The 118,998-nt window shown below is 48.4% G+C and overlaps 4 pseudogenes and 11 gene segments (V, D, J or C); 14 read left to right on the top strand and 1 right to left on the bottom strand.

Annotated features, from left to right (window-relative positions):
* LOC102181857 lies at positions 41,565–42,389 on the top strand. The segment is given in 2 exon segments: positions 41,565–41,851; positions 41,986–42,389. Coding segments are annotated over 2 exon segments (453 nt in total).
* LOC102182118 lies at positions 46,614–47,371 on the top strand. The segment is given in 2 exon segments: positions 46,614–46,754; positions 46,842–47,371. Coding segments are annotated over 2 exon segments (579 nt in total).
* Positions 49,543–49,809, bottom strand: LOC102182398 (annotated as a pseudogene).
* Positions 50,532–53,984, top strand: LOC102182686. The segment is given in 3 exon segments: positions 50,532–50,609; positions 50,741–51,063; positions 53,871–53,984. Coding segments are annotated over 3 exon segments (486 nt in total).
* On the top strand, positions 59,940–60,607 carry LOC108635892. The segment is given in 2 exon segments: positions 59,940–60,152; positions 60,291–60,607. Coding segments are annotated over 2 exon segments (366 nt in total).
* Positions 61,778–62,404, top strand: LOC108635891 (annotated as a pseudogene).
* On the top strand, positions 71,531–72,091 carry LOC108635890 (annotated as a pseudogene).
* On the top strand, positions 73,881–75,547 carry LOC108635889. The segment is given in 3 exon segments: positions 73,881–73,965; positions 74,098–74,411; positions 75,527–75,547. Coding segments are annotated over 3 exon segments (384 nt in total).
* LOC106503875 lies at positions 75,767–77,220 on the top strand. The segment is given in 3 exon segments: positions 75,767–75,815; positions 75,903–76,190; positions 77,180–77,220. Coding segments are annotated over 3 exon segments (378 nt in total).
* On the top strand, positions 78,893–79,417 carry LOC108635888. The segment is given in 2 exon segments: positions 78,893–78,941; positions 79,029–79,417. Coding segments are annotated over 2 exon segments (438 nt in total).
* Positions 81,776–82,367, top strand: LOC108635829. The segment is given in 2 exon segments: positions 81,776–81,859; positions 81,973–82,367. Coding segments are annotated over 2 exon segments (444 nt in total).
* On the top strand, positions 90,368–90,873 carry LOC102179934 (annotated as a pseudogene).
* LOC108635887 lies at positions 97,472–99,401 on the top strand. The segment is given in 5 exon segments: positions 97,472–97,546; positions 97,680–98,078; positions 98,592–98,650; positions 99,249–99,252; positions 99,340–99,401. Coding segments are annotated over 5 exon segments (573 nt in total).
* LOC108635886 lies at positions 102,790–103,400 on the top strand. The segment is given in 2 exon segments: positions 102,790–102,887; positions 102,973–103,400. Coding segments are annotated over 2 exon segments (477 nt in total).
* Positions 104,962–105,550, top strand: LOC108635885. The segment is given in 2 exon segments: positions 104,962–105,074; positions 105,189–105,550. Coding segments are annotated over 2 exon segments (411 nt in total).

Here is a 118,998-nt window from a genome sequence, read left to right as displayed (position 1 = left end):
ACTATCCTAAAATCTACACCCTTGAAGTTTAACTAATATTGCTGACTTCACAATATATAATTTGTCTTATAATAGCTCTGGTTTTATATATCCATGTCAATATTTCATTATTAATAGGAACACTTGTTCCAATGAGAAGAATAAAATCATTCTGATTTGAAATCAAAATAGATCAAGACAGCTAGGAGAAAAGTATAAAAAAGTACAAAGTGAAGTCACTCAGTCGTGTCCGACTCTTTGCATAGCTTACCAGGCTCCTCCATCCGTGGAATTTTCCAGGCAAGTGTACTGGAGTGGGTTGCCATTTCCTTCTCCAGGGGATCTTCCCAACCCAGGGATTGAACCTGGGTTTCCCACATTAAAGCAGATGCTTTAGTGTCTGAGCTACCAGGGAAGCCAGCTAGGAGAAAGAATGAGCACAATTTATATTTACCTGGAATTGCTATTTAGTAGGCATATTTTAAATACTTACCCTATGTTATTTAGTAATCTTCATGACAGCATTTTAAGAGACCATTATTATTCCTTATTAATCAATGGGAAAACACATACACAAAAGTATGAAGGACTTTGCCAAAATCACAAAGCAAGGACATGGTAAGGTCAGGATTCCATCCCAGGAAATCCGGTGTCAGCATTTGTGCTCTTAACAACTGTGTAACACTTCCCTACTCAGTTCACCCATCACTAGAGATCACAAAAATACATAAGTCTTGGCCAGTGAAAAGACAAGGGACTTATTGAGTGCTTACTGTGTATCAGACACTACAGTTGGGATTTTCCAAAGAGCAGATCATTCTGTCCCTAAAAACACATTTTTAAGTGTTGTGCTGTAATTTTTGCCATTTTCTAGATGGGATGGTTGAAGTTTAGATAAGGTGTTTTTCTCAAATTTTCAATGCTATGAAGTAGTCAATACAGGGTTCAAACACAGCCCTTTCACTTCAGAGTCCACGGCTTCCACTGTGATGCCATACACATAATCAAGGAGACCAACCTGGACTCTATCAAAATAAGACATGACTCAAAGGGGTATACGGAATTCTGGGTGGTGGTTTTCAGTCAATCAGTTATGTCTCACTGTTTGTGACCTCATGGGCTATAGCACACCAGGCTTCCCTGTCCTTTACCATCTCCCAGAGCTTGCTCAAACTCATGTCCGTTGAGTCAGTGATGCCATCTAACCATCTCATCCTCTGTTGTCCCCTTCTCCTCCTGCCTTCAATCTTTCCCAACATCAGGGTCTTTCCTACTGAGTTGGCTCTTCGCATCAGGTGGCCAAAGTATTGGAGCTTCAACTTCAGCATCAGTCTTTCCAATGAATATTCAGGATTGATTTCCTTTAGGACTGACTCGTTTGATCTCCTTGCTGTCCAAGGGACTCTCAAGAGTCTTTTCTAACAGTTCAGTTCAGTTCAGTTGCCCAGTTGTGTCCGACTCTGCGACTCCATGAATTGCAGCACGCCAGGCCTCCCTGTCCATCACCAACTCCCGGAGTTCACTCAAACTCACGTCCATTGAGAAGGTGATGCCACCCAGCCATCTCATCTTCTATTTGCCATGAAGTGATGGGACTGGATGTCATATCTTTGTGTTTTGAATGTTGAATTTTAAGCCAGCTTTTTTACTCTCCTCTTTCACCTTCATCAAGAGTATCTTTAGTTCCTCTTTGCTTTCTGCCATAAGGGTGGTGTCATCTGCATATGTAAGGTTATTGATATTTCTCCTGGCAATCTTGATTCCAGCTTGTGCTTCATCCAGCCCAGCATTTGCCATGAGGTACTCTGCATATAAGTTAAATAAGCAGAGTGACAATGGAATTCTAGAAATTCTAGAAAATGCAAGAAATGGGTTCCTGGAGGAAGAATTATCAAAATTGCTGGGATATGGCAGATGTTTCCAGAATAAGTGAATCTATGTGAGAACTAAGTTCTACCTAGATACAGCCATTCTGCACCAAATAATGCATCTGAATGCCGTACTAGTATGTCAGTTCTTCTTTAGCAAGCTGTCACTCCGGAAGTAGTTTCTGTGTCTTTCATAGCTGAAATTTTTCTGATATGAAGATGACTTAGTAGAAGGCAGAGTTTCTCAGTTCTGGCACTATTGATGATATGAGCCTGGTAATTGCTACAGGATGCTGGCATGCACAGTGTAGGACATTTATCAGCATCTTTGGCCTATAGCTACAAGTGGCGCTAGCTCTCCCCCCAGTTCAGTTCAGTTCAGTCGCTCAGTCATGTCCGACTCTTTGTGACCCCATGGACTACAGCACGCTAGGCTTCCCTGTCCATCACCAATTCCTGGAGCTTACTCAAACTCATGTCCATTGAGTTGGTGATGCCACCCAACCATCTCATCCTCTGTTGTCTCCTCCTCCTCCCACCTTTGATCTTCCCCAGCATCAGGGTCTTTTCAGATGAGTCAGTTCTTTGCATCAGGTGGCCAAAGTATTGGATAGCATTAACGTGGGAAAAACCAAGGGTAACTGATGGTGGTGGTGCCTGTGAGTGGGAGGAGAAGGGAGCAGAGAAGACCTGAAGGAGCTTTGTATTCTAAGTGAAAGTCACTAGAGAAATCTCTCTGTGGAAGAGGCTAGTGGAATACTGGATCCAAGGGGGGTGTCTCTGTATCTACGTATGCATATTTGTCATTTATGTAAAGTAGGTGAGCAAGTCTGAGAAAGACATCCTTGCATGATTGTGTGGGAGCTTTTTTGAACCTCAAGGTCTCTTATATTTCTGAGATGCTGAAAACTTTCTATAAGGTTTGATCCTGGAGATAGGACTGAAAATTCCCAAACTCAATAAATATTCTTGTCTGCTCCTTATGTGTGCAAACCTCGTGATCTCAATAACTTCAATGATTTCTCATTTAGGATCAACACAGAACATGCCATAATGTGTGGCGATCTCCTTCTTCAAACTCTTCCCATAAAAGAACCATAAGCTATGTATGGGGAATATACATATTTTTTTACCCCAAAATGTGAGTTGGTGTCTATACTACTTTTTCTAACCTCATATGGTGGCCCAGAGGCATGTGTCCATATTAATTAATCTGTATCTTTGTCACCTCTCTTTCCCATGCATGTGGCTTAGTGACCTTGGAGGCACTAGTTTAAATAATCCTCCAGCAAATATGTTAACATTTGTATTGGCAGGAACAACAGTCACTGGTCTCTAAGGGTAATTTATGCCCTTTCCCTCAATAGTCTGTTTTTCCTTTTCCTTGGCTTCTTCTGCCATTTTCCTGGTTAATACATCACCAGTCATCAAGGCTACACCAGGCTGACTCTTTACTACTACAATGTGTAGGGAAATTTTATTAAGGATTCCTCTTCTTGAGAAAAGATGTACTAAGTAACGTACTAAAAACTGAAGCAACAATAAGGCAGCAAAATACAAAAGGATCAAGGTTCAGAGCATATGCTTTTGTAACACCCTCGGTGCTGACCTGGGAGTCTGTGCTAAGCCGAATTTCTAATGCTGCCTTTTTCACTTTTGATAAAGGAACCCTGGAAACAGGCTGAGTTTTCCTTGAGAGTCCTGCTCAAGGGTGGCATTAGTTTGGGGACATCTCTAGTCCAGCTTCATGTGTTTGCCCCCACATTTTGGTTGGAGCATCGGCAACTTTTTTCTGTAAAAGGATAGCTAGTACCTGCTTTAAGATTTGCAGGCAGTATGGTGTCTGTCACAGCTACTCTGCTCTTGACCATAAGCAACTCTAACAGTATGTGAAGGAGTGAGCACCGCTGCATTGCAGTACAAGCTTATTTACTAAAACAGGCTATAGGCCAGCTTACTTCTGGGTCACAGTTTGTCGACCCTGCTTCAGAAGATAAGGGTGAAACCATTAAATGCCCCACATCCAGACTTGAAGGCTTAGTGCTGAAGAATTGATGTTTTCAAACTGTGGTGCTGGGGAAGACTCCTTGGACTGCAAGAGATCAAGCAGTCAATCCGAAAGGAATATTCATGGGAATGTTCATGAATATTCATGGGAAGGACGGATGCTGAAGCTGAAGCTCCAATACTTTGGCCTCCTGATGCAAAGAGCCAACTCATTAGAAAGGACCCTGATGCTGGTACAGCTGGAGGGCAGGAGGAGAATGGGACAACAGAGGATGAGATGGTTGGATAGCATCACTGATTCAGCGGACATGAGTTTGTGCAACCTCTGGGAGACAGTGAAAGTCAGGGGAGCCTGGCGTGCTGCAGTCCATGGGCTCGCAGAGTCCGACACAACTGAGTGACTGAACAGCAACAAACATTCAGACTTGAAATTAAATGGTGTTCATTTCCAGTGATCTGAAAATGACTTGAAATATTACCATCTAATTTGTTGCCTTTTCTTCAAGCAATATTTTAGGTAGAAAAGAAGAAGAGAGGGGTTGAGGATTTAGAGCCAGAATATTGAGGTGACAGAGAGCAGGGCAGGAAAAAGGAAATTCTGACAGAAATAGATCATTTTACCAAAGAAGGAGCAGTGACAATATACTGAAAAGGAATATTGAGAATCTGGAACCAGAGTTCTAGCCTTCATTCAGTCACTAGATTTTTGCCTTTTTTTTTTTTTTTTTGTCCCTGAACTTTAATATCCTCATGGGTAAAATTAATAGCCATAGAAAAAATTTGGTGAGATGCAGAGGTTGACTTGATCTTTGATTCACATAATAGAATTTTGTTGAAGTGTCAACATAAATAAATCATATCTCTGTCAGAATTCACATTTCCATGCAAATTTTAAAATTATTTGTTCTAGCTCTGTGAAAAAAATGTCACTGATATTTTGATAGAAATTGCACTGAATCTGTAGATTGCCTTAGGTAATTTGATCATTTTAACACTGTTGATGCTCCCAATCCAAGAACATGGATTATCTTGCCATCTGTTTGTATCATCTTTCTTTCATTAGTGTCATAGATTTCTGAATTTAGGTCTTTTACCCCTTTAGATAAATTTATTCTTAGGGATTTTTTTTTTTGATGTGATGGTAAATAGGATTGTTCCTTTAGTTTCTCTTTATGATAGTTCATTGTTAGTGCATAGAGATGCAACAGATCTCTGCATATAAATTTTGTATCTTGCAACTTCATTGATGAGCTCTAGTAGTTTTCTGGTGGTATGGATGTCCAGATCGATCAGGGGGCCTACCTCCCCAAGGAAATAGCCGGTGGTGTTGAGATCTATAGCAAGATCAAGGTGTCCAACACACTCGAAAGTCAGCTGGACCTCATAGCCCAGCAGATGATGCCCGAAGTGCAGGGAGCCTTGTATGGTGCAAATGCCAACAGGAAGCTTTCGGACTAAGCCAGCAGGAGGTGCGTGACGTGGACGCTCCCAACATTGGAAGAAACGAGATGGCCTGTACAGCTTCCTCTTTGCTGTCCCCTGCCCTTATTTGTCAGTGGGAGGCTGCGACCCGGCACACTAAGCACGGCTGAGAGGAGTTACCCCACGTCCGAGGTCAGGGGCGACAGCCGGGAGGAGACACTCCGCGTCCGAGGTCAGGGGCAGCAGCCCAGAGGAGCTACCCAGTGTCCAAGGTCAGGAGCAGCCGGGAGAAGCCACCCCTCGCCCGAGGCCAGGGGTGGCGGCGGCCAGGAGGAGCCACCCAGCGCTGGAGGCCAGGGGTGGTGCCCGAGGCCAGGGGCGGTAGCCGGGAGAAGCAACCCAAGGAGCAATGGCTGTGTGGGTGCAGGAGGGCCTGGAGGAGCCATCCCACGTTGAAGGTCAGGAAGGGCAGCGGTAAGGAGATACCCCTCGTCCAAGGTAAGGAGCAGTGGCTGCGCTCTGCTGGAGCAGCTGTGAAGAGATATCCCATGTCCAGGGTAAGAGAAACCAAGTAAGATGATAGGTGTTGCAAAAGGGCATCAGAGGGCAGACACACTGAAACCGTACTCACAGAAAACTAGTCAATCTAATCACACTAGGACCACAGCTTTGTCTAACTCAATGAAACCAAGCCATGACCGTGGGGCAACCAATGACGGGCAGGTCATGGTGCAGAGGTCTGACAGAATGTGGTCCACTGGAGAAGGGAATGGCAAGCCACTTCAGTATTCTTGCCTTGAGAACCCCATGAACAGTATGAAAAGGCAAAATGATAGGGTACTGAAAGAGGAACTCCCCAGGTCAGTAGGTGCCCAATATGCTACTGGAGATCAGCGGAGAAATAACTCCAGAAAGAATGAAGGGATGGAGCCAAAGCAAATACAATACCCAGTTGTGGATGTGACTGGTGATAGAAGCAAGGTCCGATGCTGTAAAGAGCAATATTGCATAGGAACCTGGAATGTCAGGTCAGTGAATCAAGGCAAATTGAAAGTGGTCAAACAAGAGATGGCAAGAGTGAACGTCGACATTCTAGGAATCAGCGAACTAAAATGGACTGGAATGGGTGAATTTAACTCAGATGACCATTATATCTACTACTGCGGGCAGGAATCCCTCAGAAGAAATGGAGTAGCCATTATGGTCAACAAAAGAGTCCGAAATGCAGTACTTGGATGCAATCTCAAAAATGACAGAATGATCTCTGTTCATCTCCAAAGCAAACCATTCAATATCACAGTTATCCAAGTCTATGCCCCAACCAGTAATGCTGAAGAAGCTGAAGTTGAACGGTTCTATGAAGACCTACAAGACCTTTTAGAACTAACACCCAAAAAAGATGTCCTTTTCATTATAGGGGACTGGAATGCAAAAGTAGGAAGTCAAGAAACACCTGGAGTAACAGGCAAATTTGGCCTTGGAATGCGGAATGAAGCAGGGCAAAGACTAATAGAGTTTTGCCAAGAAAATGCACTGGTCATAGCAAACACCCTCTTCCAACAACACAAGAGAAGACTCTACACACGGACATCACCAGATGGTCAACACCGAAATCAGATTGATTATATTCTTTGCAGCCAAAGATGGAGAAGCTCTATACAGTCAACAAAAACAAGACCAGGAGCTGACTGTGGCTCAGATCATCAACTCCTTATTATCAAATTCAGACTGAAATTGAAGAAAGCAGGAAAAACCGCTAGACCATTCAGGTATGACCTAAATCAAATCCCTTATGATTATACAGTGGAAGTGAGAAATAGATTTAAGGGCCTAGATCTGATAGATAGAGTGCCTGATGAACTATGGACTGAGGTTCGTGACATTGTACAGGAGACGGATCAAGACCATCCCCATGGAAAAGAAATGCAAAAAAGCAAAGTGGCTGTCTGGGGAGGCCTTACAAATAGCTGTGAAAAGAAGAGAAGGGAAAAGCCAAGGAGAAAAGGAAAGATATAAGCATCTGAATGCAGAGTTCCAGAGAATAGCAAGAAGAGATAAGAAAGCCTTCTTTAGCGATCAATGCAAAGAAATAGAGGAAAAGAACAGAATGGGAAAGACTAGAGATCTCTTCAAGAAAATTAGAGATACCAAAGGAATATTTCATGCAAAGATGGGCTCAATAAAGGACAGAAATGGTCTGGACCTAACAGAAGCAGAAGATATTAAGAAGAGGTGGCAAGAATACACAGAACAACTGTACAGAAAATATCTTCATGACCGAGATAATCATGATGGTGTCATTACTAATCTAGAGCCAGACATCTTGGAATGTGAAGTCAAGTGGGCCTTAGAAAGCATCACTGTGAACAAAGCTAGTGGAGGTGATGGCATTCCAGTTGAGCTGTTTCAAATCCTGAAAGATGATGCTGTGAAAGTGCTGCACTCAATATGCCAGCCAATTTGGACAACTCAGCAGTGGCCACAGGACTGGAAAAGGTCAGTTTTCATTCCAATTCCAAAGAAAGGCAATGCCAAAGAATGCTCAAACTACTGCACAATTGCACTCATCTCACATGCTAGTTAAGTAATGCTCAAAATTCTCCAAGTCAGGCTTCAGCGATACGTGAACTGTGAACCTTCTAACGTTCAAGCTGGTTTTAGAAAAGGCAGAGGAACCAGAGATCAAATTGCCAACATCCGCTGGATCAAGGAAAAAGCAAGAGAGTTCCAGAAAAACATCTACTTCTGCTTTATTGACTATGCCAAAGCCTTTGACTGTGTGGATCACAATAAACTGTGGAAAATTCTGAAAGAGATGGGAATACCAGACCACCTGATCTGCCTCTTGAGAAATCTGTATGCAGGCCAGGAAGCAACAGTTAGAACTGGACATGGAACAACAGACTGTTTCCAAATAGGAAAAGGAGTACGTCAAGGCTGTATATTGTCACCCTGCTTATTTAACTTCTATGCAGAGTACATCATGAGAAATGCTGGACTGGAAGAAACACAAGCTGGAATCAAGATTGCCAGGAGAAATATCAATAACTTCAGATATGCAGATGACACCACCCTTATGGCAGAAAGTGAAGAGGAGCTAAAAAGCCTCTTGATGAAAGTGAAAGTGGAGAGTGAAAAAGTTGGCCTAAAGCTCAACATTCAGAAAATGAAGATCATGGCATCTGGTTCCATCACTTCATGGGAAATAGATGGAGGAACAGTGGAAACAGTGTCAGACTTTATTTTGGGGGGCTCCAAAATCACTACAGATGGTGACTGTAGCCATGAAATTAAAATATGCTTACTCCTTGGAAGAAAAGTTATGACCAACCTAGATAGTATATTCAAAAGCAGAGACATTACTTTGCCAACTAAGGTCCGTCTAGTCAAGGCTATGGTTTTTCCAGTGGTCATGTATGGATGTGAGAGTTGGACTGTGAAGAAGGCTGAGCACTGAAGAATTGATGCTTTTGAACTGTGGTGTTGGAGAAGACTCTTGAGAGTCCCTTGGACTGCAAGGAGATCCAACCAGTCCATTCTGAAGGCGATCAACCCTGGGATTTCTTTGGAAGAATAATGCTAAAGCTGAAACTCCAGTACTTTGGCCACCTCATGCGAAGAGTTGACTCATTGGAAAATACTGATGCTGGGAGTGATTGGAGGCAGGAGGAGAAGGGGGCAACAGAGGATGAGATGGCTGGATGGCATCACTGACTTGATGGACATGAGTCTGAGTGAACTCCGGGAGATGGTGATGGACAGGGAGGCCTGGCGTACTGCGATTCATGGGGTCCAAAGACTCGGACACGACTGAGAGACTGAACAACAGAACAATAGCTCTTCTGTAGCTAATGTTCTCCGACTGATGGGTAATGATGGGAGTCTCAGTTAGTACCATAGGAAACTTTCCTCTAGCTTGTCTCAAAGTAGCACAGTTTCCCTCCATTCTGTAGCGTGCAGTTGCAGGGCCAGATGTGGGTGCGTGCGTGTCCCGCACCTCCTGCTGTCCTGGGCTCCACCGTCCAGCCTACAGGCGGTGGGGTGGTAGACTCAGTCCTCAAGTGCACATGGGTCTCATCCCTTCTGGCAGCAGCAGCTTCTCGCCTACATGTTTGGACCTAGAAGTGTCTGTAAATGTGATTTTAAGGTCTATTCCATGAATCTGCTCTATTTATTAAAACACAACGTGGAGGTAAAAAAAAAAAAAAAGGAAGATCATGTGGCTTATATTCTTCAGTTTGTTAATGTGGTGTATCACATTAATTCATTTGATTTGAAGATACTGCAAATCCTTAGTCCCTGGGATAAGTGCCACTTGATCATGGTGTATTATCCTTTTAATGTACTGTTGGATTGTTAGTTGGCGTGTTTTTGCATCTATGTTCATAAGTGATATTTTACCTATAATTTTCTTTTTTGTGATAGATTTGTCTGGTTTTGGTATCAGGCCTGTAATTTTCTTTTCCTGTGATAACTTTGTCTAGTGTGAGCCTCACAGAATGCATTCAGAAGTGTTCCTTCCTCTGCAATATTTGGGAATAGTTTGAGAAGGAAAGGTGCTAACTCGTCTCTAAACATTTGGTGGAATTCACCTGTGAAGCCATCTGATCCTGGCTTTTTCTTCTTGGGAGTGTTGTAATTACTGATTCAATTTTTTTTTTTTTTTTTACTGGTAATGGTCTGTTATTTATTATTTCTTCCTGGTTCAATGTTGGGAGATTGTCTCTTTCCAAGAATTTGTTCATTTCTTCTAGGTCGCCCATAGTTGTTTATAGTAATCTCTTAAGGTCCTTTGTGTTTCTGTGATGTTGCTGTAACTTCTTTTTCATTTCTGATTTTATTGATTTGGGCCCTCTCCCTTCTTTTTTGGGTAAACGTTCATCAATTTTTTTACCTTTTCAAAGAACAGCTTTCACTTTCCTCGATCTGATCTCTTCTGCTGTTTCCTTTTAAGTCTGTATTTCATTTATTTCTGCTCTAATCTTTATGATTTCTTTCCTTCTACTAACTTTGGGTTTTGTTCTTCTTTCCCTCATTCTTTTGGGTGTAAAGTTAGGTTGTTTGAGATTTTTCTTGTTCCTGAGGTAAGCTTTTATAGCTATAAACATCTCTTTTAGAACTGCTTTTACTACATACCATACGTTTTGGATCATGGTATTTTTGTTACTCTGTCTTCCATTTGCAGCTGCATCAACCCTCCACCCTACAAGATTAGCTGGTAAAGCAGACCTAATAAAAGGACAATTCAGTTTATCATAGAAATGTTCAGGCATGTAACCTGAGACCCAGAGCATCAGTAGAGCATGTGCAAACGCCATTATGAAATGATTTACAAACTTACCGCTTGTGAGAATTATGATCTGGGGAGGCATTTACGGAGAACATTTATAGAGAGGCATTTATATAGAACATCCTATTGGATTAGAAGGAATGGAGATCAGGAAGAGAAACAGAGATGGATGGAGGTAAAAGCGAAGCTGAAGGTCAAAATAGGGCAACAAAAACAGGAAATAATGAGAAACAAGGAAAACATAGTACCCAACCCAAGTCAAGTTTTTGATTAAGGCAGTTTTCTGTCAAATATGTGCATATCCTCAAGAATGCTGAGCCCATAGGTAGGAAGTCAGGAAAACTTGTTTTTTTGGTGATTTGTCTTAGGCTCCATCATCCCAAATCCCTTTAATATACATACCTTGCTTTATGGGGTATAGTTCCTATCAGAGCAAATCGATACCCAAGGAGATCCACTACTTAATTCAGAAATATTTTTTTATTTTGGTTTTAGAAACTACACTTTGGAGGATTAGGAAAAGGAAAGTAGTAGGCACCTTGAAGTCCACTCTAGGAGGAAGACATAGGTCCTTGGGCATGGGAGTGAGCAATCATTCACAAGTGTTGTAACTGGCAGGACTCTCAGTCAGCTGTCATTTTCCTATTTCATCCTTGGGGAGTGACAGTCATCAGGCAAACCATTTAGCAATCTTAGAAGAGAAGACAGGCTCACATAGGACAAGTCATCTCAAGCTAACCCCATTTTCTTTGGGTGAGCTCACCAGGTTGAGGACTTTAGAGAAAAATTGGAACCTTGCATGTCTTGTTTTCAGCAAAGTACTTGACAGCATTTCTATGACATTTTTGCACTTTCCATAGTATTTTTTACAAGTTGATACATGCTCTTGCTGCTGTACTCCAAGATATATTTCCAGCTGATTAACAACTTTTCTCCAGAGTTCTCAGTGCCCATACAAAATGTTCACGAAGTTGCTGAGCTCTGATTTGACATCCTGAAAGCTAAGTAGCTGATTTGCTAATGAACCAGAGCTGAGAAGAATCAGTACCACAGATGGCCAAGTCAAGGTACCAAAGATGTAACATCCAATGTAAAAATCTCCCTAGTTTACCCAAGTAGTTCTCCAATCATCTTACTCTCTTAAGTGCCACTACCAGACTCGACTTTGACCCACAGTTTGATATAATACTATTATTCCTAGACAAATGGAATTCAAGGAGATCAAAGCTAATGACAGAGCCTCAAGTAACATTGGCCAATCATCCCCCTGGGCTCTTATTTCCTCTCTGCTTGAGGGCTGTCACCATTTCCTTGTGACCAAGTCCTCATTTGATATATCATCTCCAATAAATGGGTTTCTCTTGTTTTTGTGTCATTACCCACTTAGTATCCTAACTCCTTAGGAAAGTGTTCAGTGTTGCCATTCTGAAGCCAAATTTCCACCCCTGAGCCCAACTTACTGCCTTCTTCTCACCCCTCTGAGGCTGGTACTCATCTGCTTGGGGGTTTGGGCGATGAATCTATTCCTCTGACCTTGCCTGGGTATACTCAGTCCCGCCAAAGTAGTCCCAACCCACCTCTTGAGGTGCAAAGCCTGAGAGGGAAAGAGGAAACGTGAGCTGTAGAAACTAGCAAGGGCAGTGTCTCCCCAAGCAAATCCTCCCAGGGCCAGGGAAGCACACTCCAAGGACAGAAACCCTGGCAGGGAGACCCTGGGTCCAATCCTGTCTGAGCTGACGAGGGCTCTGGGCTCCTCTGCTGTGTGGTCCTCTGTCTCCTGGAGCAGGTGAGGCCTGGGAACAGGTGGGACATTTTTGTCTTTGGACTTCTGGCTTTGCTCATGGAGTAGCCTTAGGAGAGTCTCTGAACATGGTTTATCACTCTCTCAGGCCCTTTGGACGATGGAATGACCCAGATCCCTAAATGCCTGGTGACAGTGATGGGGAGAAAAGGAATCTACAGTTTGAACAACATCTGAGACATGACTCTATATATTGGTACATACAAAATGTGGCAAAATCACCAGAGCTCCTGTTTTTCTAACCATAGTTCAGTTCAGTTCAGTCGCTCAGTCATGTCCGACTCTTTGTGACCCCGTGAATTGCAGCACGCCAGGCCTCTCTGTCCATCACCAACTCCCTGAGTTCACTCAGACTCACATCCATTGAGTCAGTGATGCCATCCAGCCATCTCATCTTCGGTCGTCCCCTTCTCCTCCTGCCCCCAATCCCTCCCAGCATCAGAGTCTTTTCCAATGCGTCGACTCTTCGCACGAGGTGGCCAAAGTACTGGAGCTTCAGTTTTAACATCATTCCTTCCAAAGAAATCCCAGGGTTGATCTCCTTCAGAATGGACTGGTTGGATCTCCTTGCAGTCCAAGGGACTCTCACGAGTCTTCTCCAACACCACAGTTCAAAAGCATCAATTCTTCAGCGCTCAGCCTTCTTCACAGTCCAACTCTCACATCCATACATGACCACAGGAAAAACCATAGCCTTGACTAGATGGACCTTAGTCGGCAAAGTAATGTCTCTGCTTTTGAATATACTATCTAGATTGGTCATAACTTTTCTTCCAAGGAGTAAGTGTCTTTTGATTTCATGGCTGCAGTCACCACCTGCAGTGATTTTGGAGCCCCCAAAAATAAAGTCTGACACTGTTTCTACTGTTTCCCCATCTATTTCCCATGAAGTGATGGAACCAGATGCCATGATCTTTGTTTTCTGAATGTTGAGCTTTAAGCCAACTTTTTCACTCTCCACTTTCACTTTCATCAAGAGGCTTTTTAGCTCCTCTTCTAACCATAAGCCTCATCTATATTGAGAAGTCAGTTTGAGATGGAAGGGACTAGGGTTAATCTGAACCTTCTGATTGCAGGCACCTAGGTATGGATGTGAGAGTTGGATTGTGAAGAAGGCTGAGCACCGAAGAATTGATGCTTTTGAACTGTGGTGTTGGAGAAGACTCTTGAGAGTCCCTTGAACTGCAAGGAGATCCAACCAGTCCATTCTGAAGATCAGCCCTGGGATTTCTTTGGAAAGAATGATGGTAAAGCTGAAACTCCAGTACTTTGGCCACCTCATGTGAAGATCTGACTCATTGGAAAAGACTTTGATGCTGGGAGGGACTGGGGGCAGGAGGAGAAGGGGACGACAGAGGATGAGATGGCTGGATGGCATCACTGACTCGATGGATGTGAGTCTGAGTGAACTCCGGGAGTTGGTGATGGACAGGGAGGCCTGGCGTGCTGCAGTTCATGGGGTTGCAAAGAGTTGGACTTGACTGAGCGACTGAACTGAACTGAACTGAGGACCTCTTACTGCCTTCCGGTTTTGGTCCAGGAGAGAAGAACTAAGTTTTCCCTTTGGTCACAAGGGAGACCATCCTAAAATTCAGGGAGAAGAAAGAGGGTTGAGAGAAATCCCTGGATGGGAGAGGGGTGAGAGAGAGTCCAGGTTTGTTCACAACACAGGAGAATGTGGTTTGCAGAGGCTGTGAGTCAGTGCAGAAAGGTGAGGGGTTAAACACACACTATTGACTTTGGGTTGATCTGCAGATGTTTTTCAGAGAAGGCGATGGCACCCCACTCCACTACTCTTGCCTGGAAAACCCCATGGATGGAAGAGCCTGGTGGGCTGCAGTCCATGGGGTCAAGAAGAGTTGGACACGATTGAGCGACTTCACTTTCACTTTTCACTTTCATGCATTGGAGAAGGAAATGGCAACCCACTCCAGTGTTCTTGCCTGGAGAATCCCAGGGACGGGGGAGCCTGGTGGGCTGCCATCTCTGGGGTCACACAGAGTCGGACACGACTGAAGCGACTTAGCAGCAGCAGCAGCAGCAGCAGCAGGTGTTTTTGCCCCAGTAAAGAGCCTGGACTGCCAGACCTGGTGCCTGTGAGCCTGCCTAGCAGGAGCAGAAAGGAGAGGGGTGTGAGGTGGGGTGGGGGGATCCCTCAGGCAGGTGTGGGTACAGGCACAGAGCCAGGTCAGAGAGGAACAGGAGAGCAGTGTTCTGTGAGCCTCAGGAGCTCAAGCGGTGATCCTGGCAGCCAGAGTTTTCCTGGGGATCTTGAAGAGATAGTCATCACCTAGGAACACCTACTTATGAGGCAGACGGGGACCTGGAGCCCCATCTGACACTGCAGAGTGTCAGGGAGTTACAGTTAAAAGGGCTGTAGTCATACCCCTCTGCTGGGTGTTCCTCCTCCTTCCCGGAACAAGAGAGCTGGGAGCAATGACAGGAAATCACATTTCAGGGTCTGCTAAAATGGTTTCATTAAAATATCAGCAACAACCTTTCTTCTGGACTCTGCCTCTGACTTCCACCTCTGTCAACAGCGATGCCTGGAACCTAGAACTGCCCACACATGAAAACAGTTGATTCCAAAAACCTAGAGATAGAAGAGACAGACATCTAAGAGATAGACCTAGATACAACTTTTCACTTTGTTTTGACTGAAGGCTTCTGTTTCATAATAAGAAATTTAGATTTGAGCTGACTCATTTGTCCATGCATATATCTAAATTTCTTAACTTCTTATGAGACTTTTAAAATCTGTTGAAAGTTATAAACATTAGAAAATGAGAACACACACAATATTGAATATTCAGAGTGACTACCTTTGACTTAGGGATTGAGAAGCCAGGGTCCTCTGGACCTTCCTCACTCCCACCCCAGCAAAACATCTACACCGTCTTCCTTTAAAGCAAAAATAAGGTGACATCTACTCATTTTTGAAATTTAATAAGTAACACCTTCACATCATGGTATTGTGTTTAACATTTGTCAATTGTTGTCTGTATTACTTTCAAAGACCTACTGCTTAAACATTTGTGATCCATATAATAACAGAAATAGTAAATGTAAATATTTTAAGTTAGATGAGATTTCAAAGGCTAAAGAGGTAAGTGGCATTAGCTTATTAGGTGAAAGGTGCAGACTGTTCCATCTGGTTGTAATCTGGATTTTCATTTAGAAAACCAATGGCCTTTGGTCCACCTGTAGGAGTTAACACGTACATTGACTTTTGTATTTTTGTCAATAAGAAAGGAGATTTCTTTTCAAGGTCAGAGCCACCAACAGCTAGCAGCCAGGTGAGAAGAATGGAAGGTAAACCATGGTCTTTGTTAACCTCACAAACCTAAGAAGCTAATTTTGAGCACCAGTAAAGAAAGAGATGAAATTTGATGACACTGAAATCTTCATGGGACTCTGTGCTCAGGTACCTAAATTCAACAGAATTGGGATCACGAGATTTTTCCTCCCATCCCACTCTGCCAAAGCACACAGCTCAGTCCCACCTACCCTGCCACCGTTTTAGAGAAGTGGTGAAAAGCGACCGCTCTGTCAGGAGAAATCCTGCAATTGTGAAAGTCATAGAAAGCAGAGGCCGGGGTGGAAGTTTTGTTTCTAGAATGGGAGGAGGGTTTAACTTTCAAAACATGCTAATACATGCCTCTTCCCACTAACACCCAAACTCTAGGAAACTGTCCAAACATGAGAAGGAGTTTAAATATCAGACAGCCAAAAATATGGCCAATGTCCAAAACACACATCCTGATACCGTTTCAGCCTGTTTCTCTCCAGTCTTCTGCCTCATCACCAGAGTCCTAAGACTCTTCACCTTTTTGTGGATAAAATGATCTTCAAGCTAAAATCACTGGATTTTCTTCCCTTGTTTACTTTCTCGCTGTAATTAACCCCTGGCACTTCCCAGACATCCCAGCATCAGCCCCCCATTCTCCCTGCAGAGGCTTCTCCTCGGCTTTAACTGGACCTACCAGAAAAGAAGTGCAAAGAAGCTATTTCTTTGTTCCCCTCATTCCTTTGGGCAATTCTTGAAGGACAATGGGAAAAACAGTGCTTTCAAACCCTCCCGTGAGGAACAGGAAACAATGAACAGAACTGATGTAGCTCATGCGAGGTGTGTTTCTTGCCATCAGTTTTCTTCTGGTATCTCTTTGGATGATTTGCACCTGATTTTTCAAGCGTATGTGCATGAAACGCTAATGTAAGTAACTCATTTGAAATCTGCTTTTTAAGAAGAGGGCTTCCCATTTGGCTCAGCTGGTAAAGAATCCACCTGCAATGCAGGAGACCTGGGTTCAATCCCTGGGTTGGGAAGATCCCCTGGGGAAGGGAAAGGCTCCCCACTCCAGTATTCTGACCTGGAGAATTCCATGGGCTGTATAGTCCATGGGGTCACAAAGAGACGGACACGACTGAGCGACTTTTCATTCATCATTTTTAAGAATGGTTACTTCTTTCTATGGTCAGAATCACTAACATATGTAGCCTCCTGTCAGTTTCATTTTTTGACCCTTCTTTCCATCTGTCCTTTCTTCTCCCTGCCTTCTTCCCTTTCCCTCTTTTCTTTGAATAGCTTCACATGTGAGTCATGTGATATAATCAGGTAGGTACCCGAGATATCATATGCATGAGAGCCACCAGCCAACAAACATCTCGTGCTGCCCCTGGTTGTTAGTGTGTCAGTTGCTCAGTCCTGTCCAACTCTTCGTGACTCCGTGGACTGTGGCCCACCAGGCTTCTCTGTCCATGGAATTCTCAAGCCAAGAATACGGGAGTGGGCAGCAGTTCTTTTCTCCAGGGTATTTTCCCAACCCAGGGACTGAACCCAGGTCTTCCGCACTGCAGGCAGATTCTATACCATCTGAACCACCCCAGGGAAGCAGATGTATAAGAGCCATCAGCAACAAACATCTAGGGCTGCCCCTGGTTAGGATCATACAATCTTAAAACCGGACAGAGACTTAGACATTATTTATTACAGCCCATTGTTTCATAGATGAAAAAATGGGAGGCCATGTTCAGGACAGTATTTAACTGTATTAATACTGATTATATTTCTAACAACTGTATAAAATATATTTTATGTTTCTGGTCTAGGGTAATCTGTAAATTTCTTTCTGCCATCAGAAGATAAACATCATGAGAGGAGAATATTGTCTTACTCCGGCTTTGCACTAAGCAACGATTCAGCGATGCCAACAGAGAAAGCTTGCCTGAGTTTCTGGGACAGAGGTCATTTCCGTTTCGTTCACTGTTACGACTCTAGTGCTTGTTCTGTGCTTGGTGAAAATCTAATGAACCACTGGGTCCGTCTCTGGAGGTCTTTCACTAGTAGCTGTGTGTTGCTATACGTTGTGCACTTGTGTGTCTGTGTGTGTGAAACCTCCACGGCGCGTGGTGCCCTGGTTTTACTCAGGGTCCTTGCTGACAGATATTACCCAGGGCTGCGGGAGAGGGAGTCCCAGGAGCGCTGAGATCTGAGAACTACACATTTCTAACCGCTAGGAGGCGCTATAGCCCCATGGAAACCCAGAGGCTGTTGGAGGAGGGCAAGGACCCTGAGAAAGAAAAAAGGGAGGGAGGTTCTTAATAGAGTAGGAAATGGCAACCTGCTCCTGTATTCTTGCCTGGAAAATTCCATGAACAGAAGAGCCTGGCGGGCTACTGTCCTTGGAGTGGCAAAGAGTCGGACACGACGGAGCACATAGCACAGGTTCTCAATGGGGGTGATGCCACAGTCTGGGAACAGTTTTCGCTGTCACAACAGGGGTGGGAAGTGCTACAGGCAGGCAAGGCAGAGAGACCAGCAATGCTGCTAAACACCGTGTTGCCCCACAACCAAGAATTATCCTTGCAGTATGTCAATAGCATGGAGGTTGAGAAACTCCAGGCCGGGTTTTGAGCTTTAATGCACGCTTTGTGTGCCCAGTCGTGTTGCAACCCCAGGGACTCTACCCCACCAGGCTCCTCCATCCATGGGATTTCCCAGGCAAGAACACTGGAGTGGGTTGCCACTTCCCCCTGGGGGAGGTGGGGATCTTTCCAACCCAGGGATCCAACCTGTGTCTCTGGCAGCTCCTGTACTGGCAGGCAGATTCTTTACCACTGAGCCACCTGGGAATCCCTATTGAGCTGTAAACTTTGTACCAAAAGGGAACGTGACCTATAGACAAAGCAAGGGCAGTAATATCCTGTTTAGATTTTCCCAACTTCGTTTTATTCTTCTCCTCTCTAATCTCAAGCTCTGGTCACATTCTGACCTTTTATTTCCCTTCTATTCCGCTCATGGCTCTGCCTCTAACGGAAAACATCACCAGGAATAGGATTTCCATTTATTCCTCTTGAAGACTCATCAGCAGAGTGTGCTCCTAAGAGCAATGCATGGTTCTGTGTGGTCTGCAGCCGGTTCTCGGGGAGACCTCAGAGTCAGTCTGTTGATGGTAACTGAAATAATTAGCATAAACCACACATTCAAGGGAGCCAAGATGTGAGTGGGGTTGTCGTGCATTATTGTGATGGAGAAGCATGGGATCCAGAGAAGGGAAACCAGCCTGACTCAGAGAGGGATACCACATGGGGTACCAAGAAGGAGGTGGCCAGGTCCTGGGGCAGGGAGAGAGGAGGGAGGCGGTTGCTGGCGCAGAATGACCATCCGAGAAGCATCCTTGAGGCCACTTGCTCACCGTACTCACAGTGTCCCTAGGAATCCCAAACTCCCTTGAAAGGAATAGAAATGAACATCACTTTGCACAGAGCGAGTGCGACTGTGGAGAAGGAGGGGAGCAGGTTAGAGGAGGCCTGAGGATGAGGAAGTCATTCTGGGCTGTGACGTCACAGGCCCAGCCCCTGGGAGGGCAGTGAGCATGGCAGCCTGGTCTTCTTACCACTGAGGACCAGCGTCCTGGGCCAGGGCTCCCCCATGCAGTCCGGACTCCTCTGCTGTGTGGCCCTCGGGCTCCTAGGAGTAGGTGAGTCCCGGATCCAGGCGGCTGGATCCCTCTTTGATTCTCTAAGTCCATCCATCAAGCCTCCAAAGCCTGGCTATCTCCTGGGACTTATCTGAGTTCTGTTTCTTTCCTTCTCAGGTACCTGGGGCACAGGGGTTTTCCAGACTCCAAAATATCTCCTCACACAGATGGGGACTAAGACGTCCCTAGAATGTGAGCAAAAGCTGAACCATGATAATATGTACTGGTATAAGCAGGACTCCAAGAAATTGCTGAAGGCTATGTTTCACTACAATAATAAGGAACTCGTTGAAAATGAAACGGTGCCAAGTCGTTTCTCACCGGAGTCTCCTGACAAAGCTCATTTAAACCTTCACATCGACTCCCTGGAGCCAGGAGACTCTGCCGTGTATTTCTGTGCCAGCAGCTGAGACACAGCCCTGCAGAGTCACTGCCGGCTTGTGCACAAAGCCCCTGGCCTAGGCAGGAAACCTGTGGGACGATGCGTTCACCCAACTCCAGGCTCCCCGGGAGTTTCCATCTGCAGGGCAGCCTGGAGCACACTGCACCATGCAGTTCTACAATTAGACACACAGAAGCCTTGCAGAATTGCACTTCTCAGCTGGAGCAGAGAAGCGGGATTAAATTCTCTAGAACACTCAGGACTCCACAAGCAAGAAAGGACCCTGCCCCATGCCCTGAAGATCTTAACTGAGGGGAGAAGCCATTCCTTGCGCTCCTCTTCTGCACATATCGCAGAGCGCATTGTTCTGACTGAAAACACACTATTTGCAGAGAATGCTTGATGAGTAGAAGTCGAAAGGAAGAGGAGGTGAAGATAAAAGTTTCTAAGACCAAAAGGAAATTCAGATTATCAGTGAGATCACTGTTTAATGGAAAAAAGATTCGGAGAAGCAGGAAAGTCCATGGTGACAGGGGTACAGTCAGGCCACTTAAGATGGCTGTTCTCTCGTTCCCTGAACAGCCTCTGCTTGGCCAGGCCGTGCTCCACTCACACGACTCTCCAATCCTCCTAATTATAGTGCTTGGTCCCTGTAACTGACGCGCCCACCTGACATCAATTCCCCCATAAACGTTCCTCCTCCCCGAGGAGCTAGGACTGCTGCCATGTCCTGCCTGTGCACGATGGGGTGTTGCCCCAGCACGCTTTGTGTATGATCTCCTGTCCAGGAAACCACTGGTGTCTCTGGACTCATTCTTTACTGTCCTGGACGACCACAGAGCTTGCAGGCCTGCAGGGTGCAGCCCAACAACAGGTGACCTAGAAAGGGTGAGCCAGAAGCACCGGCCAAGGCAGGCTTGTCCACTGCAGACTTCCTTCTTCCAAGAAGGAACACAGGGCCTTTCATCCCAATTCTGATTGAGTGTCATATTTGAAGCTTCCTGGAGATCAGGCAGTACCCAGATGATGCAGGGTATTAAGGATGTGGAAAGGACTTTCACCACTAATCTCTTGGCAGGAGCTGAACAGTGGTCCTGCCTTAAGCGAGATAACACGATCAACATATTTTGGTATAGGAACACTGGTAGCAGTAAGCATCAGAAGGGAGACAGAGTCCGAGTGGGATGTACCATTAGAAGACAACTGAAGTATTCTGCTTTAAAGATTATGAAGGGGATGCTGAGGGGTTTTATGGATGATATAGAGGAGAGGCTCTGGTTTTATCCTGGCAGGTCTGATTGTGGCATTTGCTAGGAGCAAATACTCTTAAGGGCTTCCCAGGTGGTGTTAGTGGTAAAGAATCCTCCTGCCAACAGGAGACATCAGAGTCATGGTTCAGTTGCTGGCAGGAAGATCCCCTGGAGGAGGGCATGGCAGCCCACTCCAGTATTCTTGCTTGGAGAATCCTATGGACAGAGGAGCCTTGTGGGCTACAGTCCATGGGGTTGCAGAGTCAGACATGACTGAAGTGACTTAGCACACACACACACAATCCTCTTAGGGAGCCTTAGCATGCAGCCTCATTATTACTAGTGCTTGGCCCTCCTGGGGTCTCTGTGGGACTCAGCTTATTCACCAATGTCTCTATCTCTCTAACTGGGACAGGCCACTGTCTTCCAGCTGAGTGTCTTCAAACAACAACATAGAGTGACTCACCCTGGGTCATCTAAGCTAGTCCCAGGTTGGAAAGCTGTCTGGACAACGTATGGGCCTGGTTTGGTGTCAAACATGCTAGCCATGCACAAGGCTTTGGAGATCATTTCAGCTCAATTCCTGTGTTGTAACAGCTGTCTGCTCTGCTAAGGCGCTTCAGTCGTGTCCGACTCTGTGCGACCCCATAGACCGCAGCCCACCAGGCTCTCCCGTTCCTGGGATTCTCCAGGCAAGAACACTGGAGTGGGTTGCCATTTCCTTCTCCAATGCATGAAAGTGAGTAGCAATTGTAAATATGCTATCACATGCATGAAGTGAATCCTGAAATACTGGCACATTTCTCAAACTTCATATAAGATACATTTGAGTCCCTAGTGGTTGTCCGTGACTAAGCATAATTGTGTGTGTGTGTGTGTGTGTGTGTGAGTCGCTCAGTCCTGTCTGACTCCGCAGAAATCGAGCCCGGGTCTCCTGCATTGAAGGCAAATTCTTTACCGAATGAGCCACCGGCGTAATTACCCCCATCACAATAAAATTCCAGGGGTGAACGTGTTGATGTTTGTGCTTGCTCCTAGCTGTTGCTCAGTGAGTATTCATTGAACAAATCAAGATGGCCTATAAGCTCTACAGGGACCTGGGTAGTAGCCGCAGGTCTGCGTTTTGTTCACACCTAGGGATCCAGACATAACCGATCTCTGTTGGGTAAAAAATGGAATGCCCTAGTTACGTGGATGGATGGTACTGTTGCCAACTGTTCTGGTTGTTTCAGGTGCTTCTTTCTTCTTCGTGATTCCCTGAAGCCTCGTATCTATCACGGAAGCTCCTGATCTGTGGAACGGGTCATCGATCTGGGCTGCTGGCGCTGTGGGGGTCAGAGACCTGCGATCTGGACAATGTGCGGCTTTGGCCACAGGGAGGCGCTCTGGCTCCGCTGAAACGCCGAGGCTGGTGGGGGGAGGGGCCGAGGCGAGGCCGGGGATGGGGGTGCGGTGGGGAGGAAGGGAGCAGGGCGTTGGTCTTCCATCGTTGTTATCAGTAGGGTGCGCGTCATTTGTAGTCTGTGGGGTCGCACAGAGTCGGACATGACTGAAGCGACTTAGCAGCAGCAGCAAAGACATCGAAGTCATTTTCAAACTGAGATCCGTTTGCCTTGTGCTGTTTTCTTGTGGCAACCTGTTTGCTTTAAGCCCAGCCAAGCGCTGTACCCTCGATACAGGCACAAGTGAAGTGAAAGTCGCTCAGTCGTGTCCGGCTGTTTGCGACCCCGTGGACTATACAGTCCATGGAATTCTCCAGGCCAGAATACTGGAGTGGGGAGCCTTTCCCTTCTCCAGAGGGTCTTCCCACCCAGGGATTGAACCCAGGTCTCCCGCACTGCAGGCAGATTCTTTATCAGCTGAGCCACAAGGGCAGCCCCTTAACAGGCACAAAATATGGCTTATCTCTTGCATGGTCCCCTCAGCACTCTTCCCAGGGTCTGGCTCCTGGCTGGCATCATGGTATCGTGCCTTTTAATGATGGGCACCGGTCCAGAACAGGACTATGGCCTTTCGGTTTTCCTCCCTCCACACAGCTGGGCAAAGGAGCTCAGGGAGTGTGTTGTTCAGTTGCTCAGTCGTGTGGGACTCTCTGCAACCCCATGGACTGCAGCACGCCAGACTTCCCTGTCCTTCACTGTCTCCCAGAGCTTGTTCCAACTCGTGTTCCGAGTCGGTGATGCCATCCTACCATCTCATCCTCTGTTGTCCCCTTCTCCCACCTTCAATCTCTTTCCAACGAGTCGGCTCTTTGCATCAGGTGGCCAAAGTATTGGAGCTTAGACACTGAGAGAAATGGTGTTTTGAATGTTGTCCTGCCTGACTGAGCAGGGAAGAAGGAGATGTCTTGAAGGGGATATAATTTGTCTGAGAGCAGCTCTTGGAAGGGAGCGGGACAGGGAGAGAATCTATATAATGAGGAGAGCAGCTAATAGCAAAAGAGCTCACTGTCAGAGGACTATCCCAGCCCAGTGGATTCAAATCTACCTTCTATCAGAATCTATATAAGGCATGAAAAGGGGAAGAAGAAACATCCCTCGGCACTGGGGAAACTGTCAGCATACTGACGTCACAGATGAAACTGCCAACCAAGGTGGAGGAGGCCAGACCCCCCCCCCCACCCCCCACACACACCCCCCCAGAGCATCCACCTTGACCCTGATTCCACCATGGGCTTCAGGCAGCTCTGCTGTGTGGTCCTCTGTCTCCTGGGCATAGGTGAGTCTGGAGTTCACACGGGCTGTCCCCTAACCCCAAACCATTTCCCTGTGGCTGCAGCAACGCCTTCCCCTCTGGCCTTTGTCTGAATTCTGTCCTTTTCTCCCAGCTGTCTCTGCGGACCCTGGGATCACTCAGATACCAAAATACCTAGTCATGGGAATGACGGACAAGAAATCTTTGAAATGTGAGCAACATCTGGGACATAATGCTATGTACTGGTATAAACAGAGCGCCCAGAAGCCGCCAGAGCTCATGTTCATCCACAGCTACATGAAACTCAGTGGAAATGAGAGTGTTCCAAGCCGCTTCTGGCCTGAATGCCCAGACAGCTCTCAGTGCCGCCTGGACCTGAGCGCCCCGAAACCACAGGACTCCGCCGTCTATCTCTGCGCCAGCAGTAGAGACACAGCCCTGCAGAGTCGATTCCTTCCTGTGCACAAACCTCCAGGGTCCAGGCAGGAAGCCGTGGGGGCCATCCAGGTCTTGGATTGGCATTTCCCATCAGACCATAGCCCTGCCTGTGGGGTCACGTGGCATGGCAGTGGAGAGTTTCTTCACAGACATCAACAGTGTATGCCGGGCTCGTCCAAGGAGAAAGACTGAAAGACTGAGAAAGACTTTCTCGTCCGAGAAAGACTGTGCCAAGCCATTCAAGTGTAAGGAGTTTCTTAACCTGCTTTTTGCCGGGGGCCAGCGTGAGGAACTCCGCCCATGGCAAAGGTCATGAGGAAGGAGGCTTGGCATACACAAAGGCGTGATCAAGCCTCAGGAAACCCCCTGTTCCTGAGCATCTAACCCCAAAACCAGAGTCTGTTTTATGCTCTCCCCATAACCGTTTCTCTCGGAGAAGGAATAAACGTGCAGCTCCAAGGCAATAAACATTCCTGGGCGTGACAAGAGTGTTTCAGCTTTCGGACTCCTCTGAAGGTTATCTAGCCTGCCTGTATAGGTTCGTCCAGCCACATGTGATTGTTTACAGCCTCCCAACCTGAGAGGCATGAGATGTTTTAGACTTACTAAACGCAAATTCTTTTGGGGAGTTAGAAATTATTAGTATAGTGGGTTGGTTAGGAATTATATTGGTGAAGGGTTTTTCATTAGTTGTGTCAATAATTGCTGCTAATTCCCTGCTCTGGGTGGGACAAGGGTGTCCAGGTCAAACCTCTCTGCTGACAGACTAGCTTGTGTGACAGGATTATCCATACTCCTGTCACTATGCACATGATTGTTTACTACCTCTCAACCATAAACAGCACAGAAAGTTTTGGAGTATTTTGAGAGTCTTAATTAGCATAGGGCTTTTCTCATTGTTGAGTCAATGATTGCCGCCAGGCCTCCATATCCTTAGGCACCTGGGAATATATTAATCAGTGTATTTGGAATATAGAAAAGGAAATGTAGTAGTTTTTGATGTTAGCAATACTAGACTTTTTGAGTTAATGGATTTTCTCTTTTGCAAGAGATCACTGTACTTTGTTATAAATCACTGTGTCCTTGCTATGTAGAAATGTAACTTTATCACTCTCTTAAGACTAAATAGATCTTAAGGGGAACATTGGTGAAAGGATTTTCATTTGTTGGGCTGATGTTTGCTGCTAAATCTCCATATTCCCTGCCCTTATAATGAATATAACTAACATATAGGAGAAATAAGTATTAACCTTTAAGCATATAGGAGAAATAAGTATTAACCTTTAAGATTAATCATGTTAACCTTGGGTTAAATAAATTCCTTAATTGATTGTAACTCACTACACCCTCACCCTATAGGAATGTAACTTTATTTGGAGGGTGGTGCCTGGTTTAAGAAAAAACACCCTTGGAAGAAATAAGTTTTTTGGTTATCAGAAAGAAAGGATCATAAAATGTCAGCAGGTCTCACTCATGGCCAGAATATGATGTAATATCCCTAAGACCTTTTTTTCATACATTTATGTGAAGCACCTGATTTTGATAAAGGTCAGGACTGCTGACCCCCCGTGACTCTGTATTCATCCCTATGTGTAACAAAAGGTATGTAAGCAAACCCAAAAATAAAGAAATCGGATCAGTTTCTGGAAAGACTGATTCCCCCATGTCGCTTCTTTCTTGCTCCCGTTTTCTGGCTGAATTCCCATCTGGAGCATGGATGCTATTCCACGTAATCCAAGTTATTCAGCCTCTTTTTCTCCACTAATCTTCCTACTACATTATCCGTTTCTGATCTCTCTCTATATCTGTAATTAAATATGTATTTTCCCAAAGACGCCGACTCCGTCCCCCCACCTTCGAATCACCCTGGATCCACCAGGGCTGGACCCCGACAGCTTTTCACAATCGCTTTGATCCTCTGGGAACCCTTTCATAAGACCCTTGACCCTCTGGCCACAGCAGTCCTACCCATCCTCCTTCTAAAAGGTGCTTTTTCTCTGACTTCCCCTTCTATCCAAGCTAGATCCTGGATCTCAGCCCAGATCCCAGCTCCAGATATGCTCAAACCTTCTTCAAAGCACCTTGTTATCTCTCCAGGGTCTCTGTCCATTCCTGCCCTTGAGGACCACGGACCCCCGATCCTGCTGGGATCGCTGTTCTCCAGTTCAGCCTCCTGGCTGCTTATTCAAGGGCTCAGCCCCTCACTGGCCTCTCTTCCACTCCAGCCTTAACCCTCAGCTTGATTCCTTTTTTCTTCTTTCTCTTCAGATCTTTACACCCTGCCATATCAGCCACAGAGTCCGATGTCCTTGGGTCACTGCTCACAACAGGCAGTGAGAACAGGCAGCGGCCTCCTGACATTTCAGAGAGGACTTTGTGTTCGGGGTTGTCTTTGCTGAACCCTGTATCTTCCAGCCTCGGGGTTGCACATACCCACAGCCCAGGGCTGGCAGAGAGCCCTGCGTCCTGGAGGGTGAGCTATCTGCCATCTACACAAAGGCTCCCTTCTCTTTCCTGCAGAGGGCCCTCCAGGGGTGGGGACCCCTGACAGAGCCCCAAACCATAACAGCTCTGGCCAAGTCAGTCTACACGGTGACTCTATTCTATGTCTTTAGAGTGTGGGGATTTTTTTTTTTAAGCTGAGTGTGACAATGCCCTGGCAAATAGTTAAAAGATAAGCACATCCCGATCTAGTATTTTAATGCCTTGCTTATTGTGAAATAAACAAGCCTGCTGTAAAGTGGATGGTTTGGCTTAAGGCTTCACAGGGATCCTCTAAACAAACACCAGCACCCCCGGGATCCTCTAAACAAATGCCAGCACCCCAGGACTCACGCCCTACACGGGCCCGGAGGATAAGAAGGATGCTGCTGCCCTGTGGGGGCGGGTGGGGGGGTGGTGCATTGCTGGGAACTCGGCAGGTGCCTGGCTTCTGTGCGTCTCCTTTCCAGGAACCCCTGCAGCCAAGGGGAATCAAAGGAGGACTCCAAAGCAAGGGTCCCAGGGCTGGAGTCCCCACAAAGGACAGCGAGAGACCCCGGCTTTGGGAAGCAGGTGTGAGAAATGTGTCCTCTGTCTTCACCTGTTCTCTTATCCTATAATCCAGCTCATCTGTTCTCTGATTTGTCCTGTTCCCACTTAAGGCTAGAACCTGAGCCCTACCCTGATCAAAGTCCCATGTCTGCACAGGCCCTTGCTTTCAACCCCTCAGGCAGCCAACGGGCCCCTGCACCCCTCAGTTGAGGGCTAGCATGATGGGCTGGGTGCTTACTTTCTCACCTACTCTCCCTCTCTTGCGCTGAAATGTCCTTCTAGGTTTCTGGCCTCAACTTCTCACTTCATTTCCTCTCCACAGTGACACTTACAGGGATTTTCTTTTTGTTTTGTTTCCTTTGGTCTCTTCATTCCCCAGGTTTTCATCATTAGGCTCAGAAGTATGACACGCAGAGTCCATGCCCCCAGATTGTGGCTCTGAATTGGCCGTCGGAGCGGGGAGTGGGTCCCTCCCGTCTGTTGGGATCTTCACACTGCGCCTAGGTGTCCTGAAGCCTGTATTCTCCCAGGGTCCCTCTGCAGCTTGGGGGCTGGGAGTCTGCACCCCTCAGGACACTCAAGGGCCAGTCCTAAGAGGCTCCCTCATGTGGGGGCACTCCTGAGTCTGTGGGTGCTGCCCAGGACTGTGACATCATCACAGAATCTCCTCCCTGGGGCTGCTAAGGACCAGATGCCTGACTGGGAGATGCTTCAACCCTGCCAGACACCCCCATGGACAGCAGGCTCTTCTGCTGGGCGATCCTTTGTCTCCTGGGAGTAAGTGCGTCCTGGAGGTGTGTGGGAAACTCCCATCCCATTCCCTTGACCTAAAGGCAGTTCCACACCTTTGCCTCATTCTCTTTCTGGCCTTTGTGCCTTTCCACAGGACACTTGGTACCTGGTGTCAGCCAGAGCCCTCGCCACTACATCACAGAGATGGGATGGGATGTGACTCTGAGGTGTGACCCCATGCCTGGTCATTTGGACCTCTACTGGTACCGACAGACCCTGGGAAAGGGCATGGAGTTTCTGATGTCCATCTACAACAAAGAGCCTTCAGAAAAGGCACACTTTATGGAGGATTGCTTCTCAGCTGAGATGCCCGATGGAGCGTACCTCATTCTCAAGATGCAGCCTGCACAGCTAGGGGACTTGGCCATGTTTCTCTGTGCCAGCAGCTTGCCCACAGCCTTGCAGAGATGCTTCCTGCCCTTTCACAAACTCCACAGTGTCTCTATGCCCTGCTCAAGCCTGCAGTGGGTGGGGGTGGGGGTTTGGGATGCTGAAACTGCTTTCCAATTTGCACAGGTCAAAATCAGCTTTAATTTGCAGAAGAAGAAATGTTGCATAGGACATCTGGGACTGTGGTATTCAGGAAAGGCTCCCAGGCACCACAGAATATGGCCATGGCCCCCAGCAATGGCACCGACCTGGCTAATGAGTGACCTGGAGAGCCTACAGGGCAACCTCTGTATTCTCTTCCGCTCTCTTTGTGTTATTCCCTATTTTGCAAAACATGCCTTCCTTCTATCTTTGAGTGGAGACTGGCTTACTGGAGAGGAGAGGGGAGAATTGCAAGGGAATATCCAGGAGCCGCCAACTGGGAACTTTCCAGAAGACAAAGGATCTCAACAGCAGAGCTGAGTACTGGTGGGAGAAGGATGTTCTGGGACAGAAGGTATACAAGGCAGAAGTACCATGGGACCCTGCTGGCCAGCATAGGGAGTTTCTTTGGCCCTGTGTATGTGACCTCATGCTCTTGGGCTTGCAGAGATCCGGTCCAACAAGAATGTCACCACAGAGGACGGACTAGGCAAGAGCAAACATGCACAGGGCATCCTATGCCCAGAGCTGCTTGCTCTGAACCTGATGGGTGAAGACAGGACTGACTTCTCAGAGGCTAAGACCTGAGGGTTCCTGAACAATGGCCTGGAGAGATTGAAAGTTTGTGGTTGTGCGCCATGAGCTATGTTGGGATTCATGACCTCCAGAGGAGAGGATTTTGATCCGAGGCCAGAGACGAGCTTGATCACTTGAGGCTTTTGTGCAATAAAGTTTTATTAAAGTATAAAAGGGATAGAGAAAGCTTCTGACATAGACATTAGAAGGAGGCAGGAAGAGTGCCCCCCTTGCTAGTTTTTAGCAAGGAGTTATATATCTGCTAGGGCTTCCCTTGTGGCTCAGCTGGTAACGAATCTGTCTGCAATGCAAGAGACCTGGGTTCGATCCCAAGATTGGAAAGATCGCTAAAGAAGGGAAAGGCTACCCACTCCAGTGTTCTGGCCTGGAGAATTCCATGGACTGTATAGTCCATGGGGTCGCAAAGAGTCGGACACGACTGAAGCAACTCAGCAGCAGCAGCAGCAAGCTCGGTGGCTTGGTGGTAAAGAGTCTGCTGGCAATGCAGGAGCCGCAGGAGACTTGGGTTCAATCCCCGAGTCAGGAAGATCTCCTGGAGAAGAGAACGGCCACCCGCTCAAGAATACTTGCCTGTAGTGTTCCATGGAGGAGCCTGGTGGACAGCAGTCTGTGGAGTTGCAAAGAGCTGGACATGACTGAGCAATGAACGCTTTCACTTTTCACTCAATTAAATAGATCTGGCAGACCAGAAGGGGGAGCTCTTGTCTCCTGTGATGGTAGCAGATCCCAACAGAAGGAAGAAAGATTCCTCCTCTTTCCTGTCAAGGACTCAGTCGCTGAAAAACCAGACCTTCCTTTCTAGCTCTCCCACCTTCCTTTTCCTCTCTACAAAAGCATGGTGCAGGAACCTGCACATGACTTACTGTAGCTACAGAAAGCTGTGAGTCAAGTTTACTCAGTGTCTTTCTGAGGGATATAGCCAGGGAGACAGCCTCTGAGCGAACTCTGAGAAACTGCTCTGAAAGGTGTGGGGGTGGTGGGGGCTTGGGGGAGGTAACCATATCTGTGATTTGGGGAAAGGGATTATGTGCAATCATTATGTGCATCTCTTTAGAAGGTTGCTGCTAGTCACAAAGTACGGGAATACACAAGGATCCATGTTCTTAAACTTTTCTTCTGAATATATCTATCAGAAGCCTATCTGCCAGCTTTCCCAGAGCACAGAGTGCCTCACTTCTGATCTCTTCCTTGAACTCCTTTCAGGGTATGTTGAAGGTCGGCAGCTGTGGTGGCTAAAAACTTAATCCTTATAGAGGCAGATGGCCAGTGATATTCTTTAGCCAGCCATGCCCATCTTTGCTGGAGAAATACTGAGCAGTCTATTTATTTCAAGTCAACAGTAGCTACAGTGTAGGGAGCTCTAAATATCTGATAAAGTGTCTATAAGTATCTTTCAGTTCAGTTCAGTCGCTCAGTTGTGTCCGGCTCTTTGCGACCCCATGAATTGCAGCACGCCAGGCCTCCCTGTCCATCACCAACTCCCGGAGTTCACTCAGACTCACGTCCATCGAGTCAGTGATGCCATCCAGCCATCTCATCCTCGGTCGTCCCCTTCTCCTCCTGCCCCCAATCCCTCCCAGCATCAGAGTCTTTTGCAATGAGTGAAGTCTTCGCATAAGTATCTTTAGAAAGAACACTGTTCAAAAGGATAATACAAAAACATTAATGGTTGTTGACTCTGGGTAGTGGGACACGCTTTTATTACAGGCAGTGAAATGAGTAATATTAAATGCTAATTTTATGCATTTTGTCAAATAGATATACTCGAGCAGCATCGCTTCAGTCAAGATACAGATGTGTTATCACCTCTTGTGTGTTTTGTCTCCTTCCAGTTAATACCCCCTTCCCCATTGGTAACTTCTGGTCTGATATCCATCACACTTTTTTGTGACTAGCATCATTCATGTAACATAGTTCTTATGTTATTCATCCTTATTGTTCTGTTATTGGTAGTTAATTCTTTTATATGGTGTATATTTGGCTCAGATGGTAAAGCATCTGCCTGCAATGTGGGAGACCCAGGTTTGATCCCCAGGTTGGGAAGATCCTCTGGAGAAGGAAATGGCAACCCACTCCAGTCCTCTTGCCTGGAAAATTCCATGGACAGAGGAGCCTGATAGGCTCCAGTCCAGGGGGTTGCAAAGAGTCAGACACGACTGAGTGACTTCACTTTCACCACAATTTCTATATTCATTTACATGCTGATGAACACGTATGTTGTTCTAGATTTTGTCTGTTGTGTATAAAGCTGCAATAAGCAGGGTTCTGATTATAACGCTTTTGTGTGGACATACACTTTCATTTTTCTTGGGTAAATACCTAGGAGTGGGCTTGCTGGATTGTATAAGTACTTATTTCACTTTATAAAAATGAGTACACTATTTTCCCAAGTGGTGATATCATTTAGCTTCTCACCATGAAGGTGAATTCTAGTTGCTTCAGTTTGTGCTGGAAAAGAAGCAGAATGGCAGGGAAGTGAAGTAAATATGGTGATTTAAAGGAGTTGTGACTAGCACTACAACCAGCTGGGAAATACCACACAGGAAACCTGGAGGGCTCCAGAGAAGATGGAGGTAAAAAAAAAAAAAAAAAATCCAGGAAATTACTGGAAAGCTTCCTGCCCCAGATGACAATGTAAAAACTTCCAATTTATTAGGAGGGGGTACTGTGGAGGTTCTCCTTGGTCATTTTACATTGTTGTTGTGCTAAATCCGTGGCTTAAGCCCAGCTGTTTTCACTGATGACTGTGTGCTTAGCAAGACCTCATGTGGCCCTGCCTGTCCCGTCCACTTCACAGCCAACCGATGGTCAGGTCCTTGCTCTTTTCAGGTTATGAGGAGGATGAGGTCTTCAGGTTGAACAGGGTGCAAGGGCACTTCAGGTGAATAGACAGACCTGTTGGAAGCAAACTTAAAGGCAAGGTTGGTATAGTGGCTATAATTTTGACCTAATTAGCAGTGTGGTGATGGTTTAGTCACTAAGTCATGTCTGACTCTTGCGACCCCATGAACTGTAGCCCACCATGCTCCTCTGTCCATGGGATTTTTCAGGCAAGAATACTGGAGTGGGTTGCCCTCTCCTTCTCCAGGATATCTTCCCAGCCCGGGGATCGAATCCACGTCTCCTGCATTGCAGGCAGATTCTTTACTTCTGAGTCACCGGTTGATCCTTTAAAGCAGCTGTCCTCAACCTTGCTGGCACCAAGGATCAGTTTCACGGAAGACAATTATTCACAGATGGAGGGTGGGGGGATGATTTCAGGATGATTCAAGTGCACTACAGTTATCGTACACTTTATTCTTTTTAATATTACATCAGCTCCACATCAGATCATCAGGCACTAGATCCCAGAGGCAGGGGGCCCCTGCCGTACAGCACCACCCAAATCTCCATTAGAATCTATGAAACTCATTGGGTTTTCATAATTTTCTTGAGGAAGTCAAAGGCAGTCTTAGCTTTTTGGCCAGGTAACGTGACAGGGTTAGGGAAGGCCAGGGGAATGCAGATTCCATGGGCATGGTCAGAAACCCCTGGAAGGGCTTTGAATTTTCAAATTTTTTGGAATTTATAAGCTCTGGGAAATTTCACTTAGTTTTCAAAGGAGAGCTCCACAGTTCTTATCTGGATTATTAGCTGAAATCTTGTTTGGGGGGAAAATAAGGGGAAAAGTTCCTTGATGGTAGGAGTCATTATTTCAGGAAAAGATGGATATATACTAGTTTCTACTGGAATAAAAACTAAGTGTTTACATGAAACACTGGCTTCTCTTAGAGAATTTGATAACTTGAACATCCTTCTCCATAATACAACATTTTGAAATGCTGATATAAAATATGCTAGGTGGGCTACAGATTAAGAGTTCCTATTAATTGGCCTTACATTTTCTTACATGGTAACATCTTCCATATTCTTATTTATATTGCAGATCTTCATGTAGTATATTTGTTATGCTTGTTTTAAATTGTTAATTCATTGAATTCAATAACTCACTTTCTGGGGCTACATATTGTACAGTTAGTTTTATTCTTTCTGGTCCTTTAGTGGTATTTCATACCCAGCTATTGATTTCTGCAATAAAAATGCAGGTAAGATTGTCTCAAAGTAAAGAAGGGCTAAGGCAAGAGCAGAATGAAAATTATTTTCACCAATTGTTTTCTCACTGCTGACCTGGACTCACCCCTCATCTCACTCATATTCCAGCCCCAAAGAGCTTCAGTCTTTCCAGAATATTCTCTTGATTTTTGATGAATCTCTAGTGCTCACATTTACCTCTTGTCTCATCAGGTTCCCCTAATGAAGGAGCCAGGTGATGCACCTAGGTGATGCTAGGTTGCAATTTTAGAAGGGTCCAGAAGCCAGTGGCTCTACGTTTTGTCCATTGTTACAATATCAGTCGGGCTTCTCTTGTCTGAAATATAATGACTGTTTATTATGGGGCCTCAGGCATCCCTTAAACAATCTTCTGAGTTTTTTTTTTTTTTCCTTCAAATACTTAAGTTCTGACTGGCAATCTTGCAATTTTTTTCTAATTGACACCAAAAGATGCCAAGTGTTCCATAAAGCAGAGAAATACACCTTCCTCAGTGTAATTTATAGTGATTGCTCATATTTCTATGATTTTGTGTAGAACCTTCTCCTTATCTACTATCAGAAACTCCATAAGACACATATGATGCTGTTGTGAAAGGTTTTAATGAGTTATGTGTACACAAAATTGGTAAAAAGTATTCAGTTACAGGACATTTCCATCTGGGCTTGAGTTAATTTGATCTGACTTACATCCATGAAGATTCACTCAGGGTGGAATTTCCCTCCGCTGGGTGGATCTTGTAAGAGGTCTGGTCACTCTTAGCTTGCTGGCACATCAGCTAGTCATCGATGACATTGACACACTGCCTGACAGCGTCACATGCAGCCGAATCAGGGATCTCTTCTCAATGGTTCTTGGAGGGCTTGTTGCCTTCAGACTTGGAAAGTCAAGAAATAGATTCCATTAGAATATCTATATTCACTCTATATAATTCACTATGTAAGACCAAGTAACAGATAATTCAATGTAAACATATAAAGAAACATGGATTGGAAGTAAATTATCTCCAATGGGAGATACTGGCTCTGGAAATAAGTCCTTCTTAGATTCTATTTTCCCAAATCCCTCTATTAATTTTGTTATTCTGCATTAATCCATTAGTATCCTTTCTGGCATAATAGTTACAGAAGGTTAGGATATTTAATTTCCTACTTGAGCATCAAAGAAAATTCTAGAGAAATATGATCATTTATCTGTACACATTTACTTATATATGGGCAAATGGGCATTGTATGAATATTATTATCAATGAACAGAGGCAAAAAGAGGATTTCTAAAAGAGACAGGATAAAAGATTTTCCAGAAACAAGGGGCATTATTTTCTTATCTGGGGTAAGCTGATTAGTGGGAACATTGCAGAAAGGCCTATGTGGTCTGCTTGAGTAAGTTGTCTGCAGTCATGAGAAGAAAACCAAGTTTAATGTCTCACCTAACCTAAGCCAGGTTTGTACCATTCGCCTCATCAAAAACTGCTCAAAGTCAAAACAGTTCTTTCAGGGCCACATTTCTTTTTTGCTTAAAATACAAAATTACAAATCATCTAGGGCTGGCTTGTATATGATCTGTGTGTGTGTGTGTGTGTGTGTGTGTGTGTGTGTGTGTGTGTGTGTGACTTTAGGAGATACTGTAATAGGCAAACATTGAAATAGTTTCTAATTTAAACACATCCCATGATTATTATCTCAGGGCAAAGTCAATGTCTTGGTTATCACCAATAGGTCTCATGGGGGCACTGTGGACTGCCAAACTCCAGAAGTTTCTGGGGCAGAGCAAGCAGATAGAGCTAGTGCCTGGGACCAGGAGTGTTAAGAAACAGCATTATGTGGTGCTGTTTTCCTCTAGAAGCCTCACTAGCATAGGCACTAATTTGCAGGCTTGCTGTCCCAGCTGGCAGCCATGAACGTCAACTATGCAGAGCTGAGGGAGCCTCTGAGGTTGCTGGAAAAGTGAAGGGCATGGAGCTGGGAGGGGGCAGACACAGGAAGAGAAACACCCACCTCAAAGGGAAAGCAGAGGAGCCATGGGGAAGGGCGTGTGGCCTAAATCCAGCCTTGCCTTAACTAGCACATTCAGCTCACATGTCATCTAAGAGACTTGGCGGGACAGAGCAGGGTTCCTGGATCAGCTGACCTGGAAAGGAGGGGCCAGGCTCATGAGAACATGCAGAGGCAATGACATCAGAGCAGTGACGTCGCTGCCTCACCTCCAGTCAGAGGGAGGAGGCCCAGAACCCCAGCTCTCAGAGAGCAGAGCTCTGAGCAAGGAGACGCCTGCCCGCTCTGCCCCTCCTGCTATGGGCTGCAGCCTCGTCTGCTGTGTGGCTCTGTGTCTCCTGGCAGCAGGTGGAGACTCTGCCTGAATCCAAGACAGGATCGGGTTCTCTCCCACGTTCTTTCTCAGCCCCAGTCTTCTACCCCTGGAAGCCCCAGTCTTCCAGGCCCTGTGGATTCTGGAGTCACTCAAACCCCGAGATACATGATTAAAGCAAGAGGACAACGAGTGACACTGAGGTGCTCCCCTGCCTCGGGCCAACCCCCCACCACCCAGGGTATCTTGGTACCAACAGGCCCTGAGTCAGAGACCTCAGTTCTTTGAGTTTTATGAAACTGCAAAGAACTAAAGGCCACTTCCCAGATCTGCTGCTGCTGCTAAGTCACTTCAGTCATGTCCGACTCTGTGCGACCCCATAGACGGCAGCCCACCAGGCTCCCCCGTCCCTGGGATTCTCCAGGCAAGAACACTGGAGTAGGTTGCCATTTCCTTCTCCAGTGCATGAAAGTGAAAAGTGAAAGTGAAGTCACTCAGTCGTGTCCGACTCTGCGCGACCCCATGGACTGCAGCCCACCAGGCTCCTCCGTCCATGGGATTTTCCAGGCAAGAGTACTGGAGTGGGGTGCCATTGACTTCCTGGATCAATTCTCAGCAAAACAGTTTAGTGACTCCCGCTCTGAGCTGAACATGAGCTCCTTGGAGCTGACTGACTTGGCCCTGTACCTTTGTGCCAACAGCTTGGCACAGCCCTGCTGAGTCACCTGCTTTGTATGTACAAAGCTTTCTACCCCAGTGTGGAGCAACATCAGAGCTGCGAGATCCATGAGAGCCTGGGGTCTGCAGTGGGAAAGAAAAATGACTGGGGGCCCTGGAAAGCAGCCTTGGGCTTTCATGCCACACAGGGAGGGACAAGAGAGGCCAAGAAGATGTGTTCAGAGAATGGGGTCACATCACCAGGTCTGCTCCAAAATGACCTTCCTTGTCTGACGTTGGATGCTACCGGGGAGAAGAAGGGTTTGTCATTTACTAACTGGAGGCTTCTTTTTTGAGGAAGAGAGTGTTCACCTGGGGAACAAAATGACATGATAAGTGTGTGATTCTAACAGCGTCACAAGCGTTTGATTTGTATAATTTAGGGAGAAGAAATTGACGTATGGGGAAGGTCTAGGGCGGAAACTACGCATGAAGTGGTTGAGAATAGATCTAGAGCTACAAAATGAGTAAAAAAAAAGAAAAAAAAATAACAACTGTGTTTTTCAAAGCAATCTCTTTCCTCCTCCCTCCCACAGTCTTGAATCACCAGTGTTTATAACAACCAGCATCACCTGGGGCTAGTCCAGGTGAGGTCCTCACCATGTAGATGATGTGATGATGGTGTATGAAACCCAGAGTTGACCTTATTCTTTCTAGACCTCTCTCCCTTGCCTGCGTCCTCTGGGCATGGTTCGGTGCCTCCCACACACAGAAGAGGGCATGGCTCCCCTGGTTATAAATAGGCAGAGGCTCTCCAGATCAATTCTGCTTCCGTGGAATCACTTCACCACCCAGATTCTATTTGCTTCAGATCACTGCTTTGGGGCCATCTCAGGATGCGATGCGCTCTGTGACCACACTTTGCTAAATTCCCTGAAACACAGAAGGATCTTAAATCCTCTGCATCCACTCTCTGTCTTCCCACGGCCCCACGGGCCCTCTCTCCTCTCCACACACGACCGGGTACTACTCATTTTTCGGGGCCTGGCTCAGACCTGCCTTCGTCCTTGCTTCTTGTCCTGACTTGCTACGGGGCTATACTGTTGACTAGTTTGCTCATGCTGTGCTGTGCTTAGCTGCTCTGTCGCGTCTGACTCTCTGCAACGCCGTGGACTGTAGCCTGGCAGGCTCCTCTGTCCATGGGATTCTCCAGGCAAGGATACTGGAGTGGGTGGCCGTGCCCTCCTCCCGGGGATCTTCTCAGGCTGCCATAATAAACACCAGGCTGTGTGACTTAGACAACACACGCTGATTTTCTCACAGTTCTGGGGCCTGAAAGCCAAGATGCAGGTGCTAGGGTTTGTTTCCGGTGAGAACTGGAAGCCAGCTGCCTCCTCCCCGTGTCCTCATGGGACCTCTCCTCTGGGTTTTCACAGAGAAAGGGCTCTCTGGCATCTCTTCCTCTCGCATGAGGATGCTAGTTACGCTGTGTTAGAGTCCCCTTGCATAATGCTATTCATCTTTAACCACCTCCCTCAAGGTCCTAAGTTCAGATACAGTCTCACGGGCTTTAGGACTTCAACAGTTGAATTTAGGGGAGACATAAGTCCTTCTATGAAAACTGTCTTACAGCCTTTACTTTCATAGAAAAAGCCAAGTATGTAAACTTATAACTTGTGATAATTAATGCCCATTTGCATAGAGTAGCTCAGTGGTAAAAGATCTGCTTTCAATGGAGGAGATGCAGGAGATGTGTGGAAGATGTGGGTTCCATCCCTGGGTGGGGAAGATCACCAGGAGTAGAAAGTGGCAACCCAGCCCAGTATTCTTACCTGGAAAACTCCATGGAGAGAGGGGCCTGGTGGCCTACAGTCCATGGGGTCACAAAAAGTTGGACATGACTGAGCACGCACAGATATGCTGTGAACAGAGCTGCATGGAGTGTTTTTCCCCAGCAAAATTTAGACATTTATCCTCGTGTATGAACAACTGGATTCAAGCCCAGACTTCCAGTTTGTGTGAACGTTTCAACATTTTCTTTTCTGGCTATGTCTTAAGTCTTGTCAGAATATTCCACACTGAGCACTCATCTAATCAAAGTATACTTGTTAGTACAGCTCTTGGTGAGTGTACTTTAAAGTGACTATAGTAACATAGTATGGTTTCTTTAAAAAACTATGGCTTATAATTAAATGTGGGTGTGAATCCAAGTTGCCACTCCTTTGCAGCTTCTCTAAGTCTCCTAAGTCTGACAATCTCAGAAGCTGGAGTTGGGATTTTTTCTATTTCTCCTTTGTATCACCTGTATAGTTGATTTATACTGTTGTCTTAGTTCCAGGTGTACAGCTCAGTGATTTGGTGATGCATATATACACGTACACATATAGAAGTGGAAAACGTAGAAGCAGTAACAGATTTCATTTACCTGGGCTCCAAAATCACTGCAGATGGGGACTGCAGTCACAAAATTAAAAGACGCTTGCTCCTTGGAAGAAAAGCAATGACAAACCTAGACAGCATATTAAAAAGCAGAAACATCACTTTGCCAATAAAGGTCTGTCTAGTCAAAGCTATGGTTTCTTCAGTAGTCATGCATGGATGTGAGAGTTGGACCATAAAGAAGGCTGAGCACTGAAGAATTGATGCTTTCAAACTGTGGTGTTGGAGAAGACTCTTGAGAGTCCCTTGGACTGCAAGGAGATCAAACCAGTCAATCCTAAAGGAAATCACCCTGATCATTCATTGGAAGGACTGATGCTGCAGCTAAAGCTCCAATACTTTGGCTATCTGATGTGAAGAGCTGAGTCATTGGAAAAATCCCTGATGCTGGGAAAGATTGAAGGCAGGAGGAGAAGGGGATGATGGAGGATGAGATGGTTGGATGGCATCACTGATTAAATGGACATGAGTCTGAGCTAACTCTGGGAGATAGTGGAAGACAGAGGAACCTGGGATGCTACAGTCCATGGGGTCGCAAAGAGTAAGACACAATTTAGCGGCTGAAAAGCAACAACGAAAATATGTATGTGTGTATGTATATGTTTTCAGAATCTTCTTCCTTGTAAGCTGTTAGGAAATACCGAGCACAATTCCCTGTGCTATGTAGCAGGTCCCTGTTGATTATGTATTATCTGTTTTACATATTGTAATGCATATATGTTAATCTCAAACTCCTAATTGATCCCTCCCCGCTAACAGTCGGACACGACTGAGAGACTTCACTTTCACTTTTCACTTTCATGCGTTGGAGAAGGAAATGGCAACCCACTCCAGTGTTCTTGCCTGGAGAATCCCAGGGATGGGGGAGCCTGGTGGGCTGCTGTCTATGGGGTCACACAGAGTCGGACACAACTGACGTGACTTAGCAGCAGCAGCACCACCACCTTTCTCCTGGTGACTCAGGCGGTAAAGAATCTGCTGCAATGCAGGAGACCCGGGTTCCCTCCCTGGGTTGGGAAGATACCCTGAAGAAGGAAATGGTGACCGACTCCAGTGTTCTTGCCTGGGAAACTGCATGGACAGGGAAGCCTGGTGGGCTACAGTCTATGAGTCAGACACGACTAAGCGACTAGCAATTTCCACTTTCACTTTTCCCCATTGGTAACCATGAGTTTCTTTCCTATGTCTGTGGGTCTATTTCTGTTTTGTAAATGAGTTCATTTTACCTACTTTTTCTTAGATTCCACTTGTAAGCTATATCATATAATATTTGTCTTTCTCTGCCTTACTCCATTAGTATGTTAATCTCTAGGTCCAAACATTTTATTGAAAATAACATTATTTCATTCTTTTTGTGGCTGAGTAATACTCCATTGTGTGTGTGTGTGTATATATATATATATATAATGTGTATATATATATATATATACATACTATATATCTATTCATCTGTTGATGAATATTTAGGATGCTTCTATATCTTGAGTATTGTAAATAGTGCCACGAAGAACATTGAGGTCCATGTATTTTTTAGAATTATAGTTTTGTCTAATTTTATGTCTACAGGTGGGATTGCAAGATCATACAGTAACTCTATTTTTAGTTTCTTAAACAGCCTCCATACTCTTCTAAGACTCATTTGAAAAGACCCTGATGCTGGGAAAGATTGAGGGCAGGAGGAGAGGGGGGTGACAGAGGATGAGATGGTTGGATGGCATCACTGACTCAGTGGACATGGGTTTGGGTGGACTCTTCAACCCCTCCCAGGCAGCCTGCTTACCATGGGCCCACAGTGGCTCTGGGAGTTGGTCCTAGACAGGGAGGCCTGGCATGCTGCAGTTCATGGGGTCTCAAGAAGTCGGACACAACTGAGCAACTGAATTGAACTCTTCTAATAGCTATGCCAGTTTTCATTCCCACCAACAGTGTAGGAGGGTTTCTTTTTCTCCACACTGTCTCCAGCATTTATTACTTGCAGACTTTTTAATGATGCTTATTCTGACCAGTGTGAGGTGATACCTCACTATAGTTTTGACTTGCATTCCTTTAATAATTATTGTTGTTGCCAAACTTTTCTTGTGCTTGTTGACCATCTGCATGTCTTCTTTGGAGAGAAGTCCCCCTAGGTCTTCTACTGACTGGATAGTTATTTCAAGATTTTATAAGATTAGAAATAAATAGGTTCATATGTATAAAACCTCTTTATAAAGTACACTACTTAGAATTTGGCAATACTTAATTTAAACATAAAATCTGGAAATATATGGTTCTGATTAATCAGAAGGAGCTATGGAATACATGTTTCCAGGATGGCTTCACTTGAGAAACCATCAGAGTGTTTATTTTATGGCCTGTACTATTTCATCTTAGCAGACTACCGTGATAGTGATGGTGGAGCAATTTTTTTTTCTTAGTTGAAGTGTCTCTTCATACAATCTTCTACCTCCAGAGGCTGAGTGGATTTCAAGATCAACCCTAATTCAGCCAGATTGGGGAGGCATAAGAACAGGAGTGTGAGGAGGGGTGTGCGTGCGTGCGTGCGTGCGTGCGTGTGTGTGTGTGTGTGTGTGTGTGTGTGTGTGTGTGTAGGGGTTGTCCTGAGGGCTGTTGGGAATTTCCATTCCTGCTTTAGACCTAAAGTACAAATCCAAGAGACTGTGGACCATTGGCCACTAGGAGCCACTGTGGGCCCATGGTAAGCAGGCTGCCTGGGAGGGGTTGAAGAGGCACCCAAGAGAGCGGAGCTTAAGGGAACCTTGACTACATGCCTGCATTAGGGAGCAGGTGTGAGTTCCCCTAGTGCTTCCAGGACACAAGGAACCAGGGCAGACTCACTGCCCAGGGGAGTGAGGACATCCCTGGAGCTTCAGGATGTATTCAGGGGGGCCCTGCATGGGAAGTGGAGGGTGAGGGGTTCAGGTGGCTGGTGAGGGCTCAGTGATGAGTGTCAGGAAGGAGCAGAGAGAGGAGAAGTCATATTGTGGACATATGGAGACATGGGGAGAATGCACACTTCACACCCACCCTTTGCTGAGCTGCTGTGCAGGACAGGGAAGGGCATAGAAGAACCAGCCCTGGGTCCTCCCAAGGGGTCTAGTGGACAAGGGCAGCCTGCAGAGACACAGAGCAGTGATGTCATCATAGGCAAATGCTCCAATCAGGGAACAGGAGGGTCAGAACTCTATGCCACTCACCCCAGGAGCCTCTCCCCCAGCCAGCAGCAGTCTTGGGTTCCTGATGCTGCCATGGGCTCCAGACTCCTCTGCTGTGTGACTCTCTGTCTCCTGGGAGCAGGTGAGTCCTGGACACAGTGTGGGAGCTTCTGAGATGTCTTTGCCTCTCTGGGATAGAAGCCTGGTGATGAGGGCTGCAGCAGGAGGCTTCCCCTGTGCTCTGCCCTTAGCTTCTGTCTGTCTCCTCCCCAACAGGCCTGGTGGATTCTGAAGTCACCCAGACCCCCAAATACCTGATCAAATCAAGAAAGGAGCAAGCGACTCTGGGATGTTCCCCTGAATCTGGACACCGCTCTGTGAACTGGTACCAACAAGCCCTGGGCCAGGGCCCCCGGTTCCTCGTTCAGTATTACCGCGGACAAGTTAGTGGAGAAGAAAACATGCCAGATCGATTCTCAGCAAAACAATTTAGTGACTTTCGCTCTGAGCTGAATTTGAGCTCCTTGGAGCTGACAGACTCAGCCGTGTATCTCTGTGCCAGCAGCCAAGACACAGCCTCACATGATCAGGTGCCTCTGGAACAAAAACACTCCTGCCCCAGCTCAGGAAGTGGCCTTGAGGGTGTTGGCTGCCAGCCAGCCAGGCCCAGGCTCTGGTAGAGTGGACAGATTTTCCCAGACATTCTTTCCTTGCCGTGTTTTAATGCTCACAAAGATCATGCAAGATAAGTACTATTGTAATTGTTTATACACCCGAGGGGAACTGACTTGCCCAGGTCTCATACTTCATTACTGTCAGACAGGGAATCAGACTCAAGTCTCCTCAACACCTATGGTCCTTGCCCCCCTTAGAACTGTCCCCCCATAGAACAAACATTAGTATACATGTTTTAAAAGAGTAGGTTCACGTGGTTGTTAAGGCTGGTAAGTCCCAAAACTGGATACTGGCTGGTGGTACTGGAGACCCAGGGAGAGCTGAGTTTTAGCTCAAAAGCTGAAGAACTAATGGTCCAGTTTGAAGGCCACCACCTGGACAATTCTCTCTTACTTGGGGAGGGTCAGTCTCTCTGTTCTATTCATGTCTTCACTGGTTGGATGATGCCCACCGACACTATGAAAGGTCATCTGTTTACAATGCTACAATGTTAATCTAACCTCATATTAAAATCTACCTGTTTACATGTTAACCTCTTCTAACAGCATCCTCATATAACACCTAGAATAATGTTTAATTAAATATCTGTGGCATAGTCAAGGTGATACATTATAATAGCATTATACCATGTTCCACTGCTGTATAACTACTTAATAAGCAGGAAGTCCCTGGCGCATAACAGCACTCTGGACTTCTTGATTCCGTTTGCTAAACTCTGACAGCCTCTTCTACCATTTCCTAGGTGCAAAGGTAGAAATGGACATATGTTACCTTGAAATCCTATAGTTGAGGATATCAGAAGTCACAGGAAAAATTCATTTATGCCTGATGAGTCATCACATGAAATTAACAAGAGTGTGTAATATATATGCCTCCTAGATATTTTAAAATGTGAATTATATGTGTGTGCTCAGTTGTGTCTGACTCTTTGCCACCCTATGCACTGTAGCCTGCCAGGCTCCTCTGTCTATGGGATTCCCCAGGCAAAACACTGCAGTGGGTTTCCATTTCCCTCTCCAGGAGATCTTCCTGACCCAGGGGTCGAATCCACGTCTCCTCAATGGCAGGTGGATTCTTTACCACTGTGCCACCTGGGAAGCCCTATGCAGGCTTAGGACCCCTGAGGCATCCACAACGCCGTAATCAAAACTTTGTGTATAACTTCACATTCATCCGTCTGTATGCGGGATTCCAGGTCCACAGATTCAGCCAGTCAAACTGGGCAGTACCTTCAGTTCAGTGCAGTCACTCAGTCGTGTCTGACTTCTGAGACCCCATGGACTGCAGCACGCCAGGCTTCCCTATCCACCACCAATTCCCAGAGCTTGCTCAAACTCAAGTCCATGGAGTCAGTGATGCCATCCAACCATCTCATCCTCTGTCGTCCCCTTCTCCTCCCACCTTCAATCTCTCCCAGCATCAGGGTCTTTTCCAATGAGTCAGCTCTTCACATCTGGTGGCCAAAGTATTGGCGTTTCAGCTTCAGTCCTTCCAATGAATATTTAGGATTGATTTCCTTTAGGATTGACTGGTTTTATCTCCTTGCAGTCCAAGGGACTCTCAAGAGTCGTCTCCAACACCACAGCTCAAAAGCATCAATTCTTCGGCACTCAGCTTTCTTTATGGTCCAGCTCTCACATCCATACATGAGTAATGGAAAAACCATAGCTTTGACTAGACGGACCTTGGCTGGCAAAGTGATGGCTCTGCTTTTTAATATGCTGTCTAGGTTTGTCACTGCTTTTCTTCCAAGGAGCAAGAGTCTTCCAATTTCCCTTAGTAAGTATTTATTAAAACATCCACACATAAATGGACCCACTCAGTTCAAACCTGTGTTGTTTGAAGTTCATCTGTAAATACCATAAACATTACACACTGTATAATGGACAGATCTGTGGTTTCAATCAACATACATACGTGTGCCATGCAACATCCACCCTATTACAATAAAGAATATTTCCATTGCCAGAAAGTTTCTTCAGGCCCTTTCCTATGCCTCTCTCCTTCCCTGACTACCAACAATTTGATATCTGTTGCTAGAGATTTGTTTTACTCAGGCATCTTTTTACTGAAAATATAAGCTTTATACCCATTAAAGCAATTCCCTTTTAGGCAAGTGCAAAATATTGAAGAAGGTTAGGTGCTTCCGGAAAGTCTTACGGTTAAAGAAGTGCTTGAAACCATGTGAGCATCACATCCATGTCAGGGACTGTCCTATCTGGAGATGGGCGATTTGATAAAATGACCATTAAAAGGTCATGCCAGCTGCTACAAGCTACTTTTTGTAAAATTTATTTACTCACCTTCATAAATTTGTTCTCATGAACCCATTCCCTGAAATCATTTGATAATGATATTTTGACAAGAAGTCATCACTTCCCAGGAAATGATGTTGAGATTCCATGAGATACACACATAGCTAGGTTTCATCCTCACTCAGTGTGTTCTCCGCTGGCAAGACCGTGGGCACTAGGAATTTTGGTGAGAGACAATTCCATGTTGAGACACGGGTCCTCTTTGCTTCGACCATAAGTATCCAAGACACAGGCCTTGAGCTGGAAAGCTGCTCTTTCTCTTCTGGCATGGCCTGAGCATGAGTGTCCTGTGCTGGGTGCCCTGCTGTCTTCTGGAAGAAAGAAGTTCTGAGCTGGATGTGGAACCACTCGTGGGCTTGCCAGACCCCAGGTCAAGTCTTGCTGCTGTGGTCATGAATTCAGACTCCTTTGCTGCTTCTAACTTTCGTTTCTATGCCTCTCTCTCCCAGGTGCCAGGAATGCAGCATTACCCAGCCCCCAGACATGTGCTTGGGATCAAGGAAACCCAGAACATCAGGAGGTCATCACAGGTCCAAAACCATGTAACCAGGACCAGCTGCATAATTTGCAGGGACCCTGTTTCAACTGTTGTTGAGTGTTTGAAGATCACAACAGCAGAGCATTGCATCAAGTAGGGGTTCTTCAAAGTCGGGGGTTATGTGTAACAGGGTAGTTTGGGGCTCTGTGATATCTGTTCATTAAGATCAGGCATGCTACATAAAGGCTTCCCTGGTGGCTCAAATGGTAAAGAGTCTGCAATGCAGGAGACCTGGTTTTGATCACTGGGTCAGGAAGATCCCTTAGAGAAGAAAATGGCAATCCACTCCAGTATTCTTCCCTGGAAAATCCCATGGACAGAGGAGCCTGGTGGGCTAGATCTAGTCCATGGGGTTGCAGAGTCGGACACGACTGAGCGACTAACACTTTCATCTTCGTCTATGCTACTTAGGGAGGAGGAGTTACTTTCATGGAATGTCTGTCTCGAATAAATAGGGAGCAGTTTCCCTTTGCCCCGAGTCTGCCACCTCCCCCCAGTCCCTTCCGCATCTGTCTTCCTTTGTGCTCCCACGTCACCCACGGTGCAGAGCAACCATCTACTCTCCTAGAAGAAAGGTGGGTTACAGCTGTGCTGCTTCCCCCATTCAGACACGGGAAGCATGTTCTCTGCTGAACATGAAGGAGCTGTAGCCGCATTTAGCAGGTGCCCAGTCTATCAGTGAATTGGTAAGAAATAGACTCAAAGGATTCTTCAAATGTTGATGAGCCTGCCCCAAGGTTGGGGAACCAGATACCAGAAGAATCAGGTGGAAGAAACAAAAAAAAAAACAATTGCAGTCAGCTAAACAAAGTAGAAATGGACACTTGAAGGCATAGGTGGGACGCAAGAGTCATAAAGGGCAGCAGAAGGCTATAAGGACTTTTCCCCAAGAATCAAAACTAAGAAATCACGTTACATATGTAAAGTAGAGAGTTAGTGGGAAGCTGCTGTACTGCACAGGGTGCTCAGCTGTTTGCTCTCTGAGGACCTAGAGGGGTCAAGTGCGGGGCTCAGAGGGAGGGAAGTTCAAGAGGGAGGGGATATATGCATACTAACGGCTGAGTCACGTAGTGTACAGGAGAAACCAACACACTTTGCAAAGCAATTATACTCCAGTTAAAAATAACTTTAAAAAGGCTACATAAATATGTGGATAAATAAGACGAATATAAGTTTAATGAAGAATTATCTCTGGAACAAAGTATATATAAAGTTGCAAACAGTTGACAGGTTATAACAACTTGTAAGGCTTATGCCTATTGAGCTGGATGGTTCTCCACGTTGTGAAATGTTCACTCAGGTTCATTTCTGATTTGAGCCTCTGGGGGAATGGGCGTGGCCCCCTGAGTGACAGGTTGGCTCTGGGGCCTGGCAGGGACAGTGACATCTCAGAAGGACTCCCTGGAGAGCCCCTCTCCCTCTCATCCACACTCAGCCAGGAGGGCCCTCTGCCCGCCCCGCCCCCGCCATGAGCCCCTGCCTCCTGGGCTGTGTGGTCTTCTGTCTCCTGCAGGCAGGTGAGTCCTGGGGGGCGGGGTCCCCTTGGGGGTGCCAGCGCTAAGCTTGTCTGCTGTGACTGCAGCATCGGTCCTTCTTCTCCACAGGGGCGGTCCATGCTGGTGTCACTCAGGACCCCAGATTCCAGGTGGTGAGGACAGGACAGAGGGTGACACTGAGATGCACTCAGGATCTGAACTATGATTATATGTACTGGTACCGACAAGACCCAGGACACGGGCTGAGGCTGATCCATTACTCAGATGGCCCTCCCGCCACGGAAAAGGGAGACGTGCCTGACGGGTACAATGTCTCCAGACCAAGCACAGAGGACTTCCCTCTCACGCTGGAGTCTGCCAGCCGCTCCCAGACATCTGTGTACTTCTGCGCCAGCAGTTACCCCACAGCGCTGCAGGGTCACCTCCTCTCTGTGCAAAAAGGCAAGGCAGCCCCTCGCTTGTGGGCTCCCAGCACCAGGAGCCTCAGGGCTCTGCTGCCACGTGCCTGCAGTGTGACCCTGAGTGTATGGTCTGTGCTGGCCCGGACCTCACTCCAGGCCTTGCGGACATGTGTCCACCATCCATTGCTGTCTTTTCTCTGTATCGTCCCTGTGAACCAGGAGTTTCCCCAGCTCTGACTCCTAGTCCAGGAGAGAAGGTTGTTGGTAAATTAGATAAAAATAGGCCCCCCCGTCTCACTTCAGGCAGCTCACTGCTGTCTCTCAGGAAGGTTCTCCCCCAGCCTGGCTCTCACATGCTCTCTTCTCTTGCCCACCTTTCCTGGGTGGATAAATCATCACTCTCCCCACCTCCCTGGCATCAGCTTCCTGGCCCTTTCTACTCCAGCCACAGTGTTCCTCCTTCATCTGGGTCATGAAAGTGAATGTGAAAGTCACTGAGTCGTGTCTGACTCTTTGTGACTCCATGGACTGTATAGTCCCTGGAATTCTCCAGGCCAGAACACTGGAGTGGGTAGCCTTTCCCTTCTCCAGGGGATCTTCCCGACCCAAGAATCGAACCAGGGTCTCCCACATTGCAGGTGGATTCTTTACCAGCTGAGCCACAAGGGAAGCCCAAGAATACTGGAGTGGATAGCCTATCCCTTCTCCAGGGGATCTTCCCAACCCAGGAATCGAACCAGGGTCTCCTGCATTGCACGCGGATTCTTTACCAACTAAGCTATGGTCACGTCCCTTCCCAAATCACAAGGTAGTTTTTAAAGTGGCCTGTCCATGTGGTCTGCTTTGAGCAAGCTGTCTGGAGTCATCAAAGAGAAACCAACTTCAATTAATTATCAATCATCCAAAACTCCTTGTGAGTCCATTGAAGGAAGACAGACTGGCTTTGTGTGTTCTTCCCCCCGCCCCCTGACTTCCTTAGCATCTCACCTAACCTAGGCCAGGTTGGCCCACCTCCATCATCAAAATCTTCTCAAAGTCAAAATATATCCTCCATTGCCTCATTATATCAAAATTTTATAAGTGCAGAAATAAATGAGTCCACATATACAAAACCTCTTTATAAAATGCCTTACCTAGAATTTGGTAATAAGCTTAATTTCAATAGGAAATCTGGAAATATATGCATCGGATTAATCAGAAGTAGTTATGGAATACATGTTTCCTGGCGGATTCACTTGAGATCTTCAGAGCATTTATTTTGTGGTCATGTATTTTCATCTTAGCTAACTACTGGCATTGTAGTGGTGCAAAAATTACTTCCTTCTTAGTAAAAATGTCAGATCATTCAGTCCTTTACCTCCAGAGGATAAGAGTGGATTTGAGGATCAACCCTAATTCTGTCAGGCTGGGAAGACAGTAGATCAGGGGAGTGTATTTGTGTGTCTGTGTGCGTATCTGTGTGTAGAGGGGTTGCAGGTGGGGTTGTGAGGAATATCTATTCTTTTTTTGTTTTAATTGTGTCTTTTAATGAAAGTGCAACTCATATGTGAACACAGCTAGTTAAAGCACAGAACAGCAGGCTTGTAAGTTTAAATTCCTGCAGACTTTATTAGAATCCCAAGGAGCACTGCTACTTGAAAGGTTTTTTCCTTTAAGACCACCTTTGATCTTTAGAGTATATTTTGGCCAGGCAGGGGAGGGGAAATGTCTAGAGCCCAACAAATTTCTCATTAGCCCAACTTTCTTACCAGCATATTTCCATTTTACAGCCATAGAAAGCTTAAAGGTGTTCCACGACATATTCATCATCTCCTGAGGCCCAAGGCCCAGAGCACTCTATAGCAGTTATCACAAAAGGAGCGCTTAAGGAAGGTACTTATCAGATTAGGAGTAAGAGTTAGTCCAGTAGTTTCTCTGCCATGCTTCTCTCAACATGCACTTCTGAGTAGTATTCTTCCATGCACAGCAGAAGCAGGATGGGCAAGAATGAAATGCAGGAGTGCTGAATAGCTAGTCTGTTACATCCCGCAGAAACTTCAAGGAATCACCCCCACCAGCCCACCCAAGATCCACTAAAGAGGCCATCTTCAACTCTAGATTATTTGAACAAACGGTAATTAACGCACCCTTCTCCAAAAGACTTCTTTCTTTAAAGGAATGGATTTTGAAAAGAAAAAAAAAACATGTGGTAGAGAGGTATGGAATAGAAAAATGTAAGCCATTTTGCTGACTGCTTTATAACCACAACAAACCAGTACAGAGAATGCCCTCTACAAAACCCAATAAAGGTTCAGAGACGGAGGTGTTCCCTTAGGCAGGGCTGAAGACTGCAGTCTCTGGTGTTTGGACTTTAGGCTGCAGCCCTTGTTTTTGGATGGATCACCGGGTGTGTGGCCCAGTCCATGCTTTTAACCGGATTTGAACAGGAGATTGGCCACTTGGCCCAGGGAGAAGCAGATGAAGTCTTTGGTTTCACATGTCACATAACTACAGAAGTTCCTCCCCTCGATGCAGTGCCAGATGGGGTGGTACTTCTTGTTAGACTCCTTGATGTGGGCCACGATGGCCTTCTCTGTATTATACTTCTCCAGGGCCTGAGCAGCACACTCCAACGTGTCCCGTTGCATCTGCTCTGACATATCGGCATTCTTGATCACGGCCCTTCAGTCACACATGGCCACCAAGGAGCAGGGTCTGGCCTTGGTCTCCTGGGAAAGGTGCCGGCCAGGCTCACACCTGAACGGAGAGGCCGTCACTGCCGAAGCCATGGAGCATCTAAATTTCTGTTCTTGATTTAGACAGAAGGCGCAGATCCGGGAGACTGTGGACCGTTGGCCACTAGGAGGCACTGTGGGTCCATGATATGCAGGGTGTGCTGGGAGCGGGTGAGAGTCACCCTGGAGAGGGCAGCTTAGGGGAACCTTGGCTACATGCCTGCATCAGGGAGCAGGTTTGAGTTCCCTGAGTGGTCCAGACACATGGACCCAGCACAGACTCCTCGCTGCCCAGGGGAGTGGGGACATGCCTGGAGCCTCAGGATGTGCCCAGGGGATTCTCTCCTGGAGCACCATGGAGAGTGGAGGGTGAGGGGATTAGTGTGGCTGGTGAGGGCAGGGTGATGAGTGTCTGGCAGGGACAGGAAGAGAAGAAAAAGCCATGTGATGGGCATATGGGGACCTGGGGACAGTGCTCACCTCACACCCACCCTTTGCTGAGGGGCTGTGCAAGACAAGGAAGGGCATAGAGGAGCCAGCCCTGGGTCCCGCCAAGGGGTCCAGTGGATCAGGAAATGGCCTACAGAGACACAGAGCAGTGACGCCATAAGCAAATGCTCCAATCGGGGAAACAGGAGGGTCAGCACTTTACACCACTCACCCCAGGAGCCCCGCCCCCAGCCAGCAGTAGTCTTGGGTTCCTGATGCTGCCATGGGCTCCAGGCTCCTCTGCTGTGTGACTCTCTGCCTCCTGGGAGCAGGTGAGGCCTGGACACAGTGTGGGAACTTCTGAGATGTCTTTACCTCCCTGAGATAGAAGCCTGGTGCTGAGGGCTGCAGCAGGAGGCTTCCCTGTGCTCTGCCCTCAGCTTCCTTGTCTCCTTCCCAACAGGCCTGGTGGATTCTGAAGTCACCCAGACCCCCAAATACCTGATCAAATCAAGAAAGCAGCAAGCGACTCTGAGATGTTCCCCTGAGTCTGGACACTTCTCTGTGTACTGGTACCAACAGGTCCTGGGCCAGGGCCCCCAGTTCCTCGTTCAGTATTACAACCAGAAAGTGAGCGGAGAAGCTCACCTCCCGGATCGATTCTCAGGAAAACAGTTCAGTGACTCTCGCTCTGAGCTGAACCTGAGCTCCTTGGAGCTGATGGACTCCGCCATGTATCTCTGTGCCAGCAGCCAAGACACAGCCCTGCATGATCAGATGCCTCTGGTACAAAAACAATCCTACCCCAGCTCAGGAAGTGGTCGCCAGGGTGTCAGTTGCCAGCCAGCGAGACCCAGACCCAGGTAGAACTGATAGACTTTCCCAGACATTCTTTCCTGTGTATGTTTTAATGCTCACAAAGATCATGCAAGATAAAGATTAGTTTAACTGTTTATGCATCTGATGGGAAGTGACTTGCCCAGGTCTCATATTTCCTAACTGTCAGACAAGGAATCAGAATCTAGGCTGTCCTCAACACCTGTGTTCCCTGCTCCCCATCTTTTAAAGGAGTTCGCTCCACGTAGCTGTTACAGCTGACAAGTCCAAATCTGCAGGTTGGACTGGTGATACTAGAGGGTCAGGGAGAGCTGATGTTTAAATTCAAAGGCCCAAGAACTGATGGTCCAGTTTGAAGGCCATCAGCTGAACAGTTCTCTCTTACCTGGGGGAAGATCAGACTTTTCCTTCTATTCTTATCTTCACTGGTTGGATGAGGCCCACTAAGACTGCGGAATGGAAGATCATCTGTTTAAAATGTTAATCTAATCTAATGTTAAAATCTACCTATTTATATAGGTTAACCTCTTCCAAAAACACCCCCACTTAACATCCAGAATAAAGTTTAATTAAATGTCTCTGCCACAGTCAAGGTGACATGTTCAATTAGCCATCACACCATATTCCTGGGTTTCATAAGTATTTAATAAGCATGAAGTCCCTGGGACATAACAGGACTCTGGATTTCTTGATTCCCTTTGCTAACCTCTGACAGCCTCTTCTACCATTTCCTAGGTGCAAAGGTAGAGATGGACACGTTTTGCCTTGAAACCCTTTAATTGAGGGAATAAGAAGTCCCAGTGAAAGGAAAATTATGCCTAATGATTCATTACATGAATTAAAAAGAGCTTGCAACATCTCACCTCAGATATTTTAAAATCACTTTTATTGATATTTGAACTGTAGTTTACAAGTAAACAATGTAGATTTTAGGGTCCCTGAGCCTCTTACAACCTTATAGTCTGGGGGCTTCCCTGACAGCTCAGTTGGTAAAGAATCCACCTGCAATGCAGAAGACCCCAGTTCGATTCCTGGGTCAGGAAGATCCACTGCAGAAGGAATAGGCTACCCACTTCAGTGTTCTTGGGCTTCCCTTGTGGCTCAGCTGGTAAAGAATCCACCTGCAATACAGGGGACCTAGGTTGGGAAGATCCCCTGGAGAAGGGAAAGGCTACCCTACCCACTCCAGTATTCTGGCCTGGAGAATTCAATAGACTGTATAGTCCATGGGATTGCAAAGAGTCAGACACAACTGAGTGACTTTCACTTGCACATTCAACGGTGTATTTGAGATTCCACATCCATGGATTCAACCAATCACAGTTGTTCAGTACCTTAGTACATGTTTATTAAAATATCCACCCACAAGTGGACCCACTCAGTTCAAACTTGTGTTGTTCAAGGGTCAGGTGTATATTCACACTGTATAGTGAAGAGATCTACAGTTTGATCAATATATATGTATATGCTGATGAAACATCTGTCCCTTTAAGACAGAGAACATTTTATCACCAGAAATTCCCTCAGGCCCCGTTCCCAGGACTCTCTCCTTCCCTGACAACCAACAGTATGATTTCTGTTGCTGTAGATTTGTTTTGCTCATGTATCTTTTTAGTGAAAACATAATGTCTATACCTATCAGAACAATTCCTTTTTAGCCTGAAGCTAACTATGTAAGACAGTTAAGTGCTCCTGGAAAGTGTTATAATTAACAAAGTGCTTGAAACCATATGAGATACCATTTCCGTGTGATAGACAATCCTAACTGGGAATTAATGGTTTGATAAAATGACCATCAAAGGTCTTACCAGCTGGTACAGGCTGTTTTTGTAAGATTTATTTACTCAATTTCATAGATTTTTTTTCTCATGAACCCTTTTTCTGAAATCATTTTATAATGATTTTTTGTTAATATTCTATGAGAAACAACATAGCAAGGCTTCAGATTCACGCATTGGGTCCTGGGCTGGCCAGACCACCAGCAGTAGTTGTATCAGTGAATGATAATTCCATGTCAGAGAAGGGTTCCTATGACTTGATCCCAAGGATTCAGGCCACAGGCCTTGACTTGGAAAGACCCCTTGCTCCTGGCCTGGCCTGGGTATGACCCCCTTTACTGTGTGCTTCTGTCTCCTGGACCAGAGAAGTCCTGAGCACATGTGTGGAACCCCTCGTGGGCTTGCCAGGCCCAGATTCAAGGCTAGTTGCTGTGGTTGTGACATGAGGTTCCTTCTTTGTTTCTCACTTGACTTTCAGTGTCTTTCTGTCCCAGGACCCAGGAGTAGTTAGTCACCCAGACAGTAGACGTGTGGTCATGCTAAAGGGAAACCGACCATCAGGAGGTCACAGCGGGTCTAAAATCATGTAACCAGGATCTGGTACACAATTTACACAGTCCATGGTTCAAAGACTATGAAGAATTTGAAGATCCCGACAGCAGAGCATCGCTGTAGGTACAGGGTCCTTTTGAGTGTGGGGTTTGTGCAACAAGATAGACTAGGGCTCTAAGATATCAATTTATTAATGGCAGTCGTGCTTTGCAAGGAAGTATTCCCATGAGGTGGATGTCTCACATAAAGTCAGAGCACTTTTCATTTATCCTGGAGTCCGGCACTTCACCCCAAATCCCTCTCATATATGTGGTCCTTTGTTTGAAAATGTCATCCGCGTTGAGCAACCAGCTTCTGGCCACAAAGACAGTTCTGTCTTAGGGCTGCGGTGGTTCCACTTGCTGTGTCCCCTCCCTGCGCCCTCAGACTCGGGAAGCACATACTTTGGCGAACGTGAAGGCGCTGTACCTGCGTTTGGCGGGTGTCCTGTCTGTTAGTGAACTGAGAAGAAACAGAGCCAAACGATTTCTCAAATACTGATGAGTCTGCCCTGCCGTTAAGGAACCAGACGCCAAAGAATCATGGTAGGTGACAGGACAGGAGCAGGACTGTGGTCAATTGAGCAAAGCAGAAACAACACTTGAGGGAGTATTTGGGATGCATGGGTCATAAAGGACAGCAGGAAGCCCTAAGGATGTCCTCTGAGATTCAAAACTACAGAAATATGTAGACAAATAAGCTAATATACAAATTAAGGAATTATCTCCGGAGTGAAATATACATAAAGGTACAAACTACTCTAAGGAAAGGTTACAACACTTTGTAAGACTTACATCTGTTCAGACCATGTCCAAGCAATCTGTCCAAGCCATCTCCTTGTTCTAAGCTACTGATTTAGAATCAACTTTGACTTGAGCCTCTGGGGGAAGGGGCGTGGCCTCCTGAGTGACAGGTTGGCTCTGGGGCCTGGCAGGGACAGTGACATCTCAGAAGGACTCCCTGGAGAGCCCCTCTCCCCTCTCATCCACACTCAGCCCAGAGGGCCCTCCGCCTGCCCCGCCCCCGCCACGAGCCCCTGCCTCCTGGGCTGTGTGGTCTTCTGTCTCCTGCAGGCAGGTGAGTCCTGGGGGCAGGGTCCCCTTCAGGGTGCCAGCACCAGGCATGTCCGCTGTGACTGCAGCATCGGTCCTCTTCTCCACAGGGGCGGTCCATGCTGGTGTCACTCAGGACCCCAGATTCCAGGTGGTGAAGATAGGACAGAGTGCGACACTTAATTGTACTCAGGATCTGGGTCATAACTATATGTACTGGTACTGACAAGACCCAGGACACGGGCTGAGGCTGATCCATTATTCAGCTGGGCCTCCCACCACGCAGCAAGGAGACGTGCCTGAGGGCTACAGTGTCTCCAGATCAAACAAAGAGAACTTCCCTCTCACGCTGGAGTCTGCCAACCCCTCCCAGACATCTGTGTACTTCTGCGCCAGCAGTTACTCCACAGCGCTGCACGGCCACCTCCTCTCTGTGCAAAAAGACAGGGGATCCAAGTGAAAGCTCCTAGCACCGGGAGCCTCAGGGCTTGGTTAGCCATGAGCCTGCAGTGTGACCCTAGGTGTGTGGACTGCTGCTGCTGCTGCTGCTAAGTCACTTCAGTCGTGTCCGACTCTGTGCGACCCCATAGATGGTAGCCCACCAGGCTCCCCCGTCCCTGGGATTCTCCAGGCAAGAACACTGGAGTGGGCTGCCATTTTCTTCTCCAATGCGTGAAAGTGAAAGTGAAAGTGAAGTCTCTCAGTCATGTCTGACTCTTTGCGACCCCATGGACTGCAGCCTATCAGGCTCCTCTGTCCATGGGATTTTCCAGGCAAGAGTACTGGAGTGGGGTGCCATTGCCTTCTCCCAGGTATGCGGACTAGGTTGACCCAAACCTCACTCAGGGACTCTGAGACATGTGTCCACCATCCATCTCTGTCTTTTCCCTGCATCCTCCCTGTGAACCAAGAAGATGCTTCTCCAGCTCTGACTGCTAGTCCTCACCTGAGCCTAGACCTCCAGGAGGGAAGGTGGCTGGTAAACTAGATGAAAACAGATCCCCTTGTCTCATGTCAATGCTGTCTCTCTGGAAGGCTCTCCCCGACTGGCTCTCACGTGGTCTCCGCTCTTGCCCACCTTTCTTGGGTGGGCAGGACGTCCCTCTCCTCACCTCCCTGGCCCCCTCTAGCACACCCATGCTGCTCCTCCCTCATCCGGGTCATGTCCCTTCCCAAGTCACACGGAAGCTTTTAAAGTGCCCTCTGCACATGGTCTGCTTTGAGCAAGCTGTCTGGAGTCATCAAAGAGAAATCAGCTTCAGTTAATCATCAATCATCCGAATCTCATGTGAGTCCATCTGAAGGAGACACTGGCTTTGTGTGTTCATCCTCCCGCCCCCGACTTCCTCAGCATCTCACCTAACCTCGGCCAGCTTGGCACCACCTTCCTCATCAAAATCTTCTCAAAGTCAAAATACATCTTCCATTGCCCCATTATATCAAGATTTTATAAGTGTAGAAATATATGAGTTCGTATATATAAAAGCTCTTTATAAAATGTATTAACTAGAATTTGGAAATGCTTAATTTATACAAGAAATCTGGAAATATATGTATCTGATTAATCAGAGGTAGGTATGGAATACAGGTTTCCAGGCATATTCACGTGAGATCCTCAGAGTGTTTATTTTATTGTGATTATTTCCATCTTAGCTAAGTACTGTCTTTGCAGTTATACAGCAATTTTTTCCTTCTTAGTGAAACCGTTGGATCATTGAGTCTTCAACTTCCAGAGGCTAAGAGTAGATTTGAAGGTCAATCCTAATTCAGCCAGGATGGGAAGGCAGTAGAACACTAGAATGTGTGTGTGTGTGAGTGTGTGTGTGTGTGAGTGTATGTGTGTGTGAGTGTGTGTGTGTGTGCGTGCGTATGTATTAAGCTTGTGGGGTTCTGTACCCCTGCTTTAGACAGAGGATGCAAATCCATGAGACTGTGAACCACTGGCCACCAGGAGGCACTGTGGGCCCATATAACCAGGGTGTGCTGGGAGGGGTTGAGGGTCACCCAGGAGAGGCCAGCTTTAGGGAAACTTAACTACAAGCCTGTGTCAGGGAACAGGCTTGAGTTCCCTGAGTGATCTTGGGACACAGGGAGCCAACAGACTCCTCAGTGCCAGGGAAGTGGGGATGTGCCTGGAGCTTCAGGATGTACTCAGGGGGGACCTGCAGAGGGGCCCTGCATGGGAAGTGGAGGGTGAGGGGATTGGGCGGCTGGTGAGGGCTTGGTGACGAGTGTCAGGAAGGAGCAGAGAGAGGAGAACAAGCCATATTGTGGATATATGGAGACATGGGGAGAGTGCACACTTCAAACCCACCCTTTGCTGAGGGGCTGTTCAGGACAGGGAAGGGCATAGAGGAGCCAGCCCTGGGTCCTGCCAAGGGGTCCAGTGGACAAGGGCAGCCTGATAGACACAGAGCAGTGAAGTCATAGGCAAATGCTCCAATCAGGGAAGCAGGAGGGTCAGTGCTTTCACCACACACCCCAGGAGACCTGCCTCCAGCTAATGGTAGTCCTGGGTTCTTGATGCTGCCATGGGCTCCAGGCTCCTCTGCTGTGTGACTGTCTGCCTCCTGGGAGCAGGTGAGTCCTGGACACAGTGTGGGAGTTTCTGAGATGTCTTTGCCTCCCTGAGATAGAAGCCTGGCGATGAGGGCTGCAGCAGGAGGCTTCCCCTGTGCTCTGCCCTCAGCTTCCTTGTCTGCTCCCTAACAGGTCTGGTGGATTCTGAAGTCACTCAGACTCCCAAATACCTGATCAAATCGAGACAACAGCAAGTGACTCTGAGCTGTTCCCCTGAATCTGCACACCACTCTGTGTACTGGTACCAACAGGCCCTGGGCCAGGGCCCCTAGTTCCTCGTTCAGTATTACAACAGGGAAATGATACAAAAAGGAAAGATATCAGATCGATTCTCAGGAAAACAGTTCAGTGACTTTCACTCTGAGCTGAACTTGACTTCCTTGGAGCTGACGGACTCAGCCGTGTATCTCTGTGCCAGCAGCCAAGACACAGCCCTGCATGATCAGGTGCCTCTGGGCCAAAAACACTCCTGTCCCAGCTCAGGAAGTGGTGGTGAGTGTGTCAACTGCCTGCCTGGCTGGCCCAGGCCAGGCAGAGTGGACAGTCTTCCCCAGATACTCATTTCTTGATATGTTTTAATGCTCACAAAGATCATGCAAAGTAAGTATTATTTTAACTGTTTATACATCTGAGTGAACATGAATTGCCCAGATCTCATACTTCATATTGTTATAGCAAGGACTCTGACTCAAGCCTGTTTTCAACACTTGTGGTCTCTTTTCCCCAATGAAACTGTCTCCCTACAGAACAAATTAGATATGCATGTGGGTTATGTGAAACAAGATAGAATTTGGGGCTCTATGATATAAATTGTTATTCATGAATTGCAGCCACGGATCACAAGGAGGTATTCCCATGGGTGGAATGTCTCAAATAAAAACAGCATTTTTCATTACCCTGGCGTCTGCACCTCCCTCCATGTCCCTCCTAAGCCTTCATTCCTTTGTGTCAATATGCCATCCTGTGCTGGGCACCCAGCTTCTCTCCACCCAGAAAGGTGGGTCACAGGCCTGAGAGGGCTCTGCTTACTCCCTCCGCCGACATGGGAGGCCCTGGATCCTGTCAGCATGAATGACTGTACCTGCTTTGTCCGGCAGACCGTCTTGTCAGTGAATTGATAAGAAATAGTCCAAACAAGTCCTCAAGACTTGATGAGCTTGCGATGAGGTTGGGAACAGATACCTGGATAAACATGGTGGGTGGAGGGACATTCTCAGGTCTGCGGTCAAGTAAACAGGAAACGGGCCTTGAAGTCCTATTGGGACACAGGAGTCGTAAGGGCAGCAGGAAGCCAGAAGGATTTCCGCAAGACGTAAGACTACAGAAATATGCGCATATATAAAAGTAATAAATATACTAATGAAAAATTTAAAAAAGTATCTGTGGACTAGAACATACAAAAAATTTTACCAGTTTTACGTCAAGGTTACAGCAACTTGTAAGGCAACAGTTCACTCAGGTTTGATAGCTTACGTTGAAAGGTGTCGGATTCATGATCTCCGAAAAGATTTACCTTTGGGGCCAGGGACCAGTTTTCACCACCCAAGAGCTTTTGTGTAGCCGAGTATAAAAAGGGACAAGGAAAGCTTCTCTCATAGACACCGGAAGGGGAGGGAAAGCACCCCCACTTGCTAGTCTAATCAAGGTCTTACGTATTTCATCGGACCCACTCACAACATACATCTTAAATTAACAAGATTAGAACTGACAATAGAAAGGTCTCACTAAACTCACTGCTACAATATACATCTTAAGATAAAAAGATTAGTCAGAAGGTTCTTGTTAAGGAGAAACATGTTCTTGAGCAAGATACTATGCTATATTGACTAAACAAAGCAATGTAGAAAGAATGTTTGTCCCTTTCTCCTTGAGAGCCCTGGACCCCTTTTGCCTTCTCGAGGACTCTGGAACCCTTTCTCCTCAGGGACCTGGACTTCTTATCAATTGGCCTAGGGATTGACTCTCTCAGATTCATCTTTGATTTGAGTCTCTGGGGGAAGAGGCGTGGCCCCTGAGTGACAGGTTGGCTCTGGGGCCTGGCAGGGACAGTGACATCTCAGAGAGAGAGCCCCTCTGGAGAGCCCTTCTCCCCTCTCATCCACACTCAGCCCAGAGGGCCCTCCACCCACGCCGCCCCCACCATGAGCCCCTACCTCCTGGGCTGTGTGGTCTTCTGTCTCCTGCAGGCAGGTGAGTCCTGGGGGGCAGGGTCCCCGTCGGGGTGCCAGCACTAAGCCTCTGCGCTGTGACTGCAGCATCGGTTCTCCTTCTCATCAGGGTCGGTCCATGCTGGTGTCACTCAGGACCCCAGATTCCAGGCCGTGAGGACAGGACAGAGGGCGATACTGACATGTACTCAGGATCTGGGTCACGACCGTGTGTACTGGTACGAACTGCCACTTGGAGGCACTGTTCCATAATAAGCAGAGTGTGCTGGGAGGGTGTGAGAGTCACCCTGGGGAGGGCAGCTTAACAGAACCTTGTCTATATCATGCCGCCTCTGGGAGCAGGTCTGAATTCCCTGAGTGGTCCTGGGACACATGGAGCCAGCACAGACTCCTCACTGCTCAGGGAACTGGGGATCTGCCTGGAACCATGGGATGAACACAGAGGGTCATGACCTAACTCAGCACGGGAAGCGGAATAGTGAAGGGGTTGGGGTGACTGGTGAGGGCCTGGTGGCTGGTGATGAGTGTCAGGCAGGGTCGGGCAGAGAAGAACAAGGCATGTTGTGTGCATATGGGACCAGGGGATGAAGCTCACCTCACAGCCAGGCTTGCTAAGGGGCTGTCAGGACAGGGAAGGGCATAGAGGAGCCAGCCCTGCGTATTGGTAAGGGGTCCAATGGACAAGGGCAGCCTGATAGACACAGCAGTGACATCATAGGCAAATGCTCCAATCAGGGAAGCAGGACCTTCAGCACTTTACACCACTCACTCCAGGAGACCCGCCCCCAGCCAGTAGTGGTCTTGGGTTCCTGATGCTACCATGGGCTCCAGGCTCCTCTGCTGCTTGACTGTCTGCCTCCTGGGAGCAGGTGAGTCCTGGACACAGTGTGGGAGCTTCTGAGATGACTTTGCTTTTGCCATCCCCAAAATGCAAGACTCCTGGAAAGCGCTGCAGCAGGAGGCTTCCCCTGTTCTCTCCTCTCTACTTCCTTGTCTCTTCCCAACAGGCCTGGTGGATTCTGAAGTCACCCAGACCCCAAAATTCCTGACCAAATCAAGAAAACAGCAAGTGACACTGAGATGTTCCCCTGAATCTGGACACCGCTCTGTGTACTGGTTCCAACAGGCCCTGGGCCAGGGCCCCCAGTTCCTCGTTCAGTATTTTGATGGAAAAGTGTATCAAAGAGGAAACATGTCAGATCGATTCTCAGGTCAACAGTCAGGCTCGGAGTTGAACTTGACCTCCTTGGAGCTGATGGACTCTGCTCTGTATCTCTGTGCCAGCAGCCAAGACACAGCCCTGCATGATCAGGTGCCTCTGTGACAAAAACAGTCCTGCCCCAGCTCAGGAAGTGGTGGTGAGCGTGTCGACTGCCAGTGTGCCAAGCCCAGTCTCTGGTAGAGAAATAGATTTTCCCAGACATTCATTTCTTGATATGTTTTAATGCTGAGTTGGTGATGGACAGGGAGGCCTGGCATGCTGCAATTCATGGGGTCGCAAAGAGTCAGACACAACCGAGCGACTGAACTGAAATGGACTGAACTGAAATGACCTGAACTGAACTGAAGATCATGCGAGGTAAGTATTATTTTAACTGTTTATATATCTGAGGGGATTTGAATTGCCCAGATCTCCTACTTCATGACTGTTACAGCTAGGATTGCAGCTCAAGTTTCCTCTCAACACTTTCCTCATGGAACCGTCTTCATACAGAGCAAGTTACATATACGTGTTGTGTTATGTGTAACAAGATACAGTTTGGGGCTCTGTGATATGAAATGTTACTCAGTGAATGGCAGCCACGCATCACAAGGAGGTATTCCCATGAAAAGAATGTCTCAGATAAAAAAAGCACATTTTTCACTTACCCTGATGTGTGCCACGTCTCACCACTGTTGCTCCTAAGTCTGCATTACTTTCTGCCAATCCGTCATCCTGTGCTGGGCAACCAGCTTCTCTCCTCCCAGAAAGGTGGGTCACAGGCCTGAGGCCTCTCCCGACATGGGAAGCAGGGTCTCCTGTGAACATGAAGGAGCTGTACCTGCCTTTGGCTGGTGGACTGTCTGTCAGTGAGTTGATAAGAACAGATCCAAACAATTCCTCAAATGCTGATGAGCCTTCAATGAGGTTGGGAGCAGAAACCTGGAGAAACATGGTAGGTGGAAGGCCATTCTCAGGGCTGCAATCAGTTAAAGCAGAAATGGGCCTTGAAGTCCTACTGGGACTCCTACCATGAAGGAGAGCAGGAAGCTAGAGGGAATTTCCCAAGATGCAGAGCTATAGAAATATGTAGACAAATTAAAGTAATACACACATTTACGAAGAATTGTCTCTGGAATAAAGTATAGATAAAATCGCAAACTGTTTACAGAAAGGTTACAATAACTTGTAAGGCTCAAGTCCATTAATCTGGATGGGTCTCCCTGTTGTGAACTATTCACTCAGGTTCGTTTCTGGTTTGACCCTCTAGGGGAAGGGGCGTGCCCACCTGAGTGACAAGTTGGCTGTGGGGCCTGGCAGGGACAGTGACATCTCAGAAGGCCTCCCTGGAGAGCCCCTTTCCCTCTCATCCACACTCACCCAGAGGGCCCTCCACCCGCCTGCACCCGCCATGAGCCCCTGCCTCCTGGACTGTGTGGTCTTCCGTCTCCTGCAGGCAGGTGAGTCCTGGGGGGCAGGGTCCCCTTGGGGGTCCCAGCACTAAGCCTGTCTGCTGTGACTGCAGCATCGGTCCTCTTCTCCACAGGGGTGGTCCATGCTGGTGTCACTCAGGACCCCAGATTCCAGGTGGTGAGGACAGGACAGAGGGCGACACTGACATGTACTCAGGATCTGGGTCATGACCGCATGTACTGATACCAACAAGACCTGGCACACGGGCTGAGGCTGATCCATTACTCAGCTGGTATGCACACTAGCAAGCCAGGAGGCGTGCCCGACGGGTACAATGCCTCTAGATCAAACACAGAGAACTTCTCTCTCACGGTGGAGTCTGCCAACCACTCTCAGACATCTGCGTACTTCTGTGCCAGCAGTTACTCCACGGCGCTGCACAGCCACCTGCTCTCTGTTGAAAAAGACAAGGGGCCCACAAGCAGGATCCTAGCACTGGGAACCTAATGCCCTTGGGACCACGTGCCAGCTCTGTGACCCTGATGTGTGACCTGGACAGGCCTGCGTCTGACCCCAGGGACTCGGAGACACATGTCCACCATCAGGCTCTGTGTTTCCTCTGCATCCTCCCTGGATGTAGTTCGGAATGCATCCAGTTCTAACTAGTTCTGACTATTCCGCATCAGCTTAAGACCTCCGGAAGGGAAGAATATTAGCAAATTAGATATATCTAGACCCCCTTGTCTCTCCATGGCACCTCATTGCTGTCTGTCTGGAAGTTTCTCCCACAGCCTAGCTCTCAAGTGCTCCCTGCTCTTGCCCTCCAGAGGGGCGGGTCTTTCCTCCTTTACTGCCTTGGCCTCAGCTCCCCTGCCCTCTCTGCTCCAGACACACTGCTCTGCCCTCATCTGGGCCATGTGCATTCCCATGACACAGGGAACTTTGTAACCACGTGTAAGCGGTCGTGTTTCAGCAAGCTCTTGGGGTCATCAAAGAGAAAACAACCTCAATTAATTAGGAACCATCCAAAATCCCTTGGGAGTCCATTCCCAGGAGGAGAGACAGGCTGGGTGTGTGTGTTCTCCTTCCCTGCCCCTCTTTCTTAGCATCTCAATTAACCTGGACCAGATTTCTATCATTTCCCTCAGAGAAATCTTCTCAAAGTCAAAATTTTCCTCCATGGTATCTTATTATATAAAGATTTTACAAGTTCATAGGAAATAAATAGGTTAATACACATTTAAATAGGAAATCTGAAAATATATGCCTCTGATTAATCAGAAATAGCTATGAAGACATGTTTGCAGGCAGATTCACTTGAGATCCTCTGAGCATTTATTTTATGACATATATTTCCATTTTTAGCTAACTACCATCATTGTACTGGTGAAGCAATTATTTCCTTGTTAGGAAAATGGTCAGATCATACAGTCTTCTACCTCCAGAGCCTAAGAGTGGATTTGAAAATCAACCCTAATCAGCCAGTCTAGGAAGGCAGTAGAACAGATATGCGTGTGTGTGGCTGTGTGTGTGTGGCTGTGTGTGTGTGTGTGTGTGTGTATGTGTGTGTGTGTTGAGGGTGTGGGATTTTTGAAACCTTGCTTCAAACAGAGGCTGCAAATCCATGAGGCCATGGACCTTTGGCCACGAGGAGGCACTGTGTTTCCGTGGTGAGCAGGCTGCCCTGGGAGGGGTTGAGAGTCGCCCTGGGGAGGGCAGCTTAAGGGAACCTTGGCTACATGCCTGCACCTGGGAGCAGGTTTGAGTTCCCTGAGTGGTCCTGGGACACAGGTAGCCAGCACAGACTCCTCTCCGCTCAGTGAAGTGGGGTCGCGCCTGCAGCTTCAGGATGTGCCCAGGGGCCCATCCTCTGGAGCAGCATGGGGAGGGGAGGGTGAGAAGTTGGTGCATCTGGTGAGGGCTGGGAGATGAGTGTCAGGCAGGGTCAGACAGAGCAGACAGAACAAGAGTGTGTGGACACATGGGACCAGGGGACGAAGCTCACCTCACACCCATCCTTGCTGAGGGCTGTCAGGACAGGGAAGGGCACAGAGGAGCCAGCCCTGGGTCCTGCCAAGGGGTCCAGGGGACAAGGGCAGCCTGCAGAGACACAGAGCAGTGACGTCATAGGCAAAAGCTCCAATCAGGGAAGCAGGAGGGTCAGCACTTACCCTCTCATCCTAGGAGCCCAGCCCCAGCCAGCAGCAGTCCTGGGTTCCTGATGCTGCCATGGGCTCCAGGCTACTCTGCTGTGTGACTCTCTGCCTCCTGGGAGCAGGTGAGTCCTGCACACAGTGTGGAAGCCTCTGAGATGTCTTTGCCTCCCTGGGATAGAAGCCTGGTGATGAGGGCTGGAACAGGAGGCTTCCCTGTGCTCTGCCCTCAGCTTCCTTCTGTCTCCTTCCCAACAGGCCTGGTATATTCTGGGGTCACCCAGACCCCCAAATACCTGATCAAATCAAGAAAGCAGCAAGGGATTCTGAGATGTTCCCCTGAATCTGGACACCTCTATGTATCCTGGTACCAACAGGCCCTGGGACAGGGCCCCCAATTCCTTGTTCAATATTATGATGGGAAAGTCCGTACAAAAGGAAACATGCCAGATCGATTCTCAGGTGAACAGTTCAGTGACTCTCACTCTCAGATGAACCTGAGCTCCTTGAAGCTGTCGGACTCAGCCGTGTATCTCTGTGCCAGCAGCCAAGACACAGCCTTGCGTGATCAGGTGCCTCTGGGACAAAAACACTCCTGCCACAGCTCAGGAAGTGGTTGTGAGGGTGACTGCCTCCCTTTCAGGCCTACATAGATCCGATAGACTCTCCCAGACATTTTTCCTCTGCTATGTTTTAATGCTTCCAAAGATCATGCTAGGTAAGTGTTATTTTACCTGTTTATACATCTGACGGGAACTGTCTTGTCCACATCTTATATGTCATTACTTTCAGAGTAAGGAATTTGATTCACGCCTGTCCTCATTACTTGTGGTCTTTGTCCCCATAAAACTTTCCCCCACATAGAATAAATAAAACACTTAAACACACACACACACACACACACACACACACACACACACGTGCATGTTTTAAAGCAACTGGCTCACATAGTTGTTAAGACTGGTAAGTCGAAAAGCTGCAAGCGGGTCTGGTGCTACTAGAGACTGAGGGGGAGCTGATGTTTAAGCTCAAAAGTAGAAGAACTAATGGTCCAGTGTGAAGGCCATCGGCTGACAATTCTGTCTTACTTGGGGGAGGATCAGCGTTTTCATCTATTCATCTCTTCACCTGGTTTCATGAAGGCCACCGACATTATGGAGGGTCATCTGCTTTATGAATTAAAATGTTAATCTAATCTATTATTAAAATATACCTATTCACGTTTTGAAAGTGAAGTTGCTCAGTCGTGTCTGACTCTTTGTGACTCCATGGACTGTAGTCCACAAGGCTCCTCCATCTGTGGAATTTTCTAGGCAAGAGTACTGGAGTAGGTTGCCATTTCCTTCTCCAGGGGATCTTCCCAACCCAGGGACTGAACCCGGGTCTCCCACATTGCGGACAGACGCTTTACCATCTAAGCGAAAAAATATCCCTCTTTGGAGCACCCAAAGAATAAAGCTAAATATCCAAGGCAGAGTCAAGGTGACATACTGTATTAGTCAGGACAGCATCTTCCAGGGTTGCACAAGAATTTAATAAGCATGAACTCCCTGTCAAGTAACAGGACTTTGGATTTCTTGACTCCATTTGCTAATCTCTGACAGCCTTTTGTAGTGCTTCCTAGGTGCGAAAGTAGATATGGACACATTTTGACTTCAAACCCTATACTTGAGGACTTCAGATGTCAGAGGAAAGAAAGTAATTATGCTTGCTGGTTCCATACATGAGATAAAGAGAGCATGTAACTTACCCTCAGGCATTTTTACATCAACTTTATTGGCATGTGAATTGTAGTTAACATTTGAATAATGTGAAGTTTGGGGGCCCTGAACCAGCCTTAACCCTGCTTTAAAAGTTTGTTTAAAAGTCAGTCAACCCTGTTTATGATTTCACATCCACAGATTCAACCAGCCACAATTGTGTGGTACTGTGAAAAGTGAAAGTGAAAGTCACTCAATCATGTCTGACTCTTTGCCACCCCATGGACTATACAGTCCATGAAATATAAATTCTCTCCAGGCCAGAATACTGGAGTGGGTAGCCTTTCCCTTCTCCCGCGGATGTTCCCAGCCCAGGGATCCAACTCAGGTCTCTCACACTGCAAGCAGATTCTTTACCAGATGAACAACAAGGTCTGTGATTAGTATCTATTAAAAATTCCACACAAAACTGGACCCATGAAATTCAAAAGAGTGTGGTCCAAGGGATCTGCTGTATATACAATAACATTACACACTGTATATTGAACAGATGAATGGTTTTGATCAATCCATAGGTATGTGCCCATGGAATATTCACCTATAATGACTGAGAACATTTCGTCACCAAAACTTCTCTGAGGCCCCATCCCAGGCCTGTCTCCTTCCCTGACAACCAACAGTATGGTTTCTGTTGCTGACATTTTTTTTAAGTCCTCTTTAGCCCAGAGCTAAATATTTAAGCGATTGCTCCTGGAAAGTATTATGGTTGAAGAAGTTCTTGAAAGCATGTGAGCACCATATCTATGTCAGGGACTATCCTATCTGGAGATGGATGGTTTGGAAAATGACCATCCAAAGGTCTTCCCTGCTGCTACAGGCTTTTTTTTTTCTTTAGTTAGATATGTACTTTCATAAATTTCTCTTCTCGTGCACACATTATCTGAAATCATTTTATGATGCTATTTGACAGGAGGTCCTCAATTCTTAGGAAAGTACTTTGAGGTCCCACGTGATATACACACAGCAAGGCCTCCTGCTCACAAACTGGGTGCTGGGACTGAGCAGGCCACCAGCAGCAGCGATTTTGGTGAGAGATCATTTCATGTCAGGAGAAGGCTAGCCTTTGATTTGACCCCAGCGACGAAGTCACAGGAGTTAAACTGAAAAGTCCCCCTTTCTTAGGGGCCTGGCCTGGGCACTAGTATCCTGCGCTGTGGGTCCCACTGTCTCTTGGACCAGAGACATTCTGAGCACAGGTATGGATCCCGTGGACTTGCCAGGCCCTGATTCAAGGCTTTTTTGTGGCTACAACATCAGACTCATTCATTGCTTCTGACTTTAGTTTCTGTGTTTTTGTCTCTGAGGCCCCAGGAATGGTTAGTCCCCAAGACCCCAGACGTGCGGTCGGGTTCCATGGAAACCAGCTCATCACGGTCCCCCACTCATGACCAGAGCATGATATTCAGGTTCAGAAATTATTCAGAATTTGAAAACCACAGCAGCAGAGCATGGCGGCTAGTGCAGGGTCCTTCTAAATGTGAGGTTTGTGCATGTGATACAGTCTAGGGCTCTAGGATATCGGTTACTAAATGGCAGCCACGCTTCACAAGAAGTACCCCCATGCAATGGATGTCTCATGTAAAATCGGAGCATTTTTCCTTTACCCCGGGGTCAGCCATCTCTCCCAACATCCCTCCCATGTCTGTTCTCCTTTGTGCCAAAATGTCATCTGTGGTGCTGGGCAACCAGCTTCTCTCCTCAAAGCAAGGTGCGTCACAGGCCTGAGGCGGTTCGGCTTGCTTCTCCCTGACTCCTCAGACTCAAGAAGCGCATGCTCAAATGAATGTGAAGGTGCTGAGCCTGCATTTGACAGGCACCCAGTCAGTCGGGGAATTAATAAGAAATAGATCCCTAGGATTCGTCAAGTGTTGATGAGCCTGCCCTAAGGTTGGGGAACCAGATTCCGGAATCTAGTGCTGCAATTATTTCCTTCTTAGTAGAAATGTCTGATCATACAGTGTGTTACCTCCACAGGCTAAGACTAGACTTGAAGATCAGCCCTAATTCATCCAGGCTGGGAAGGCAGCAGTTGAGGGATGTGTGTATGTGTTTGTATGTGTGAGTAGGGGTTGAAAGTGTGGAGTGTGGGGAATTTGTATTCTTGTTTTAATAAAGGGCGCAGATCCGTGAAACCACTGGCCACTAGGAGGCACTGTGGGCGCATGGTAAGCAGGGTGTGCTGGGAGGGGGTGTGATTCACCCTGGGGAGGGCAGCTTAGGGGAAACTTGGCTACATGCCTGCATCAGGGAACAGGCTTGAGTTCCCTGAGTGGTCCAGACACATGGACCCAGCACAGACTCCTCACTGCCCAGGGGAGTGGAGACTTGCCTGGAGCCTCGGGATGTGCCCAGGGGATCTTCTCCTGGAGCAGCATGGGGAGTGGAGGGTGAGGGATGAGTGTGTCTGGTGAGGGCGGGGTGATGAGCCTCAGGCAGGGACAGGAAGAGAAGAAAAAGCCATGTGATGGGCATATGGGGACATGGGGACAGTGCTCACCTCACACCCACCCTTTGCTGAGGGGCTGTGCAGGACAGGGAAGGGCATAGAGGAGCCAGCCCTGAGTCCTGCCAAGGGGTCCAGTGGACAAGGGCAGCCTGCAGAGACACAGAGCAGTGATGTCATAGGCAAATGCTCCAATCAGGGAACAGGAGGGTCAGCACTTTACACCACTCACCCCAGGAGCCCCGCCCCCAGCCAGCAGCAGCCTTGGGTTCCTGATGCTGCCATGGGCTCCAGGCTCCTCTGCTGTGTGACTGTCTGCCTCCTGGGAGCAGGTGAGGCCTGGACAGTGTGGGAGCTTCTGAGATGTCTTTGCCTCCCTGAGATAGAAGCCTGGTGAAGAGGGCTGCAAGAGGAGGCTTCCCCTGTGCTCTGCCCTCAGCTTCCTTGACTGCACCCTAACAGGCCTGGTGGATTCTGGAGTCACCCAGGCTCCCAAATACCTGATCAAATCAAGAAAGCAGCAAGTGACTCAGATGTTCCCCTGAATCTGCACACCACTCTGTGTACTGGTACCAACAGGCCCTGGGCCAGGGCCCCCAATTCCTTGTTCGGTATTACAACCGGGAAACGATACAAAAAGGAAAGACATCAGATTGATTCTCAGGAAAACAGTTCAATGACTTTCTCTCTGAGCTGAACTTGACCCCCTTGGAGCTGACGGACTCAGCCGTGTATCTCTGTGCCAGCAGCCAAGACATAGCCCTGCATGATCAGGTGCCTCTGGGATAAAAACATTCCTGCCCCAGCTCAGGAAGTGGTGCTGAGTGTGTCAGCTGCCTCATGAACCCATTCTTTGAGGTCATTTAATAATGATATTTTGACAAGAGGTCATCATCTTTTTGTCAAAATTGTTGAGATCCCATGAGACACACGCATAGCAAGTTTTCACGTTCACTCAGCGTGTGCCCCATTGGCCAGACCATGGGCAGTAGAATTTTGGTTCTGTAATCAGGAGAAGAGTACTATTTGCTTCAACCCTAAATATCCAAGCGCAGGCTTTGAGCTGGAACTCTTCAATTTCTGTTCTGGCCTGGCACAGGCACAAGTCTCCTGTGTGGTGTGTTCTTCCATCTCCTGGATCAGGGATGTTCTGAGCAGAAATGTGGAACCACCATGGGCTTGCCAAGCTCCACTTCAAGACTTGCTGTTGCGGTTACAATACAAGGCTCCTTCTTGCTTCTGACTTGAGATTCTGCATCTTTGACTCTCAGGTCATAGGAAAGGTTAGTCACCCAAACCCAAGACATGTGGTCATAGTGAGTGGAAACCAGCACATCAGGAGGTCACCACAGTCATGCACTCAAGACTAGCTACATGATTTGCAGGGTCCACAGTGTGAATATTATTGAGAATTTATTGTTGTGTAAGGAAATGAACAGGACTGTGGTCAATTAGACAAAGTAGATACAAACACCTGAGGGAGTATTTGTGATGCGTGAGTCATAAAGGGCAGCATGAAGCTAGAAGGATTTTTTTCTTGAGTTTCAGCTCTCAGCAATATGTTGTCGTTGTTCAGTTGCAAAGTCCTGTCCAACTCTTTGTGACCCCTTGGACTTCAGCATGACAGGCTTTGTTGTCCTTCACTATCTCCCTTAGCTTGCTCACACGCATGTCCATCAAGTCTGTGATGCCATCCAACCATCTCATCCTCTGTCATCCACTTCTCCTCTGTCTTCAATCTTTCCCAGCATCAGAGTTTTTTCAAATGAGTCAGTTCTTCTCATCAGGTGGCCAGAGTATTAGAGGTTCAGCTTCAGCATCAGTCCTTCCAGTGAATAATCAGGACTGCTTTCCTTTAGGATGGACTGGTTTGATGTCCTCAGAGTCCAAGGGACTCTCAAGAGTCTTCTCCAGCACGCAATTTGAAATTATCAGTTCTCCAGTACTCAGCCTTCTTTATGGTCCAATACATTCATACGTGACTCCTGGAAAAACCATAGCTTTGACTAGACAGACTTTTGTTAGCAGACTAATGTCTCTGTCTTTTAACATGCTGTCTAGGTTTGTCTAGTACTGCCCCACTCCAGAACTCTTGCCTGCAGAATCCCATCGATGGAGGAGCCTGGTGGGCTACAGTCCATGGGGTTGCTAAGAGTTGGACACGAATGAGCGACTTCACTTTCACTTTTACTTTTCACTTTTCACTTTCATGCATTAGAGAAGGAAATGGCAGCCCACTCCAGTGTTCTTGCCTGGAGAATCCCAGGGACAGCGGAGCCTGGCGGGCTGCTGTCTATGGGGTCGCACAGAGTTGGACACGACTGAAGCGAGTTAGCAGCAGCAGGAACAGGTTTGTCATAACTTTTCTTCCAAGGAGCAAACATCTTTTAATTTCATGTTTGCAGTCACCATCCACAGTGATGTTGGAGTCCAAGAAAATAAAGTCTTTCACTATTTCTATTGTTTCTCCATCTATTTGCCAAGAAGTGATGGGCCTGGATGCCATGATCTTAGTTTTCTGAATGCTGAGTTTTAAGCGAGCTTTTTTTGCTCTCCTCTTTCACCTTCATCAGGAGGCTCTTTAGTTTCTCTTTGCTTTTTGCCATTAGGGTGGTGTACTGATATCTCCTGTCATGAGGACAGGACAGAGGGCGACACTGAAATGTACTCAGGATCTGGGTCATGACCGCATGTACTGGTACCTAATGGTACCACTGGTGGTGTACTGGTACACCACCCTAATGGCAAAAAGCAAAGAGAAACTAAAGAGCCTCCTGATGAAGGTGAAAGCGGAGAGCAAAAAAGCTGGCTTAAATCTCAGCATTCAGAAAGCTAAGATCATGGCATCCAGTACACTGTTGTCATCTGCATATGTGAGGTTACTGACATTTCTTCCGGCAATCTTGATTTCAGTTTGAGCTTCATGCAGCCCGGCATTTGGCATGATGTACTCTGCATATAAGTTAAATAAGCAGGGTGACAATATACAGCCTTGATGTACCCTTCTCTTTTCCCAATTTTGAGCCAGTTCATTATTCTATAAAAGTATGTAGGTAAATAAACATACATAGTAATGAAGATTTATCTCTGGAATACAGCACACTTAAAGTTGTAAGCTGTTACAGAAAGGATACAACCGCTCATAAGGCTGGACATTGAGCTGGACATAAGTTCTGTTGCGAACTGTTCACTTAGGTTCATTTCTGATTTGAGCCTCTGGGGAAGGGGCATGGCCCCTGAGTGACAGGTTGGCTCTGGGGCCTGGCAGGGACAGTGACATCTCAGAAGGACTCCCTGGAGAGCCCCTCTCCCTCTCATCCACACTCAGCCCAGAGGGCCCTCCGCCCGCCCCGACCCCGCCATGAGCCCCTGCCTCCTGGGCTGTGTGGTCTTCTGTCTCCTGCAGGCAGGTGAGTCCTGGGGGCCGGGGTCCCCATCGGGGTCTCAGCACTAAGCCTGTCCACTGTGACTGCAGCATCGGTCCTCCTTCTCCGCAGGGGCGGTCCATGCTGGTGTCACTCAGGACTCCAGATTCCAGGTCGTGACGACAGGACAGAGGGAGACACTGAAATGTACTCAGGATTTGAACCATGACAGTATGTACTGGTGCTGACAAGACCTGGGACATGGGCTGAGGCTGATGCGTTATTCAGCTGGGCCTCCCACCACCGAGCAAGGAGACGTGCCCGAGGGCTACAGCATCTCCATATCAAGCAGAGAGAACTTCCCTCTCACGCTGGAGTTCGCCAACCCCTCCCAGACATCTGTGTACTTCTGCGCCAGCAGTTACTCCTTGGCGCTGCACAGCCACCTCCTGTCTGTGCAAAAAGACAGGTGAGGCCCTGCAGCCTGGAAGTCAGAGATCCTCTTAAAGGTTCCTAGCACTTGGAGTCTCAGGGTTTCACAGGTCATGTGCCTGCAGGGTGACCCTGGGTGTGTGGAATAGGTTGACCCAAACCTCACTCAGGGACTCCGAGACATGTGTCCACCATCTTTCTCTGTCTTTTCCGTGCATCTTCCCGGTGAACCAAGAAGATGCTTCTCTAGCTCTGACTGCTAGTCCTCACTTGAGCCTGAGACCTCCAGGAGGGAAGGTGGCTGGTAAACTAGATGAAAACACATCCCCTTGTCTCTCGTCAATGCTGTGTCTCTGGAAGGCTCTCCCAGACTGGCTCTCATGTGGTCTCCGCTCTTGCCCACCTTTCTTGGGTGGGCAGGACGTCCCTCTCCTCACCTCCCTGGCCCCCTCTATTACACCCATGCTGCTCCTCCCTCATCCGGGTCATGTCCCTTCCCAAGTCACATGGAAGCTTTTAAAGTGCCCTCTGCACATGGTCTGCTTTGAGCAAGCTGTCTGGAGTCATCAAAGAGAAATCAGCTTCAGTTAGTTATCAATTATCCGAATCTCATGTGAGTCCATCTGAAGGAGTGACTGGCTTTTTATGCACATCCTCCTGCCCCCGACTTCCTCAGCATCTCACCTAACCTCGGTCAGCTTGGCACCACCTCCCTCATCAAAATCTTCTCAAAGTCAAAATATGTCTTCCATTGCCCCATTATATCAAGATTTTATAAGTGCAGAAATACTGAGTTCATATATATAAAAGCTCTTCATAAAATGTATTAACTAGAATTTGGTAATGCTTAATTTATATAAGAATTGTGGAAATACATGCATCTGATTAATCAGAGGTAAGTATGGAATACAGGTTTCCAGGCAGATCACGTGAGATCCTCAGAGTGTTTATGTGATGGCCATATATTTCCCTCTTAGCTAAGTACCATCACTGCAGTGGTGCAGCAGTTCTTTCCTTCTGAGCAAGAATGGCAGATCATTGAGTCTTCAAATGTGAGAGGCTAAGACTAGATTTGAAGGTCAACCCTAATTCAGCCAGGATGGGAAGGCAGTAGAACACTAGAATGTGTGTGTGTGTGTGTGCGTGTGTGTGAGTGTGAGAGTGTGTGTGTGAGTGTGTGTGTGTGTGTGAGTGTGTGTGTGTGTGTGTGCGCGCGCGTATATATTAAGCTTGTGGGGTTCTGTACCCCTGCTTTAGACAGAGGATGCAAATCCATGAGACTGTGAACCACTGGCCACCAGGAGGCACTGTGGGCCCATATAACCAGGGTGTGCTGGGAGGGGTTGAGGGTCCCCCAGGAGGGCAGCTTTAGGGAACCTTAACTACACGCCTGTGTCAGGGAACAGGCTTGAGTTCCTTGAGTGGTCCTGGGACACATGGAGCCAACACAGACTCCTCAGTGCCAGGGAAGTCAGGACGTGCCTGGAGCTTCAGGATGTACTCATGGGGTCCCTGCATGGGAAGTGGAGGGTGGGGGGTTCGGGCGGCTGGTGAGGGCTTGGTGACGAGTGTCAGGAAGGAGCAGAGAGAGGAGAACAAGCCATATTGTGGACATATGGAGACATGGGGAGAGTGCACACTTCATACTCACCATTTGTAGAGGGGCTGTTCAGGACAGGGAAGGGCATAGAGGAGCCAGCCCTGGTCACACAAGGGGCCCAGTGGACAAGGGCAGCCTGCAGAGACACAAGCAGTGACGTCATAGGCAAATGCTCCAATCAGGGAAGCAGGAGGGTCAGCACTTTACACCACTCACTCCAGGAGCCTGCACCCAGCCAGCAGCAGTCCTGGGTTCCTGATGCTGCCATGGGCTCCAGGCTCCTCTGCTGTGTGACTGTCTGCCTCCTGGGAGCAGGTGAGTCCTGGACACAGTGTGGGAGTTTCTGAGATGTCTTTGCCTCCCTAAGATAGAAGCCTGGCGATGAGGGCTGCAGCAGGAGGCTTCCCCTGTGCTCTGCCCTCAGCTTTCTCTGATCTTCCCCAACAGGCCTAGTGGATTCTGAAGTCACCCAGACCCCCAAGTACCTGATCAAATCAAGAAAGCAGCAAGCAATGCTGAGATGTTCCCCTGAGCCTGGACACCTATCTGTGTACTGGTACCAACAGGCCCTGGGCCAAGGCCTCCAATTCCTCATTCAATATTACAATAGGGCAGAGAATGAGAAAGGAAACATACCAGATCGATTCTCAGGAAAACAGTTCAGTGACTCTAGCTCTGAGCTGAACGTGACTTCCTTGGAGCTGACGGACTCAGCCGTGTATCTCTGTGCCAGCAGCCAAGACACAGCCCTGCATGATCAGGTGCCTCTGGGACAAAAACACTCCTGCCGCAGCTCAGGAAGTGGTGCCTGTGTGTCAGCTGCCAGCCTGCCAGGCCCAGTGTCTGGTAGAGCGAGAGACTTTCCCAGACATTCACTTCTTGATATGTTTAAATGTTCACTAACGTCATCAAGATAAGTATCATTTTAACTGGTTGTACATCTGAGGGGTCGTGAGTTGCCCAGATCTCATATATCATAAGTATTACAGCTAGCATCCTAGCGCAAGTGTGTTCTCAACACCTGTGGTCCCTTCGCTCGTGGAACTGTGTACACAGCAAATTACATATACGCATTGTGGGGTGTATACAGTTTGGGGCTGTGTGATATGAAGTGTTACTCAGTGAATGGCAGCCATGGATCACAAGGAGGTATTCCCATGAGAGGAATGTCTCAAATAAAAACAGCATTTTTCATTACCCTGGTGTCTGCACCTCCCTCCACGTCCCTCCTACATCTGAATTCCCTTGTGGCTAGACGTCATCCTGTGCCGGGCACCCAGCTTATCTCTACCCAGAAAGGTAAGTCACTGGCCTGAGGGGACTCTGCTTGCTCCCTCCCCTCAACACGGGAAACATGGGCTGCTGTGAACATGAAGGAGCTGTACCTGCATTTGACCAGTGGACAGTCTGTCAGTGAATTGATTAGAAACAGACCAAAGGATTCCTCAAATGTTGATGAGCCTGCAATGAGGTTGGGAGCAGAGACCTGGAGAAACATGGTAGGTGGAGGGACAGGCTCAGGACTGCGGGCAATGTTGTGGAAAGGGAGCCTTGAAGTGCTGCTGCTAGGTTGCTTCAGTTGTGTCCAACTCTATGCGACCTCATAGATGGCAGCTCACCAGATTCCCCCATCCCTGGGATTTTCCAGGTAAGAACACTGGAGTGGGGTGCCATTGCTTTCTCTGCTTGAAGTGCTCTTGGGACACGTATCATAAAGGGCAGCAGGATGCCAGAAGGATTTCCCCGGGATTCAAAACTTCAGAAATATGTAGATAAATACAAGTAATATACATGTTAATGAAGACTATGTCTGGAATAGAACATACAAAACATTTAATCAGTTTAACATCTACAGAAAAACCTTTAATATTTTCAGAAAGGTTACAGCAACCTGTGAGATTACGTCTGTTGTCCTGGATGGGTCTCCGTGTTGTGAACGGTTCACTCAGGTTCATCTCTGATTTGAGCCTCCAGGGGAAGGGGCGTGGCCCCTGAGGGACAGGCTGGCTCTGGGGTCTGGCAGGGACAGTGACATCTCAGAAGGCCTCCCTGGAGAGCCCCTCTCCCTCTCATCCACACTCAGACCAGAGGGCCCTCCGCCCGCCCCGCCCCCGCCATGAGCCCCTGCCTCCTGGGCTGTGTGGTCTTCTGTCTCCTGCAGGCAGGTGAGTCCTGGGGGGCAGGGTCCCCTTGGGGGTGCCAGCACCAAGCATGTCTGCTGTGACTGCAGCATCGGTCCCCCTTCTCCACAGGGGCGGTCCATGCTGGTGTCACTCAGGACCCCGGATTCCAGGTGGTGAGGACAGGAGAGAGCGCGACACTGAGATGCACTCAGGATCTGAGCTTTAGCTATATGTACTGGTACCGACAAGACCCCGGACACGGGCTGAGGCTGATCCATTGCTCAGTTATCCCTCCCGCCACGGAGAAAGGAGCCGTGCCCGAGGGCTACAGCGTCTCCAGACCAAGCACAGAGAACTTTCCTCTCACGCTGGAGTCCGCCAACGCCTCGCAGACATCTGTGTACTTCTGCTCCTGCGGTTATCCACGGCACTGCACGGCCACCTCCTCTCTGTGCAAAAAGATGAGGGAAGCCCTGCAGCCTGGAAGGAGGAGAGCCCCTTGCAGGCTTCTCACACCCGGAGCCTTGGATTCCAGGGCCACATGCCTGCAGTGTGACGCTGAGTGTGTGTCTCATATCACGCCCAGCTACATCGACGTTAAATGTAGTGGGCGGGTGGTTTTTTTTATTTCAAAGTTTTATAACATTAAAAATAATTGGGTTAATATATATAATATTTGTATATAAATCCATTACTTAGTATTAGTAATAATTTATAGAAAATCTAGAAATATCTGGATCTGATTAATCCGAAGGAACGAGGAATGCAGTGTCCCAGGCTGTATTCGCCTGAGCTCAGCAGAGTGTCTGTAGGAAGGCCTCTGTGATTGCACCTTAGCATACTACTGTCAGCGCAATTATGTTCTTCTTATGGAAATGTTGGTTTCTGCAGTCTTTTACCTCCAGAGGCTAAGAGGGAATTTGAAGACCAATCTTAAGGCAGCCAGTTTGGGAAGACAGTAGAACAATGTGTGTGTGTGTGTGTGTGTGTGTGTGTGTGTGTTTGTGTTCAGGGTATTTACATTTCTGCTTTAGACAGAAGGCACAGATCCAAGAGACTGTGGACCATTGGCCACTAGGAGGTACTGTGGGCCCACAGTAAGCAGGGGCTCCTGGGAGGGGTGGAGAGTCACCCTGGGGAGGGCAGCTTTAAGGAGCCTTGGCTACATGCTTGCATGAGAAAGCAGGCCCCGCCCCTAGCCATTAGAGTTCTTGGGTTCCTGATGCTGCCATGGGCTTCAGGCTCCTCTGTGTGACTCTCTGCCTCCTGGAACAGGTGAGTCCTGCACACAGTGTGGGAGCTTCTGAGATGTCTTTGCCTCCCTGAGATAGAAGCCTGGCGATGAGGGCTGCAGCAGGAGGCTTCCCTGTGCTCTGCCCTCAGCTTCCTTGTCTCCTCCCCAACAGGCCTGGTGGATTCTGAAATCACCCAGACCCCAAATACCTGATCAAATCAAGAAAGCAGCAAGTGACGCTGAGATGTTCCCCTGACTCTGGACACTGCTCTGTGTAATGGTACCAACAGGTCCTGGGCCAGGGCCCCCAGTTCCTAGTTCAGGATTTCAACACAATGTGAGAGGAGAAGCTAACCTACCAGGGCGATTCCCAGGCCAACAGTTCTGAGCTGAGCCCGAGGTCCCTGGTGCTGCTGGACTCAGCTGCGCATCTCTGTGCCAGCACCAAGACACAGCCTTGCATGATCAGGTGCCTCTGAAACAGAAACACTCCTGCCCCAGCTCAGGAAGTGGTGTGAGGGTATCAGCTGCCAGCCAGCCAGGCCCAAGTCTTGGTTTAGCAGATAGCCTTTCCCAGACATTCATGTCTTGATATGTTTTAATAACCCCAAAGATCATGCAAATAAGTATTATTTTAACTCTTTACACACCTGAAGGGGAGTGGCTTGCCCAGATCTCATACTTCATAAATATCAGAACAAGGAATCAGATAAATGTCAGAACAAGGAATCAGACTCACGTCTGTCCTTGTCACTGTGGTCTTTGCCCCCATTGTATGATTCTCCCATAAAACAAACAAACAAATCCTCTCTTTTAAAGGAGTTGACTCACATAGTTGTTAATAGTGATAAGTCTAAGGTCTACAAGCTGTACTCATGTTGTTGGAGACCTAAGAAGAGCTGATGTTCAAGTTCAAAGGCTGTTGGCAGGAAGAAGTGATTATCTAGTGAAGGCCGTCAGCTGGATACTTCTCTCCTACCTGGGCGAGGTTTAGGGTTTTTGTTCTATTCATTTCTTCATCCCATTCGATGAGACCTACTACATTATGGATGTTCATCTGCCTTACCAATAAAGATGTTCATCTGATCTGATTTTAAAATCTATTGATAACTTTTCACATATTTATCTCTCACCAAGACATCCTCACAGGGACATCAGAACAATGTTGAACTAAATATCTGTGGCCTAGTCAAGGTGACACATTAAATTAGTCATCCCAACAACTTCCACACTTGCCTAGGAATTTAGTAAGCATGAAGTCCCTGGCACATAACAGGACTCTGGATTTCTTGATTCCCTTTGCTAATCTCTGACAGCCTCTTCCACCATTTCTTAGATGCAAATGTAGAGATGGACACATTTTGCCTCCAGCTGAGGCCTTTAGAAATCTCAGGGGTGAAAATAATTCTGCCTGTTGATTTAGTGCACAAAATGATCCAGAGCATGTAACATACATCCCTCCTCAGGCATGTGAAAATCAACTTTACTGATGCATGGATTGTAGTTGACTCTTCACCAATGTGCTGTTTAGGAGCACTGAGTGACCCCCTAACCCTGCAGTTAGAAATCTGCATATAACTTCACACACTTAGGAATGAAGAATAATCTCTGGAATACAACACGCTTAAGTTGTAAACTGTTTGCAGAAAGGACACAACTCATAAGGCTTAAGTCCATTGAGCTGGATGGGTTGTTTCTCTTTTGAACTGTTCACTTAGGTTCATTTCAGATTTGATTCTCTGGGGGAAGGGGCGTGGCCCCTGAGTGACAGGTTTTCCCTGGGGCCTGGCAGGGACAGTGACATCTCAGAAGGGCTCCCTGGAGAGCCCCTCTCCCTCTCATCCACACTCAGCCCAGAAGGCCCTCCGCCTGCCCCACCCCCACCATGAGCCCCTGCCTCCTGGGCTGTGTGGTCTTCTGTCTCCTGCAGGCAGGTGAGTCCTGGGGGGCGGGGTCCCCTTTGGGGTCCCAGCACTAAGCCTCTGCGCTGTGACGGCAGCATCGGTCCTCGTTCTCCACAGGGGTGGTCCATGCTGGTGTCACTCAAGACCCCAGATTCCAGGTCATGAGGACAGGACAGAACGTGACACTGAAATGTACTCAGGATCTGGGTCATGACCCCATGTACTGGTACCGACAAGACCCGGGACCCGGGCTGAGGCTGATCCATTACTCAGCCGGGCCTCCCACCATGGTTCAAGGAGACGTGCCCGACGGGTACAGTGTCTCCAGGTCAAGCAAAGAGAACTTTCCTCTCATGCTGGAGTCTGCCAACCTCTCCCAGACATCTGTGTATTTCTGCGCCAGCAGTTACTCCACGGCGCTACATGGCCACCTGCTCTCTGTGCAAAAAGACACATACTTAGGAATGAAGAATGATCTCTGGAATACAACACACTTAAAGTTGTAAACTGTTTACAGAAAGGACACAACTCATAAGGCTCAAGTCCATTGAGCTGGATGGGTTGTTTCTGTTGTGAACTGTTCACTTAGGTTCATTTCACATTTGAGCCTCTGGGGTAAGGGGCGTGGTCCCCTGAGTGACAGGTTGTCTCTGGGGCCTGGCAGGGACAGTGACATCTCAGAAGGACTCCCTGGAGAGACCCTCTCCCTCTCATCCACACTCAGCCCAGAGGGCCCTCCGCCTCCCCGCCCCCGCCATGAGCGCCTGCCTCCTGGGCTGTGTGGTCTTCTGTCTCCTGCAGGCAGCATGTCCACTGTGACTACAGCATCAGTCCTCCTTCCACAGGGGCGGTCCATGCAGGTGTCACTCAGGACCCCAGATTCCAGGTCGTGAGGACAGGACAGAGCACAATACTGACATATACTCAGGATCTGGATCATAACTCTATGTACTGGTACAAACAAGACGCAGGACACAGGCTGAGGCTGATCCACTACTCAGCTGCCTATCCCACCACGGAGAAAAGAGAGTGCCCGAGGGCTACAGCGTCTCCAGACCAAGCACAGAAGACTTCCCTCTCACGCTGAAGTCTGCCAACCGCTCCCAGACATCTGTGTACTTCTGTGCCAGCAGTTACTCCAGGGTGCTGCACAGCCACCTCCTTTCTGTGCAAAAAGCAGATGAGAGCCCTGTAATCTGGAACTTGGGGAGCCCCTTGCAGGCTCCAGGCACCTGCAGACTCGGAGTCCACAGACACATACTGGCAACATAGCCAGTGATGTTTGATCTTCCTGGCACCGACCTAACAGCAGGGCCTCATGGACATGTGTCCACCCTCACTCTGTCTTTTCACTCTAGCTGCCATGTGAGCCTAAAGATGCTACCCAGCTCTGACTCCTAGTCATCAGTCTGAACATGAGGCCTCCAGGAGGGAAGGTTGCTGGGAAATCAGATACATCAGACCTCCTTGTCTCTCCCCCAGCACCACATGCCTGTCACTATGGAAGGTTCTCCCCCAGGCTGGCCCATGCATCGTCTTTGCGCTTGTCCAACTTCCCAGATGTGGGGCGTTTCTCTCCCACCTTCCTGGCCCTCGTTCCCACCCTTCTCTACTTCAGCCTTGCTGCTCCTCCCTCAACTGGGTCATGTCCTTGCCCATCACCCAGGGAACCTTGTAATGATCCCTAAGTGGGCATGTTTGAGTGTGCTCTCTGGGGTCCTCAAAGAGAATGCAACCTCAGTTAATTATTACTCATCCAAAATGCCTTGGTCATCCCTGAGGAGGAGAGACAAGCTGTGTGTGTATGTGTTCTCCACCATTGCCTGTCTTTAGCATCTAAATATCCTCATGCAGGGAAAGACTGAAAGCAAGAGGAGAAGGGGGTGGCAGAGAAAGAGGTGGTCCCATAGCATCACTGGTTCAACAGACATGAATTTGAGCAAACTGTGGGAGATAGTGAAGAACAGGGGAGCCTGGTACGCTGCATTGCATAGGGTTTCAATGAGTTGGACTCGAGTTAGCAACTGAACAACACCACCAGCAAAAGCTAACCCAAGTTTGTAGCATCTCCCTCATCACAATCTTCTAAAAGTCAAAGTATTAAATATTTCCTGCATGAACTCATTTCTTTTCTCTTGAAATACAAAATCATAAATCAACTATGGCTGGTTGGTATGTGTGTTTCTAATTGTGTGTGTGTTCTTTAGAAAAACAAAGCAAGCAAAAACACAGTGCAATCGGCAAACAGTGAAATATTTTCCAATATGAACACATCCATGACTAGTAAATCTGGGCAGACAATCTTGGTTTCCACACATAGACCACATGGGGATGCTGTGTAGCTGAGAAACTCCACAAGTTTCTAGGGCAGAGCAAGCAGACAGAGCTAGTGCCTGGGACGAGGAGGCTTAAGAGAAAGCTTTATTTGGTGTTCTTATCTCTAGAAGACTTACTTGAATAGGCACTGATTTGCAGGCTTGCTGTCCCAGCTGAGAGCCATGTACTTCAACTATGCAGTGCTGAGGAAGCCCTGAGGTTGCAGAAAAAGTGAAGGATATGGAGGTGGGAGGTGACAGGAAAGAGCAACAGAAAAGAGCAACACCTGCCTGAAGAGGAAAGCGAAGGAGCCCTGGGGAAGGGCGTCGGGCATAAAGACAGCCTCGCCTAGACCAGCAGTCCAGCTCACAGGTCATCTAAGAGACTCTGCAGGACAGAGCAGGGTTCCTGGATCAGCGACCTGGAATGAGAGGTACAGATTCCGGGGATCCGGCAGAGGCAATGACATCAGAGCAGTGACGTCACTGCCTCACCTCCAGTCAGAGGAAGGAGGCCCAGAACCCCAGCTCTCAGAGAGCAGAGTTCTAAGCAAGGAGACACCTGCCTGCTCTGCCCTCCTGCCATGGGCTGCGGCCCCGTCTGCTGTGTGGCTCTGTGTCTCCTGGCAGCAGGTGGGTGTTTGCACAGGGGGAACCCGTGTTCCTAGCCTGACTCTGCCTGAATCCAAGGCATCATCAGGTTCTCTCCCACGTTCTTTCTCAGCTCCAGTCTTCTTCCCCCACAGGCCTTGTGGATTCTGGAGTCACCCAAACCCCAAGATACCTGATTAAAGCAAGAGGACAGCGAGGGACCCTGAGATGCTCCCCTGTCTCTGGACACCTCTCTGTGTACTGGTACCAACAGGCCCTGGGCCAGGGACCCCAGTTCCTCGTTCAGTATTACAGGCAGGAAGTGAGCGGAGAAGCACAGCTCCCAGATCGATTCTCAGGAAAACAGTTTGGTGACTTTCACTCTGAGCTGAACTTGACTTCCTTGGAGCTGACGGACTCAGCCGTGTATCTCTGCGCCAGCAGCCAAGACACAGCCCTGCATGATCAGGGGCCTCTGGGACAAAAACACTCCTGCCGCAGCTCAGGAAGTGGCTGTGAGGGTGACAGCCTGCCTGTCAGGCCTACGTAGATCCGGTAGACTCTCCCAGACATTCTTCCTCTGCTGTGTTTTAATCCTTCCAAAGATCATGCTGCTGTTGCTGCTGCTAAGTTGCTTCAGTCGTGTCCAACTCTGTGCGACCCCATAGATGGCAGCCCACCAGGTTCCGCTGTCCCTGGGATTCTCCAGGCAAGTATTATTTTACCCGTTTATACATCTGAGGGGAACTGACTTGTCCACATCTTATATTTCATTACTTTCAGATCAAGCAATTTAATTCAAGCCTGTCCTCATTACTTGCGGTCTTTGTCCCCATAAATCTTTCCCCCACATAGAATAAATCATACACACAAACATACATGCACACACACACACACGTACATGTTTTAAAGCAATTGGCTCACATAGTTGTTAAGACTGGTATGTCCAAAAGCTGCAAGCGGGTCTGGTGCTACTAGAGACTGAGGGGGAGCTGATGTCTAAGTTCAAAAGAAGGACTAATGGTCCAGTGTGAAGGCCATCGGCTGACAATTCTCTCTTACTTGGGGGAGGATCAGCGTTTTCGTCTATTCATCTCTTCACCTGGTTCCATGAAGCCCCCCGACATTGTGGAGGGTCATCTGCTTTACGAATTAAAATGTTAATCTAATCTATTATTAAAACATACCTATTCACATTTTGAAAGTGAAGTCACTCAGTCATGTCTGACTCTTTGTGACCCAATGGACTGTAGCCCACCAGGCTCCTCCATCTGTGGAATTTTCTAGGCAAGAGTACTGGAGTGGGTTGCCATTTCCTTATTCAGCGGATCTTCCTGACCCAGGGATGGAGCCCAGGTCTCCCACATTGAGCCAAAAATATCCCTCTTTGGAGCACCCAGAAAAATAAAGCTAAATATCCATGGCAGAGTCAGGTTGACATATTGTATTAGTCAGGACACCATCTTCCAGGGTTACACAGAAATTTAGCAAGCATGAAGTCCCTGGCAGGTAACAGGACTCTGGATTTCTTGACTCCATTTGCTAATCTCTGCCAGCCTCCTCTAGTGCTTCCTAGGTCTGACAGTAGATATGGACACATTGTGACCTCAAAGCCTATATTTGAGGTCTTCAGATATCACAGGAAAGAGCTTGCTGGTTCCATACATGAGATAAACAGAGCATGTAACCTAGCCTCTGGCGTTTTTACATCAACTTTATTGACTTATGAATTATAGTTAACATTTGAATAATGTGAAGTTTGGGGCCCCTGAACCAGCTTTAACCCTACTGTAAAAGTTTGTTTAAAATTCAGTCAACCCTGTTTACAATGTCCCATCCGCAGATTCAACCAGCCGCAATTGTGCGGTACTGTGAAAAGTGAAAGTGAAACTCACTCAGTCGTGTCTGACTCTTTGCCACCCCTTTATGTCCATGAAACTCTCCAGGCCAGAATACTGGAGTGGGTAGCCTTTCCCTTCTCCAGTGGATCTTCCCAACCCAGGGATCCAAACCAGGTCTCTACCATTGCAGGCAGGTTCTCTACCAGATGAACCACAAGGTCTGTAGTTAGTATCTGTTTATAGTTCCACACAAAACTGGACCCATGTAGTTCAAAAAAGTGTGGTCCAAGGGGTCTGCTGTGTGTACAATAGCGTTCCACACTGTACAGTGAACAGAGGGGTGGTTTGATCAATCCATATGCGCGTGCCCCTGGAACATTCACCTGTAAAGGCAGAACATTTCGTCACCAAAACTTCTCTGAGGCCCCATCCCAGGCCTGTCTCCTTCCCTGACGATCAACAGTATGATTTCTGTTACTGACATTTTGTTTTAAAGTCCTCTTTACCCAGAGCTAAATATTTAAGCGATTGCTCCTGAGAAGTATTACGGTTGAAGAAGTTCTTGAAAGCATGTGAGCACCATATCTATGTCAGGGACTATCCTATCTGGAGATGGGTGGTTTGGAAAATGACCATTCAAAGGTCTTCCCTGCTGCTACAGGCTTTAAGTTTTTTAAAAAAATAATTTATTCACGTTCATAAATTTCTTTTCTCCTGCACACATTGTCTCAAATGATCTTATGATGTTATTTTGACAGCACGTCCTCATCTCCTAGGATATTACTTTGAGGTCCCACTTGATATGCACACAGCAAGGCCTCCTGCTCACACACTAGGTGCTGGGATTGAGCAGGCAACCAGCAACAGCTATTTTGTGAGAGATCATTTCATGTCAGGAGAAGGCTTGCCTTTGATTTGCCCCCAGTTTCCAAGTCAAGGAGCTGAACTGAAAAGTCCCCCTTTCTCAGGGGCCTGGCCTGGGCACTAGTCTCCTGCACTGTGGGTCCCACTGTCTCTTGGACCAGAGACATTCTGAGCACAGGTATGGATCCCGTGGACTTGCCAGGCTCCAACTGAAGGCTTGTTTTTGTGGCTACAACATAGAGCTCCTTGGTTGCTTCTAACCTTAGCTTCAGTGTTTTTGTCTCTGAGGCCCCAGGAACGGTCAGTCACCCAGACCCCAGATGTGCAATCAGGTTCCATGGAAACCAGCTCATCAGGAGGTCACCAGGGTCCTCCACGACCAGGTGCATGATATTCAGGTTCAGAAATTATTGAGAATTTGAAAACCACAGCAGCAGAGCATGACAGCTGGTGCAGGGTCCTTCTAAATGTGAGGTTTGTGCATGTGATACAGTCTAGGGCTCTAGGATATCGGTTACTAAATGGCAGCCACGCTTCACAAGGAAGTACCCCCATGCAATGGATGTCTCAGGTAAAATCGGAGGATTTTTCCTTTACCCCTGGGGTCAGCCATCTCTCCTGACATCCCTCCCCCGTCTGTACTCCTTTGTGCCAACATGTCATCCGTGGTGCTGGGCAACCAGCTTTTCTCCTCAAAGAAAGCTGGGTCACAGGCCTGAGGCGGTTCGGCTTGCGGCTCCCCCACCCCTCAGACTCGAGAAGCACGTGCTCAGGTGGACATGGAGGCTCTGAGCCTGCATTCGACAGGCACCCTGTCAGTCGGTGAACTAATAAGAAAGAGAGCCCGAGGATTCTTCAAGTGTGGATGAGCCTGCCCTAAGATTAGGGAACCAGATCCAGAATCATTGTGGGTGGAAGGACATGAACTGGACTGTTCTCAATGAAACAAAATAGAAACATGAGGGATTATTTGGGCCACGTGAGTCATAAAGGGCAGCAGGAACCCCTGAGGATTTTCCCTGAGATTCAAAACTACAGAAATAATAAACTACAGATCAATAAACTGAATATATGTAATAATGAACAGCTATTTCTGGAATAAAGTGCACATAAAGTTGTGAACAGTTTTATGGAAAGTTTACAACAAATGTAAGGTTATGTTCATTGAGCTGAATGGGTCTCCCTGTTGTGAGCTGTTCAGTGCAGTTCAGTCCCACAGTCGTGTCCGATGCTTTGCCACCCCATGGACTGTAGCACATCAGGCTTTCCTGTCCATCACCAACTCCCGGAGTTTATTCAAACACATGTCCATCGACTGGGTGATGACATCCACTATCTCCTTCTCTGTTGTCCCCTTCTTCCCTCATCTACTATCTTGCCCAGCATCTGGGTCTTTTCAATGGATCAGTTCTTTGCACCAGGTGGCCAAAATATTAGAATTTCAGCTTCAGCATCAGTCTTTCCAGTGAATATTCAGGACTGATTTCTTTTGGATGGACTGCTTGAAACTCCTTACAGTCCAAGGGACTTTCAAGAGTCTTCTTTGACACCACAGTTCAAAAGCATCAATCCTTCGATGCTCAGCTTTATAGTCCAACTCTCAAGTCATACATGGCTATTGGAAAAACCATAGCTTTGACAAGATGGACCATTGTTGGCAAAGTAATGTCTCTGCTTTTCAACATGCTGTCTAGGTCGGTCCCATGTGCACAGTTCACTCAGGTTCATTTCTGATTTGAGCCTGCAGGGGAAGGGGCGTGGCCCCTGAGTGACAGGTTGGCTCCGGGGCCTGGCAGGGACAGTGACATCTCAGAAGGACTCCCTGGAGAGCCCCTCTCCCTCTCATCCACCCTCAGCCCAGAGGGCCCTACGCCCACCCCGCCCCTACCATGAGCCCCTGCCTCCTGGGTTTATGGTCTTCTCTCTCCTGCAGGCAGGTGAGTCCTAGGGGGCAGGGTCCCCTTCGGGGGTCCCAGCACTAAGCTGTCCGCTGTGACTGCAGCATCGGTCCTCCTTCTCCACAGGGGCGGTCCATGCTGGTGTCACTCAGGACCCCAGATTCCAAGTCATGAGGACAGGACGGAGCACGACACTGAAGTGCACTCAGGGTCTGGGTCATGACCCCATGTACTGGTACTGGCAAGGCCTGGGACACCGGCTGAGGCTGATCCATTGCTTAGATGGCCTCCCACCACGGAGCTAGGAGACGTGCCCGATGGCTACAGAGTCTCCAGATCAAGCAAAGAGAACTTCCTTCTCACGCTGGAGTCTGCCAACCTCTCCAGACATCCGTGTACTTCTGTGCCAGCAGTTACTCCACGGCGCTACATGGCCACCTGCTCTCTGTGCAAAAAGACAGGGGGCCCACGTGCAAGCTCCTAGCACTGGGAACCTCACAGTGTTGGGGACCACGGGCCAGCGCTGTGACCCTGGATGTGTGACCTGGACAGGCCTGGATCTGACCCCAGGGAGTCAGAGACACGTGTCCATGATCCATCTCTGTCTTTCCTCTGCATCCTCCCTGGATGCAGTTTGGAATGCATCCAGTTCTGACTAGTTCTGACTCTTCCTCATCAGCCTAAGACCTGCAGAAGGGAAGAATATTAGTAAATCTAGACGCTCTTGTCTCTCCCAGCACCTCATTGCTGTCTGTCTGGAAGTTTCTCCCACAGCCTAGCTCTCAAGTGCTCCCTGCTCTTGCCCACCAGAGGGGCGAGTCTTTCCTCCTTTACTGCCATAGCCTCACTCCCCTGCCCTCTCTGCTCCAGACACACTTTTCTCCCCTCTTCTGGGTCATGTGCATTCCTATGACACAGGGAACTTTGTAACCACGTGTAAGCAGTTGTGTTTGAGCAAGCTCTTAGGGTCATCAAAGAGAAAACAACCTCAGTTAATTAGAAAACATCCAAAATCCCTTGGGAGTCCATTCCCAGGAGGAGAGACAGGCTGAGTGTGTGTGTTCTCCTTCCCTGCCCCTGTTTCTTAGCATCTCAGTTAACCCGGACCAGGTTTCTACCATTTCCCTCAGACAAGTCTTCTCAAACTCAAAATATGCCCTCCATGGTATCTTATTATATCAAAATTTTACAAGTTCATAGGAAATAAATAGGTTAATATACATAAAGCCTCTTCATAAAATGCACCCGCTAGAATTTGGTAATGCTTAATTTAAATATGAAATCTGGAAATATATAGATCTGATTAATCAGGAGGAGGGCTGGAATACAGGTGTCCAGGCTGGCTTCAGTTGAGATCATGAGAGCCCTTATTTCTATTGCCTGTATTACTCCATTTTAGCTAACTGCTGTCATTGGAGTGGTGCAGCAATTGTTTCCTTCTTAGTAGGAATGTCTAATCATACAGTGTGTTACCTCCACAGGCTAAGGCTAGACTTGAAGATCAGCCCTAATTCACCCAGGCTGGGAAGGCAGCAGATAAGAGGTGTGTGTGTGTGAGTGTGTGTGTGTGTGTGTGTGTGTGTGTGTGTGTGTGTAGGGGTAGAAAGTGTGGGGTGTGGGGAATTTGTATTCTTGTTTTAGGTGAAAAGCACAGATCCATGAGACCATTGGCCACTAGGAGGCACTGTGGGCGCATGGTAAGCAGGGTGTGCTGGGAGGGGGTGAGAGTCACCCTGGAGAGGGCAGCTTAGGGGAACCTTGGCTACATGCCTGCATCAGAAAGCAGGTTTGAGTTCCCTGAGTGGTCCAAACACATGGACCCAGCACGGACTCCTCACTACCCAGGGGAGTGGGTACCTACCTGGAGCCTCGGGATGTGCCCAGGGGATCTTCTCCTGGAGCAGCATGGGGAGTGGAGGGTGAGGGATGAGTGTGTCTGGTGAGGGCTGGGTGATGAGTGTCAGGCAGGGACAGGAAGAGAAGAAAAAGCCATGTGATGGGCATATGGGGACCTGGGGACAGTGCTCACCTCACACCCATCCTCTCTGAGGGCTGTCAGGACAGGGGAGGGCATAGATGAGCTAGCCTTGGGTCATGCCAAGTGGTCCAGTGGACAAGGGCAGCCTGCAGAGACACAGAGCAGTGACATCATAGGCAAATGCTCCAATCAGGGAACAGTGGGTTACCACTTTACACCACTCAGGCCAGGAGCCCCGCCCCAAGCCAGCAGCAGTCCTGGGTTCCTGATGCTGCCATGGGCTCCAGGCTCCTCTGCTGTGTGACTCTCTGCCTCCTGGGAGCAGGTGAGTCCTGGACACAGTGCGGGAGCATCTGAGATGTCTTTGCCTCCCTGAATTAGGAGCCTGGCGATGAGGGCTGCAGCAGGAGGCTTCCTTGTGATCTGCCCTCAGCTTCCTTCTGTCTCCTCCCCAACAGGCCTGGTGGATTCTGAAGTTACCCAGACCCCCAAGTACCTGATCAAATCAAGAAAATAACAAGTGATGCTGAGATGTTCCCCTGATACTGGACACCTCTCTGTGTACTGGTACCAACAGGCCCTGGGCCAGAGCCCCCAGTTCCCTGTTCAGTATTATGATGGGGAAATTTATTAAAAAGGAAACAGATCGATTATCAGGAAAACAGTTCAGTGATGCTGCTTCTGAGCTGAACTTGACTTCCTTGGAGCTGACAGACTCAGCCGTGTATCTCTGTGCCAGCAGCCAAGACACAGCCGTGCATGATCAGGTGCTTCTGGGATAAAAACACTCCTGCCCCAGCTCAGGAAGTGGTGCCCGTGTGTCAGCTGCCAGCCTGCCAAGCCCAGTCTCAGGTAGAGCAATAGACTTCCCCAGACATTTACATCTTGGAATGTATTAATGCTCACTAAAGTCATCAAAATAAGTATTATTTTAAATGTTTGTACATCTGAAGGGTTGTGAGTTGCCCAGATCTCATACTTCATGGTGTTACAGCTAGCATTCTGGCGCAAGTTTGTTCTCAACATCCGTGGTCCCTTTGCTCATGGAACCGTCTCTGTACAAGCAAATTACATATATCTGTTGTGTTGTGTGTAACAAGATACAGTTTGGGGCTCTATGATATGAACTGTTACTCAGTGAAAGACAGCCACACTTCACAGAAGGTATTCTCATGTGAAAATGTCTCAAAAAAACCAGAGCAATTTTCGTTTACCCTGGCGTCTGTACCTCCCTCCATGTCCTTCCTACATCTGTATTCCTTTGTGCCAAAATGTCATCCTGTGCTGGGCACCCAGCTTATCTCCACCTAGAAAGGTGGGTCACCAGCCTGAGGGGGCTCTGCTTGCTCCCTCCCCCCAATACGGGAATCACCGGCTGTGTGAACATGAAGGAGCTGTACCTGCGTTTGACCGGTGGACCTTCTGTCAGTGAATTGATTAGAAACAGACCAAACAAATACCTCAAACGTTGATGAACCTGCGATGAGGTTGGGAGCAGAAACCTGGAGAAACTTGGTGGGTGGAGGGACAGGTTCAGGACTGCGGTCAATGTTGCAGAAAGGGAGCCTTGAAGTGCTCTTGGGACACAGATCATAAAGGGCAGGCCGAGGTGATAAGGATTCCCCAGGATTCAAAACTGCAGAAAACTGTTGATAAATACAAGCAATATACATGTTAATGAAGACTTATCTCTGGACTAGAATATACAAATCGTTTAATCACTTTAATATTTATGGAAAAAATCGTTAATATTTACAGAAAGGTTACAGCACCCTATGAGACTTGTGTCTGTTGATCGGGATGGTGGTCCGTGTTGTGAACTGTTCACTGAGGTTCATTTCTGATTTGAGCCTCTGGGAGAAGGGGCGTGGGCCCTGCGTGACAGGTTGGCTCCGGGGCCTGGCAGGGACAGTGACATCTCAGAAGGACTCCCTGGAGAGCCCCTCTCCCTCTCATCCACACTCAGCCCAGAGGGCCCTCCGCCCGCCCCACCCCCGCCATGAGCCCCTGCCTCCTGGGCTGTGTGGTCTTCTGTCTCCTGCAGGCAGGTGAGTCCTGGGGAGCAGGGTTCCCTTCGGGGTGCCAGCACTAAGCCTCTGCACTGTGACGGCAGCATCAGCCCTCCTTCTCCGCAGGAGCGGTCCATGCTGGTGTCACTCAGGACCCCGGATTCCAGGTGGTGAGGACAGGACAGAGGGCGACAGTGACATGTACTCAGGATCTGGATCATAACTCTATGTACTGGTACCAACAAGACCTGGGACCCGGGCTGAGGCTGATCCATTACTCAGCTGGCCTCCCACCACGGAGAAAGGAGATGTGCCCGACGGGTACAGAGTCTCCAGACCAAGCAGAGAGAACATCCCTCTTACGCTGGAGTCCGCCAGTCACTCCCAGACATCCGTGTACTTCTGTGCCAGCAGTTACTCCACGGAGCTGCACGGCCACCTCCTCTCTGTGGAAAAAGACGGATGAGGGCCCCGTGCAGGCTCCCAGCACCTGGAGCCTCAGGGCTTTGCAGACCACGTGCCTGCAGTGTGACCCTGGGTGTGTGGACTCGGTTGGCCTGAGCTTCAGTCCTGGGCCTCAGGGCCATGTGTCCTCCATTGATCTCTGTCTTTCCTCTGCATCCTCCCTGTGAACCAGGAAGATGCTTCCCCAGCTCTGACTCCTACTCATCACCTGAGCCTGAGACCTAGGAGGAAGGTTGTTGGTAAATTAGATACATCTAGACACTCTTGTATCACCTCAGGCAGCTTATTTCTGTCTTTCTGGAAGGTTCTCCCCCAGCCTGGCTCTCACCTGGTCTCTGCTCTTGTCCACCTTTCCCAGGCAGGCAGGACATTCCTCTCCCCACCTCCCTGCATCAGCTCCCTGGCCCTCTCTATCACAGCCACAAGCTCCTCCCTTATCTGGCTCAGGTCCCTTCCCAGGTCACAGGGAGGCTTTTAAAGTGGCCACTCCATGTGGTCTGTTTTGAGCAAGATGTATGGAGTCATTGAGGAGAAACAAACTTGAGTTAATTATAAATCATCCAAAAACTCACGTGAGCCCATCTGAAGCAGGACAGATTGTCTTTGTGTGTTCTCCACCCTCCTGCCCTTCAGCATCCTTAGCATGTCCCCTAACCTATGCCAGGTTGGCACCACCTGGCTCCCTCTTCAAAATCTTCTCACAGTCAAAATATATCCTGCATCACCCCATTATTTCATGCTTTTATAACTGCAGAAATAATTGAGTTCACATTCATAAAATTTCATTATAAAATGAACATATTATCTAGAATTTGATAATGCTTAATTTTAAGAGGAAATCTGAAAATATATGCCTCTGATTAATCAGAAGTAGTTATGAAGACATGTTTGCAGGCAGATTCACTTGAGATCCTCTGAGCATTTATTTTATGACATATATTTCTATCTTTAACTAACTACCATCTTGTAGTGGTGGAGAAATTATTTCCTTCTCAGGAAAACGGTCAGATCATACAGTCTTCTACCTCCAGAGGCTAAGAGTGGGTTTGAAGATCAACCGTAATCAGCTAGGCTAGGAAGACAATATAACAGATCTGTGTGTGTGTGTGTGTGTGTGTGTGTGTGTGTGTGTGTGTGTGTGTGTGTGTGCATATAGGGTGGGGGATTTCTGAAACCTTGCTTCAATCAGAGGCTGCAAATCCATGAGACCAGGGACCTTTGGCCACGAGGAGGCACTGTGTTTCCGTGGTGAGCAGGCTGCCCTGGGAGGGGGTGAGAGTCGCCCTGGGGAGGGCAGCTTAAGGGAACCTTGGCTACGTGCCTGCACCTGGGAGCAGGTTTGAGTTCCCTGAGTGGTCCTGGGACACACGGAGCCAGCACAGACTCCTCTCTGCTCAGTGAAGTGGGGCCGCGCCTGGAGCTTCAGGATGTGCCCAGGGGCCCATCCCCTGGAGCAGCATGGGGAGGGGAGGGTGAGAAGTTTGTGCATCTGGTGAGGGCGGGGTGATGAGTGTCAGGCAGGGTCAGACAGAGCAGAACAAGAGTGTGTGGACACATGGGACCAGGGGACGAAGCTCACCTCACATCCGTCCTTGCTGAGGGCTGTCAGGTCAGGGAATGTCATAGAGGCGCCAGCCCTGGGTCCTGCCAAGGGGTCCAGGGGACAAGGGCAGCCTGCAGAGACACAGAGCAGTGATGTCATAGGCAAATGCTCCAATCAGGGAACAGGAGGGTCAGCACTTTACACCACTCACCCCAGGAGCCCCGGCCCCAGCCAGCAGCAGTCCTGGGTTCCTGATGCTGCCATGGGCTCCAGACTCCTCTGCTGTGTGACTCTCTGCCTCCTGGGAGCAGGTGAGGCCTGGACACAGTGTGGAAGCATCTGAGATGTCTTTGCCTCCCTGAGATAGAGGTGAAGAGGACTGCAGGAGGAGGCTTCCCTGTGCTCTGCCCTCAGCTTCCTTCTGTCCCCTTCCCAACAGGCCTGGTGGATTCTGGAGTCATCCAGACCCCCAAATACCTGATCAAATCAAGAAAGCAGCAAGGGACTCTGAGATGTTCCCTTGAGTCTGGACACCGCTATGTATCCTGGTACCAACAGGCCCTGGGCCAGAGCCCCCAGTTCCTTGTTCAGTATTTCAATAGGGAAGTGAATGAGAAAGGAAACATGCCAGATTGATTCTCAGGTGAACAGTTCAGTGATTCTTGCTCTCAGATGAACCTGAGCTCCTTGGAGCTGACAGACTCAGCCGTGTATCTCTGTGCCAGCAGCCAAGACACAGCCCTGCATGATCAGGTGCCTCTGGGACAAAAACACTCCTGCCCCAGCTCAGGAAGTGGTTGTAGGGTGTGGACTGCCAGCCAGCGAGACCCAGGCACTGGTAGAGTGGACAGCATTTCCCAGACATTCTTTCTGATATGTTTTAATGCTCACAAAGATTTTGCAAGATAAGTCTTATTTTTTCTGCTTATTTATCTTAGGGGAAGTGACCTGTCCAGATCTCATATTACTTAACTGTTAGATCAAGGAATCCTACTCGAGTCCGACCTTATCACTGGTGGTCCTCACCACCCCCCCAACTGACCCTTGCAGGAATGATGCGTCATCCAGACCTGTGATGTGTGGTGGTGCTCCGGGGAAACCAACACATCAGGAGGTCACCACAGGTCCACAGTCACGTAACCAGGAATAGCTACATAATTTTTAGGGTCCCTGCTTTCAAATACCACTGAGAATCTGCAGAGAGCAGAGCACTGCAGCATGTGTGAGGCCTGCTATGTGTGGAATGATGCACAACAAGATAAGAGTATGAGGAGCTCTATGATATTGTTACTCAGTTAATGCAATCCCCACTTCACAAGGAGGCATTCCCATGGAATGGATTCTCACGTATAATCAGAGCACTCTTCGTTTAACCTGGAGCCTGCCACCTCTCCCTGCATCCCTCCCACATATACCTTCCTCTGTCATCTGCTGGTGTGTGTGAGTGTTTAGTCATTCAGTTGTGTTTGACTCTTTGTGACCCATGGATGTAGCCAGTCAGGCTCCTCTGTCCATGGGATTCTCCAGGCAAGCATGGTGGAGTGGGTAGCCATGTCCTCCTCCAGGGGATCCTCCCAACCCAGGGATCAAAACTGGGTGTCTTATGTCTCCTGCATTGGCAGGCAGGTTCCTTGCCACTCTCACAATCTGAGAGAAGCCCAGGTCATCCGTGGTGCTGGGCAACTGGCTTCTCTCCACAAAGAAAGCGAGCCCCAAGCTTGAGCTGGTTCTGCTTGCTGCTCCCCCTCCCACTTCAGACACTGCAAGCACTGCGTGCAGTGAACAGGATGGGAATGTAGATGCGTCTGGCAGGTGACCCGGCTGTTGGTGAAGTGATAAGAAATAGAGCCAAGGGTTCCTCATGTGTGGGTAAGTCTGACCTGTGGTTGGGGAACCAGATGCCAAAGAATCATTGCAGGTAGAAGGACCCCAACAGGACCGTGGTTAATTAACGAAAGTAGAAACGGACACTTTCCCAGGTGGCAGTAGTGGTAAAGACCCCAAGGGCCACTGCGGAGATGTAAGAGATTTGGGTTCGACCCCTGAGTTTGGAAGAGCCCCTGGAGGAGGAAATGACAACCCATTGCAGGATTCTTGCGTGGAGAATCCCACGGACAGAGGGGCCTGGTGGGCTACAGTCCACAGGTTGCAAAGAGCCAGACACGGCTGAGCAACTAACACTAACACTTAGACACTTCAAGGCGTATTTGGGATTCATGAGCCATAAAGCGCAGCAGGAAGCCCAGAAGACTTCCGTGAGGTTCAACATTCCAGAAATATGCAGGAAAATGTGACATATGTGAGAATGAAGAGTTATCTCTAGAAAAAGTACGTAAGTTGCAAACTGTTTACAGAAATATTACAACAACTTGTGAGGCTGATGCCCATTGGGCCGGACGGAACCCCTGTTTTGAACTGTTCACTCAGGTTCATGTCTGATTTGAGCCTCTGGGGAAGGGGTGTGGCCCCTGAGTGACAGGTTGGCTCCGGGGCCTGGCAGGGACAGTGACATCTCAGAAGGACTCCCTGGAGAGCCCCTCTCCCTCTCATACACACTCACCCAGAGAGCCCTCTTCCCGCCCCGCCCCCGCCATGAGCCCCTGCGTCCTGGGCTGTGTGGTCTTCTGTCTCCTGCAGGCAGGTGAGTCCTGGGGGCGGGGTCGTCTTGGGGGTCCCAGCACTAAGCCTGTCTGCTGTGACTGGAACATCGGCCCTCCTTCTCCACAGGGGCGGTCCATGCTGGTGTCACTCAGGACCTCAGAATCCAGGTCATGAGGACAGGATAGAACATGACACTGAAATGTACTCAGGACTTTACGGGTGGCTCAGATGATAAAGCATCTGCCTACAATGGGGGAGACCCGGGTTCAATCCCTGGGTCAGGAAGATCCTCTGGAGAAGTAAATGGCAAACCACTCCAGTACACTTGACTGGAAAATCCCATGAACGGAGGAGTGTGGTAGGCTACAGTCCATGAGGTCGCAAAGAGTTGGACACCACTGAGTGACTTCGTTCTGGGTCATAGCTATATGTACTGGTACCACAAGACCTGGGACCCGGGCTGAGGCTGATCCATTACTCAGCTGGGCCTCCCACCACGGAGAAAGGAGATGTGCCCAATGGGTACAGAGTCTCCAGATCAAGCACAGGGGACTTCCCTCTCACGCTGGAGTCCTCCAAGTGCTCCCAGACACCTGTGTACTTCTGCGCCAGCGGTTACTCCACGGCCCTGCATGGCCACCTCCTCTCTGGGCAATAAGACAGATGAGGGCCCCGTGCAGGCTCCCAGCATCAGAAGCCTCAGAGTTTGCAGACCACGTGCCTGCAGTGTGACCCTGGGTGTGCGGACTCGGTTGGCCTGAGCTTCAGTCCTGGGCCTCAGGGCCATGTGTCCTCCATTGATCTCTGTCTTTCCTCTGCATCCTCCCTGTGAACCAGGAAGATGCTTCCCCAGCTCTGACTCCTACTCATTACCTGAGCCTGAGACCTAGGAGGAAAGTTTGTTGGTAAATTAGACACATCTAGACACTCTTGTCTCACCTCAGGCAGCTCATTTCTGTCTTTCTGGAGGTTCTCCCCAAGCCTGGCTCTCACCTGGTCTCGGCTCTTGTCCACCTTTCCCAGGCAGGCAGGACATTCCTCTCCCCACGTCCCTGCATCAGCTCCCTGGCCCTCTCTACCACAGCCACAAGCTCCCCCCTCATCTGGCTCAGGTCTATTCCCAAGTCACATGGAGGCTTTTAAAGTGGCCACTCCATGTGGTCTGTTTTAAGCAAGATGTATGGAGTCATCAAAGAGAAGCAAACTTGAGTCAATTATAAATCAACCAAAAACTCACGTGAGCCCATCTGAAGGAGGAAAGACTTTGTGTGTTCTCGACACACAACCCCCTGCCCCCCAACATCCTTAGCATCTCACCTAACCTATGCCAGGTTGGTACCACCTAGCACCTTTATCAAAATCTTCTGAAAGTCAAAATATATCCTACATTGCCCCCCTTATATCATGATTTTAGAAGTGCAGAAATAATTGAGTCCAGATTTATAAAACTTCTTTATAAAAAGTATTATGTAGAATTTCATAATGCTTAATTTAAATAAGAACTCTGAAAATATATGCCTCAGATTAATAAGAAGTAGTTTTAAATACATGTTTGCAGGCTAATTCACTTGAGATCCTCTGAGTATTTATTTTATGATCATATATTTCCATCTATAGCTAACTGCCATCGTTGTAGCAGTGAAGGAACTATTTCCTTTTTAGTAAAACGGAAATATCTTACAGTCTTCTACCTCCAGAGGCTAAGAGTGGATTGAAGATAAACCCTAATCAGCCAGGCTAGGAAGGCAGTAGAACAGATATACATGTGTGTGTGTGTGTGTGTGTGTGTGTGTGTGTGTGTGTGTTATTGTGTGTGGGTGTGTATGTATTCCGGGTGTTGGGTTTGTATACCCTTGTTTAAACAGAGGCTACCAATCCATGAGACCGTGGACCTTCAACCACGAAGAGGCACTGTGTTTCCACGGTAAGCAGGGTGCCCTGGGAGGGGTTGAGGGTCACCCTGCAGAAGGAAGCTTAAGGGAACCTTGGCTACACGCTTGTATCTGGGAGCGGGTTTGAGTTCCCTGAGTGGTCCTGGGGCACACAGAGCCAGCACAGACTCCTCACTGCCTAGGGGAGTGAGTACCTACCTGGAGCTTCAGGATGTGCCCAGGGGGCCATCTCCTGGAGTGACATGCGAAGGGAATGAGATACGTTGGGTATCTGGTGAGGGCTGAGTGATGAGTGTCTGGCAGGGTCAGACAGAGCAGAACAAGGCACGTTGTGGGCACATGGACCAGGGGATGAAACTCACCTCACACCCACCCTTTGCTGAGGGCTGTCAGAACAGGGAAGGGCATAGAGGAGACAGCCCTGGGTCCTGCCAAGCAGTGCAGGGGGCAAGGGCAGCCTGGAGAGACCCAGAGCAGTGATGTCATAGGCAAATGCTCCAACCAGGGAAAAGGAGAGTCAACACTCTACACCACTTACCCCAGGAGCCCCGGCCCCAGCCAGCAGCAGTCCTGGGTTCCTGATGCTGCCATGGGCTCCAGGCTCCTCTGCTGGGTGAGTCTCTTCCTCCTGGGAGCAGGTGAGTCCTGGACACAGTGTGGGAGCTTCTGAGATGTCTTTTCCTCTCTGAGATACAAGCCTGCTAATGAGGGCTGCAGCAGGAGGCTTCCCTGTGCTCTGCCCTCAGCTTCCTTCTGTCTGCTCCCCAACAGGCCTGGTGGAGTCTGAAGTCACCCAGACCCCCAAATACCTGATCAAATCAAGAAAGGAGAAAGTGACGCTGAGATGTTCTCCTAAATCTGGACACCGTTCTGTGTACTGGTATCAGCAGGCCCTGGGCCAGGGCCCCCAGTTCCTCGTTCAGTATTACAGTCAGCAAGTGAGCGGAGAAGCACAGCTCCCGGATCGATTCTCAGGAAAACAGTTTAGTGACTTTCACTCTGAGCTGAACTTGACTTCCTTGGAGCTGACAGACTCAGCCGTGTATCTCTGTGCCAGCAGCCAAGACACAGCCCTGCATGATCAGGTGCCTCTGGGACAAAAACACTCCTGCCGCAGCTCAGGAAGTGGTGCCTGTGTGTCAGCTGCCAGCCTGCCAAGCCCAGTGTCTGGTAGAGCAAGAGACTTTCCCAGACATTTCCTTCTTGGTACGTCTTAATGCTCACAAAGGTCATCAAAATAAATATTATATTAATTGTTTGTACCTCTCTGGGGTCGTGAGTTGCCCAGATCTCATAGTTCATAACTGTTATAGCTAGGATTTCAGCTCAAGTCTGCCCTCAACACCATGGTACCTTCGCTGAGGAACTGTCTCTGTACAGAGCAAATTACATACACGTGTTGTGTTGTGTGTAACAAGATACAATTTGGGGCTCTATGATATGAATTGCTACTCGTTGAATGGCAGCCACACTTCACAAGGAAGTATTCCCATGGGAGGGTGTCTCAAATAAAAACAGCAATTTTCATTACCTTGGAGTCTGCACCTCCTTTCATGTCCCTCTTAAGTCTGTATTCCTTTGTGCCAATACGTCATCCTGTCCTGGGCACCCAGCTTCTCTCTACCCAGAAACGTGGGTCACCAGCCTGAGGGGCCTCTGCTTGCTCCCTTTCCAACAACACAGGAATCATGGGCTTCTGTGAACATGAGGAGCTGTACCTGCGTTTGACTGGTGGACTGTCTGTCAGTGAGTTGCTTAGACACAGACCAAAGAATTCCTCAAATGTTGATGAGCCTCCGATGAGGTTGGGAGAAGACACCTGGAGAAACAGGGTAGGTAGAGGGACAGGCTCAGAACTGCGGGCAATGTTGTGGAAATGGAGCCTTGAAGTGCTCTTGGGACACATATCATAAAGGTCAGGACGACGTGAGAAGGATTCCCCAGGATTCAAAACTGGGGAAATGTGTAGATAAATACAAGTAATATACATGTTAATGAAGAATTATCTCTGGACTAAAACATACTGAACATTTAATCAGTTTAACATTTACAGAAAGGTTACAACATGTCAGGCTTATGTCCCTTGTGCTGGAGAGGTCTCTGGGTTGTGAACATTTCACCCAGGTTCATTTCTGATTTGAGCCTCTGGGGGAAGGGATGTGGCCCCTGAGTGACAGGTTGGCTCTGGGGCCTGGCAGGGACAGTGACATCTCAGAAGGACTCCCTGGAGAGCCCCTCTCCCTCTCATCCACACTCAGCCCAGAGGGCCCTCCCCCCGCCCCGACCCCGCCATGAGCCCCTGCCTCCTGGGCTCTGTGGTCTTCTGTCTTTTGTCTGCAGGCAGGTGAGTCCTGGGGGGCAGGATCCCCTTGGGGGTGCCAGCACCAAGCATGTCTGCTGTGACTGCAGCATCGGTCCTCCTTCTCCACAGGGCTGGTCCATGTGGAGCTGGACCACATGGTGTCACTCAGGACCCCAGATTCCAGGATGTGAGAAGAGGACAGAGGACGACAATGAGATGTACTCAGGATCTGGGTCATAACTCTATGTACTGGTACCAACAAGACCTGGGACACGGGCTGAGGCTGATCCACTACTCAGCTGGGCCTCCCACCACGGAGAAAGGAGACGTGCCCGACGGGTACAGAGTCTCCAGACCAAGCACAGAAACCTTCCTTCTCACTCTGGAGTCTGCCAGCCATTCCCAGACATCTGTGTACTCTGCGCCAGCGGTTACTGCATGGAACCGCACAGTCCCCTCAGTCAGTGCAAACACATAAGGGAAGGCTTGCAGCCTGGAAGTAGGAGAGCCCCTTGCAGGCTTCTCACACCAGGAACCCGGAACCCAGGGCCACATTCCTGCAGTGTGACACTGAGTGTGCAGTCTCATATCACGCCCAGCACATCTACGTTAAATATAGTGGACGGGTGGTTATTTTAATTCAAAGCTTTATAACTTTAAAAATAGATGGGTTAATATATATATAATCTCTGTATATAAATCCATTACCTAGAATTGGTAATACTTAATTTATATAGAAAATCTAGAAATATGTGGATCTGATGAATCCAAGGGAGCGAGGAATGCAGTGCTCCAGGCTGTATTCGCCTGAGCTCAGCAGAGTGTCTGTATGAAGGCCTCTGTGATTGCACCTTAGCATACTACTGTCAGCGCAATTATGTTCTTCTTATGGAAATGCTGGTTTCTACAGTCTTTTACCTCCAGAGACTAACAGGGCATTCGAAGATCAATCGTAAATCCGCCAGCTTGGGAAGACAGTAGAACAAGTGTGTATGTGTGTGTGTGTGTGTGTGTGTGTGTGTGTGTTCAGGGTATTGACATTCCTGCTTTAGACAGAAGGCACAGATCCAAGAGACTGGACCACTGGCCACTAGGAGGCACTGTGCGCCCACGGTAAGCACGGGGTCCTGGGAGGGCTGGAAAGTCACCCTGGGGAGGGCAGCTTTAAGGAACCTTGGCTACATGCCTGCATCAGGAAGCAGGTTTGAGTTCCCTGAGTTCCTGAGGTTCCAGGACCCATGGAACCAGTACAGACTCCTCACTGCCCAGGAAAGTGGGGATGTGCCTGGATCCTCAGGATGTGCCCAGGAGATGGTCTCCAGGGGCTGCAAAGGAAGCAGAGGTGAAGGTGTTGGGGTGGCTGGTGAGGGCTGGGTGATTGGCAGCCGATGGCCTGGTGATTGCCAGTCAGGTGAGTGCCTGGCTGCGTGTCAGGCAGGGGCCGGTGGAGGACAACAAGGTATGCTGTAGGCATTGGGCACATGGGGATGGTGCACCCTTCACACCCACCCCTCAGGGGCTGTGAAGGGCAGGAAGGGCTCACCTTTGGTCCTGGCAAGGAGTGCAGTGGAGAGGGCAGCCTGCAGAGGCACAGAGCAGTGACGTCATAGGCAAATGTTCCAATCAGGGAACAGGAGGGCCAGCATTCTACACCACTCACCCAAGGAGCCCCGCCCCCAGCCCACAGCAGTCTTGGGTTCCTGATGCTGCCATGGGCTCCAGGCTCCTCTGCTGTGTGACTCTCTGCCTCCTGGGAGCAGGTGAGTCCTGGACACAGTGTGGGAGCTTCTGAGATGTCTTTGCCTCCCTGAGATAGAAGCCTGGCAATGAAGACTGCAGCAGGAGGCTTCCCTGTGCTCTGCCCTCAGCTTCCTTGTCTCCACCCCAACAGGCCTGGTGGATTCTGAAGTCACCCAGACCCCAAATACCTGATCAAATCAAGAAAGCAGCACCTGACGCTGAGATGTTCCCTTGACTCTGGACACCTCTCTGTGTACTGGTACCAACAGGTCGTGGGCCAGGGCCCCCAGTTCCTTGTTCAGGATTTCAACAGAATGTGAGAGGAGAAGCTAATCTATCAGGGCGATTCTCAGCTCGGCAGCTCAGTGACGCTCGCTTTGAACTAGCTTGACTCCTTGGAACTGAAAGACTCAGCTGTGTATCTCTGTGCCAGCAGCCAAGACACAGCCCTGCAAGATCAGGTGCCTCTGGGACAGAAACACTCCTGCCCCAGCTCAGACAGTGGTGTGAGGGTATCAGCTGCCAGCCAGCCATGCCCAAGTTCTGGTAGAGCAGACAGCCTTTCCCAGACATTCACATCTTGATATGTTTTAATGCTCCCAAAGATCATGCAAATATGTATTATTTTAACTCTTTATCCATCTGAGGGAGGCTGGCTGCCCAGATCTCATATTTCATAACTATCAGGACAAGGAATCAGACTCATGTCTGTCCTTGAACTGTGGTCTTCGTCCCCATTGAATAATTCTCCCATAGAACAAATATATATATCTGTGTTTTATATATATATATATATTCTATGAGATATATATATTTTAAAGGAGTTGACTCACATAGTTGTTAATAGTGATAAGTCTAAGGTCTACAAGCTGTACTCATGTTGTTAGAGACCTAAGAAGAGCTGATGTTCAAGTTCAAAGGCTGCTAGGCAGGAAGAAGTGAGAGTCTAGTGAAGGCCATCAGCTGGATACTTCTCTCCTACCTGGGCGAGGTTTAAGGGTTTTGTTCTGTTCATTTCTTCATCCCATTGGATGAGACCTACTACATTATGGAAGTTCATCTGCCTTACCAATAAAGATGTTCATCTGATCTGATTTTAAAATCTATTGATAACTATTCACATATTTATCTCTCACCAAGACATCCTCACAGGGACATTCAGAACAATGTTGAACTAAATATCTGTGGCCTAGTCAAGGTGACACATTAAATTAGTCATCTCAACAACTTCCAGGCTTGCCTAGGAATTTAGTAACATGAAGTCCCTGGCACATAACAGGACTCTGGATTTCTTGATTCCCTTTGCTAATCTCTGACAGCCTCTTCCACCTTTTCTTAGGTGCAAGGATAGAGATGGACACATTTTGCCTCCAGCTGAGGCCTTTAGAAATCTCAGGGGTGAAAATATTTCTGTCTGTTGATTTAGTGCACGAAATGAGCCAGAGCATGTAACATACATCCCTCCTCAGGCATGTGAAAATCAACTTTACTGATGCATGGATTGTAGTTAACTCTTCACCAATGTGCTGTTTAGGAGCACTGAGTGACCCCCCAACCCTGCAGTTAGAAATCTGCATATAACTTCATACACTTAGGAATGAAGAATGATCTCTGGAATACAACACACTCAAAGTTGTAAACTGTTTGCAGAAAGGACACAACTCATAAGGCTCAAGTCCATTGAGCTGGATGGGTTGTTTCTGTTGTGAACTGTTCACTTAGGTTCATTTCTGATTTGAGCCTCCGGGTGAAGGGGCGTGGCCCCTGAGTGACAGGATTTCCCTGGGGCTTGGCAGGGACAGTGACATCTCAGAAGGACTCCCTGGAGAGACCCTCTCCCTCTCATCCACACTCAGCCCAGAGGGCCTCCACCTGCCCCACCCCCACCATGAGCCCCTGCCTCCTGGGCTGTGTGGTCTTCTGTCTCCTGCAGGCAGGTGAGTCCTGGGGGGCAGGGTCCCCTTCAGGGTCCAAGCACTAAGCCTCTGCGCTGTGACTGCAGCATCGATCCTCCTTCCACAGGGGTGGTCCATGCTGGTGTCACTCAGGACCCCAGATTCCAGGTCGTGAGGACAGGGCAGAGGGTGACACTGAGATGCACTCAGGATCTGAGCCACGATTATATGTACTGGTACCGACTAGACCTGGGACACGGGCTGAGGCTGATCCATTACTCAGCTGCTGCTCCCAACACGGAGAAAGGAGACGTGCCCAAGGGCTACAGCATCTCCAGACCAAGCACAGAGGACTTCCCTCTCACGCTGGAGTCTGCCAACCGCTCCCAGACATCTGTGTACTTCTGCGCCAGCAGTTACTCCACGGCGCTGCACGGCCACCTCCTTTCTGTGCAAAAAGCAGATGAGAGCCCTGTAATCTGGAACTTGGAGAGCCCCTTGCAGGCTCCTAGCACCTGCAGACTTGGAGCCCACAGACACATACTGGCAGCATAGCCAGCGATGTTTGATCTTCCTGGCACAGACCTGACAGCAGGGCCTCATGGACATGTGTCCACCCTCACTCTCTGCCTGTCACTGCAGCTGCCACGTGAGCCTAAAGATGCTACCTGGCTCTGACTCCTAGTCATCAGTCTGAACATGAGGCCTCCAGGAGGGAAGGTTGCTGGGAAATCAGATACATCTAGACCTCCTTGTCTCTCCCCGGGCACCACATGCCTGTCACTATGGAAGGTTCTCTCCCAGGCTGGCCCATGTATCATCTCTGCTCTTGTCCAACTTCCCCAGATGTGGGGCCTCACTCTCCCACCTTTCTGGCTCTCGTTCCCACCCTTCTCTACTTCAGCCTTGCTGCTCCTCCCTCAACTGGGTCATGTCCTTGCCCATCACCCAGGGAACCTTGTAATGATCCCTAAGTGGGCGTGTTTGAGTGTGCTCTCTGGGGTCCTCAAAGAGAATGCAACCTCAGTTAATTATTACTCATCCAAAATGCCTTGGTCGTCCCTGAGGAGGAGAGACAAGCTGTGTGCGTATGTATTTTCCACCATTGCCAGTTTTTAGCATGTAAATAGCCTAGACCCTGATGCTGGGAAAGACTGAAAGCAAGAGGAGAAGGATGTGGCAGAGCAAGAGGTGGTTCATTCAACAGACATGAATTTGAGCAAACTCCAAGAGATAGTGAAGAATAGGGGAGCCAGGTACACTGCAATGCATGGGGTTTCAATGAGTTGGACTCGAGTTAGCAGCTGAACAACAACACCAGCAAAAGCTAACCCAAGTTTATAGCATCTCCCTCATCAAAATCTTCTAAAAGTCAAAGTATTAAATATTTCCTGCATGAACTCATTTCTTTTCTCTTGAATTAAAAATCATAAATTAGCCATGGCAGGCTGATTTGTGTGTTTCTAATCATGTGTGTGTTCTTTAGAAAAACACAGCAAGCAAAAACACAGTGCAATCGGCAAGCAGTGAAATATTTTCTAATATGAACACATCCATGACTCTTAAATTAGGGCAGACAATCTTGGTTTCCATGCATATACCACATGGGGACGATGTGGAACTGCCATACTTCAGAAGTTTCTGGGGCAGAGCAAGGGGACAGTGCTAGTGCCTGGTACCAGGAGGCTTAAGAGAAAGCTTTATTTGCTGTTTTTATCTCTAGAAGCCTTAACAGCACAGACACTAATTTGTACGCTTTCTGTCCCTGCTGGGAGCCATGTACTTCAACTATGCAGAGCTGAGGGAGCCCTGAGGTTGCAGCAAAAGTGAAGGGTATGGAGCTGGGAGGGGGCAGAAAAGAGCAACAGAAAAGAGCAACATCTGCCCGAAGAGAAAAGGGAAGGAGCCCTGGGGAAGGGCATCTGGCATAAAGCCAGCCTTGCCTAGACTAGCAGTCCAGCTCACAGGTCATCTAAGAGACTCTGCAGGACAGAGCAGGGTTCCTGGATCAGCTGAGCTGGAAAGGAGGGGCCAGGCTCATGAGAAGCTGCAGAGGCAATGACATCAGAGCAGTGACGTCACTGCCTCACCTCCAGTCGGAGGAAGGAGGCCCAGAACCCCAGCTCTCAGAGAGCAGAGCTCTGAGCAAGGAGACGCCTGCCCGCTCTGCCCCTCCTGCCATGGGCTGCAGCCCCATCTGCTGTGTGGCTCTGTGTCTCCTGGCAGCAGGTGGGGCCTTGGAACAGGGGGAACCCGTGTTCCTAGCCTGACTCTGCCTGAATCCAAGGCATCATCGGGTTCTCTCCCACTTTCTTTCTCAGCTCCAGTCTTCTTCCCCCACAGGCCTTGTGGATTCTGGAGTCATCCAAACCCCAAGATACCTGATTAAAGCAAGAGGACAGCGAGGGACCCTGAGATGCTCCCCTGTCTCTGGACACCTCTCTGTGTACTGGTACCAACAGGCCCTGGGCCAGGGCCCCCAGTTCCTCGTTCAGTATTACAGCCAGAACGTGTATGGAGAAGCACAGCTCCCGGATCGATTCTCAGGAGAGCAGTTCAGTGACTCTAGCTCTGAGCTGAACTTGACTTCCTTGGAGCTGACGGACTCAGCTGTGTATCTCTGTGCCAGCAGCCAAGACACAGCCCTGCATGATCAGGTGCCTCTGGGACAAAAACACTCCTGCCGCAGCTCAGGAAGTGGCTGAGAGGGTGACTGCCTGCCTGTCAGGCTTCCATAGATCTGGTACACTCTCCCGGACGTTCTTCCTCTGCTGTGTTTAATGCTCCCGAAGATCATGCTAGGTAGTATTATTTTACCTGTTTATACGTCTGAGGGGAACTGATTGTCCACATCTTGTATTTCATTACTTTCAGAGAAAGGAATTTGATTCAAGCCTGTTCTCATTTCTTGCGGTCTTTGTCCCCATAAAACTGTCCCCCACATAGAATAAATAATACCCCTAAACACACACACACACATATATACACACATACTCACATACATGTTTTAAAGCAATTGGCTCACATAGTTGTTAAGGCTGGTAAGTCCAAAAGCTGCAAGCAGGTCTGGTGCTACTAGAGAGTGAGGGGAAGCTGATGTTTAAGTTATAAAGAACTAATGGTCCAGTGGGAAGGCCATCGGCTGACAATTCTCTCTTACTTGGGGGAGGATCAGTGTTTTTGTCTACTCCTCTCTTCACCTGGTTTCATGAAGGCCACCGACATTGTAGAGGGTTATCTTCTTTACTAATTAAAATGTTAATCTAATCTATTATTAAAATATACCTATTCACATTTTGAAAGTGAAGTCACTCAGTCGTGTCTGATTCTTTGTGACCCAATGGACTGTAGCCCACCAGGCTCCTCCATCCATGGAATTTTCTAGGCAAGAGTACTGGAGTGGGTTGCCATTTCCTTGTCCAGCGGATCTTCCTGACCCAGGGATGGAACCCGGGTCTCCCACACTGCGGGCAGATGCTTCACCATCTGAGCCAAAAAATATCCCTCTTTGGAGCACCCAGAAAAATAAAGCTAAATATCCATGGCAGAGTCAGGTTGACATATTGTATTAGTCAGGACACCATCTTCCAGGGCTGCACAGGAATTTAGGAAGCATGATGTCCCTGGCAGGTAACAGGACTCTGGATTTCCTGACTCCATTTGCTAATCTCTGCCAGCCTCCTCTAGTGCTTCCTAGGTCAGACAGTAGATATGGACACATGTGACTTCAAAGCCTATATTTGAGATCTTCAGATGTCACAGGAAAGAAAGTAATTATGCCTCCTGGTTCAATATATGGAATAAACAGAGCACGTAGCTTACCCTCAGGCATTTTAACATCAGCTTTATTGGCATTATAGTCAACATTTGAATAATGTGAAATTTGGGTCCTTGAACCAGCCTTAACCCTGCTAAAATGTTTGTTTAAAATTCACTCAGCCCTTTTATGATATCACATCCGCAGATTCAACCAGTCACAGTTATGTGGTACTGTGAAAAGTGAAAGTGAAACTCACTCAGTCATGTCTGACTCTTTGCCACCCCTATACAATCTATGAAATTCTCCAGGCCAGAACACTGGAGTGGGTAGCCTTTCCCTTCTCCAATGCATGAAAGTGAAAAGTGAAAGTGAAGTCGCTCAGTCGTGTCTGACCCTCAGCGACCCCATGGACTACAGTCTTCCAGGCTCCTCCATCCATGGGATTTTCCAGGCAAGAGTACTGGAGTGGGGTGCCATTGTCTTCTCCACAAAGTCTGTAGTTAGTATCTATTAAAAATTCCACACAAAAGTGGACAAATGAAGCTCAAAATAGTGTGATCCAAAGGGTCTGCTGTGTGTACAATAGCGTTCCACACTGTACAGTGAACAGAGGGGTGGTTTGATCAATCCATATGCGCGTGCCCCTGGAACATTCACCTGTAAAGGCAGAACATTTCATCACCAAAACTTCTCTGAGGCCCCATCCCAGGCCTGTCTCCTTCCCTGACGATCAACAGAATGATTTCTTTTGCTGTCATTTTGTTTTAAAGTCCTCTTTATCCCAGAGCTAAATATATAAGAAATTGCTCCTGGAAAGTATTATGGTTGAAGAAGTTCTTGAAGGCATGTGAGCACCATATCCATGTCAGGGACTATCCTGTCTGGAGATGGGTGGTTTGTAAAATGACTATCCAAAGGTCTTCCCTGCTGCTACAGGCTTTAAAAAAAAAAAAAAATATATATATATATATATATATATATATATTTATGCACTTTCATAAATTTCTTTTTTCAAACACACATTGTTTGAAATGATGTTACGATGCTATTTTGACAGGAAGTCCTCATCTCCTAGGAAATTACTTTGAGGTCCCACGTGATATGCATACAGCAAGGCCTCCTGTTCACACACCGGGTGCTGGGACTGAGCAAGCAACCAGCAGCAGACTTTTTAGTGAGAGATCATTTCATGTCAGGAGAAGGCTTGCCTTTGATTTGCCCCCAGTTTCCAAGTCAAGGAGCTGAACTGAAAAGTCCCCCTTTCTCAGGGGCCTGGCCTGGGCACTAGTCTCCTGCACTGTGGGTCCCACTGTCTCTTGGACCAGAGACGTTCTGAGCACAGGTATGGATCCCGTGGACTTGCCAGGCTCCAACTGAAGGCTTGTTTTTGTGGCTACAATATTGAGCTCCTTGGTTGCTTCTGACCTCAGGTTCTGTGTTTTTGTCTCTGAGGCCCCAGGAACGGTCAGTCACCCAGACCCCAGATGTGAGATTGGGTTCCATGGAAACCAGCACATCAGGAGATCACCACGATCACGCACTCACAACCAGGTGCATGATACTCAGGTTCAGAAATTATTGAGAATTTGAAAACCACAGCAGCGGAGCATGACAGCTAATGCAGGGTCCTTCTAAATGTGAGGTTTATGCATGTGATACAGTCTAGGGCTCTAGGATATCGGTTATTGAATGGCAGCCACTTTCACAAGGAAGTACCCCCATGCAATGGATGTCTCAGGTAACACTGGAGCATTTTTCCTTTACCCCAGGGTCAGCCATCTCTCCTGACATCCCTCCCCTGTCTGTTCTGCTTTGTGCCAACATGTCATCCATGGTGCTGGGCAACCAGATTCTCTCATCAAAGCAAGGTGGGTCATAGGCCTGAGGCGGTTCAGCTTGCGGCTTCCCCACCCCTCAGACACGAGGCGCACGTGCTCAGGTGAACATGGAGGCTCTCAGCCTGCATTCGACAGGCACCCTGTCAGTCGGGGAATTAATAAGAAAGAGAGCCCGAGGATTCCTCAAGTGTGGAAGAGCCTGCCCTAAGGTTAGGAAACCAGATCCAGAATCACTGCGGGTGGAAGGACATGAACTGGACTGTTCTCAATGAGACAAAATAGAAACATGAGGGATTATTTGGGCCACGTGAGTCATGAAGGGCAGCGGGAAGCCCTGAGGATTTTCCCTGAGATTCAAAACTATAGAAATAATAAATTACAGATCAAAAAACTGAATATATGTAATAATGAACAACTATTTCTGGAATAAAGTATATATAATGTTGTGAACAATTTAATGGAAAGTTTATAAAAAATTGTAAGGCTTATGTTCATTGAACTGGATGGATCTCCCTGTTGTGAACTGTTCAGTTCAGTTCAGTTCATTTCAGTCCCACGGTCATGTCTGACACTTTGTGGCCCCATGCACTGCAGCATGTCAGGCTTTCCTATCCATCACCAACTCCCTTAGTTTACTCAAACACGTGTCCATCGAGTTGGTGATGCCATCCAACCATCTCATCCTCTGTTGTCCCCCTCTCCTCCCACGTACAATCTTGCCCAGCATCTGAGTCTTTTCAAATGAGTCAGTTTTTCCCATCAGGTGGCCGAAGTATTGGAGTTTCAAGTTCAGCATCAGCCCTTCCAATGAGTATTCAGGACTGATCTCTTTAGGATGGACTGCGTGGATCTCCTTGCAGACCAAGGGACTTTAAAGAGTCTTCTCCAACACCACAGTTCAAAAACATCAATTGTTCTGTGCTCAGCTTTGTTTATAGTCCAAATCTCACATCCATATATGACTATTGGACAAACCCTAGCTTTCACTAGACGGACCTTTGTTGGCAAAGTAATGTCTCTGCTTTTTAACATGCTGTATGGGTCGGTCCCATGTGAACAGTTCACTCAGGTTCATTTCTGATTTGAGCCTCTGGGGGAAGGGGCGTGGCCCCTGAGTGACAGGTTGCCTGTGGGACCTGGCAGGGACAGTGACATCTCAGAAGGACTCCCTGGAGAGCCCTTCTCCCTCTCATCCACACTCATCCAGAGGGCCCTTTGCCTGCCCTGCCCTTGCCATGAGCCCCTTCCTCCTGGGTTGTATGGTCTTCTGTCTCCTGCAGACAGGTGAGTCTTGGGGGGCAGGGTCCCCTTGAGGGTGCCAGCACTAAGCCTGTCCGCTGTGACTGCAGCATCAGTCCTCCTTCTCCACAGGGGCGGTCCATGCTGGTGTCACTCAGGACCCCAGATTCCAGGTCGTGAGGACAGGACAGAGGGCGACACTGACATGTACTCAGGATCTGAGCCACGATTATATGTACTGGAACCAACAAGACCTGGGACACGGGCTGATCCAGTACTCAGCTGTGCGTCCACTAGCGAGCCAGGAGATGTGCCCGAGGGCTACAGGGTCTCCAGATCAAACACAGACTACTTCCCCCTCACGCTAGAGTCTGCCAACCGCTTCCAGACATCTGTGTACTTCTGCGTCAGCAGTTACTCTACGGTACTGCGTGACTACCTGCTCTCTGTGCAAAAAAGGAGGGTCCCATGTGCAGGCTCATAGCACAAAGAGCCCCAGAGCCCTGGGGACTACGTGCCAGCACTGTGACCCTGGATGTGTGACCTGGACAGGCCTGGATCTGACCCCAGGGACTCGGAGACACGTGTCCACCATCAAGCTTTGTCTTTCCTCTGCATCCTCCCTGGATACAGTTCGGAATGCATCCAGTTCTGACTAGTTCTGACTCTTCCTCATCAGCTTAAGACCTCCAGAAGGGAAGAATATTAGTAAATCAGATATATCTAGACCCTATTGTCTCTCCCAGCACCTCATTGTTGTCTCTCTGGAAGTTTTTCCCGCAGCCTAGCTTTCAAGTGCTCACTGCCCTTGCCCACCAGAGGGGTGGGTCTTTCCTCCTTTATTCCTTGACCTCAGCTCCCGCACCCTCTGTGCTCCAGACACACTGCTCTGCCCTCATCTGGGTCATGTCCCTTCAAATGACAGAGGGAACTTTGTAACCACGCATACGCGGTCATGTTTGCACAAGTTCTTGGGGTTATCAAAGAGAAAACAATGTCAGTTAATTAGAAACCATCCAAAATCCCCTGGGAGTCCATTCACAGGAGGAGAGAGGCTGGGTGTGCGTGTTCTCCCTTCCTGCCCCTCTTTCTTAGCATCTCAATTAACCTGGACCAGGTTTCCACCATTTGAGATCATGAGAGCGCTTATTTCTATTGCCTGTATTACTCCATTTTAGCTAACTACTTTTACTGCAGTGGTGTAGCAATTATTCCCTTCTTAGTAGAAATGTCTGGTCATACAGGCTTTTACCTCCACAGGCTAAGACTAGACTCAAAGATCCACCGTAATTCATCCAGGCTGGGAAGGCAGCAAATGAGGGGTGTGTGTATCTGTGAGTAGGGGTTGAAAGTGTGGCTGCTGCTGCTGCTGCTAAGTCGCTTCAGTTGTGTCCGACTCTGTGCAGCCCCATAGACAGCAGCCCACTAGGCTCCAACGTCCCTGGGATTCTCCAGGCAAGAACACTGGAGTGGGTTGCCATTTCCTTCTCCAACTCATGAAAGTGAAAACTGAAAGTGAAGTCGCTCAGTCCAGTCCGACTGTTCGCGACCCCATGGACTGCAGCGTACCAGGCTCCTCCGTCCACGGGATTGTCTAGGCAAGAGTGCTGGAGTGGGGTGCCATTGCCTTCTCCATGGAAGTGTGGAGTGCAGGGAATTTGTATTCTTGTTTTAGGTGAAAGGCACAGATCCATGAAACTACTGGCCTCGAGGAGGCACTGTGAGTCCATTGTAAGCAGGGTGTGCTGGGAGGGGTTGAGAGTCACCCTGGAGAGGGCAGCTTAGGGGAACCTTGGCTACATGCCTGCATCAGGGAGCAGGATTGAGTTCCCTGAGTGGTCCAGACACATGGACCCAGCACAGACTCCTTACTGCCCAGGCAGTGGGGACATGCCTGGAGCCTCGGGATGTGCCCAGGGGATCTTCTCCTGGAGCAGCATGGGGAGTGGAGGGTGAGGGATGAGTGTGTCTGGTGAGGGCGGGGTGATGAGTCTCAGGCAGGGACAGGAAGAGAAGGAAAAGCCTTGTGATGGGCATATGGGGACATGGGGACAGTGCTCACCTCACACCCACCCTTGCTGAGGGCTGTGCAGGACAGGGAAGGGCATAGAGGAGCCAGCCCTGGGTCCTGCCAAGGGGTCCAGTGGACAGGGGCAGCCTGCAGAGACACAGAGCAGTGATGTCATAGGCAAATGCTCCAATCAGGGAAGTGGGAGGGTCAGCACTTTACACCACTCACCCTGGAGCCCCGCCCCCAGCCCACAGCAGTCTTGGGTTCCTGATGCTGCCATGGGCTCCAGGCTCCTCTGCTGTGTGACTCTCTGCCTCCTGGGAGCAGGTGAGTCCTGGACACAGTGTGGGAGCTTCTGAGATGTCTTTGCCTCCCTGGGATAGAAGTCTGGTGATGAGTCCTGCAGCAGGAGGCTTCCCCTGTGGTCTGCCCTCAGCTTCCTTGTCTGCACCCTAACAGGCCTGGTGAATTCTGGACTCACCCTGAGCCCCAAGTACCTGATCAAATCAAGGAAAGAGCAACTGACTCTGAGATGTTCCTGTGAATCTGGACACCGCTCTGTGTACTGGTACCAACAGGCCCTGGGCCAGAGCCCCCGGGTCCTTTTTCAGTATTATGATGGGAAAGTGTATCAAAAAGGAAACATATCAGATTGAGTCTCAGGAAAACAGTTTTGTGATGATGCTCGCTTTGAGCTGAGTTTGACCTCCTTGGAGCTGACAGACTCAGCCATGTATCTCTGTGCCCGCAGCCAAGACACAGCACTGCTGATCAGGTGCTTCTGGGACAAAAACACTCCTGCCCCAGCTCAGGAAGTGGTGCCCAGTGTGTCAGCTGCCAGCCTGCCAGGCCCAGTCTCTGACTTTCCTAGACATTTACTTCTTGGTATGTTTTAATGCTCACTAAAGTCATCAAAATAAGAATTATTTTAAACGTTTGTACATCTGAAGGGACGTGAGTTGCCCAGATCTCATACTTCATAAGTGTTAAAGCTAGCATTCCGGCGCAAGTTTATTCTCTATACCTGCGGTCCCTTTGCTCATGGACCTATTTCTGTACAAGCAAATTACATACACGTGTTGTGTTGTGTGTCACAAGATACAATTTGGGGCTCTATAATATGAATTGCTACTCAATGAACGGCAGCCACACTTCACAAGGAGGTATTCCCATGGGAGGAATGTCTCAAATAAAAACAGAGCATTTTTCGTTTCACCTGGCATCTGCACCTCTATCCACGTCCCTTCTACATCAGTAGTGCTTTGTGCCAATACGTCATCCTGTGCTGGGCACACAACTTCTCTCCATACAGAGCAGTGGGTGACTGGCCTGCGGGGCCGCTGCTTGCTCCCTTTCCGCCAACACGGGGAACACGGGCTGTGTGAACATGAAGGAGCTGTACCTGCGTTTGACGGGTGGACCGTCTGTCAGTGAATTGATTAGAAACAGACCAAACAAATTCCTCAAATGCTGATGAGCCTGCGATGAGGTTGGGGCAGACACCTGGACAGACATGGTAGGTGGAGGGACAGTCTCAGGACTACTGTCAATGTTGCGGAAACCGAGGCTTGAAGTGCTCCTGTTGCTGCTGCTAAGTCGTTTCTGTCGAGTCTGACTCTGTGAGATCCCATAGACGGCAGCCCACCAGGCTCCCCTGTCCCTGGCATTTTCCAGACAAGAACACTGGAGTGGGGTGCCATTGCCTTCTCTGCTTGAAGTGCTCTTGGGACACATATTATAAAGGGCAGCAGCACGCCAGAAGGATTCCCCAGGAGGCAAAACTCCAGAAATATGCAGATAATTACAAATAATATGCATGTTAATGAAGACTTCTCTCTGGACTAGAACATACAAATAGTTTAATCACTTTAACATTTACGGAAAATATCTTTAACATTTACAGAAAGGTTACAGCACCCTTTGAGGCTTGTGTCCATTGATCTCGATGGTTCTCCACGTTGTGAAATGTTCACTCAGGTTCATTTCTCATTTGAGCCTCTAGGGGAAGAGGTGTGGCCCCTGAGTGACAGGTTGGCTCTGGGGCCTGGCAGGGACAGTAACATCTCAGAAGGACTCCCTGGGGAGCCCCTCTCCCTCTCATCCATACTCAGCCCAGAGGGCCCTCTGCCCGCACCGCCCCCACCATGAGCCCCTGCCTCCTGGGCTGTGTGGTCTTCTGTCTCCTGCAGGCAGGTGAGTCCTGGGGGGCAGGGTCCCCTTCGGGGCCAGCACTAAGCCTCTGCGCTGTGACTGCAGCATCGGTCCTCCTTCTCCACAGGGGTGGTCCATGCTGGTGTCACTCAGGCCCCCAGATTCCAGGTCGTGACGACAGGACAGAGGGTGACAGTGACATGTACTCAGGATCTGGGTCATGACCCCATGTACTGGTACTGACAAGACCTGGGACACGGGCTGAGGCTGATCCATTACTCAGCTGGGCCTCCCAGCACAGAGAAAGGAGATGTGCCCGATGGGTACAGAGTCTCCAGATCAAGCAAAGAGAACTTTCCTCTCACGCTGGAGTCCGCCAGCCGCTCCCAGACATCCGTGTACTTCTGTGCCAGCAGTTACTCCACGGCACTGCACGGCCACCTCCTCTCTGTGCAAAAAGACTCATGAGGGCCCCATGCGGGCTCCTAGCACCGGGAGCCTCAGGGCTTTGCAGACCATGTGTCTGCAGTGTGTTCCTGGGTATGTGGACTCGGTTGGCCTGAGCCTCATTCCCAGGCCTCGGGGCCATGTGTCCTCCATTGATCTCTGTCTTTCCTTTGCATCCTCCCTGTGAACCAGGAAGATGCTTCCCCAGCTCAGACTCCTAGTCATCACCTGAGCCTGAGACCTAGGAGGAAGATTGTTTGTAAACTAGATATATCTAGACACTCTTGTCTCACCTCAGGCAGCTCATTTCTGTCTTTCTGGAAGGTTCTCCCCCAGCCTGGCTCTCACCTGGTCTCGGCTCTTGTCCACTTTTCCCAGGCAGGCAGGATAGTCCTCTCCCCACGTCCCTGCATCAGCTCCCTGGCCCTCTCTACCACAGCCACAAACTCCCCTCTCATCTGGCTCAGGTCCATTCCCAAGTCACAGGGAGGCTTTAAAACTGGCCACTCCATGTGGTCTATTTTGAGCAACCTGTATGGACTCATGAAAAAGAAACAAACTTTAGTTAATTGTATATCATCCAAAAACTCAAATGAGGCCATCTAAAGGAGGACAGATTGTCTTTGTGTGTTCTCGGCATGCACCCAACGCCCCCCAACATCCTTAGCATGTCCCCTAACCTAGGCCACGTTGGCACCACCTGGCACCCTCATCAAAATCTTCTCAAAGTCAAAATATGTCCTGCATTGCTCCCATTATATCATGATTTTATAAGTGCAGCAATAATTGAGTCCACATTTATCAAACTTCTTTATAAAAGTGTTACATGGAATTTGATAATGCTTCATTTAAATAGGAAATCTCAAAATATATGCCTCTGATTAATCAGAAGTAGTTATGAAGACATGTTTGCAGGCAGATTCACTTGAGATCCTCTGAGTATTTATTTTATGATCATGTATTTCCATCTTTAACTAACTACCATCATTGTGCTGGTGGAGGAATTATTTCCTTCTGAGGAAAACGGTCAGATCATACAGTCTTCTACCTCCAGAGGCTAAGAGTGGATTTGAAAATCAACCCTAATCATCCAGGCTAGGAAGGCAGTAGAAGTGCTGTGTGTGTGTGTGTGTGTGTGTGTGTGTGTGTGTGTGTGTGTGTGCTCGGGGTGTGGGATTTTTGTACCATTGCTTTAAACAGATGCTGCTAATCCATGAGGCCCTCGACCTTTGACCACTTGGAGGCACTGTGTTTCCATGGTAAGCATGGTGCCCTGGGAGGTCTTGAGAGTCACCCTGGGGAGGGCAGTTTAAGGGAACCTTGGCTACATGCCTGCACCTGGGAGCAGGTTTGAGTTCCCTGAGTGGTCCTGGGACACACAGAGCCAGCACAGACTCCTCACTGCCCAGGGGAGTGGGTACCTACCTGGAGTTTCAGGGTGTGCCCAGGGGAGACATGTCTCCCGGAGCAGCATGGCAAGGGGAAGGGAGAGGCTGGGGTATCTGGCGAGGGCTGGGTGACGAGTGTCCGGCAGGGTCAGACAGAGCAGAACAAGACATGTTGTGGGCACATGGACCAGGGGATGAAACTCACCTCACACCCACCCTTTGCTGAGGGGCTGTGCAGGACAGGGAATGGCATAGAGGAGCCAGCCATGGGTCCTGCCAAGGAGTCCAGGGGACAAGGGCAGCCTGCAGAGACACAGAGCAGTGATGTCATAAGCAAATTCTCCAATCAGGGGACAGGAGGGTCAGCACTTTACACCACTCACTCCAGAAGTCCCGCCCCCAGCCAGCAGCAGTCTTGGGTTCCTGATGCTGCCATGGGCTCCAGGCTCCTCTGCTGTGTGACTCTCTGCCTCCTGGGAGCAGGTGAGTCCTGGACGCAGTGTGGGACTTTCTGAGATGTCTTTGCCTCCCTGAGATAGAAGCCTGGCACTGAGGGCTGCAACAGGAGGCTTCCCCTGTGCTCTGCCCTCAGTTTCCATCTGTCTCCTTCCCAACAGGCCTGGTGGATTCTGGGGTCACCCAGACCCCCAAATACCTGATCAGATCAAGAAAACAGCAAGCAACGTTGAGATGTTCCCCTGAATCTGGACACCGCTATGTATCCTGGTACCAACAGGCCCTGGGACAGGGCCCTCAGTTCCTTGTTCAGTATTATGATGGGAAAGTGCATACAAAAGGGAACATGCCAGGTCAATTCTCAGGTGAACAGTTCAGTGATTCTCGCTCTCAGATGAACCTGAGCTCCTTGGAGCTGACAGACTCAGCCGTGTATCTCTGTGCCAGTAGGCAAGACACAGCCTTGTGTGATCAAGTGGCTCTGGTACAAAAACACTCCTGCCCCAGCTCAGGAAGTGGTTGCCAGGCATCAACTGCCAGCCAACGAGACCCAGGCACTGATAGAGTGGACAGCCTTTCCTAGACATTCTTTCCTGAAATTTTTTAATGCTCACAATGCTATTGCAAGATAAGTATTATTTTATCTGCTTATTTATCCAAGGGGAAGTGACCTGCCCAGATCTCGTATTTCTTAACTTTTAGAGCAAGGAAGGCTACTCGAGTCTGTCTTTATCACTTGTGGTCCTCACCACGTCCCCCCAGCTGACCGCTGCAGGAATGATGCATCACCCAGACCTGTGACGTGTGGTCGTGCTCTGGGGAAACCAGCACATCAGGTCACCACAGGTCCACAGTCAGGTAACCAGGAATAGCTACATAATTTTTAGGGTCCCTGCTTTCAAACACCACTGAGAATCTGCAGGGAGCAGAGCACAGCAGCATGTGTGGGGCCTGCTATGTGTGGAATAATGCACAACAAGATAAGAGTTGAGAAGCTCTCAAGAAGGCAATGGCAATCCACTCCAGTACTCTTGCTTGGAGAATCCCGTGGACAGAGGAGCCCGGTAGGCTACAGTCCATGGGGTCAGAGTCAGACACAAGTGAGCGACTTTACTATGATATTGTTACTCAGTTAATGCAATCCCTACTTCACAAGGAAGCATTCCCGTGGAATCAATGTCTCACGTAAAATCGGAGCACTCTTCGTTTAACCTGGAGCCTGCCACCTCTCCCTGCATCCCTCCCACATATACGTTCCTCTGTCATCTGCTGGTGTGTGTGAGTGTTTAGTCACTTCAGTTTGTGTTTGACTCTTTGTGATCCCACGGATGTAGCCAGTTAGGCTCCTCTGTCCATGGGATTTTCCAGGCAAGCATAATGGAGTGGGTAGCCATGTCTTCCTCCAGGGGATCTTCCCAAGGCAGGGATCAAAACTGGGTGTCTTATGTCTCCTGCATTGGCAGGCAGGTTCCTTGCCACTCTCACTATCTGAGAGAAGCCCAGGTCATCCATGGTGCTGGGCAACTGGCTTCTCTCCACAAAGAAAGGCGAGTCCCAAGCTTGAGCTGGTTCTGCTTGCTGGTCCTCCTCCCACTTTAGAAACTGCCAAGCACTGCGTGCAGTGAACAGGATGGGAATGCAGACGCATCTGGCAGGTGACCCGTCTGTTGGTGAATTGATAAGAAATAGAGCCAAGGGTTCGTCAAGTGTGAGTAAGTCTGACCTGTGGTTGGGGAACCAGATGCCAAAGAATCATTGCAGGTAGAAGGACCCCAACAGGACCGCGGTTAATTAACGAAAGTAGAAACAGACACTTTCCCAGACGGCGCTGGTGGTAAAGACCCTGCCTGCCAATGGGGAGACTTGGGTTTCATCCCTGGGTCTGGAATATCCCCTTGATGAGGAAATGGCAACCCACTCCAGTATTCTTGCGTGGAGAATCCCATGGACAGAGGGGCCTGGTGGGCTACAGTCCACAGTTTGCAAAGAGCCAGACACGGCTGAGCAACTAACACTAACACTTAGACACTTGAAGGCGTATTTGGGATTCATGAGTCATAAAGGGCAACAGGAAGCCCAAAAGATTTTCCTGAGATTCAACGTTACATAAATATGCAAGGAAAAGTAACATACGTATGAATAAAGAGTTATCGCTAGAAAAAGTTCATAAGTTGTGAACTGTTTACAGAAATATTATAACAATTTGTGAGGCTGATGCCCATTGAGCCGGATAGATCTCCCTATTTTGAACTGTTCACTCAGGTTTATTTCTGATTTGAGCCTCTGGGGAAGGGGTGTGGACCCTGAGTGAAAGGTTGGCTCTGGGGCCTGGCAGGGACAGTGACATCTCAGAAGGACTCCCTGGAGAGCCCCTCTCCCTCTCATCCACACTCAGCCCAGAGGGCCATCCGCCTGCCCCGCCCCCGCCATGAGCCCCTGCCTCCTGGGCTGTGTGGTCTTCTGTCTCCTGCAGGCAGGTGAGTCCTGGTGGCAGGGTCCCCTTCGAGGGTCCCAGCACTAAGCCTGTCCACTGTGACTGCAGCATCGACCCTCCTTCTCCACAGGGGCGGTCCATGCTGGTGTTACTCAGGACCCCAGATTCTGGGTCATGAGGACAGGACAGAACGTGACACTGAAATGTACTCAGGACTTTACGGGTGGCTCAGATGATAAAGCATCTGCCTACAATGGGGGAGACCTGGGTTCAATCCCTGGGTCAGGAAGATCCTCTGGAGAAGTAAATGGCAACCCACTGCACTACTCTTTACTGGAAAATCCCATGAACGGAGGAGTGTGGTAGTCTAGTCCATGAGGTCGCAAAGAGTCGGACACCACCGAGCGACTTCGTTCTGGGTCATAGCTA

This window comes from Capra hircus, chromosome 4 (assembly GCF_001704415.2).
Source record: "Capra hircus breed San Clemente chromosome 4, ASM170441v1, whole genome shotgun sequence".
Taxonomy (NCBI): Eukaryota; Metazoa; Chordata; class Mammalia; order Artiodactyla; family Bovidae; genus Capra; species Capra hircus.
This window is presented reverse-complemented; position numbering and strand designations above follow the sequence as displayed.